General features: G+C 42.1%; 3 protein-coding genes across 5 annotated transcripts; 1 reads left to right on the top strand and 2 right to left on the bottom strand.

The window, feature by feature from the left end:
* Positions 1 to 12,760: 12,760 nt before the first annotated feature.
* On the bottom strand, positions 12,761 to 13,471 carry LOC116820753 (interferon beta-like). Its single transcript, XM_032773443.2, has one exon. The coding sequence runs from the start codon at positions 13,469 to 13,471 to the stop codon at positions 12,761 to 12,763; it is 711 nt and encodes a 236-aa protein (XP_032629334.2).
* A 17,927-nt stretch (positions 13,472 to 31,398) lies between these two features.
* On the top strand, positions 31,399 to 112,205 carry SYK (spleen associated tyrosine kinase). 3 transcript variants are annotated; one of them, XM_032786532.2, is made up of 14 exons: positions 31,399 to 31,720; positions 66,934 to 67,386; positions 68,342 to 68,502; positions 80,890 to 81,028; positions 82,362 to 82,443; positions 83,153 to 83,205; positions 85,712 to 85,780; positions 99,937 to 100,024; positions 101,436 to 101,613; positions 103,658 to 103,867; positions 104,293 to 104,482; positions 106,502 to 106,642; positions 107,119 to 107,231; positions 109,287 to 112,205. In XM_032786532.2, exons 2-14 carry the CDS (start codon positions 66,973 to 66,975, stop codon positions 109,357 to 109,359), a joined length of 1,911 nt encoding a protein of 636 aa, XP_032642423.1. In that variant the 5' UTR covers positions 31,399 to 31,720; positions 66,934 to 66,972; the 3' UTR covers positions 109,360 to 112,205. The 3 variants fall into 3 exon arrangements, with proteins under 3 accessions (XP_032642423.1, XP_074923295.1, XP_074923294.1); XM_075067193.1 differs by lacking the exon at positions 31,399 to 31,720 and adding an exon at positions 66,566 to 66,638 and having other exon boundaries at positions 109,287 to 109,461; XM_075067194.1 differs by lacking the exon at positions 85,712 to 85,780.
* A 9,838-nt stretch (positions 112,206 to 122,043) lies between these two features.
* Positions 122,044 to 123,608, bottom strand: LOC116828366 (tubulin polymerization-promoting protein family member 2). Its single transcript, XM_032786534.2, has 3 exons — positions 123,028 to 123,608; positions 122,702 to 122,855; positions 122,044 to 122,313 (listed from the first exon to the last, which is right to left on the bottom strand). The coding sequence occupies exons 1-3, from the start codon at positions 123,195 to 123,197 to the stop codon at positions 122,131 to 122,133; spliced, it is 507 nt and encodes a 168-aa protein (XP_032642425.1). The 5' UTR covers positions 123,198 to 123,608; the 3' UTR covers positions 122,044 to 122,130.
* Between the last annotated feature and the right edge of the window lie 20,571 nt (positions 123,609 to 144,179).

Genomic DNA, 144,179 nt, shown 5'->3' with positions numbered 1-144,179 from the left:
CCCTTGCCCCGGCCCCATCCGTGTCGCTCAGGAGAGGGGGCTTGGGGGGAAGGGATCCCTCCTTGCACTTACCAGCAGCGGCAGAAGCAGAGCCGCTCGGCCCCAGCCCGCTCCACTCTGCCAGCTCCCAGACGCAGTGCTCCGCTTCTCATCACAGGTGAGTATGGGGAGGCATCCTTTCCCCAACCTCCCTGCACTGACCTGCGGCGGGAAGCAGAGCGATGCGGCCCCATCCCACTCTGCTTTCCTTCCCCGGCCCCAATTGTGTTGTTGGGGGGCAGCTGGGGAAAAGTCCTGCTCTCACCTGCCTGGTGGGAAGTGGAGCACCACAGCTGGTAGCTGGCAGAGTAGAGCTTGCTGGGGCTGGACTGCAGGGCTGCCCAGAGGATTCAGAGGGGCGGAACAAAGCAATTTTGGGGGCCCTTTCCATAAAAAAGTTGCAATACTATAGAATACTATATTCTTGTGGAGGGCCTTGTAGGGCCCAGGGCCTGGGGCAAATTGCCCCACTTGCTCCCCCCTCTGGGCAGCCCTGCTGGGCTGCTCAGCTTCCCACCACTGGTGAGCGCGGGGAGGTTGGGGAAAGGACGCCCTCCGCACTCACTAGCAGCAGGAAGCAAAGCAGCCCAGCCCCAGCCAGCTCCACTCTGCCAGCTCCCAGCTGTGATTCTCCTCTTCCCGCCACAGGTGAGTGCAGAACCAATCCCCAGCCACCTCCCAGCAACACAGCTGGGACCAGGGCAAGGAAAGCGAAGTGGGCTGGGCAGCGCTGCCTGCCTGAGATACCCATCTCCTTAACACTCCTCCCCTCCCACAGTGGATAGCTGGGTTACTCAGCTCACTTGCCTGCCTGGGATGCTGTTGGGAAGCCAGGGCTCCCAGGTTACTTGGGTCCCTGACATCTCATCAGGTGGGCTCCCCAGGCTCTCCCTAGGCTGGCTGGCTTCCCAAGCACTCTCCTTGCAGTTATTCCTTATACATTCTTCTAGTTTTAAAAGACAGTGAATAAATTGGGTAAAAATAAAGTAATTTTGCTGCAAATTGTGTAGCGTACATTAGCATGGGTTCTTAATATAAAACAAATTAAAAAAAAACATATTTGCAGTTGGGTCTGCAGTGGACATGAAACTGCTTTGTAGCTGAATAAATGTACAGTGTGCATTGCTGTTAATCCTGAGAATGTAACAGTCTGTTCACACTAGCATACTATGTTCTAGGGGTGACTGGTGCATCTTGCTTGCAGTTCATCCTAAAATCCTGCGGATGCAAATTATTTTATCCTTCAGCATCTGTTTATTAACCTTTTCTTTTTTGGTCTCTGAATTTCATATTCTTTTAATTACTTTGAAAGCTACAGAACGGACGAGTAAGAGAATATAATCTAGGACAATGGGGTCAGTTTGCCATATTATAAATATAACCTTTTGAAATTCAGAGCAGTCTATTCTCCTTTAGATATGATGGAGGACATCAGAGTTAGTGAGTCTTGTAGCTATGTAGTCTAGTTGTTAGAACACTGAACAGTGTGTTAAAAATGGGCTCTAGGCTTATCAAAACCTGGCTGTGAGACCCTGGACAAGTGACTTACGCTAGCAGTTTTAAAGGACCCTAACGGAGTTAGGCACCCAACTCATTTTTAAATCATGAGATTTGGGCACCTAGACCCAAATTAAGAGGTATTCAAGTGCCTAGAGATGCATATAAGTGCCTCGTGGGATTTTCAAACGCACCTAGGCACTTAAGTCTGAGTTAGGCACTCTTGAAAATTCTATTATGTACCTAAATACTTCTAAAAATATAGCCTCTAGTTCCCTTAAACGCTTTTGAAAAGCCCTGCCTCTCTGCTTCTGTATCCCTATTTCTAAAATGGGAATAATAAAAATAACACTTACACACCTTTGTAGAGCCCTTTTGGATAAAAAGCACTATCTGAATGAAAAGTGTCATTACTAAGCATGGAATGTAACAACACTTCCCCATTTTAGAGACCAAACTAAAAAATGCAAATCTAGATTTTTAAATAACCCCAAAGTCCAGGGCTGTTCACGTTCATCTTTAATTTGTGTGCAGGTGTCACCCTTTTATTAACAAAAAGAAGTGTTGAAGCATTTCTGTCTAAACCCCTTTGGAGGTTCTCTCTCTCTCTTGCAGGTTTGCAGCAGTGCTGTGGTGAGGACCCAAGCACACAGGAAAGGATATCTTCACAAGTGGTTAAGCTAGCTGGACATACCATAGACTGTGTTACTTCCTTTCTCATCAGGGCCTTCTGCAGCCATGTGACTTTTTTAAACCTAGATTGATATTTTCTCTTGGACTCGCATAATCCCTTTTATTGCTTATCTGTGCCAACAAAACACAAACCGCATCTTTTGATGCATGTCCCTTTATCATACACAGCAAAGAAAGCAGTTCTGTGTGTCTGAGGTACTTGTATGATCCTCATGACTAAGCACCTCATAATCTTCAATCTATTTACCTCACAACTCCCTGTGAAGTAGGAAGGTAGTAGTATCCTCATTTTATAGAGGAGGAACTGAAACACAGAAACTAAATGAATTGCTCAAGATCACACAGGAAATCTGTGGTGGACCAGAGAATTTAATGTGGGTCACTCAAGTCCCAATCTAGCATCCTAACCACCATCATTCCTCCTTGTTTGAAAATGCTAGGGCTTCATCACTGAGTGAAGCAATAGCAGCAGAAGAAGAATGCCATTGCTGAGGATGAAAGAGGAATGAAGGAGGGAAGGGATTCAATGTTTGTTCCTTTCCCTTCCAGCACAGTGCTACATGTTATATTTCAGCAGGTCAGATTGCCAGTGGATGGCAGATGTCATTTGCCCATTCATATTGCAATCAACTACTGTCCCAAACTGAAAGTTCAAAACCTGATATTCTTTATGGTACCATTAATGTTGGTTATCATTTGACTAACAGAGAGAGTTAGAGAGAGACCTTCCTTCTAAGGTCTAGTGCTGTATTTCATATCTGAACAACTTGTTCTTACTGAAAGCAGCACAGTTAATTTTTTTAATATTTCTTATAGAAACAAGAGTTAGCATTATTGTCCTGTTACAGGTAGTAGAGATGGCTGTTCTAATCTCCTATATTACAGTCAAAGGCTCCATGGAAATCAGGAGAAACTCCACTGAAGTCACAGTAGCTACACTTGTATAAAGCCAATGTAAGTGAGATCAGAATCAGGCCTATTTTTGTTTCCAATTCAACGGGCACATTAGTGGAGCTATGAGACTTGCTGCAGTTTTGGTTCTTAGGGAGTTAAGGAGATGTTTTATGCATGGGTTTGCACCTCCTTTGAGTGAAACTCTTCTGCAGTTTCAGATTTTAGTCAATTTCCCCAGCACTCATGCAGTGAATAAAGAAAAAATTCACCCAGTACCTGATTCCAGTTCAAGGTTCACTCAATATTTTTTAACTTTGTTGTATTTGGGTCATGTTCTGAGCTTGTAATGACTCTTTCCTAGCTCCATTCTGGAGCCCTGTAGAGATAGAGCAAGAGTTAAAGACATGCAAAGTTTTCTCCATTGCTATTTATAACCACACAAGCAAGCCAAGACTAATCTCTAGTGCTAAAGAAAAAGGAAAAGCACCATCTTTCTAACTCCAGCTCTCTCTGTCTTTCATATGCACCAAACAGTTGAGCTGGCTGGCTGTATAGGGGAAATAATTCCTCCCAAAGCTCCCCTACCTACTGCCAACAGCAACCTATGCCTTAAAGGCACACTGAGCCCTAAATGATTTAGTCTGATAAAAGCTTAAAGTGGCTGTGCATGGAAACACAGAGAAAAGGATGTTATAATTTACCATTTCTCTGTCCTCCTGTCTTTCTCTCTCACTTGCTTTTATGGCACAGAAGAAAAAGCAAGCAGTGAAAAGAACTAAAATTTCAGAGGATAGTAACATTTGACTGGAATTAAAGTTTGGCCTGCTTTAAAACATCCCTTTTTTTAAAGACACACTGTGCACATTGTCCCTTTGGGAAGAATCTCAGTGACTCATCAAATATGACTAAATGAATCACTCTGTATAATCAGCATACTCACCAGAACAGGCTTCTGACAGATTAACAAAGTACATTTTTCTGCCCCTCCCACAAATTGTAGGCATGTGTGGATTCATACAATATTTAATGGCAGGGGAAACCCAACAAACCAGTTCCAATGACACATTATTATTGATACCACTCTCATCTCCTCTCATTCATCTTCTTTAAAACTTAGACAGTTCTAATCTTTTCACTGCTTCCAAGTCTCTAATCATTTTTGTTACCAATCTCTGAACTTCTGCTGTTTCTACAACTTTTTTCTTTTAGAGGGAGTCACCAGATCTGAAAACAGTATTTGCAGTGAAGATATATTTTTGAATTATATAATGGGGCTAGTACTATTTTCAGTGTTATTTTTTTCTCATTCTTCATGCATCCTAACAGTTTGCTTGCTTGACTTCTGATGCTTATTGAGTAAAAGTTTTCATTGGGCAGTCCACAATCACACCTAGGTTTCTTTCCTCAGTGGTAACGCTAAATTTAGACCCCGGCAATATACATGAGTAGTTGAAATGATTCCTTACAAAGTGTACTATCCGGCAATTGTCAACAGAACATTTCTAATGTCATTAATAGAGGAGAGTGTCCAGTACACTGGACTGGGACCCAGGGGCCTGAGTTCTATTTCTGGCTCTGCCACTGGCCCGCTGGGTGACATTGGGCAAGTCACTTCACCTCTCCATGTCTCAATTTCCCCGTCTGTAAAGTGAGGATAATGATACTGACCTCCTTTGTAAAACACTTTGATTTCTATTAATGAAAAACTAAGAATTATTTTTATCATGATACAAATTCAGCTCTGTTAGGTCCTTCTCATTCTCCTTCCAGTCTTCTGCAATTCTGATAATTCAAAATAACTTCGTTTCATCTGCAGATTTGTCACTTGATTGTTCATGCTTGTTTTTCAATCACTGAAATGTACCTTATACAACACCAGTTCTAGGAGGTAGAAAACTGGCTTAACCAGCCCATTGAGGATTGTCCTAGCATAGGGGAATTCCCAAATGGAATAGGGCCAAGAAAATTAGCTCTACGCCGCCTCCTTGCCATGCCCTAACATAAGAGGAATGGCTGAGAAAAAAGGGGCATGGCTGGAATGCTCTGTACTCAGGTAATCCTCAGCTAGTGGAATGGTTTCTTGGTCCCCAAGGCTGCTCTACATTGTTCCGTGAGACCAGACCAGCCACCAGGAGTCTGAGGATCAGGAAGCCTTCACAGCTCCTATTCTACCCCCTAAACAGGGCTAGGTGCAGCATAGGGACCTGAGAATCTCACCCCCAGTAAGTATGTTGGAAAAACCCACTGTTTACCTTGTGACATGTTGAAAACTGATTATTCTTTATTTTCTGTTTTTTAACCAACTTCTAATCAATGACTCCATAACTGCTTAGTTTTCTTAATAGATTCTTGTTAGGGGCTTTCTCACAGACTTTTAAAGTCCAAGTATCTACTAGTTCCCCTTTATGTACATTTTTTAAAAATTCTAATAGATTAGAGGCAGATAAACTCTGCTTGTTTGACTTTATCATATCTTGTTTCTTCTTATTATTTCACTCATTAATCTCAATATGCACCATAATTTGATCTTGTTTCAAATAGTCTTATAATTGCTACAACCACAGGAGTCAAACTGACAACTAGAAATAGGGATAGTGGACAAGCAGAGAAATAAAATAGGGACTGGCCTGAACTTTTTCCCCAACTTTGAACGAACCTACTCCTGACGCTTTCTAAGATCAGTAAAGTTTGGATAAATATACTTGAGGTTAGTCAAGAATGTTGTATGTTTTAAATTATCATAATTTTATGCAGTCAAAATAATGTAAACATACACAGCATTAGTTCTGAACCCTTTCTATTCCATCTTGGTAAGTAAAAAATATGAGATTTTCAACCACGTTATACAACAAGCGAGATTGCCCCTGATGTGTTTTCCTCCACACTATCAATTCACATCAGCAAATCTACATATACCCAAAGCAAGCATAATGCTAAAAAAGTTTGTGGATGACACAAAGCTGGGAAGTATTGCCAGTACAGAGAAGGACCGGGATATCACACAGGAAGATCTGGATGACCTTGTAAACTGGAGTAATAGGAATAGGAATAGGATGAAATGTAATAGTGAAAAGTGCAAGGTCATGCATTTAGGGATTAATAACAAGAATTTTTGTTATAAGCTGGAGACGCATCAGTTGGAAGTAACAGAGGAAAAGGACCTCGGAGTATTGCTTGATCACAGGATGACTATGAGCCGCCAATGTGATATGGCCGTGAAAAAAGCTAATGTGGTCTTGGATTCATCAGGGGAGGATTCCAGTAGAGATGAGGAGGTGTTATACAAGGCACTGGTGAGACCTCATCTGGAATACTTGTGTGCGGTTCTGGTCTCCCATGTTAAGAGAGCATGATTCAACTGGAACAGTACAGAGAAGAGCTACTAGATGATCCGAGGAATGGAAAACCTGTGCTTATGAAAGGAGACTCAAAGAGGCTTAGCTTGTTTAGCCTAACCAAGAGAAGGCTGAGGGGAGATATGATTGCCCCCTATAAATATATCAGAGGAATAAAACCAGGGAGGGAGGGGAATTATTTAAGCTCAGTACCAATGGGGACACAAAACAAATGGATATAAACTGACACTAGGAAGTTTAGAATTGAAATTAGATGAAGGATTCTAACCATCAGAGGAGTGAAGTCTGGAACAGCTTCCAAGGGAGAAGTGGGCAAAAGACATATCTGGCTTCAAGACTAAGCTTGATAAGTTTATGGAAGGGATGTTATGATGGGATAGCCTAATTTTGGCAATTATTGGTTTGACTATGCAGTAAAATATACCCAATGGCCTGTGATGGGATGTTAGACGGAGTGGGATTTGAGTTATTACAGAGAATTCTTTTCCTGGTGTCTGGCTGGTGAGTCTTGCATGCTCAGGGTTTAGCTGATCGCCATATTTGAGGTCGTGAAGGAATTTTCCTCCAGGGCACATTGGCAGAGACCCTGGAGGTTTACTTACCTCTGCAGCATGGGGCACAGGTCACTTGCTGGAGGATTCTCTGTCACCTTGAAGTCTTCGAATGATTTGAGGACTTCAAAAGCTCAGACATAGATTAGGGTTTTGATACAAGAGTGGGTGAGTGAGATTCTGTGCCTGCATTGTGCAGGAGGTCAAACTAGGTGATCATAATGTTCCATCTGATCTTAAAGTCTATGATTCTTAATCAACAGGCTTCACACTGACACAGTTAAATTGCCTATCTTAGCAGGCTGGGGAATCATTTTTGTTTTTCCTCACTTTAATTCTTGTTTAACAGCATTTCATTTTCCTTTTAGACTGCACCATTGTAGCCCTTCACAACCAGCTATATGTAGATGAAATCCAATAGCAACATAAAAAGTTAGTACTTGTACTGTATGAAATCTCTTAGGCCGGATACTTATTTACAGTAGACCCTTTTATACTGCTCAGGCAGCATAAAGAAACTTAGTGTAAATGAGAATCCATTCATTACTCTTTGCTGCTTGTGATCTAAGTCCAAAACTCAGTTCATTCTGACTCTAATACAGCACACTGTTTTTGTGGCAACAATGTCCTTTCAGGCTATCAGCTTTTATTTTCTCCAATGTTGTTTACTGTTGTTGTACTAACAGTGATTACTGTTTCTTTGGTAGTTAATAACTCTCAACTGCCATATATATAGAAAGGATGGTGATGGAATTCAATAATTTGGTTAAATTTTCTTTCCTTATCAAAATGAGTCACTTTCTCTCTTACCTGTACACTCAATGGAGCCCAATCCGCTGACATTTACTGTGGCATACAGCTCCTCCCATGAGTTGTTTCTTGACTTAAATGGAGTCACCAAACAATAGTCTACACCAGATATCTTCACATTCAAAATGAAATATTTCAAGGTTTCGTTTCAAAAAATTGCCTAATCTCTTCTTTAAAATCTCATTAAAAAAAAAGACACCCTAAACCAAATTGTCTTGTTTAGGTTGAACAACAATAGCTTTGTCTCACCCAAAACAAATTTTTGGTTTGCCAGAGAGCCAAAAAATAAATTATTTGCACAGCTCTAATGAAAGGCAGGAAAGTGTTAAGGGTGGAGGAAGCCCCTGTATTGAGCAACAGAAAGGAGCTGAGGAGATAAATGAGGAGCAGCCCTTTAATGGGAGGAGCGGGAGATGTCAAAGGAAGCCTGCTTGTGTGCAGTAGCAGCTCCCAGGAAGCAGAGAAACTCAGTTTGGAGTAGGAGAAGCCATGGGGACCAGCAGCAGGGCGCCCCGGGGGGTCTGCAGAGAATTGGTTGTTGTCATGGTGCTGGCTTCTCCTCATTTCCATCTGCTAAATCACATGAAAAGAAAGCTAAAATATATGAAATACCTGAATAATATTAATTTCCCATATAAGCAATTGCTATGGTTCCAACAGGAATAGCCTTCCAAGGGGAGTAGTGAGGGCAAAAGACATATCTGGCTTTAAGACTAAGCTTGGTAAGTTTATGGAAGGGATGTTATGATGGGATAGCCTAATTTTGGCAATTAATTGGTCTTTGACTATTAGCAGTAAATATACCCAATGGCCTGTGATGGGATGTTAGACGGAGTGGGATTTGAGTTATTACAGAGAATTCTTTCCTGGGTGTCTGGCTGGTGAGTCTTGCATGCTCAGGGTTTAGCTGATCGCCATATTTGAGGTCGTGAAGGAATTTTCCTCCAGGGCACATTGGCAGAGACCCTGGAGGGTTTTTACCTTCCTCTGCAGCATGGGGCACAGGTCACTTGCTGGAGGATTCTCTGCACCTTGAAGTCTTCGAATGATTTGAGGACTTCAAAAGCTCAGACATAGATTAGGGTTTTGATACAAGAGTGGGTGAGTGAGATTCTGTGGCCTGCATTGTGCAGGAGGTCAAACTAGGTGATCATAATGGTTCCATCTGATCTTAAAGTCTATGATTCTATAATCAACAGGCTTTCACACTGACACAGTTAAATTGCCTATCTTAGCAGGCTGGGGAATCATTTTTTGTTTTTCCTCACTTTAATTCTTGTTTAACAGCATTTCATTTTCCTTTTAGACTGCCACCATTGTAGCCCCTTCACAACCAGCTATATGTAGATGAAATTCCAATAGCAACATAAAAAGTTAGTACTTGTACTGTATGAAATCTCTTAGGGCCGGATACTTATTTACAGTTAGACCCTTTTATACTGCTCAGGCAGCATAAAGAAACCTTAGTGTAAATGAGAATCCATTCATTACTCTTTGCTGCTTGTGATCTAAGTCCAAAACTCAGTTCATTCTGACTCTAATACAGCACACTTGTTTTTGTGCAACAATGTCCCTTTCAGGCTATCAGCTTTTAATTTTCTCCAATGTTGTTTACTGTTGTTGTACTAACAGTGAATTACTGTTTCTTTTGGTAGTTAATAACTCTCAACTGCCATATATATAGAACAGGATGTGATGGAATTCAATAAATTTTGGTTAAATTTTCTTTTCCTTATCAAAATGAGTCACTTCTCTCTTACTCTGTACACTCAATGGAGCCCAATCCTGCTGACATTTACTGCTGGCATACAGCTTCCTCCCATGAGTTGTTTCTTTGACTTAAATGGGGCTAGTCACCACAATAAGTGCTACACCAGATATCTTCACATTCAAAATGAAATATTTCAAGGTTTCGTTTCAAAAATTGCCTAATCTCTTCTTTAAAATTCTTCATTAAAAAAAAAAGACACCCTAAACCAAATTGTCTTGTTTCAGGTTGAACAACAATAGCTTTGTCTCACCCAAAACAAACTTTTTGGTTTTGCCAGAGAGCCAAAAAATAAATTATTTGCACAGCTCTAATGAAAGGGCAGGAAAGTGTTAAGGGTGGAGGAAGCCCCTGTACTTGAGCAACAGAAAGGAGCTGAGGAGATAAATGAGGAGCAGCCCTTTAATGGGAGGAGCGGGAGATGTCCAAAGGAAGCCCTGCTTGTGTGCAGTAGCAGCTCCCAGGGAAGCAGAGGAAACTCAGTTTGGAGTAGGAGAAGCCATGGGGAGCAGCAGCAGGGCCGCCCGGGGGGGAGGGGGGCAAGTGGGACAATTTACCCCAAGCTCCATAGGGGCCCCCATGAGAGTTTTTGGGGGCCCCAGAGCGGGGTCCTTCACTTACTCCAGGAGCCCCAGAAAACTCTCACAGGGCCCGGGCCCCTGGAGCTTCTTCCACTCTGAGTCTGCGGCGGTGGGGGGATCCGGGGCGGAAGTACCCCCCCACCGGCGAATTACCGCCAAAGCGGGGGGCCCCCACCTCCAAAGACCCCAGGTCCCCCGTATCCTCTGGACGGTGCTGGGGGAGGATGCACTTGACCCAGCTATCGGGAGCTATACTGTCTGGCACACAAGAATGAATTTAGTCTAGGCTGGGCACATACAAAGAAGTCAGCTGCGGGGAAGGAGAGGACATGCAAATCTGCTGGGAATGCTTATGCGCACACGCTTAAAGTGGGGACGATTGCTTGTAAATATATTGTGGACACGTGCTGGATACATGGAATTGTAATTGATTTTAGGCTGGAGGGTGTGAATGCAGGGTGATCTGATTTTGCAGGGGCATAGATAGGCTGGTTACAAATGAGTTTAATTGGTGTGTTTTTGGCAGGGCATGCAAACTTGAATGGTAGGGAAAGAACACCAAACTAGCTTCACCTTACATAACCATCTTCTACACCAACCATCCACAACTACCGGTGTTGGGAAAAAATAATCTAGTAAAGGGTAGAAGAGGAAAAAGGGGTAGAGATGTGTGTGGTCTGTTACAGTGGAAAGGCTAATTATTACACAGTTCATATTTTTTTCATATGGAAGACCAGTGAACTTGAGATTCATCAGTGTATTTAAGTGTGTTCCGAACTTCAGTGAGATGGGTCTCATGCTTAAGTACTTTCTGGAATTGGTGTTTTAAGGATGAACAACTACAGAGTTGGAGTAGGTTTGGTTTGGGGTTTGTTTTTGTTTATATAGATATTTAATGCAAATCACTACTGTTGGAGGCTCTCATTTTGCATGATATAATATTTTATTTATAAGCAATCTATACCTATGATGTCATAAATAAGAATAAACAAATAGTAGACTGACATAAATATAGTGTAACAATACAGTAAAATGATCTGAATATATTTCCACAATGCACAAATAGAATAAATAATAGAAACAGCTTTTAAAATTCCATTGCATCTCATTTTAAATTGTGTATAAAATGTTAATTGATTTTGGTTAGTACTTCTAAAAATTTTATTTTAATTTCTAAACTTCTTTGTGAGTTTGTCCTATAGTTGAAAACTTTCTAATTCCACTTGGATTCTCTTGCCAGCACTGTGGCTGAACTGCTTCTCTGCTAGGAAATAATTGATATCTCTTCACTTTCATCCTGGTGAGCTGAAAGTCCTTTCTTCCTTCCTGGTTAGAGAGTCCCACCTTCCATCAACACAACGAAATGTCTCCAGATGCCCAGCTGGCTGATGAGTCTATGTTGGACTCTCTGAATGGAACTCCCATCTCAGGTAGTTTTGGAGAGATTTTTGCAAAAGCAGCAGGAAATATGTTGGAAGATTTCTTGGATTGTCAGGGACACTCAGAACTTGAGAACCTGTTGGTGCCACCTGAAATCTTTCTTTGTTCTGACATTATAGGAAAATTATCCACACTTCTTTGTTTGGAAGCTGTTCCAGTTCACATGTATTATGTTCTTTAACTGTGGTTATACTGCATGTTACAGTTCAGAGGTGAGATTTGATCAGAGAAGAATCAGAGGGGTAGCCGTGTTAGTCTGGATCTGTAAAAGCAGCATAGAATCCTGTGGCACCTTATAAACTAACAGACATTTTGGAGCATGAGCTTTTGTGGGTGAACACCACGATCAGAGAAGAGTTGAACCATTGAAATATATAGCAAACACATAATGTCAACAATGTTTAAGGTCCAACCCTTTCTTTTAAAATTCTTAATTGTCTTGTAACTATTTTGCATCAATATCCTTCATTTTTCATTTTAAACACTAAGTAAATGAACAGAGTACTATCACATAAAATGTACTTTGTGCAGTTGGAATTCCATAACAGAGTGAATGTATTGCATAATATGTCAAGCATTATGGAGTGTTAGAAATGACTGTGGGAAGAATCAGCAGAGAGGAGGGATTCCACTGCATCCTCCTGTTTTAACTTCAGTAGTTGCAGCATCCAGAGCTGAAATGAAATAAGAAATAGTTGAAACGCAAAGGGATAAAAATATAATTTTCATTGAATTGATCTCAATAAATTAAATGAAAATATCTTTTCCACACATAAGCTTGCAAGTCATTTAGTATGTAAATATTTTTTAAAAGTCTCTAGGAAGCTTCTCAAACCTCGGAATACTAGAAATAGTTCTCATGGGGACAGATTAATTAATAACATTGATGATAATCATTGAAACACACTACATATGTCGAAGTTAGAGTACTTTGTGGTGTGGGAGGGCGGAAAGTATCATTATCTGTTGACCAAAATGCTGGTGAGGTGCCTGTGGATTCCACATATGTGTACTTTATTACTTTTTACAGATCCAGACTAACATGGCTACCTCTCTGATATAAAATATCCAGCTGTAAAAATTATACTAATGTTAGGTCATTAACTCCAGGGAAAAGCTTGGTACTGTACTTTAGTTACTAAGGTTTCTAGTGAGTTTGTCAATCAGTACAAAACATCTGGGTATTTCCATGCAAATAGTCTCCCAGGCACACAAGCTGTATTGCATTTCTTTCAGGAAAGCATCTGTCCCCTGAAAGTATTGTTTCACTCTCCGACTGGTGTGCTGGAGGTCCTCACTTTGTGGGTTGGTTAAGTCCTTCTCCATCTGTGCTCTCAAACATGCCTCCAGCCGCTGAATTTGCTGGTAAAGTCCATTTTGGAACCTGACTATAGAAGTCCCATCCCAGGTACTTTGAGTGAGGTTTTTGCTAAAGATGTTGAAGATCTCTTGGAGGATCTCTTGGATTGCCACCTTGGCATTCTCCTTCTGGAACAGTGAGAGTTGGGAAACTTCCTGGGTGGGCTTGAAAGCTGCCCTTTCATGTATGCATTGTGAAGGGAAATTTCCACTCATTTTCTTCAGAAGCTCCAAGCTCTCTTTGTTCACTTTGTTCTGCTGGAAGTGAAGCATGGTACAGAGCCGAGACGAGATTTCAGTGGAGAAGAGCAGTATGAGGCAAACATGCAGCAAACACCTGGAGGCATGATGATGTCTATGCAGTCCTTTTCTTTGTGTGGAACCTTGTGCCTGGAGTTTGTTGAGGGTCCTATGTAGATTGTTGTGTCTTTCCTTCATGTCTCTGAATTTAAGTATTTGGTTGGAGAATGTTTCTTTGATCATTTTCTGTTTACAATATTTTCCTTCTTGGAGGTTTCAGAGTTTTTCTTTCTGTTTTTCTTGCTGTTTTCTAGTTTTTACTATGTTTTCTCCTTCTTTTTTGTGAAATTGACCACCTGTGACAGTACACAACCCTGTTAACTCATTTTGGATCCACACAAATACAGCCTTTCTATCATACATTAATTTTTATAATTTAAGATCATCCACAATTCCAAAATGGTACGGAAAAGACCTCCAGTTCATCAGCCAGTGCACGTCCTATTCATAAACTCCTTCATTTAAGAGACAGAAATCATTTAGGAATGTTTAAAGGTTGCTAGACATGGAAGAAGTAAATATGGGAGGAAAGGGTTAGTCCTACCAAAAATATTGGCAAATCTCAACTTTAATCATTTCTTCCAATTTAGAAGGCACATTTAAAATGTAGACAGCACAAACCATTGGTATTTTCCTTCTGTGAAACCACAGGAGCTAGAATGCTCTGAGAAAATGAAACCTTAACTCATTGTTTATTTCCAGGTCTTTATAAACATACTGTAGCTGATGAATAGTTGCAGTTGGAAGGTGTGAATATCAGGTCCTATTGATCACTCCAATAGTGACAGTATGAAAAATTGAGACTAATTTGTAAAACAGGATGAGCAATTAGTATAGTAACATGCTAGAGAGGTACCCACGTGGATGACTATGATTTATAATGTGGTCAGAAGGAGGTTATGCAGAGAAGTCTCATTATGTATTTTTTACCAATTGTGTCCCTGGGATGAAAGAATTCAAATAATTAAAAAAAAATCAAATTCAGTGTTCACCATTTTTGCTGGTTCCTTCTTTTTTAACATTTGCCTTCTCCTCAGCTTGGGCAGGGAAATTCTTCTAGTTTATTTAATTCTCTTCACTTCCTGTGGTCACATTTCATTTTCTGGTTCTCAAGCCCTAGCACAGACTTTTGTGCTGGAGTTTCCATCATAGCAGGGAAATGTGGTTTAGTTGAAGAAGAAAACACTGAAATTAAAAAAGAAAAATCACATGAAGAAACCATGAAAACATTTTTGTGCATACTAATTTGGTTAAAGTCTCCCAAGTCTTCCTGCACTTTTATAAGAAATTTGAGATTTTAGCTTCAAATTTTTGAAAGACACTCTGCAAAGCAGAGAAAATAGACTTACCAGAGCCCCCAGATTGTCCTGGGTTATGCTCCCCATTCTCCCGTGACTTTCCAGGGGTGTTGGGCATCTGTATTCCACACCAGGGTGAAATCCCAGGGGAAGATGTTGCGGGGTACTGAAAGCAAATGCAGTATATGAATGAGATCATTCTTTTTGTCACTCTTATTACTTGAAGCTTTCCACCCCCGGCACCTATTGTTCAAGCCTAGGCAGCCCTGGCAGGGTGGCTGTAATGGAACCACACTGATAGGGACCGGAAGGTATGTCTGACTAGGCCCTAGAAGTGATGCAGCCACTCAGGTGCTCTGTGTGAAATGATTTTGTGTTCTGTGCAGAAACCATCGCATCATCTATTTCTATGATGAAAGCACTGCAAACTATTTCCTCCTGCCTACTAGTGAGATGATAAGGGTGAGCTTAAGTGGGGATGTATTAGTTGTGTTTTCCTCCCTTTTTATCTACCTGTGGTTGGCTTTCCCACAAGAAGACCTAAAGTCACAGATGATGGATAACATTACTTAGCTCTTAAGGACATTAAAAGATTCTTCTACGTAGCACAGCTTAAAAACAATGTGATGGAATGATTGTCAGGAGGTTCTCCTATGCACTCTAGGGGTAATGAAGAAGTTAGACTTTGAAGAAGAGTTTGTATGGCTCCCAGGTGCAATATGACTAGGTCAAGGCCCCACTCCAGCCACTCCCCATAATTGAGGTTCCGTTTCGGATATTCTGGTCCTTTCCATAAGAAGACACCCAGAGGAAAGCTCTACATACTGACTTGCTTGACTGCAAGGCCAGGGCCACTGCTGCCTCTGACCAACAGTTTCATAAAGATGTATTCAGCTATTGAGGGTCTAATCCTCCCAGAAGAAATGGAACATTTTCATGGTGTGACGTTCTATACCTCCACCACTCAGGCAGTGCAGCTCCCCTCCCACTCTTAGAGCCATAACTGAGTCTCATATGTATATATTTGTTATAACATTGCATTGGCAATGAAGCATGCATTGAAGCATCACTTTATATTGCACATGCTACATTATACATGTACATTATACTTAAGATCATATTTCCTTTTGTAAAGATGTAACCACCTTATGTAAAATTGAGCAAAATGATTAAAACAGTTCAGGCACATTATGTGAGGAAAATATACACACTGAAAATGTGTTGCGGTTACAGAAGTCTTTCCCAGGCCTATCTCCTTCAGTCCTGCATCTCAGGATATAAGATACTCTAGATCTGCTATAAGCTGTAACAAAGGGAGACCGTCTCTACAATATAAATAGATGAAGTGGTCTTGCTTTTCTTGGGCAAGACCTCATAAGATCAGATGACATGTTCTTCAATTTTGCTCAGTTTTGCTATGTAAAAGAATGAAAGCTAGCACATCCTAGAGTAGAAAACCTCCTAAACATTTTAGAAACTAATTAACCACTATATTAAGTCATATGTGCTGCCCTACCCTCTTTTTATAAACAAAAGCAGAATATAAGCAGAATAGCTGTACTGTGGTGAGAGCAGGGTGTGTGCTGGGAAGTCTCTATGCCCCTTGGACTCTGTCGTGCCTTTCTCTGCAACAGAATGGAGGGCTGCGGGTGTAGCCACTATACAGGTCTGTGCTGCAGTAGGTGACAACAAATGTATGAGGTGTATAGGAACCCCATTTGTCTGTACCACGAGAGCACCGGTGCAGCTATTCCATGCCAACCCAGCAGACTAAGGGGTAAAAGTTTTTTTAGCTTTGTTGAGTGGTGGCACCGTTTGGCCCCATGTGTTCTGTATTTCTTGCCTCATTTTCTTGCTAAGGATATTTGCATACCATAATCTTCCCCTTTCTCTGACCTCATAACTTCCATAGCAAGTTGTTTCTAATGTCATAAGCAGTGATGATATGTGGTAGATAAGCAGCAGTAGATGAACTTAAGATGTACAGTGTATAGCAGGTTTTCAAGCTTAACAAAAAAAAGCTCAAGTGTTGATTTGTTTTTAATCCTTATTTACAACCTTTTACCAAATTTTTCAAATGTCTTTGAACACATTGGATTAGAATGAACAATCCTGGATCCTTGGATAATTAGGGTAGTTTAATGACTAGTAGCAATGGAAACCAAGTGCTCCACCTAACAAAAGCAATAACTTGGAAGTTCGCAGGACTAGGCAGATACAGGGCCAGAATAAGGTGTAGTGATCCTTTCCCCAATACAGGGTATATATGTAGTGCTCAAGGTAATGTTAAAAGATGCAGTCCAGGTGCCCCAGACTACTACATTGCCCAAGGAAATGTGGTTCACAAACAAGGGGGCAAAGCTATGCACCAGCTAATGCATTCCAAGTTGCTAATACATAGTCGTCATCTTCTGCACAGAAGCACAATGTACGTGCGTGGCCATGAACCAAATGCTGCTTGTTTGACTAATGGCAAAACTGTCAATTCCATATCCATGCCATCTTATTTTATCCTTTTGTCTGACCACTTTTCCTTGCCTAACTCTAAAGCAAAGATGAAGCAGAATGTATGCTAGCTGTTCTGAAGCACCAAGGCAAATCAGTTTGATGTCAAAACTGCAAAACCGATATGGAGTGAGGCTAACCCAGATAGGATCCCATACTTTATTGCATTCGATAATGTGCTACACAGGATTGAAAATGGTGGTATAATACCCTATAATACAAACAAGTAGCATCGTGGTTTTTCTATATTTCCCAAACTTGGATGACCTGCTGAGGACAGAAATTGCTCTAATGAAAACACTAGAGATTAGCATATAAAATGTGGACACTTTACTCTGACAGAATGGGCAAGAAAAATTTTGGCCCAGCCAAAGCATAGAAGCAACCTGATGTAACCTCTCTTCAAGCAGGCCATCTTAACTCTTCACTTTTACATACTATCTTCAGAGACTTTATGTAAACTCCCCATCAGTAATGACTAAACTGGGAAAAAGCATAGGATAGAAAAAACAGAAGTAGATCATCCAAATAGACTGTTGTTGCCATATTCTGTTGGCATCTACAGGAAACTAAGAACGTCAACAGGGCCAGGGGTGGCACCAACTCTTTTCATGAAAAGAAAATCCCATTTTTAGACCTGCTCATGAGATTTTGGCTACTTTATAACTGGACCTGGAAGAAGCACCCCTACTGATTTTTGGATTTGTTTTCGATTCTTAACCGTGGAGGAAATTCATATCCCACCTGTCAAAAAACACAGAAAGTGAAATACCTATTTTTCCTGTGGTGGTTTCTTTTCACAATTTTTAGTGTCTTGTTTCTTCATGTTCATCCCTGTATATTTATACAAGGCACTCAATTTACTGTTCCACTGTTTTTGTATTGGGGAGGATGTTTTCTCTATTCCACTTGACACTATAATGTTTATTGTCCTGCTGTATGGGGAGATTTCAGATTTCAGAATCAGTAAAGTGCTGTAAACCACTATTGCTTATTGCTAAGAGCAGCCAAGTCAGTAGGCCATAAAGTAGCCATGCAACAGCCTTAACTTGACCAAGGCAGGAGGGGAGGGGGATTTGGGTGCCACAGAAAGGGCGGCTTGACCCTGTGTCCTTCCTGGTAAGAATTGTGTTGAAGTTGCTGATACATGCATTTTAGAAGAGTAGGATGTGCCCTAAGGAATGTCTATTAGGACCTCAAGGCTGCAAACTCTGGGATAAACCCACACGTGGTTAATCAGTAATCAGAAGAAAACCTCTTGCTTGACCACTGAAACTGCTTGCTTAACAAATTTTCTTTAAGGAACATGTCATTGGGTTACTAATGTATAAAATAAGGGGAAAAGTTTGAGGTAGTGGGACTCTTCAGGATGGCACTCTCCCTCTGAATGCATCTTATGTTCCCCACCGGCAGACGGGCTGCTGCTTAGCTTTAAGTGAAAGCACTCTTGTGTTGTCCTGGTTCTGCCAGCTATGTATCGGTCAGATGGCTGTGTCTCCCCAGATTTATTTCCTGACACCATTTCACACAGAGTAAAAGTTACCAAGAGTTTGGGGTTGAAAGAACCCCGGGTAACACTGCCCCCATCATAAAAACTGTTTCACAAAGCTAGAGATTTTCTAAAATACCAAACACTGTTGGGCTGTCCAGTCCATAAATACCTTTTAGAAAATAACAGATCTTCAAACTAAGTCTAAATAATTATCTTCTATATTTCCCTTACGCCTACTGTTCATCTAACAATTATGGCACCACAACAAAATTCATGGCATATTTCCGACATCATTTCTTCTCTTTTTCCTCTCTCTTGGTCTGTGTCAAGCTTGCCTATACTTTTCCTTTATGGACAGCTTCATCTCCCTGTTAGACCAAAACTGTGCTAGATAACCTGTAAGGGCCATCAAATAAACCCCTTTAATTCTAATTTCCCTGGAGGGATTTTCCAACCTTGGGGAACTTTTTGGCTAAAAGACAAGCTCATCTTGGCCTATATTCATCTGAACATCTGACAACGTGGCAACCCTTCAACACAACTCCTTACACAAAAGAACAATTTCATACTTAGCGAGGTGAGTGTTTTCAATTACTTGACTATGTATTCATGCTGGTGATGGTCAAATGCACAGATATTTACAGCGTTTATGCAACTGACATTTGCAAAATAATAAAATGTTAAACTATCTTCTATGTTGAAATGTTATGACTTTCAAAAAGCTATGCTAAATATGCGAATTAGAATGCATCAATTCTCCCTATGTACAAATCTGTATGGTGTAAATCTGCTCCTTGAACATCTGTCAGATACTTCTTTGTATAATGTATGAGAAAATGTAAGTGCACTGATATGACACACACGCTCACAACACAGACTGACGTACAAGCAGAAGGACATAAATAGACAAGGCAGAGGTGCTATGGTTGTTACCTAAACACAAAAACTTACATAAGGTAAAGAACCACCACAGGGTATGGCAAAGGTGATTCCAAGTCACAGGAGCGAAGTTTTTCATGTTCCTACTCACAGAGTAAAACATACTCTTCAGTCTAGATTTGTTTTCATTCAGGTCAAGGAAAAACATCAAAGAAAGGGCTTAACCCTGAGAGACACTAACTGCTTCCTGCAAGGTCCTGAGCACCCTGATCTCCCACTGAACTAGTGGGTGCTCAGCACGTCTCAGAATTGGGCCCAAAGACTGAACAAATAGAAATTTTCCACGACAGAGAAAACACAGTGACTGTAACATGCTGCATCTTAAGGACAAGACGGCAGCTGCATTAGACAGGGAGAAAATCTACTTTTAAAAGTGTAGTATTTAGAAAACAGCCTTTAATTTACATTGCTATGTGTAGAAAGAATAGTTAGACATAATAGGCAAGATTCTGCCCCTCCTACTCACATTGAGTAATACCTCACTCTCCTAACACTGATTTCAATGGGGGTTGCTTGTGGGGTATTGTACTAGTCAACATAAGGGTGGCAGAGTCTGGCCCAACATGAGAACAATGGGCCAGATCCTCAGTTCATGGAATGCAGCATGGCACCATTGGCTGGCCCAATATCATTAGAAGAATCCAGATAAGCCCAGAGTAGAAGTCAGTTACAGAGATTGGTGTAAGAGGGTCAGAGCCACCAATATAATATATATATACTATAGACAATAAAATTCAGATATATATCTAGAGGAGAGAGAGAGAGAGAGATCAACATCAGATATCATCCAGATCTCTGAGATAATAATAGAGAGCCCCTGACTAAGCCAGCCCTGATTACAGAATGGCTCCCACCTGAGAGAAATTAGGTGATTTCAGGTTTAACTACTGAGTGGGCCCAGGTAAGGAAGGGCTGGAGGAAAGAAAATGCTGGGAGTCAGAAGCTGCCTGCAGGGTTTTGAGTGAGCAAGGAGGCACCTGGGATAACCAGGGAACAGATTTGGAGACCTAGAAGGGAAGGACAGAGGTGACGAAGGAAGGAAATAGCACAGGGAAAACTGCAATATGGGTAGAGGATTTGATGTAGCTGTGCAGTACAGGGCCCTGGGCTGTAACCCAGAACTGAGGTTAGGACTGGATTCCCCTACCAGCCCCAAGGAAGTGGTGTACAAGGGTAGCTGAGCCCAGCAAGGGTGCTACAGGTTGAATGTGACCTTGCTGAAGAAGAGCTGTGGGGAGGGTGGAAGCTTTTTATTTCTGTTAGATAGTTTTGGTCTTTAGTTTGGATAGCTGACCCTGGAAGGAGTGGGCTAAAGACTGTGCCCTGGCTGGAGGGATGAGTTATGTGAAAGAAACCACCACAGCCCCAGAGTGACTGTTGACAAGGGCTGCTACCCCAGAAGGAGACTGTGATGCCATGCCTGGCCATGAGGAAGTGCATCGTGGTGAGTAAACCCTGTTACCATGCTTTTTCTTACATTAGTTGTTTCAGACATGCTGCAGTTAAAATATATTTTTGTAGTTTTCCTTGTTCACTGTCTCTTTTTCTGCATCTCATGGCAAGTGCTGTATCTCAGCCCTAGTCTACATCCGGCCCCTACTTCCTTCCAAGGCCAGTCTCACTGGTGATAGCACCTCTGGCAAAGAGTAAATGACTGACTGTCCTTGGCCACTTGGATATTGTGTGAGTACATGTGCTGCCAGACCCCCACCTGCATAAGGGGTTCTTTCAGCAGCAAATTAATATGAAGTGATTTACTTTGTCCATATTGGATCCAAGGTTAAGGGAGTGGGGGCAATAACTGCAGGTTCCACTTGCATTTGACATTTTTATTTCCATATTCCATAAGTCCTTTGGAAGAAATTTCATACAAAATGAAATCAAAGATTGCCTACTTGAAATTTCTTTTTTGGATGAGATAAGTATTGCTGGTAAGATTTGAATTTACTTAGCTCCTGGCCTAGCCCAAATGTGGTGTCTTTTTATTTTTTTATTCTACGTAGATTGTGCTGCTTTGGAACAATAAATAAACTCCAAACTAGAAAAGGCACATTCTGTGCATTAAGGGCTGGCTTCCTCTCCCCTTTACTTTCACTGAGCAGTACTTTTATTCCACAAGTCATCGCCCTGACTTCAGTGGGAAACTTTACAAGTAAGATGCTAAAAGTGTGTGCTGTAGCAGCTTTGATCCCTTGTTGCCACTTTTTCATGAGCTCAGTTCCCATTTGGGTGCTTTAGTGAAGTGGCCAGACTTTCAAAAGTGCTCCATACCTGCCTGCTCCCACCATTGTAGCCTTTTGAAAATCTGATGCTAAATGTTTGTCAGTGCCCTAATTATGTTCTTCAAAGGCAGACAGAATGTGAGATCTTTTATGGTAGAACAGTTCTGAGACATAGCTTAGGGTAATAGAACAGACTTGATGCTGCAATTCAGCTAATTAAAATGATTTTAGTCATTTCCTGAACTACATTTCCCAGGATTATTTCAGCCTAAGAGCAGAACTCTTCCTCTTCCCAGGTATAAATGCCAAGCCCTGGAAAGTCTTGATAGAGGGTCTTAAACAGCGTAGTGTAGAGACCATCCAACCAGGTATGCATATATGTCTAAATGACTCCGTTCCATTAGCCCCAATTTAGCTACTCCCTCCAAAAACTGTGTACTTTAATTTTTCCTGTAATTATATGCTTTCTTAAATACTCCTTTTTTACCAGTTCACTAGCTGGTTCACTAACTGAGGTCATGACCTGCATGGTTCAGGATTGCTTGTGTGTTTGTCACTCTCAACGTGCTGGACAGCAAAAAGAAGTAAGGGGATGGGGTGAAGCAGAACATATCCATGCAGACATCAGTTCATTTCTATACATGCATGTGCCTATTCCATACACACAGAGGAACCTGAGATCACCTGACTCGTTTGCTCACTGGCATAGCAAGCTGTGATCCTTAGCTTCTAAGGAAGGAGAACAAGAAGCAATGGGCTTAAACTGCAGCGAGGGAGTTTTAGGTTGGACATTAGGAAAAAAGTTCCTAACTGTCAGGGTTGGTTAAACAATGAATAAATTGCCTGGGAGGTTGTGGAATCCTCCATCTCTGGAGATATTTAGAGAAGGTTATTAAATGTCTATCAGGGATGGTCTAACAAAAATATTTGGTCCTGCCATGAGGGAAGGGGACTGGACTCAAATGACCCTCTCGAGGTTCCTTCCAAGTCTAGAATTTATGAAAGAAGTAGGAGGGTGAAGCAGAACATATCCATGCAGATATCAGTTCATTTCTATACATGCATGTGCCTATTCCATACACGCACTGGAACCTGAGATCACCTAACTCATTTGCTCACTGGCATGGCAAGCTGTGATTCCCCAAACAAGAAAATAAACCCAAATAAAAGATCACATCCCCCCCAATCTAATTCACAAAATAAAAGCACTAGGTAATTGTGCAGCTGGTGCCATGTCCAGCTGCTGCAGAGTATGTATCTACCTAGCATGAGTAAAACCACCATCCCCATAAAGTACTTTACATAGGTGGCCAACACCACTATTAAAAAACAAAAAAAACAAAAAAAGAATTGTTCATTGCTGTATAGAAAATGAGCCCTATGGGGTATGTTGTGTATTTTATGGAATGGGACACATTTCAAGTTTGCCCACTGTCCTCTATTGGGGGCAGGCCTTCGAAGGATATTCCAGCATTTTATTTTGTAAAATATATGGCTTTTCCTGATCTTCCAGCAGAGGGATGCCCTCCACAGGCAAGGGATCTCGGCTCCAGAGGGAAAGTGGAACTTGACCAGTGAGTTGTTTTTTTTCCCTTCCAAGCTCTGTCAGTCATATTTTTTTGTGTGGATTGGTATGTTCTTGAAGGTTGCACAGAGCCCTGATCTAGCTCCCATTATTGGAGCTTTATAGAATTAGGGGGTAGGACCTCAAAGCAAATCCTTGCACTGGAGACACTGCAGTGCATTTGAACATGGCCTAATAAAGCTGTTGCCAAGGTGATGCTGTCAGGAGTAGAGTTCCAGCATGCTGGACCAGTTGAAGCTTCATCTAGACTGGGCTGATTGAGGAAGTAGAGTGGACGGTAAAGGCAATATATTGCTGCAGCCAGGGCTTCATCTGGGATGGGCAGGGGGATTGTTTCCTGCTTCTGTTGTGCATACCTGGAAGTATAAAACAAAAATCAGTTTCTTTACTGATTGTTTTCCCCTCAATTTAACATACACATGATAACTTGTTGTAGGGAGTTAGGACAACTCACCTTGATGGTGTCCCTTCTTGGCATGCAAATATTTTATTTATAAAAGTAGATATTTTTGTTACTGACTTTCTGGGAAGGACTAATAGACAGGCAGTAGATACTGAAGAGGTGGAGCCAGTATTTCAAAGCCGGTAAATAAATTACCTATCTGCTTTAGAAGTACATTTTAGTTTCCTCTTTGAGTGCTAGCTAACAGATCCTTTATGGCCAAACCTCAGCATTTGCACAGTCTTATGCAAATCCAGAAACTACATGTAACTGACCAATTTGCCATGCACATAAATCTGCCTACAAATGTTGAGGAAGCCTTTAAGAAGGTCTGTTAAACATTTGGCCCTGAGAGTCATACAAGACAGGTAGAAATGTAAAAGTTGTTCCACTTATTTGTAGCAGATTGCTTCTCTAATGTCCATGTCCAGCATATGTACATGTGTCTTTATGACGACAGTTAAGGGACTGGGTGAATCTGCTTTAAATTGCAAAATCTGTTGGATAGAGGGATGGTGTCCATAGCCTCTGTTTGCCTGAAGCTGGGAATGGGTGATGGGGTAGATTACGTGATGATTACCTGTTCTCTTCATTTCCTCTGTGGCATCTGGCATTGGCCACTGTTGGAGGACAGAGTACAGGGCTAGATGGACCTTTGGTCTGACCCAGTATGGCCATTCTTATGTTGAATAAGTTTCATAAAGATGTGTTCAACTACTGAGGCTCTTATCATCCCAGAAGAAATGTAACATTTTCATGGACTCTCTGTCCGCAAGGGTTTCACTACATAGTTTGCCTTATTCAGCTGCTTGATGACCTTAAAGGGCCCATCCCAGGCAGCCTGTAGTTTGCTCTTTCTCACGGGAATGAGAACCGTCACGCTTCCCTTGGGCCTAGGGTAAATTCTCCTTGGCCAAGTCCATGAGCTCAGCGAGCTTTTCCAGGAAAGTGAGTCCATATTCCACCTCTGATTTTTCCATCGGGGAGGCCTTCCCCTCTGTCAAGGTATTTTTCCTCCAGTTTGAACTTTAGCATCCAAAAGTGGGGACCTGCATGGACACTTCTAAGCTTAATTTCTAGCTTAGATCCGATAGCACCGCCACCAGCCAAAATATAATGTTTGGCACACTTTCTGTTCCCCCAAAACTTTCCCTGGGGAACCCAAGACCCAAACCTCTTGGGTCTTAAAACCAGGAGAAATAAACCATCCCCCCTCCTTTCCCCGTCCCAGACTTTCCCTTCCCTGGGCTACCCCGAGAGGCTCCACTGATTCAAACTCCTTGTATTTTAAAACAGAGAAGAATTAACCTTCCCTCCACCCTCCTTTCCCCCCAACCAATCCCTGGTGAGTTCAGACCCAATCCCCTTGGGTCTTAAACAAGGGGAAAAAATCAATCAGGTTCTTAAAAAAGAAAGCTTTTAATTAAAGAAAGAAAAAGTAAAAATTATCTCTGTAAAATTAGGATGGAAAATGTTTACAGGGTAGTCAGATTTATATAGCCTAGAGGGACTCCCTCCCACCTAGCCAGATATTCCAAGTTACAGCAAACAGAAGTAAAACTCCTTCCAGCCAAATACACATTTGCAAGTTAAGAAAAAAAACATGACTAATCCGCCTTTTCTAGCCAATACTTACTATTTTGAACATGATAGACTGTTTCAGGAAGATTGGAGAAACCTGGGTTGCACGTCTGGTCCCTCTTAGCCCCAAGAGCGAACAACGAACAACACAAACAGCACAAACAAAGACTTCCCTCAACAGAGATTTGAAAGTATCTTGTCCCCCCATTGGTCCTCTGGTCAGGTGTCAGCCAGGTTCACTGAACTTCTTAACCCTTTACAGGTAAAAGAGACATTAACCCTTAACCATCTGTTTATGACACCCTCTCATTCGTCCCTCAGCAAGTGCAGGGGTGCCTTCAGTCTCCTCCCATACAGCAACTCAAGAGGAGAGAACACGGTTGATTCCTGGGGCACTTCCCGGTACACAAACAGCAGGTGGGGTAAATACTTGTTCCAGCCCTGTGGGTGCTGGTTCATAAAGGTTTTCAGCATCATCATTAGGGTCCCACTGAATCTCTTCACCAGCCCGTTGGACTGAGGGTGATATGCTTGAAGTCCAGGTGTGTCAGACCCCACGCTTCTCTCTCAAGCACTGGAGCAGAGTTGACATGAAATTGGAGTCCTGGTCTGTAAGGACCTCCTTGGGGAACCTCACTCTGTTAAATAGAGGACAAGGCCACAGCCTTAGGATAGTGAGTAGTGAAATCTACCACCACCAGAATGTATTCTTTCCCTGTCCAACTTGCTTTGCTGAGGGGGCCACCTTCTGGAAAGGCTCTTCTATGATGGGCTGGGGCCCCAAAGCTGCTTTCCCCTTGTCCCAGGCCTTCCCCACCCTCTGGCAGGGGTCGCAGGACGTGCAGTACTGCTGGACGGCATCAAATATCCTGGGCCGGTAAAAGTTCTGTAGCAGTCTCTGCCTGGTGCGCTGGATTTCCTGGTGTCCCAGGAGAGGGAGATTGTGGGCCAGGTACAGTAGCCTGTGGCAGTACTTCTGGGGGACCACTAGCTGTCTCCTGATCCCCCTACGGTTCCACTTCCCCTTGGGGAGCCCATTCCCGGTACAGGAATCCCTTCTCCCTGTGACATTATTGACATGAACTGGGACCGTATAGATAATTGTTGCAACCAAAGTCCTGTAGTGGCACCAAATCTTATATAAAGGGGATCAAACAGGGTATCTAAGACAAGATTATGGTTTGCTGGTTATGCTGTCTGTATATGTGTATCATTTTTGTACTTGAAGTTATGAATATTGGCTCTATACTGTCTGTATTTCAAACTTCTGTTACGCTTCTGGGTGACACCCCAGACAAGTTGGTGTCAGCTCTGCCTAGCCTGCTTGATGGCCCATTAAGGACCACATGACCCACTGAGAGAAGGCAGATATGCCTTGTGATTCAGGAAAGTATGCATGGACTTCTCCATGTGACTCCAAACTCCATTTTAGTGTAATTTTCCACAGTAAGAACACCGCTTTGTTCATACACCTGGAAAAGACTATAAAAGGCGGCTGTCTCATCCTCATCTTGTCTTCAGTCCTGCTTCTTATCTTTGGAGGGACTTGGCTACAAACAGAAGCTCTAAACAAAGGACTGATGACCCATCCCAGCTGTGGATGTACTCCAGAGACTGGATTTGAACCTGAAGTTTGTTCTATCACTGCTACAAGCCTGAACCAAGAACTTTGCCATTACTGTATGTAATTGATTCCATTTAACCAATTCTATCTCTCATCTATATCTTTTCCCTTTTATGAATAACCCTTTAGATTTTAGATTCTAAAGGACTGGCAACAGCATGATTTGTGGGTAAGATCTGATTAGTATATTGACATGGCTCTGGGATCAAGAGAACTTTTTTTTTCTTTTCTTTTTCTGGGGTGTTTGTTTTCAGAACCATTTGTCCCCATAATGAGTGGCACTGGTGGTGATACTGGGAGACTGGAGTGTCTAAGGGAATTGCTTGTGTGACTTGTGGTTAGCCAGTGGGGTAAAACCAAAGTCCTCTCTGTCAGGCTGGTTTGGTTTGCCTTAGAGGTAGAAAACCCCCAGCCTTGGGCTGTAACTGCCCTATTTTAAGCAATTTGTCCTGAAATGGCACTCTCAGTTGGGTCCTGCTAGAACCAGCATCGTTACACTCACACAGGAATCTTTCCCAGCAGCCTTCACTCAGGGTTTTCACCATGCTGTAGCCAGCAAGTTCCCTTAGCTTCTCTAAGAAGGGATCCTTCTGCAGCTCAGCCTGGAATTCAGTGGCTGGGAAAGGGATGGGGACCGAGGCCGCAGACCCACCAAATCCTGTCCTGGTGACTTCTTTTCCCCCCCAGGATAGGGACCTGCATCCCCAGCAGGTCATTTCCCTGGGTGTCAGGGCAGAGTGCCCTTCACTGGATCTGGCTACAGGTGATGACTAGGGCGCTCTGCGGGCTGCCAGGTCACCCCCCATCAGCACCTCAATTGGGAACTGATGTTGCATCCTCACATCCTTTGGGCCTCTCCTTGGCCCCTCATTTCAGATGTACCCTTGCCATGGTACCTTAACTGGGGGTCCGCATATGCCTGTCAGGGTTAAGTAGGTGTTGGACACCACTCAGTTTGGGGCCACCACCTCAAAGGCCGGCCAGCATCACTTCAGGGCCCGTGTCCCATTGCCCAGTGACCTGCTTTCCATCCACCATCAGGGAAATGAGGCACTTGCTCCTCACGGGCTGCCCCACACCCACACTGTACACTGAGAACTTTTGAATCCAGAGCATTGAGCCTCCCTGAGGAGCTGGCCTGGGAGACTCCTCTCTCAGGCTATTGCTAAACTGCCGGTCCCTCCTGCCTGGGGAGCCAACCCCTCCTCCGGCCGGAATCCCACCCAATTAACCCTGTGAGGGCTCGGTTTGCTCATCCTGTCCCTGAGCTACTGGCACCGCACCAATCTGTGGCCCCTCTGCTCACAGTAATTACATCTCAGGTCCTGTTGGTCCCCTGAGGCAGGTCGGTCAGCTCTGGTATTGGCTGTGCCTCTCGGAAGGGGTTTATCTGACAATCCCTTCAGGGAAGCCCCTGGGTGATCCCCCTTCTGCATCCATGCAGGCCTATCCCCCTGGGATTCCATTCCAAATCCCTTCCTGCTGTCTACAAACTCATCAGCCAGCAGCCCTGTGTGGCGCAGGTCCTTCAGTCTCTTGTCTACAAACCACATCCTCAGATCAGCAGGACAGAATTCATATAGTCACTCCAGGCCCGTTAGTTCAATCATGTCCTCCTGGTCTGGGCCCCGGCCCTTCACCCGCTTGCGGATGTATTTCTCCCATCCGCATGACAAGTTCCCCTAGGTCTTCTGCACACTCCGGAACCTTTTCCTCTGCGCCTCGGGGGTCAGCTCAAACTTGCGCAACAGGGCTTGTTTGAACAGCTCATAGTCCCCTGCTTACACCTCATCCATCTGGCTGAACATCTCTGTGGCCTTGGGACCCAGTAAAGGGGTGAGATGCCAAAGCCTGTCTGCAGGGTCAACCTGGTGCACATTGCAAGGCATTCTCTGCCTATCCAGTTGAGAGAAAAGACAGACAGAAAACAGGGAGCTTCCTTCCTTCCCCCCTTCATTTCCCACAACAATCTTGCGGTCAGCTACAGTCATGCCACCACCACCACGCAGCTCAGAGCACTGGATCAGGCCGTGGCTCTGCAGCTGCGCTGCCCCAGGAGCTCACACCCCTGTCACCTAGAGCATTGTGCCTGCAGCGGGGTGAGTTGAGGCTATAGGGGAGGAAGAACAGCAGGGGAGGGGCTGAGGGCTAGCCTCCCAGGCCAGGAGCTCAGGGGCCATGAAGGATGGTCCCGTGGGCTGGATGTGGCCCACCCCTGAGTTAGGAGATGCCAGAATTTAGAACTTTCAGGCTTGAAGGTTTGTAAGGTTTTTCTTCCATATTGTGATAAGAAAAGAGTAAGTAGATTCCTATATAGAAAATAAGAACCTGTTCCCTCCACTAGCAAGTGTGAAAGGTTGAAGAAACCTCTGAGCTTCCCAAGGAGCTTTCACTAGCAGGAAGGTTACTGTTAGAGAGTGATCTGAATAGCCTACTTAAATGATCACTAAATGCAAGGTAATACATCTGGGAACAAGGAATGCAGGCTACACTTTCAGGCGGGGAGGTTGTCTTGGAAAGCAGTGACTCGAAGAAGGACTTTGGGAGTCATTATATACAATGCCTGAGCATGAACTCAGTATAATACTAATGCAATCTTTAGATGTATAAAAAGGGGGATGAAGTAGGGAAATGATCTTGCTCTGTATACCGCATTGGTAAATCACTACTGAAAAACTGTGTCCAGTTCTGGTACTCCCATTTCAGGAAGGATATGGAAATGGTGTAAAGAGTTCAAAGGAAGGCCACAAAAGAGATCTAAAGGTTGGAAATCAAGCCTCACATTACAAAGCTTGAAGAGTTCAACCTATTCAGCTTATCACAGAGAAGGTTGAGAGGTGACTTAATCAATGTGTCTAGGCACTTACACATAAAACATCTGATAGTGGGTGTGCTTCATTCTTGTTGACAAAGACGTAACAAATTCAAGGCCTAGAAGCTGAAGTTAGACAAATTCAGTGTTGAAATAAGGTACAGTTTCTTAGCTCTGAGGATAATTAAACATTGGAATAGCTCACCCAAAGAAGTGATGGACTCACCTTTGCTTGGAGTTCTCAAGACAAGAGTAGACAGTTTTAAAAGATATGATTTAATCCAGTTCCGCAATACCATTGCCTAGTCGGTTACTCCCCATGTGGTATTTGGGCTTTTTTTCTTAGTGCAGTACTTTGAACTTGTCTTTATTAAATTTCATTGATTCCAGACCAATTCTCCAATGTATCAAGGTCACTCTGAACTCTAATCTTGCAAAATATTTACAGTTCCTCCTACCTTTGTCATTTTCAAATTTTTATAAGTGTACTCTGCTTCATTATTATTGCAAATATTGAATAGTAACAAACAGCCCCCACTGTACCCCATAATTATTCTTTGGGGACACTTTTCCAAATAGTTGTTCACCCATGTTATAACAATTTCATGTAGACCACATACAACACACACTGAATATGAATCAACAACATGATGCAGTTGCATAAAAGGCTAATATCATTCTGGGATGTCAGAATAGGAGTGTCATTTGTAAGACCCAGGAGGTAATTGTTCCAATCTACTTGGCACTAGTGAAGCCTCAGCTGGAGTATCATATCCAGTTTTTGGCACCACACCACACCTTCAGAAAGCTGTGAACACTCTGGAGAGAGTCCAGAGGAAAGTAACAAAAATAAGAGGTTTGGAAAACGGGAAAGACTGAAGGAATAGGGCATGTTTCTTCTAGAGTAGAAGAGGCTGGGGATGGACACCTGCTGAGAATCTTCAGATACATTAAGGGCAGTTATGAAGAGGCTGGTTATCAACTGCTCTCCATGTCCACTGAAGGTAAGATGAGGGAATGGGTTGGATGTCCAGTAAAAGAGAGTTAGATTGGATATTAGGAAACACTTTCTAAGGATAAGGCTAGGTAAGCACAGGAAAAGGTTATCTCGGGATATGGTGGAATCCCTCTCACTGCAGGTTTTTAAGAACAAGTTAGACAGCTGTCAGGGATGGTCTAGGTTTATTTGGCCTTGCCTCAGCCAAGGGGGCTGGACTTTATAACCTCTCCAAGTCACTTCCTGTCACTTTTTTTTTATTATTATTTTTTATTCTATGAAACCCAGCCTGGACCAGAAAGGAAAGTGGGAAGCATTATTTTGCAGATCCCTAATGAAAGTGGCCTGGGGGAAAGGCAAGAGAGGGAGGTATGGAATTGTGAGAAGCGTTTCACAGGGACGGATTAGAGGCTGCAGACAGGAAAGGGAGAAGAAGACAGCTGCTGCAAAGCCACCCAACGCGGAGCTGGTGCATCCTGGCTGGGGAAGGCAGTAGCCTCCCTGAACTTGTCAAGGCTGTTAAGCAAATGAAGGGGGGAGCAGCTGCGGTCCTGCCCAATGAGGAAGTGTGTGAGCTGAAACCAGGCTAGGAGGAAGTAGCCGAGGCTGCCGCAGAAAATGAGGAAGCGAAGGTTTCGCTGAACGCAGGTTCGGGAGGCAGCGCGCTGGAACCGAGCCGGGACCCCCACAACAGGGCACAGCGGCTGCCGCCTCCGCGCTGCTCCTGGGCTGGGGGTGTCCCCCCGGGGGACCCGCCCTGCTGAGGTGTGGACGCTCCGGCAGCCTCGCCGTTGGGGGCTCAGCCGCAGCTTGCCCGCGGCCACCAGCCGCCTCGCTCAGCCGGGGAAGGGCGCCGCACCAGGTAGGTTTCCCTCCCCCAGGCCAGGATCCCTGCGGATTGACAGCCCGCGGCGCTCCCCGTTCGCAGTGCCTAGGTAAGCGCCGCTGCCTGCTCGCTGCGGCAGGTGAGGAAGCCCTGGGCGGGACGCGCTGACGGGCACGCTCGGGAGTCCGGTTGGCTCCGACAGCAAAGACACGGGTTGTCCCTTTTGTGGCCCTGCAGCTAGACCGTCACTAGCTGATCTGAGAGCGGGGAAGCTTCGCGGCTAGGCTGGGCTGCAATTGCCAGTAACCCCTTAGCAAAGGGACACGTACGGGGTGAGCAAACCCGGCGCATGGATCGGTTTCTTCCGCCTTCGCTTTCAAGGTGCTTTTTAGCTAACTGCCCGTCGCATCTCCTTACACCCTTTCGATACAGCTTGGGAGGTTATTTTGCCCCGTTCCAAGCACGTTGAGTTGCATCAAGTAACATCATTTAGTAGAGAGGGGCCCCAAGTTGCAAAATTCACAGTCATGCCCCCCCAGCCCCTCGCGCGCCAAGGTCTGAATTTTCAAATCTGCAGTTTTGTTTGGGCTCATCCCTAAAATAACATTTAAATTTCCTTCACACCTAAAAGCCAAGTTTGCCCAACTAGGTTTCTTTGTTACAGCTCATGCTTATTTTTTATGTATAATTTGGAAAACAGTGGAGTAAATGATACAGGGAAAAATACACACCATACCAGGCAAATCAAAAATACAAATTAGGCAGTCAAATAAAATTATTACTGACACTTCAAAAAATACTTAATAAATTCATAAGGAAACAAATTAACACCAAAAAGCAATATAAGGAGGCATATGTCACTAAACTGCTTACTATGAAAACAAATGAAATGTACCAGTTTGAAAGCAAACAAAAAAAGTCTGTAAATTACAACTGTCTTTAAAATCAACACAAACCAGTATTTAAGTAAATGAGCATAGTTAGATACATGAATGTAATACTGATTTGTTCATTAAACATAAGAAACAATGCTCATGGTTTGCATGGGATGAAGTTACAGGGATGCTAAATACAATGTATTAATTCAGGGTTTTAAAACCTAACAATTTTTTTTTGTCAAATGTCTGTGATGATTTTTTCCAAGAAAAAAAACTGAAGAATATTATTAGACACACTGAAATGAGTTGGATGCAGTCACCACTTTTTATTTCAGTTTTACACAAGTGAAACTCCGTTGACTTTAATAGAGTCACAGTAACATAAAACTGGAGGAGTATAGCAAGTGGTATGTCAGGCCAATTTTGGGGCCAATCCAGCATTTCTTTCTTAGGCACAAATACTACTGACTTCAGTGGACCAGGATCAAGCCCAAAATCACATTTGCTAATTTGGTTTAATTATAAGGTAATTTTGGAAAGCATCTCCCTCTTACGACAATTTTTTTTCCCCATAATTCAACAAGCCATTTACATTTTCACTCATAATTTTTGTTAATATCCTTTATTTTGGGCTTTGTCTTGCAAGCCATCCACGTACAAAGTATTTTAATGTCCTGGGCCTTTGGACCCAAATGTGAAGTCTGATCCACATGCATTGACCCTTTACAGATCCGAGAAGAAGATTAGGGTCATAAACTGTTACAGCCTGAAGCACTTGGAGTGGGTACTTTTACAGGAACTATGACGCTTTCCTTTTTCAACCATTCGTTAAGCTTAAGCTTCCTTATTTCTGCATTTATCAGTCTTGAGACAGAGTGTTTTTATTTTCTGACAGTTTTTTTGTGGAGAGGAAGGTTAGGAGGAAGGCCTCATCTTGAATAGATAAAACAACTTGGAATAAATGTCTTTAAACCATTTTAGGAAGATCAGAATGACTAAACTAATTAATATTTGCTCTTATTTTCATGTTCAGTTGAAGAAATCATTAAAATCCATAATTAATATTTTTAGTAAAAACAAAACCTGAAAGCTTTATAAAATACAAAGCCCAGCAAAATCAAAGATGTAAATTTTACTCAGTTACATTTCTATTTTCAAGTCATCACGGTTGTACTAATGTAACTGAGAGCAGAATTTGATCTAAAGTTGGGCGGGGGGGAGTTATTTTTGGAAGCAGTTAATAAGTGTCTTTTTAAAAGTACTAAGAGCCAAAAAAAATGTTGAGTGGTACTAATGTTATAACGTTTTTAATTTTAGTGACTACACTATAATGGCACTGATACATTTGATTCCTTTTTCTCTTTGCATTTGCTATGTAAGTGCCTACTCTGGCTCCCACTATAGTCAATGGTAAAACTGCTGTTGAAGTCAGAGGATGCAAGTTTTAGATTTTTTTTTTTTTTAAAGGCAAATAAAATTTTTCTTTTCCCTTCTAAATGCTGATATGATATACTGCATTGAGATGAAACTTGGCAATGATATTCATGTTGTATGAGTCTGAGGCTGTTTGAGAATGTTATTTGTTAATTTTGATTTTTGTAAGTGTGCCTAATTAGTTAATCTACAGACTGATTCAAAACCTGATAAAGTTATTAGACTCCCACTGATGTCACTGGGCTTTGGATCAGGCCCTAGAGGCAGAGGAACACAGAGTGACTAAGCCAAATACTTCCTCCATTTGCACTCATTTAAATTCAGAGTAACCCCAGTGAAGTAAAGAAAATGAATCTAGCTACTATCGTACCTGAGAGAGCAAAATTTGGCCCTTAGAAAATATGTGACTGTTAATGGTATACTGTAGATCAATTTCCCTCATTTGACTGAAGTAACTTCACTAATAGCAATGGAATATTCCATATTTACACACTGGTGTAACTGAGCAAAGAACTGAGCCCTGCATAATTAATTAGCCAGGGGTTTCAATGAGGCTATTCAAGTACCTTGTGAATTGGGGCCAAAGTGCTTAAAAGCTCTCAGGATCAGGCCCTAGAAACTTATCTCATCAGGTCTAGCTCAAATGATCATTTATTCAGTTTTGGCCTGATCCTGTAATATCTTATCAGTGTGAGTTGTTGATCTCATGTAAGTCAATGGATCTAGTTGTGTGAGTAAAGACTTCTCTCACATGGACAAGGGTTTGCAGAGTCAGGTCTTTCAACTGTAAACTGAAAAATATTGTTATAAGAAAAGATATTTCACATTACAACTCCTATTTTCATTTGACATAGCAAGAACATCTTTTAAAAAGTCTCACCTTTCAGTTATTGAAAATCCTCTCTTCTCTTTTGGAATATGATTAGTCCCACTGATTACTCCCATAAGTAAAGACAAATCATGTGATTAAGCTTTGCAGGATCAGACCCTGCACACTATCTACATAGTGGAACACTTGAGGAATACGCTGAGCAATTATTACTGGTTTTGTTAGTATTATAATTTTGGAAATGCAAATAGATATTTTGTTGCAAAGGTATAGTTAAAATTACAGAAATAAAGTGCGGAAGTTAAGCTTCCAACAACATTAACTTGCTCATATTATATATGGTTTTTATTATTTATACCTTACAACACAAAGAAGATAAGCATTTAATGAGGGGAAAAAAGCAAAGACAAAATACTGTGTGTACTTTATAGCTGAATTAATGTTACACTTGGATCCCTCATTTTTTGCATTCCCAGACTTTTTGTAATTTTAAGTGAGCAATTGCAACAATTCATTATCGTGATGTTTTAATCTTAGTGGAAACTAAAGTTCGCCTCCTTGGGGGTGAATCCACTAGGAGTATATGAGGCATTGTTGCAGGGAGTGCAAGTTGTGCTTCTCTAGGGCAGAGAGATCAATCCAGATCTCACTATAATATTATGGAGAAATATACATACATTTGATACAAAATATCACCTACTGCAGTGGAATGAAGTTACATTATAAAGTTTTTAGCCTCTCTTTTGATTATTGTTCACATTCCAAAGTTAAAAATAGACTATAACTTCCTGTCCATATAGTCAAATTGACTAGATGAGCGCTGCAAAAAAGCATAGACAAGAAAAAGCGTTTTAACTTTATGGTTTGCATTTTTGTATAACTGCACGTGATTTCATTTGGCTTGCACTCTTGCCGCTGTATGTTTGTATCCTTTTGCAAAGCGGTGAGATTTGTACCATTGCAATATGAAAATTCAGCCTGTTGTAGTGAAGCAGCTCTTAGATTGTTAATGCAGCTTTACCCTGTCACGAACCCCCAGTGTGGGTGGAGATAGGTTGGGGAAGCAGGTGCAATAATGGCAGGAAGTGTAAGAATAAAAAGTGTACCAGGGAAATAAGTATTATAGAATTGTACAAATACTTAAGGATTATAAAGCACAGAAGCATTTCCTAAACCTTTTTAAAAACTGCATTAAAACCTTTGCCTCACAGTACAGATTCATCACAATTAGCAGTGCTTTATTTCCCCCACACATACACATTCTTTTTTTAATCCCCTTGGTTACGTGTTGTTTTAAATTGCTGGGGTAAGTGAGATAAGACTACGATCAAGATCCATATTCTGACCTCATCTACACAGTCGTTTGGAAGTCAGTGGAGTTCCTCTCCACTTAAAATTATGTAACTGAAAGCAGATTTAGACTTTAAGGTAGTTAATTTAAAATTACACTGCTGAGTAAAGAAATCAGATTCTGCTCTCATTTACACAAATTTAAATCAAGAGGGACTCCATTGACTTTGATGGAATTACTGTCAATGTAAAATGATGTCACAGAGGAAAACTGCAGGGCTGGCCAGAGGATTCTGGGGGCCTGGGGCAAAGCAATTTCAGGAGCCCCTTCCATAAAAAAAAAAGTTGCAATACTATATTCTTGAGGAGGCGCCTGTGGCACGCAAGGCAAATTGCCCCACTCCCTCCCCCCTCCGCAACCCTGGGAAAAATACACAAAACCTTCCGCATCTCAGCACAAACCCAGTTTTGAGAGAACTTCTTTTCAAGTCACCTTTACAAGGTATCACTGGTTCTCAGCATCAGCTAGTGCTAAAAGGCACTAAAGCTCCTTAAAAGGGTTGGACAAATATTTTCCGTCAAAACTTTCTTTGGATTGAAAACTAGGGGTTTTAAAAAGCAGAAAAAAACCATGGACAATATCTGCTTTCCTTTAAAATTTGTTTGTTTTTTTAAATTGAAAAACTGAAATTAGTCTGCCAAAACATAGACATGGTTTGTGGTTTCAGAAGTGTGTGGCCAAATATTTGCTGCTTGCTGTGTTTGTTTAAGGAGATTATAAAAAAATCTGCTTAAAAAATTTCAAAACTTTTGAACCACCTCAGCTTGTGACCAAACGCCTGAGCCCATCCAGTCAGAGATTTTTCCGGTTTCTTGATACTCTGCTGACTTCCTTGACTCATATCTGTCTCCATACTTTTTAAGCTCAAATGCTTCATTTAGCTTAGAACATAGACGGCCATTACTGGGTCAGACAAGTCCATCCAGCCCAGTATCCGTCTACCGACAGTGCCCTGCCAAAGTGCCCCAGAGGGAGTGAACCTAACAAGTAATGATCAAAATGATCTCTCTCCTGCATTTATCTCCACCCTCTGAGAAAAACAGAGGCTAGGGACACCATTCTTCCCCTCCTGGCTAATAGCCATTAATGGACTTAACTCCATGAACGTATCTGTTTCCTAGAGACTGGCTCCATTGGGGTCCCTCACAAACTGGAACGGTTACTGTGGGTTTGTCTTTAGTATAGCTTATGTACATACTCCACTAACTGAGCTTTGAGCTTGTTCCAGAATCTAGGATGAGTTATGTTGTGAAAACTGAAATACTCAAAATAGCACATGCATGTGAATGGACACCAGAATGCTAAATTAAATTAACCAGGGCTTCTCAACTGGGGGTCAGGACCCTCTGGGGGTCACAAGATGTCAGCCTCCACCTCAACCCTGCTTTGCCTCCAGCATTTATAATAGTGTTAAATATATTAAAAAGTATTTTAATTTATAAGGAGGTAACACTCAGAGGTTGTGTTATGTGAAAGGGGTCACCAGTACAAAAGTTTGGAAACACTGAATTAACCCCTCTGGAACCTTGGGATCAGGGGGTGGGGGGCGGGTTTCCTTGGTAGAGCTGGAAGGAGGTAGGTGGGTAGGATATTGCTATTCTCATTTGATCCCTCCCATGGAAAAGATACAGCTTGGCTCTTTGTGTTAATAGCTGTCTGCAAGCCTCAAACTGCTGAATGAACTTTAGCGTAGGGAAGGTTGTGCCTCCCCAAACAGGGCCTGGCCCTGCCCCTATCTGACCCCCATCCACTTACTGTCCCCTCAGAAATCCCACCCATCGTGCTCCTTGTCCCCTCACCCCACCCCTAGATTCCCTACCACCACCTCAGGACCCCACCCCTCCCCTGTCCCTGACTGCCCCAACCCTTATCCACCCCCACCCCCCGCCGAGTCCTGACAACCCCCCAGAATGCCGACGATCCCACCCTCCATCCCCTGACCGCCCTCCCAGAACCTCTGCCCACTCCCTGTGCCCTGACTATCCCCGGGACTCCCTGCCCCTTATCCAACCCCTCTGGCCCTGGCCCCCTGCCATGCTGCTTACCCCTGCCTCCCCCTGCTCCTGGATCCTCAGCTCACTGCATCCAGGAGCAGTCCCGCCCCCTTACCACACAGCTCCAAGCAGGGAGGAGCTCAGGCCCCGCCTGAGCCATGCTGCTTTAGCTCTGTCCAAGGCTTTTCCTGAACGCGGCGCACTGAGGCGCCGGGGGATGGGGGAAGGCAGAGGCGGGCTGGGGCCGGAGCATTCATGTGGCGGCCCCTGTAAGGTCTAGGGCAAATTGCCCCACTTCCCCCCTACCCCCTCGGCAGCCCTGGGAAACTGACTCTTTAGAGTTACTTTTAATTTAATTAGTTAATTGAGAGTAGAATTTGGCACAAAGTACAGATGGTTTTTCAAAGTTGTACTATATTCTGATATAGCAACATTTAAATTAAAAATCCATTGTGGGAGTTTTATCTGTAAAGATGAGGAAAATGTGCAGTAGTTTGATTTGCACTCACCAGTGTAGGTACATGATCTTCGAGCTCTTGTGCATTTCAGTACTCCCACTTTTGAAAATGTGGCCCTTGATCATTGATGTGTGAACTGAGACCGTTTATTTCACTCAGTTAAAAGGATTATTTTGATATGGTGGGAAGAACTTTTGAATAGAAAATCTCCTCCAACATCTAAGCCTTGTTACATATGATACATTTCAAAGAAGATAATGGGCAATTAATGCAGTATGTGCTTGAGTTAAAAGGGAAAATTTTACTGCACATCAAAGCAGATATGTGAATTCAATAGGATGCCTTTTGCTAGGAGGTCTGTAAAACAGATAGTAGCATGTGGCAATTATTTTTGTAAATCAGATAACTGGGTTAGCTTTCTTTTAGATCAAGGGAATGTTTAATACATTGACAGGAAATATGTCATTTTTATCCAAACTATGACCAATTTTTGTTTAAAGTAGAGTCCTGGTCTGAAATTGTCAGGGTGCCAGGAAGCCATGTATGGATAAAGTGATTGGTAAAGAGGGAACTTTTGGAGTGGCAGATAAATCTTTTATTCTCAGTTCTGATGGGGGCTTTGTGCGTCATGCAATGCCTGGGTAAACTGGACTTGATGAGTGGACAAAAAGAATAGTAAGGGTCTGATGGACATAAAACCCCCCACAGAAGTGATACAGAAAAATGTGCCAAAAGAGGAGGGCACAGTTTTCACTATAGTATCCACTGGATATTTTTGTGTGTAGCAGCAACAGTAGGCATGAATACTGTTTAGTAGAGGCATCCCATGCCCAACAAAAAGCAAACGGCCATAACATCAGTACTCTAGAAGCAAATTCCTATATTGGCTTTTTTCTGGCAAGTGTCAAGCTGCACTGACAGTGAAGTCAGCAAGTAACCAGACCCGATGTTCAAGCAACTCTCATTGATCTCAGGGGCAGGCAAACAAAAGAATCATTATAAGCCCAGGAAAAAGAAAAAGCAAGAGACTAGCCAATCAGTGGTGAAGATGTTCTGAGTGGCATGGATTAGAGGATGAGGGAACAAGAGCAGCTTGGAAAACAAGAGCAGCTGATATCATAGATATTAGCTAATATTTTAGAATCTATAGGGATATGTAGATCTAATGGGTGTCAGGTACTCATAATACTCTGATCCAGATCCAACAGCTAGGATATAATGAACCTCAGTGGTACCAGTATTAGTCATTCTTCCATACCTGATGTAGTGGGCACTGTACAGTCACTTACATTCAGATCACTTTGCAATACAATAGCTAATATTGCTGAGAAGACAGCACAAGAGAACACTTTTGGCTACCAAATATTTTCCCAAACTGGCGGCAGCTTTTAGCAACAGCAATACAAAAACTAGAGACAAATTGCCCATTGGCCCAGAACACTTTGGGGCCAGGTGCATCCTCTTTCTGCCGAAAATGTGAGAGGGGCCTTTATCAAGAAAAATTTTCCTCCCATTGTGAGACTATTTTTGATTTGCCTCATAAAGTAAAGTGAATAAATTTCAGCAGTTTTAGCTGAGCTTTTTGTTCTGTGGACACAGAATAGTGTCTGGAGGACACAAAGCTAGATCTTCTCTAGAATAGTTTAGACTATTGGCACACTGAAGTATTAAGAGTGGTTAGAAGCCTTTTATTCCACAACATGTCCTTCAGATCTGTGTCCTGGTTGGTTGAAGGCCAGCCAGGAAGAACTGGCTCCACTGTTGGAGGAAAGTGTAAATGCCTCTTTTAGGGAGGTAGGTTGATAGCTTCTCTTACAGAAGCCATTATGTGGGCTTCGCTTAAGGAACCAATCCTTAATGTTCACAATCTGTCAGCCAGTATAACATCCTCTATTAGCAACATTTTTATTATTGTTTTTTCTTTGGCTCTTTCTTGGTGGAACCTTTTCCTTTGGGTCTAAACTTGTCTGCCAGCATGACTGTCTGCATGTACATAGGGGAAATGTAAATCACATCCTTTCTACACCACTGAGGGTTAATCTCACCTGTTTCCTGTTGATACATTAATCTCATAAAAATTAGACTAACTCAGTATACTTCAGCAAAGTTTACCAGGAACATTGATAGAGAAGCTTTTCAGTGTACTGTAATCCTTTCTGTCCTAGGATATGAGAAGGCAAATTAATTTGTTTGTGAAAGTCCTATCTTAGTTTTGCACTTACTTTTAAATAAAATACTGCAAATTGTGTTTATCAGTGTAGATCTTGTGTCCAGTGACATCTGTCTGAATGAAGAAAGGGTCTGATTCTGCCACTTGTATTTGCATTGAGTTGCATCTTAGTCAAATATGACTATTCACAGAGCAAGGTAATTCTCAGTGTAAGAACAGTAAAATGGGCCCAAAATGAGAGGAGTGCCCATTTAGATGCCTGTCTAGTTTAGTGTTAATCTTGCTTGATGTGGTCTGAGAGACTACCCAAAGAAGAAAAATACACTTTAGAAAATAGTTTAACAGCAAGTGTCAGTGCAATGAATGAAATAGTGTGTGATTTTAAGCCTTCTTATTTTAAGAATACATAGTTGTGGTGGTTGATAATAGCTCTTTATTTAAGGCAAACACTATTATTTATGTTTAGGGTTTTTAGAACTGAATTTAAGTCTGAGATGTTCAAAGCTGAGTAGAGGAATGGGAGTCAAAATTCTTTAGGCAACTTTGAACATCTCAGCGTGAAACTACTAGTTTAAATGATGCTGTGAAACCCTTCTTGCAACCAGGAGGATTACCGTAGGCACATGGAACGTGAGGACCATGTACGAGTCAGGAAAGACGGCGCAGGTTGCAGCAGAGATGTGGAGCAACAACCTGACCCTATTAGGCATTAGCGAGACAAGAGGGACGCAAGCTGGACAGAGACGATTGTTGACAGGAGAGCTGTTGCTGTATTCAGGACATGAAGAGAGCGACGCACCCCACACACGAGGAGTAGGCTTCATGTTGTCCAAGCAGGCACAGAGAGCACTGATTGGTTGGAAGGCACATGGTCCCAGGATCATCACAGCAAAATCCTTCAGAACTAAAATGAAGGGACTATGATGAATGTTGTCAGTGTCTACGCTCCAACTAATGACAGCGAAGAGAGGACCAAGATTATTTTTACAACAAACTCCAGAAAATTATAGAGATTCTCCAAGACAAAGACATCATTCATCCTTATGGGAGACTCTAATCGCAAATTGGACCTGACAACCACAGGATGCAAACAAGTCATGGGACGCAAAGCTCTGGGAAAGATGAGTGAAGGGAAGAGAGTTTGTGGATTGTGTCACTTAACAAACCTGGTCATCAGGGGTAGCACTTCTCTCACAAAGCAGATCCCACAGAGTGCCGGTATCACCAGGGGGGCCAGGCCAAACAACAGAGAAAATCAAATTGACCTGTCTCATAGCAAGAAGTTCGAAGATCCTTAGCACATTAGAGTTAGAGAGGAGCAGGCTGCGGCGTTCGAACCATCACTTAGTTAGTGGCCAGATTGAAGCTGAAGCTGAAGAAAATGGATAGGACGGTCAGACAGAAGAATGAAGTACAAACTCAGCCTCTTCTGAAGGACCATAAGACCAAGAGATTTTTGGACTGACGCTGAAGAATAAAGTTTCAGTATTACAGGATCGTCTGAGGAAGAGGACGACAGTGTACAAACAGAGTGGCAGAAAGTGAGAGAGACACTTAGGTAGTATGCCAGGAGTGCTTGAATTAAGAAAACACGCAGCAGAAAAGTTGATCACAGCAGAACCTTGACCAAGATAAGAGACACGACCAGAAGAAGAAGGCAGCAGTCAACAACATGCGGACTACCGCAGCAAAGTCCAAAGCTCAAAAAGAGTATGTCTGAAGCCCAGCAAAGCGTGAAGAGGAAATATTAGGAAGGACAAAGGAGAGTATGTGGATGAACTGGCAGCAGAAGCGAGCCAGGCAAGCATAACAGAAGAGGTACATGAAAACAGCTGTAATGATACCTAACCAGGCGACTGTCTGGAAAGTTTAGCAAGCCAGAAGGTCCATTAAAGACAAGCAGGGAAAAGTCTAAACAGGAAGAACAACAGATGGGCGAGCACTTTGAGGAACTCCTGAACAAGACCAGCCCCCAAAATCCCCAGAATATCAACCCAGTCCAACGAGGACTCCCTAATTAATTGCGAATACAACCCAACCAGAGATGAGATCAGAAAAGTCCACCATCATCAATGATGAAAGAATAGGAAGAGCGGCTGGACCTGATGACATCCCAGCAGAGGCCCTGAAAGCAGACCTGGAAATGCTTCAGGGGAAATGCTGTACCGACCCTCTTGAGAAGAATGGGAAGAAGAATGATTCCCGGCAGACTGGAAAAGAGGGGTATCTCATCAAAAATCCCCAAAAAGGAGACTTAGCAAGTGCCCAATTATAGGGAATCACACTCTGTCGGTGCCAGGGAAGGTCCTCCAACCGAGTCTTCTTAGAGAGAATGAAGAATCGTCGATCCACAGCTATGAAGATGAACAGGCAGGTTTCCGGCAGAACAGATCATGCAACGGACGCAGATAGCAACGCTCGCATCATAGCGAAGCAGTTCTTTGGAAGTGGAACTCCTCGTTGTATCATCACTTTGAACTATGAGAAAGCGTTCGATAGCGTGGGATTTGAGAGACCCTCTGGAAGCTCCTTCGGCACTACGGCATCCCAGCAAAAGTGGGTCAACCTGATCAAGAACTCATATAAACGGTATACACGTAGAGTGATCCATAGAGGGCAGCTCCAACTAAAGCTTCCAGGTGCGAACTGGAGTCAACAAGGATTCTGTTGTCACCACTTCCTCTTTCTCCTCTTCATCGATTGGGATTATGAAGACATCCCATTACGAGCGTAGGAACGTAATCCAGTGGCATTGTGGACCCAGCTTGATGACCTGGACTTTGCTGATGAACCTTGCACGATCCTTTCACAGCAGTAAACAGCAGATGCAAGAGAGAACCAACATAGTGGAGCCACGTCATCACAGGTTGCCTCAAACATTCACAAGGACTAGACCAAGATCCTTAGGTTATTAACTCCATCAGCAACGGACCCAGTACACTGAATAGACAGCCCCTGGAAGAAGTGCAGTCCTTCAGCTACCTAGGTAGCAATCATCGACCACAGGTGGCACAGAACGCAGACATCAAAGTAAGGATTGGTAAGCAAGAAGCAGCTTCTTAACAGCTCAAAAACATCTGGAGCTCCGAAGGAGCTGGTCTTTGGCAATAAAAATTCGACTGTTCAACTCCAATGTGAAAATCAGTCCTACTGTAAATGGAGCTGAAACCTGGAAGGACAAACCACAACATCGGAAAGATCCAGACCTTCATTAATAGCTGCCTCAGAAAGAATTCTCCAGATCCGCTGGCCAGACACCCATTCGGTAACATCACTTCTTGGAAGAGGACCCGTCAAACTCCCAGCAGAGGAAGAAAAATCAGAAGAGAAGGTGGGGTTGGATAGGAACATAAATTTAAGCAAGCAGCCAACTAACATCACCAGACAGGCTTTGCGGTGCACCAAAGGCAAGCGGAAAGAGGCCATCAAAAGAAAATACTGGTGACGTGACCTTCAGCTGATAGCAAAAAAATGGGCTATACCTTGAACCAGCTAGAGCGAATGGCCCAGGATAGAGGACTCTGGAGATCTGTGGTTGGCGGCCCATACCCCGATTGGGGTGAAGGGCATGAGTGAGTGAGTGAGTGAAACCCTCTGCTGGGCCAGATAGGACAGTGTATTATTATAAGGAACGCAATTGTTGTTCCAACCAAATTTTTCTAAATGACCCTTGTAGCACTGAATAATTTTAAATGATTCACCACTAATTTTGCCCTTGGCCTACATTTAAATAAGGTGGTGCATGCATGTCACCCGCTGTGATACCCTTGCACAATTCTTTTTCAAGTAAGCAGATGTTCAGCTTTTGCTGGAGCACCTCTCATTTTGAGGGAGGGCTTGTATTTTCTCCCATCTCCTGTTTTGTTTCTGGTGAGATCCCCCTTTCTAGGAAGCATCAGCTTCCAGAGTCGATACATTTGAGTTCAGAGGGGTAGCTAGTCTCCTGGAGCCCATGCTAGAATGTCATAAATGGGGATGAGTCAAATCCAGTGTTTGAAGGGATGGTGTGCATACATATCCAAATTTAGGGCCTGTGCCTGCAAGATGCTGAGTCAATCCTGAATGAGGCCAAGCAGCCACAACACTAGTTGCAATGTGTGGGAGTTAAGGATGCAGATCACTGTGAGGAGGTGCTCAGCATTATGGCTATTTCTTTTGTTTGGGAATCAGGCTGAAAATCTCTGGGCAAGGTTAGCCTTTCTGGAAATCGAGTGTTCCACTCCCACAGCATTCCAGTACTTCTTCTCCTGCATTAACCCAGGAAGCACATTAGTTCAATAATTCTTTAAGCATTAAGGTTGGTTGTTGGCGCCATGAACTGATTATATAACTGTGCTCCCCAGTACAGGCTTTGTCAGTATTGTTAGCTTGATAATAGAATAAGAGTTAATAAACATTATTACTATTCTGTAATTGTGAACACACAACATCAGTTGGAGTCAACAGGAGTTCTGTGAGTGCAAGTAGAGGCAAATCCTGTTCCTTTTTCACACCATTTACTCAAGCTGTGCACTGGGTCTAGTATCAAACCCATTACACATCTCTGTGGTGCTGGCATATTTGGTATACTAGTTTAGTTGTCAATACACAGGAAAATCTCTTTCATGGGCAAGTATTGAGGAGTAGCCAGTCTACAGGACAGTCCACCAGAAATAACTCAAATGCTTTGAATTCAGCATTAGCAAATCCCCATCAGGTCCTAATTTTTGAAGCTGACAGAGAGTGGGTACCATGCATTGAAAATCAGTTTGCTTATAAGAGATCATCCTTCTATCCAAATGATGCAATTTGTGTCATAGATGAAATGTTTGATTTCATAGAGGGCATCTTTCTGCCAGAGGCACTGGCTGCTTCATGGCAGCATAAGTATTCTCTAGGCAGGTGGCAAAAGGATGATATAATAACCACTAAATATGTGATTTGTTTTTAAAAAAGCAGAAGTAATATTTTAAACTAAATGTAAAAGGAAATGTAGGTCCCTACTCCCACCCCACTGAAAAAAGATATAATCAAGGGGACACTCACTATATGAGGCAGGCAATTTTTCAATAACTTATTTTATTTAAAGAACCTGATTAGGATGACATGATTTTCAAACCACCCGTCAAAGGATTGTGGGAGATGGGGAGAGTCCAACAGTCATGGTCTTGTTGGGGAGGTGAAGTTTCAAGTGGAAGAATTTTGGGATCAAAGGAGGGGGGGAGGTTCTGCTCCTCTCTCTCCTCTCCCCAGCCTCAGCACAGAAGCACTAGGAGTGGCACTGAAGCAGCATTATAAATGTCAAAACCAGCTCCATTTTTTTATAACCCAAACTGGGACGCCAGGAGAGCTCTTAAAAAGGCGGGAAATTCTTGTTTTTTTCAAGGTATCTACTCACCCTATTGGTGAGAAGGTCAGTGTTGACAACTCTTTTGATAGTTGCTATTTCTTTTTAAATTCCGATCTCCTGGAGTCATCTGATTGCATGAGAATCGCAACTTTCACTTAAAATAAAAAGGAAGTTTCTAGCCCACGTGTTTGCAGAGAAAAGCTTAACAATGTGAACCCAAAAGGCTCAAAGACCAGAAGGCAAAAACAAAAGAAACAATTTTCTTTAACATATCATTATTTTTAAGCCAATTTCAAGGTTACCTTAAACCCGTTCCTGCCTGCTCTTAATGATGTCCATGGCAAAGCTCCATTGTTATCAGTAAAGAGGAACTTTGGGTCCAAGATATAACTAGTGGTTCTAAGATAGGGTGACCAGATGTCCTGATTTATTTATTTATTTATTTTTATAAGGACAGTCCCGATATTTGAGGCTTTTTCTTATATAGGCTCCTTTAACCCCTCACCCCTGTCTTGATTATTCACACTTGCTGTCTGGTCACCCTGTTCAAAGGTCTCCTTCTGTATAAGAGTCAGCATATAGTATGTCCTGTTCTCAGATCAAAACTTAATTAAATTGGAGTTATGTTTAAGAATCCACATCAGTATCTTAACTGATTTTTTTTAAAGGCTTATAGGAACATTTACAGCTTAGAAACAACCACAAGAAAACCAGGCAATTCAAAGTTAAGGGCAAATGTAATGAAACTCAGCTACTTTAAAATGTGAAAATGCACAGGAAGGGTACCTCACAAACAAGATGGAGGCAGAGTAAGTGAGGCGAAATGGAAATGGTGAAAATGGAACTTGCTGTAAGGGTTATCAATAGACTTTCAGAATGTAACAATCAGAGGTGCAAAGGACAGCATGCTGTGCAATAAGGAAAGTTTTTGGTACCCAGGAAAGGAGTATCTTAGAGTTTGAAGTACAATCAAAGGCAGAGACAAATAAAGAGTAATTAGACATTTGCAATAGAAGGTAAGTGATACTGGAGTCAGAAACAACAGCATAGTACTTAAAGCGATCAAAGAGGATGGAAGTGGTCGGGAGCTATGTTGGGACAAGAGTAAGATCTCTATCTACCACCTAATAAAGATAGCTTTACTGCCAGTTAGAGCAGGGAAACCAGACTTTGGGCGGGTGGGGGAGGGTGTGTGTGACAGTGACTGCAGGCTGTGAGGTGAGTGGAGAAGCGTTGGGTGAAGTCTGCAAACATACTGCCATAGGCTTTCATACATAATGCTGTCAGCCCTCCAAGGAAAGCCCAGTATACTAAATGTATTGTGGATACTATGGAGGTCACTCTTTCCCCTGAATCAGTACTGAACTATGTTCTAGCATGATGTTAAGGGGCATTGTGAGGAAGTGCCATCTGTTGGATGAGATATAAAATCAAACTCTTGACCACTTGTGATCATTAAGGATCCCAGGGATTTCGTGTAATAAATAGAAAAATTAGTCATTTCAGTTTGCATGGCTGAGTTTCAAGTACTCTCCTAAACTGCATATGATTAAACAGCTACTATGTTCTTCAACTTCTGGATAATTCCCCCTTTTTCGTTTCCTTGGGCTTATTGTGAATAAAACCTCACTTTTACAGTAGGCAATGAAAACAATGGGAATCCTGAACGAAATTAACAATATAATCTAAATGCCTAGGCACAGGAAAGTTACTAGCAATCATGTCATGTGTCAAAAATATGAAGATGAGAAATGAGAATTGACTTACTGATATTTGAAATCCATCATACTTGTTAAAAATACTGTAAAAATGTAAGTTTTTGCTTTCAAAGTGAAAAAAATAAGTATGGATTTATAGCACCTCTGTAACTACCTCAATTTACAACAAATTTACAGCAGCATCAAAGGTCATATTAAAGAATTCTATGGACTAGATATTAACCTCAATCCACACACAACTCACAGATATAGATATCTAATGGCTAGAAGTATTTGGACATTGTTATCCTTGTGTGTTATAAATGTTATATTGCGGGTGCTCCCTTGCATGCTAATCTTATTACACTTTTTCTGTCTATGGATCAAGGGCAGTTTATGGACTTTAATGCATTAACCAGGTTGCTCTGATGTGAGGCCAGAGTGGTGTGTAATACACTGTATATTTCATCTTGGTCCAGATCCTCAGCTGGTGTCCGCTGACATAGTTTTATTGATTTCAACAGAGCTATTAATTTACACTAGATGAGGATCTGGCTCCTTTTACTTACAAATAGCAAAGTGCTATCACTTCTTGTTTTTAATCTGTCACACCAGTTCGCTACAGAATAGAGGCTGATGCAGAGCAGGTGTGAAACTTGCCCAGCTGGATCGGCTAGTCTTGAAACTGCCACCAAGTATATAGTCTCCTTTAGCAGCGCGCTTAACTCCTTTTAGGATTAATGGATATTATATAAGGAGAAAATATACATCTAGTTGTTAGACCAAAAATTGGAGTACTGTTTGCAGATTAGCTAATTTTGCTTGAAAGAACATTAACTGGGCCAAAATCCTACGTATACTGACTTATCATTTAGAGTACAAAGGAATTCCTCAAAATCAATATCTAATTCATTTGGAAGAGCAATATTGGAGGCAGTCATTGTCCATAAAATGTTTCAGGAAAAAGTTGTACACTAATGCTGTTCAAATTTCTCTTCAATATATAATCAGATAATTGTGAAAGTTAAAGGTGTAAAAGATCTATTGAATGATGTTTTTGCTAAGTAGGCTTGTCCCTGTCAGCATATATTCATTTTGTCCATTCTAGTTTTAAATGTTCCTAATTATAAGGGTTCCCACTACTTCCTTGGAAGACCATTGCAGCATGCTACATCTTGTTAGTAGAAAGTTGTGTTTTTTATTTTTTTATTTTTTATTTAATGATATTCAGCCTACATCTTCCTTTTTCTTAATTTCATCCTGTTATTCCCAGCTGTATCCTTGTGCATTACACTAAATTCCTCTACACCCTTGTTTTTCACACTATTGCAATATTTACAGACTTTATCAAGCAAACCCCCACTTTATTGCCAGTTAACCATGTTTTTAATATTCCCTCACAATTCAGTTCCTTTACTCTGAGATTATGGTTGCAAGAGCAGACTAGCTTGCTATCCCTAGGTTTCTTTCAGCATTATTGTTTCTTCTCCTTACTGATTTTCATATTATTTGTATTCTGGTAGCATCTATAGGTACCAGACCTGTTGTGCTGGATACTATATAAACATATCACAAAAAGATGGTCCTAAGTCGAAGAGGCAATAGGTGGACATAATGGGGCGGGAGCACAGACAGAGCTCCCCTATAACTTCTTCCAAATTACTCTTATCTGTGACTGTAATTAATGTGCCACTAAACTCTAGTATAATTTATGTTTTGCATTTCTGCTTTTTGGATGTGTATATGATCTCAGTCTGTGTGGAAAAACCTACTTCCCTCATGTTATGCTGTTTACCATATGGCAGGGGTACGCAACACTGACTGCCTTACTGGCAACTCTGCCAGCTGCATGTGGTGGTACCTAATTTGCTTATATATTTACATATTTTTAAAAAAAAAGAAAATTGAACCAATCGTAATATTTGTGTATACATCTATCTTCTTTGTTAGATTATTGTCACAGTTACAGGGCAAGGTGTATCTTAGACTCCTTTGCTGTCTCTTAAGCTCAGACCTGTGGTAACAGGCTTCATTTCCTTCACCTCTCATCCTGTGATTCAATCTCTTAGACTGGATCTTAGGGCTGCAGTCCCCTATTTCCCAACTGTGTTAACCTGACAGATCTAACTGTATTTGGCAGCTGCAAGAAATTTTCTTGCAGAGCCTATGACCAGCAGCTGATTAAAGTGACTCACAATAGCTTTTTCAATATCAGTGTATTGTTTGTTCACTCAAACAATATAACAAGCGAGCAAAGACTTAAAACAACAAATAGCCTATAAGCCTGGATCTTCTCCTTTCCTTGCACATTTTGGTAAGTCCCACTCATCCCAGGTACCCCCACTTCTGGGCTGAAGGTGCGGGGGCAGACTACGCTGCTGCAGTTTCTCTATCCTAGGCCTGGTCTACACTCTGCGTTTAAACCGAATTTAGCGGTGTTAAACTGATTTAACCCTGCACCCGTCCACTCAACGAGGCCCTTAATATCGATATAAAGGGCTCTTTAAACCAGTTTCTGTACTCCTCCCCGACAAGAGGAGTAGCTCTGAAATCGGTATTGCCATGTCGGATTAAGGTTAGTGTGGCTGCAAATCAACAGTATTGGCCTCCGGGAGGTATCCCACAGTGCACCATTGTGACCACTCTGAAAAGCAATCTTTCCAGATGCACTGGCCAGGTAGACAGGAAAAGCCCCATGAACTTTTGAATTTCATTTCCTGTTTGCCCAGCGTGGAGCTCTGATCAGCCCGGGTGGCAATGCAGTCCCAAATCCAAAAAGAGCTCCAGCACGGACCGTACAGGAGATACTGAATCTGATCGCTGTATGGGGAGACAAATCTGGTCTATCAGAGCTCCATTACAGAAGATGAAATGACAAAGCATTTGAAAATATCTCCAGGCTATGATAGACAGAGGCCACAGCAGGGACTCGGCACAGTGCTGCGTGACAAGCGTAACGGAAAGCCCAAAGAATCAAATGGACGCTCATGGAGGGAGGGAGGGAGGGGACTGAGGACTCCAGCTATCCCACAGTCCCTGCAGTCTCCAAAAGCATTTGCATTCTTGGCTGAGCTCCCAATGCCTGTAGGGTCAAAAACATTGTCCGGGTGGTTCAGGGTATATCTTGTCACCCCCCTCCCCCCATGAAAGAAAAGGGAAAAAAAATCATTTTTTGCCCATTTTTCAATGTCACCGTATGTCTACTGCATGCTGCTGGTAGACGCGGTGCTGCAGGCGCTGACCAGCAGCATCCCCTCCCTTCCTTTCCTGATGGCAGATGGTACAACAATGACTGGAAAACCGTCATCATCATCCCGTGAGTGCTCCTGGCTGGCCTCGGTGAGGTCGGCCGGGGGTGCCTGGGTAAAAATGGGAATGACTCCCGGTCATTCCTGGCAGACGGTACAAATGCTTGGTAACCGTCCTCATCATAGCAAGCTGGAGGCTGAGCTCCATCACCCCCTTTCATCCTTTCACTGCCTGGTATCTAGCAGAAAAGCTGGCTCCTCTCCCCCACACCCCTGGATGTCCTGCCTATCATAGCAGCTGGAGGCTGCCTCCCCCTCATTTTATCTCACTAAAAAGTCAGTGTTTCTTATTCCTGCATTCTTTATTACTTCATCACACAAATGGGGGGACACTGCATGGTAGCCCAGGAGGGGGTGGGGAGGAGGGAAGCAACGGGTGGGTTGTTGCAGGGGCACCCCCTAGAAATGGCATGCAGCTCATCATTTCTGCAGGATCTCTGGGGCTCTGACACGGAGCGGCTGTGCTCTCTGGCTGGTTCTCTAGTAGACTTGCCCCATATTCTAGGCAGGACTGACTCTATTTTTAGACAAAACATAAAGAAGGGAATGACCCGGGGAGTCATTCCCATTTTTGTCCATGCGCCCCCGGCCGACTCAGTGAGGCCAGCCAGGAGCACCCATGACAGCAGCAGATGGTACAAATGACTGATAACCGTCATCGCCAATTTACAATGATAACCATCATCTCATGCAGACGGTGCAATAGGGATGTAACCGTCTCTGCTCCTTGCAAAGGCAAATGAATGCTGCTGTGTAGCACTGCAGTACCGCCTCTGTCAGCAGCATCCAGTACACATACAATGACAGTGACAAAAAGCAAAACAGGCTCCATGGTTGCCATGCTATGGCGTCTGCCAGGGCAATCCAGGGAAAAAGGGTGCGAAATGATTGTCTGCCTTTTTCACGGAGGAAGGAATGAGTGACGACATTTACCCAGAACCACCTGTGACACTGTTTTTGCCCCATCATGCATTGGGATCTCAACCCAGAATTCCAATGGGCGGGGGAGACTGCGGGAACTATGGGATAGCTACGGGATAGCTACCCACAGTGCAATTCTCCAGAAATCGACGCTAGCCTCGGTACATGGACACACACCGCCGAAATAATGTACTTAGTGTGGCCACGTGCACTCGACTTTATACAGTCTGTTTTACAAAACTGGTTTATGTAAAATTGGAATAATCCCGTAGTGTAGATATACCCCTAGTGTCTCTCCTGCAATGTCTGCCCTGAGTAGCTGCTGCTTACTTACAAGGCCCTCCCCCTCCCAGGCAGGGGTTTTTACAGTTCTGTTTCTCTTGGATCTTAGGCCCCAGCCTGGAAATATAAGCCTGCTAATCTTAAGGGAGCAAGGCCCCGGGTGGGTAGGCACTTTCCAATTAATAGCCCACTCATTTTGTTCTTAAGGACCTTTGAATTATTTTTCCTGCTTCATCCCCTTCACCCCAATATCTTTTTTTTTTTATATAATCATTGTTTTGTTTCCCAACAGGCCAGTACTGGCCAGTCTAGTCACACATTCCAATAGCCAATGCAGAGCCAGATGGGGTTATCTTAACAGCTAGGTCACACATTTATAAAATTGTTAAAGATTAACTCTGTTGTCCGCTATAATCGATACTGCTTGTTGTCTGACTGACCACGAGTAAAAAACCTCACTTGATAGCTTGGTTCTCACTATGCTGTTTCATAGGTAGGGCAGTTTAGGGGTCAAGCACTTCAGCTAGCTCTAGAGTCACACATTATTTGTTCCTGCCCTCTGTTATGGTACTTTTTTTTCCCTCCTTCTCACTTTGGCCCAAATACTTTCCCCTGTGAAAAGACTAAGGATAGGATTATGAGATGCTTACTCTTGGTGAGTAGTGCCTATTGCCATGAGTAGACCATTGAAATAAATGGGACTACTTGTGGATAAAAGGTACTATTCCATGTGAGTAAGAGTGCCAGAATCCATCCCTAAGTAAATGGGCTTTGCACAGTATAGTTCCCTGGGGACTGGGGAAGACAGATCTTCCCTGGCTCTCCTCCACATTTGCCTGTGCACAGAGTTCCGGTCTGGTGTATCTACATTGTTATGCATCCCCTGGCCGTTCCCTCACGCCTCTCCTAGCCTGTCCTGGCATTGCCCATTATCCCCACTCTACATTAGTCTGGATGGAATCTTGGTGGGGTGCCAAGCAATGATTTCAAGGGAAAAACACTGTGCTCCTACAGTGGTTTAGGAGGAAGGGTGAGATTTGTGCCATAATCAACCTCTCTTAGTTGCTAATGGATTGTTGATCCTACCACTGTGTTTGAATCCCAGAAAGAAAGGCAAGTCAGTTATGTAGGAAACCACTATACAAAGAACAAATCCAGAGAGAGAAATTGTCTACACTGAGCTTTGCATGTGTGTTTTTTTACTGGTGCATATCTGTGCACCATTATATCAAACGTTTAAAAATTGTCACTTGACCTGAATATTCCTAACAATTCTTGAAGAAGAATTCAGGCAGCCTGAAGAAACTCTTACTGAACTCTATCAAAGTTACTATATGACCTTGCAAACTCATGTCTAATTTGTGATTTTCTGCTATAGTTATGAATAAATGGATTATAAATATTTGAGGCCTATAAGGATTCTTGCTGTTACTTCTGTTATGACTGAGAAATCTTCAGCTTTTGTTTAATGGAGCTTCTTATTTTTGTGTGCTCTAATAATCTTTATTTCATCTTCTAAAAAATTAAGAACTAATGCTATGTCTCTGAGGTCAGTTCTAGTATTCCGTCTTCAGCCATTCACAGTGCAGCTGTGCAGAGTATGTAGCTGTCTCTTGGTTAAACTATGTGGCTTTTGAGTGTCCACCAGCTGCAGTGAGAAATGGAAAGGTCTGTGAGATTGTTACATCAATGGACAGATAAACATCTAAATACAGAAAAGCAATGCACTGGTGACAGTATGGGAGTAACCAATCAAATCTCAATAGGGTATTTCACAGAAACTGTATAAGAAACTTCCTGTTTCAGATATTATGTACATTAAACTTATGCATTTACTTATATAGAAAGCCTACCCAGAATGTAATTTTCATGATTTTCAGTGCTATCCAGGTTGTAGAAGGTTAAGGATACTGGATTCACACTGGACCAACTTATTCAGGGGAAGTATTAGCTAGCTGGAGAGAAGTGGCTGTAGAGCTGCCTGAGAGAACAAGAGCTCATGTGAATGAGCTCCTTGTATTTTTCACCTCCTGACCTGTGAGTGGCCTGTCTTCCTCATTCTGTGACCATGAAATCCTTGGGAGTTTCCACAGATCTGAGTCATAATTGAATGGGGAGACAGATCATCACATCTTGGCCTAAAGAATGTGACATAATTTTTACCTGGGAAAAGGGTTCTCCCTGCCCCAGTCTCCTTTGTATAGTATTAATATTCCTCATTCTTTCCTGGCTATACTTCTGGATGGAGCTGTCACTGAGGAGACCTAGAGCCAGACCCTCATCGGATATAAATTGGCATAGCTCTATTAAAGTCAGTGGAGCTATATGAATATTCAGTAGCTGAGAATCTGGCCTGTAATCCTGCAACCAATTCATAATTCTTCCCTGCCTCACTGGTGCTCCCTCACACTACTGGGGGAGATACACTGGGCTAAACTTTAACTCAGAGCCACATTCCTCCATGGATGGCATGTGAGGGACTCCTCAAGAGGAATCCTGGTAGACATTCCCATATTTCACCCTTGCCCCCACTCTGACACCCAAGGAGGGTTTAGCATGTGCTCGTTTCCATGCTCAGCATCTGTGGTAATTTAGTACTGAGGGAGGTGGCAGGGGCACTGCCCCTTGGGGAGTCCTGTGCCACAAATGAGGATAGTTCTGCACAGTGCCTAGTTTCTCTGGCCATTCAATGACTGGCTCTTGCACAGCTACACAAAGCTGGGGGGAAGGCTTCTTGTACCCTCTCTTCTCCTTGTACACCTGCACTGGGCCAGTCACAGTCTGATCCTAAGTATTCACTGGGAGGTTGCAAGAGGAAAGACAAACCAAAGAAGATTCAGTGCATCCTTGAACACCATTCCCCTGAGCTCAGTTATCTCTGTTGCCATATGATATTTGAGCCAACTGGAATTCATGACTCTGTGCTGGGAATGGGGCTGCCACAGGCCCTTTTATAATACTTAATGTGCGTGATAAAAATGCTATATAAGGGCTAGGTAATATTATTCCCAGGTCAGTGGCCAGGCAGAAGTACCCCCTTTAGAAGTAGCATATAGCTGCATAGCCCGAGAGCTTCTGCTCTCCAGTAGATGTGAAGTCTGTTTGGTGGCTCTTGTGAGTTGCTCTCCTTCCCAACCAAGGCGAAGAATGTTTCCTTTCTCACCTCCTTTGAAAGATGCTTCTTGATGGAATGAGAGAGATTTAAAAATAACTTTAAATATTCCCTCCACCCCTGCAAAAAGCCCAACAAGCTAGCAAAGTCTTGTTTCGTTTGTAGATATAGCAGAAGGGACGAGTCCTGGTTCTGAACTTACCATATATACTTGTTCATAAGCTGAATTTTTTTTAGTAAAAAAGGGAAGCACTAGAGAAAGGGGTGGGCTTATGAACAGGATACAGAGAGAGAGAGGTGGGACCAGGACCGCCCAGAGGATTCAGGGGGCCTGGGGCAAAGCAGGGGATCTGTGGCACTTGTATTCACCCGGCGGCAGTCCGGGTCTTTGGTGGCAGGGGCCCTTCAGTCGCTCTGCGTCTTTGGCAGCACTGAAGGGCCCCCCGCCGCCGAAATGCTGCCCAAGACCTGGACTGGGCCAGGGCTTGCGGGGCCCCTGTGAGGCCTGGGGCAAATTGCCTCACTTGCCCCCCCTGGGTGGCCTTAAGTGGGACACAGCCCCTCCCGCCAACAGAGGGGGCAAGGAGAGGCAGTACAGCCAGCAGAGCCAGAAGGGAAGAGACAGGGCCAGAGTCTCTCCGCTTCTGGCCGTGCTGCTCTCCCCCCAGCCTCCAAAGCAGCTGCAGCTCTGGGGCTGGCATTCTGCAGCCGTGCCACTCGTCCCTGCCCCCCAGAGCAGGCTGTGGCCATGCCGCCCAGCTCACCCACTGGAACATGCTGCGGCTGTGCTGTCCAGCCTGCCGGAGCACCTCCAGCCAGGCCAGGGACATCCTCCCCTGCCCCTCCCCAGATAAGGTGGGAAGGGATAGGATGGGGAGAGTGTGGGGGTCCTGGACTAGGGATGGGGTCATGTGGGGGGTGGTTACAGGGGTTACTCCCCTGACTCCCAGCTGCCCCCCCACCCCCCAAAAAAATTTCCCCACCAGTTGCTGTCCCGGTCCGTCAGGGTAAGCAGCTGGTGCACCGGGACACTTGTTTACTTAGGTTTACCTCCGTGCCTGCAGGCGCTTGAGGTAAACAAACCATCTTGGCCCACCAGCGGCTTATCCTGATGGCCCAGGAGCCAAAGTTTGCTGACCCCTGAATTATAGGGTCGGCTTATGAATGGGTTATAAAAATTTTCCATTTTTACTTATCCATCTTGGGAGGGTCAGCTTATAAATGAACTGGCTTTTGATCGAGTATATACGGTAGTTTCCTTTCGGTTCATACTTTTTCCCCTTCATTTGAATTCCAACTAAGTCTTTTGTTTTATCTCGGGCTTTAACCATACTGGTGAAAGTGACCTGGGGAATCTCCCATTCTTCAATTTTTATGTTTAAAATGCACCTTGTATTGAACACACGTACTTCATTTTCTAAAAAGAAACCAATTCAGTGACTAATTTAGAGTAGAAACTATACTGTGATTGTACAGCCAATCACTTCTTTTGCCCACAACAGTTCTCATCCTCCCAGCATATATAGCATCTTCACTGAAAGGAGATCTCTCTCTTATCAGATACTAAAATCAGACAGGTAAGATCTGACTAAATCCTTGGAAAAATTACCAGAGATGAATTTTCATAGAGATGGGGTTTCATAAATTCAGAATACCGACTCCTATTTATAGCTAAAAGTCTTAGGAGCTAAGAAATGTCAGTAACTGAAGTACTGCAGCACTAATAGATTTGTTTATTAATCCTGTGTGTTATCTGAAATTTCTGATGGATACCAAGAAAATACTGCCTTTATTTTTATTTAATTTTAGAACACCTTTATTGATTTTAAAACAGTAACATGGTAATGGCAAATGCAAAATAAATAAAACAAGCTGCAGTTACTTTCATTAAATAATTCTGTCACTATTCTGTATCTATGGCAATTATATGAGAGAATAAATAACAGATATTTGCTGCGTTCTGGATGTGTTTTAGTAGCCAGGTGACATCTGGACATGTTTAGCTTTTCCTGAGCCACTGTGAAAATTATCACTTAAATGTGCCTATGTGAAATCCACTGCTTTGGGATTACATGTTTTTAGATTTTACTGAACCTAATCTGACAGAATTGGTTTAACTGGGTTCATATTTCTTGAAGTTTACTTGGAGTTTTCAGGTCCATCTGAACACAGGAATTCCAAATGAATCTTTCAGTGAAACATGTCAGTTTAGTAAGAGAGTATATGTGGGGGGCTCGGCCCCAGAATAAAGTAAAGAGCGTTTCACGACTAGCAGCAGAACAAAAGGACCATTTCCGAGTGCTTGTGGAAATAAGCACGCTGCCTGCTCTATACTGAGGGCAGGTCTACACTACGGGGGAAAATCGATCTAAGATATGCAACTTCAGCTACGTGAATAACGTAGCTGAAGTTGAAGTATCTTAGATCGAATTACCTACCTCCTCATGGCACGGGATTGACGTCCACTGCTTCCCATGTCGACTCCGCTACCACCGTTCGGGTTGGTGGAGTTCCGGGATCAAAAGGAGCTCGTTTGGGGATCGATATATCGCGTCTAGATGAGACGCAATATATCGATCCCCTAGAAATCGATTGCTACCTGCCAATACGGCGGGTAGTAAAGACGTAGCCTTAGAGATATTTCTTATGCCAGTAGATCGCACAAGGCAGATGGCTGATAGTGTCTGCTGGATCAAAGAGTCCAGGCAGATTGAGAGAAGGTTCTTGATCTGCCGATGTCTTTAATAATGTTTCCCAAACCTTAGTGAATTTCAGGGTCATGTGAAATCCCAAACCATGTATGTTTCAGCTGGCTTGTTGTTTCAAAGAGAGAGTTCTTGCCTTCCTTTTTGACCCTTGGCTTTGGTTCCTAATGCCCACCCTACCACTAGACTAGACTGCTCACATCCCAGTCAGCTGACACTCTAGCGCAGGGGTCGGCAACCTTTCAGAAGTAATGTGCTAAGTCTTCTTTTATTCTAAGTTAAGGTTTCATGTGCCAGTAATACATTTTAATGTTTTTAGAAGGTATCTTTCTATAAGTGTATAATATAACTAAACTGTTATTATATGTAAAGTGAATAAGGTTTTTAAAATGTTTAAGAAGCTTCATTTAAAATTTAAATTAAAATGCAGATCCCCTGGACCGGTGACCAGGACCCGGGCAGTGTAAGTGCCACTGAAAATCATTTTGCATACCTCCTTCAGCATGCATGCCATAGGTTGCCTACCCCTGCTGTAGCCACTCAGTTGAAACTCCTTTTGTCTTAGATGGGGCTGTGTGATTTATCTAGCCTTAATTAGTTAATTGAAGGGTGAGTTCAGAGCAACCAAGAGGTCCCCCATTCATCCAGTCATTAGTACCTCTCAGTTTAACAGTACAAGGCAGCAAAAGGAAACTAGGGCTTTCGGGGTGGGCTGTAACTTGAAAACTCCTTGGTGAAATTACCCAAAATTTGGAAGTCTAGCACTCCCCCATGAGGCACATCAAATTTCCTAGCAGTCCGGTTAACCATTTGTATTTTAGAGCCCTTGCAAGAGTTGGCTTTAAAGCATATAAAGTGGTGGGAATGGAAACCTTCTAGCTGTTTTTCTGTGTTGGTACAGGTGCAATATAAAAAAAAATGTATATTTTCTTAAATACTGTTTTCAGCTGTAATAATTTGTCAACCTTTATACAAAAGTGGAATTCCACAAAATTAATGAAAGTTACAACACATATTACCTACTTGTATTTGGAAGCTATGTTGAGGAAGGTTTTACGCTCATGGTCTGGTATGTTTTTTTGTGTCATACAGAAGGCTGTGTTCTGAAATGAAAGAATGCAGAAATAAAGCTGTGCACAGGAAGATGCAGCCTTAAATGCTGTGGTATCCTTTCCCTCTCAATTGTTTTACCTTCTACAAAGTTATATATTCATTAATCTTTTAATGACTTGCTTTCCAAATCTTCTAAGAATGATATATTTAAACAGCTAGTACAATGATATGTAATTTAATTGCCCACAGTAGTAGATGAAATTCTTTGCAGCTTGTTTCACATATCATTTTGCTTGGTTTTGATTATGTTGACATAATCCCCTATGTTGCCTGAGAGATTTCTTTAAAAGTCTTGAACTTTTGTTTGAATTATAGAGCTGATGAATGTGGGCCTTCATTTCCTTCTGATGAGCAGACATGATACCAGTCCTTACAGTCAATTAAATTACTTTTCCCCTTCTTTGCAAAAGAAAAGGAGGCATCTATCTCCTTCTTAATTAATGATTTTTTTTATATTCACTTGTATACAGTGGTGATAAATGTTCGCTGCAAAATATTAAGCAGCATTTCCTCTGGTTCTTGTTTCTTAGACTCAAAGTACTCAATAGAAATGCAGCGTGTATAATGATTTTTCTTTGCAGTAGAGAGAAGTTAAATTGGATGAATAAGAGTTTATTTTGTTGAAAACCCAGGACTGAGCATGAGTAGTTCCAGAACCCAGCCAGGGACGCTGGAACAATTTGTATAGTGGGGGTGCCGAGAGCCATTGAACCAAACTGTAAACCCTGTATATGATGGAAACCATTTCAAGCCACGGGGTGCAGAAGCATCCCCTGCACCCCTAGTTCCAGCAACTATGGGCCCAATATACCATCTGGCCTGATCTACAGACGCACATGTGCTCCTGGGCATGTTTGCGGGACTGACTCCATTGGGAGTTGCTCTTGTTCCCCTGATCCAGCAAAGCACTTATACAAAAATTTAGCTTTAAGCATGAGATTAATCCCATTTACAGTACTTTGGTATTCCTCTTTTGCTTAAAGTTGAGTATGTGCATATATGCTTTGTGGGATCATGGTCATGCAGTGACTGGAGAGTGGAGCCATAGTTTGTATGAGTATATAGTGATATTTCATTTAACTTGTACTGCGATGAAACTGAAAGTGTGACATTTTGTATCTGAAACTAATACTGTGGTTCAAAAAGTGATATAAAGACTAGTTTGAATGTTTAATTGGAAAACTTCATTACATTTCAATAAGGTACATTATGACATATACAACATAAATGGTTGAGTGTATTCAAGTTACAACATAAGATACATTTTATAAGTTTATCAGCAGCTAATTTTAGATTTTTGGAGGGCAGGTGTTAATAAATCGTTCATTCCTATTCTAAGATGTATGGCCCCAGTTTGGCAAAGTATACAAACAAGTGCTTAAGTTCATCCCTCTTCATCAAAGCACTTCAGCACATGCTCTAGTCTTCTTAACGGGACTTAAGCACATGCCTGAAGTTAATGACCTACGTACGTGCTTTGCTGAATAGAGATGGCCTTCTGAAGAAGGGCCTTGAGAAATAAGTGAGCTGCTGTATTCTGCAACTGTTGTAGACCTTTTTATCAAGTTCAAGCAAAACCCAGTTAGGAACACATGACAATAGCCTACCCTGGATAAAATAGAGAGATAAATGACTGATGAGATGTGTATCATAAAGAAACAGGTCGGCCTTCTGGTTAAGAAATATAAGTCAATAAGCATTCTTGACCGTTATTGCATCACTGGCCTCCATTCTGAGAAAGGTAGTCAAGGGTGACCCACAAATTCAGGCAGTCTCAAAAGTAACAGCTGTACTTCTTGAATAATAAGCATGTACAAGCCACCAGCTAGATTCTCAAAATATTTTCTTCTACCGACAAGCAGCACCTCTATCTTGTTTGAGATGAGTCTTAACTAGTTGTTTCTCATTCAGCTAATAAAATGTGTAGATAGATGGTCCATAATAGATTTATTTAAAAGGAAGCTAATGGTGTTGTGTGTCATCAGCACTGAAGGGAGAACAGACAGCAGCAAATTTATATTTTTAGTGATAATTAAAGTAACAGTTGCTTAAGCGTTTGTTGAACAAAGTTCCAAGATATTTTTCTTCTTTTTCCTTTAGTAGAACATTGCTTTTACAAATTGTACAGTATGTTCTTTGGTTGCATAATGAATTTAAATAAGATTATATATATATATATATAGGTATAAAAACATACTTGCTAGACAGAATATTGAGTGGTCCCTATAATTTTTTAATGTACAAAAAATTCTTTGGACTTTGATACCATAAATCTATTCAGGCAGCTAAAATAAAAAGCCATAATTTATATCCATTGTTTTTATTGGATTTTTTTTGGTTTTAATCATTGTAGAATCTTGTTCTTTATGAAGATCACGCTACATTGCCGTATTGAGATACGGCGTATTGTATTTACAACCAGCATATTGTATTTACATTTAGTACTGATTTTCACTGAGACTTAGGCTTCTAAATCACTTAGGCGGTCTTGGAAAATTTTGGCTCTGTGACTGCTGCACAATTAATGTGACTGACTTCAGAATTCTTTACTACTTTTTAAGAGTAAAATGAGTTCTGAAACATTCTTTTCATTAAGTTTCTGAATTAACAGCAACATAGAAACTTGACATCATAGTGTCAGGCAGCCTTGATTTCTGTAGCCATTGGATTGTGCCGTTAATTAACCAGGAGGCTCAGCATTGTCCATTCCCAAGCTAGGGTATTTTTTTGTTCTTTTCAAACATGATGCTACTGGAAATGGTGCTGTAATGCATGCATGTAAGATGAGGCAAAGACACTGGAAACAAGGTTTATGTATATTTGAGCTTGGAAATAAATCCTTATAAAATATACTAGAGTATTCTACTTTGTTTGTCCCCAAACTCTACAGCTGGCAATAATGTTACTGCAGTGTTTTGAGCTATCACTGCAGAACACCACACCATTCTTAACAAGGGAATCACATGGGCTTATTTTGGTTAGTCTTCTGATTTGTGAATGCTTGGCGTTAGCAGTACCACTATTTGGCAGTGGGGCAGTGCCATGTCAGATTCTGCTACATCACCACTCTGTCCGTTTCTCAGCTAACCACTGAGTAGCAGTGCTTTGTGAAGGGATTGAGGGTTTTGGAGAACAGGATGGGGATCAGGGCTGGGGCAAGGGGTTGGGGCATGGGAAGAAGCTCAAGGTTGCAGGCTCTGAGCGATGCTTATTTCAAGCGGCTCCCAGAAGCAGTGGCATGTCCCTTCTCCAGCTCCTACTCGTGGAGTGGCCCTGAGCCTGCTAGAGCGCCGGAGTCGGGCCATGCTGCTGCTTCCACATGGTGCGGCCCCCTGACCCGGCGCCCCCAGCTGGAGCTCACAGACCGGCTTAAAACGACTCATGGGCTGGATCTGACCTGTGGGCCGTAGTTTGCCGACCCCTGCCCTAGGTCCCTGAATGATGGCCTCTTGTCCTATCTAACAGCCTGCTAATTATGGTCTGCTTATTTTGATGCCTGTAGGCAGAGACAAGGTCACTCAAGGGTCTTTGGCTGAACCAGCTCTTGGAAGAGTCCATTGCTGGCTGCCTTACCTCTGTTAGTTCTATTTAGTTAAGTAGGCTTATAGCTGACACACCTTCTGGGGGCACTTCCCTTTTGTTTTTCTCATTCCTCTGACAAGTCTGTAACTCACTGTTTTGGTAGTGTGGTGTGTTTTAGATGCTATTAGTCATCTTTGTATTTAGTTTAATCGTATAAACAGTTGAAATAAATATTATAAGCAGAGGTTATTCCTGGAAACTCTTGTTAGTGCTAATGGAAATTACAACCCCTAGGTGCGAATGGGTGTTCATCCAATTTTTCAGTTTAGAGCATTTTTAGTATAAAATAGTTATAGCTTTTTTTTAGATAATTGTTTTTAAGAAATGAAAATTTGCCCTTCAACCCTTCAAAATAGTTATAAATCCTAGTGTGTTTGTTCTAACACAGAATTCTTTAGAACAAGCAAATAATGGATTGTATAGGTGTTTGGCTTATATTTGTCTGCTGTAGCCTGTTATAACTAAAACAACTATGTCTGTGGATCAGAAACCACTTGAGACAGTCTGGTGCCCCAGCAGTTCGGAGCCATCCCCAGTCCACAGAGCATATATTGTGCGATAGGGTGCGATGACAGCTACAGCAGTCACCAGCAGTGTGGGAGGTTGGGGGTGGAGGGTGTCTGGGAGAAGCAGGGGGTACCTGATGGGTGCTTGCAGGAGATTGGGGTGATTGTGTGGGAGGTGGGGGTATTTGGAGAAAGCACGTGGTGCATGGGAGGGCGGTTGTGTGGGAGGTGGAGAAGCAGAGTTATCCCTGATTCATTCTCCCCTCCTCCCCCTGTCAGGAGCGCACATCCCTGTCAGGAGCAGGTACCAGGTGCCCAGCTGCCCTTGCCTCATAGCTGCTGAGCCCAGAAAAATTGGAGGCACTTCCCCATTGCTGCTTCCCTCCCTGAAATCTAGCACTTTGCAGTGTAGGTGTGCAGGGGCCTTTCCAGTTTGTCTGACATGAACAGACTACACCATTGCAGTTCCAAGAGGATCTACACGGGGCCTTTAAAGCTCTATGTGTGAAGGTGTTCTGCAATTCATATCTCCATAGACCGGTTTGTGGCACCCCGTAAAATCACTTCTCCCAGAAATCTGCTACCTGAGGCGGCTGCCTAGTTTGCCTATAGCTAGAGTGGTCTCTGCTGTAGATAGCAAGAAAGAAACTCTTCATATACTTTAAAGCACAAGATAAAATTCAAATTTACTTTTGCTCTATTTTATTTACCCTACATTTCCTTTCATTTTTTCATCCTAATTTGTTTTATTTTTCCATGTTGTGTATATCATGTTTCCCAGAACATAACTGTATTTTAATAACTGCACAGTGAATTCAGAAAGCAGGCTCTGCCACTGGTTTAATGAACGTGAAGTATAACAAATACAGCAAGAGTGGGAAGCAAATATATTGTTGAAATGACAAATCACATAAGAAGATCAACTTCAGCATCTATTAACCTAAATGTCTGTTTACTGAATGCATTATATGAGAGTGACTTCACATATTGACTGTTAGGAGCTTTGGGTCTATCATTAGATGTCCAATGGATTCAATTCATTTGAAGAAAAGCTTTCATAGTTTTCATCTTGTGCAGACAGTCTTAGCCTTGTGAATAGTTATTTTGTATGAAATCAATGTTCGATATCCCTTATACATCACCATTTATTTTGGTCTTAACTGAATTCTCAATTTTCATTGGTGATTTTCTGCCATTTTAATTTCTTTTAATTTATTCTTTCATATTTAATGCATAAAAACTGTATTAATAGATTAAGATTGAGAACATAAATGTCCAGACACCAGGCTATTCAGAAGTTTAGGGAACCTGCCAGCACTATGAGTGGCCAAAAATCCCAGGCAAGGTTTAAGTAGAGGTGTGTAGCAAGTGATTCTCTTAAACCACAGATTTTTGTTTCAGACCAGCCAAGGTAGTAAATACTGCACTGCAAGTCACTATGCTGTGTGGGGCTGCAGTAGCTCTGTAGCTCCAGCGTGCCCCTTTCCTGGCACAAAGTGAAGACGAGAAGATTCACATAGCAACAGATCTCCTGGCCCTAGCCCCAGGCCCAGTCCCATATGTGTCCTGAACCCTGTTACGCAAGGGCTGCAGACCCCCTGTATAGACGCCCTAGAATCCTATCCCTTCCCTTTGACGCTGAAACTGCACTAGTTCTGCTGCTGGGGATCCTGCATAGCAACAGAGTCAGGAATCACTCTTCTCTGAGGTCTGGTCTACATGTAAAAATTAGATTGACCTAGCTACATCACTCAGGACTGTGAAAAATTTTGACACACAGGTCAGCCTAATCCCCCAGTATACATGTGGCTAGGTCAACAGGAGAGTTCATCCATCAACCTAGCTACTGTCTCTTGGAGAGTTGGATCAACTAAATTGACAGAAAAACACTTTCTGTAGTGTAGATGTAGGAAGCACCTATAACAGCTTCATGTGGCACTATAACAGCACAGCTTCAGGGATGTGGTTGTGATGCTGTAGTGGTTGTATTATAGACACGACCTAAAGAAAAGGATGTACTGCATTCATGCAGCATGCTATCACCAGTAAATTATAACCATTTCATTTCACAACTGTTTGTTTTAAGACTTAACAAAACATCCCTTCTTCACTGAGGTTGTAGTCTCTAAACAAAATAATTTTCTTATTAATGAATGTGGGAAACTATATGGGAAACATTTTCTTAATAAGTTCCTCTCTTCATGCCTGGCTATCTCAGAAGCAGCCACACTACATTTCTATATCTTACATTTGGGCTGAAAATAAGTATATAAAAATTAGCTGAAAGGATATATATTATCTGAAAATTGTAAGCACCTGAAAATAGGAACTTGGATGAAAGAGTCTCATGAAATCATAACCACAGCTGCAGTGCTATAAAAAGACATGTTTGGTCATGTCATATATAGTCTACTGCTAGTTTAAAAAGTGCAACACCTAGTTTGTGGTCCCTTATAGTGGAACAAAGTGGAAGTGAAAAGTGGGAGGTGTCTTTCTGCATCTGTAATCTTGAATATTCTTCTGTAGATGTCACAGTCCAGTGGGATCCACAGATGGAATCTTTGAACTGGCCAGAAATAACCTGGCACAGCAGGGTCCAAAATAATGCAATAGGCTGGTCTACTTTAGTCTATAAAATCCAGTGCTTATTTGTAGACAGACTCGTAAAGCTGTAAAACAGCATCCTAGTGTAAATACAAGAGTTAAACATGGAGTCAAATTCTCAGTTGGTGTACGTTTGTCAGCATTACTCCATCAACTTCAGCATTGCCCATTGTTTCTACTTCTAACAAAACACTAGCTTTTTAAAACTGAAACTTTGTATCAAGTGAATACTATTAATGAATTGTTTAAACAGCAAGAACCAAAATCTGCCCTCAGTTACATGCATAAACACCAGTTTAAAACTATGGGGGCGTCTCACAAATATGTCTGAAGGCAGAATTTGGTCCTTTGTTGTTATTAGTGTCCTTTGGCTTATTTTAAGAAAAAATTATTACTGCTTTAATTTAAAAAAAAATCATGATTCTGTCAATACAGATTTGAAGTATTTGCATTTGATGTGCAAAAGGAAAACAATTATTCAAATATAACATCTGTATGTTGCTATATATAAACATAAGTTATCCCCCATATTCAGTAATCTTATACTCTAAAACTCAGTGCTCAGCTTTCTTTCAGATGATGAGTTCATGATGCATGTGCAAAACTTAGCAGTTTCAATGCAGTAATTTTACTAAAATATATACACAAAATGGCATCCTTCATGCAGGTTCAGAGGCCAGACAAAATTGTTCAGAGGGCCTAGCCACTCCCAGGACACACATTGCATACGTGGACTTCATGCCATTGGTCTAGGGTATGTTCTGCCATCATCCCATATACAGATTGCCCTTTGAGTTCGATGGGAGGTTTGCATGAAATATTGCAGGAAATGGCCTTGTGCCTTTTTGGTCCAAAAAAGGGTAATCTCATGTCTGTGTAGTACAGTGACAAAACAGTTAGGACCCTATCCTGCTCCTATTGAAGCCAATGGCAAAACTCCCTTTGACTTAAATGGGGAAGGATTATTAGCAAATTCCTCAAAGTGTTGTCTTTTGTTTTTTTTCCAGTGGATGCTTATTTTTCCTTCCTTTCTTTATTTTTTATAATAGGTACAAAACATTAGTCCTTGCTGATCAAAAGGAAAAGCCATGGCCACCAACATGGCTAACAATGCTAACCATCTGGCCTACTTTTTTGGCAATATTACACGTGAAGAAGCAGAAGATTACCTGCTGCAAGGAGGGCTGAGTGATGGACTATATCTGTTGCGCCAGAGTCGAAACTACCTTGGTGGCTTTGCTTTGTCCCTGGCACATGGAAGGAAGGTTCATCACTACACAATTGAAAGAGAGCTGAGTGGCTCTTATGCCATTGCAGGAGGGAAATCACATATGAGTCCTGCTGAACTCATTAACTATCACTCAGAAGAAGCTGATGGTCTTGTTTGTCTACTGAGGAGACCTTACAACCGGCCACCAGGTGTTGAGCCAAAAACAGGACCATTTGAGGATTTAAAAGAGAACCTTATCAGGGAATATGTCAAACAAACTTGGAACCTACAGGTAAATGCAATCCCATTTCTGCAATACAGATGCTTCACTCTGAATTTTTAAAAAGTCAGTATTATGTGGGTTCCAACCCAGCCTTTTTTTTTCAGTACATTGTATTAACTTGGCCATAAATGTATTTTTTCCTGAAATATGGCAGTTTATCATTTGTTTTTTAAGTGTTATAAGACCAAGTCTCTGATTGCATCTCTCTACACCAATCAGGATTGAAAACAAACCAAAAAATAGGTAATAGTTAACTGTTAAACGCACACACTTTTTTTTTTTAAAAGAAAGTTGTTGTATACAGAGTGTATGTTTATGCTTGGCGCGCAAGTTATTTTGTGTTGTATCCTACCCTCCTGGCCTGCTTTGTTTGTATGTCTATTTAGATTATATGCAATTTAGAACAGGAACTTGTCTTCCTACATGGCTGTGAGTTTAAGCACAGCATTTTTATACCAAAAGCCTTAGTCTGTTGGTCTGTGAAAAACCATTTGAACCAGTATAGGCAAGCCACCCTAAGGGGCAGTACACCACTAGAGTTGTTTACAGGTTCAGTGACTAGCCTTAATCATGTGGCATGCCCTACAGTTTTAGTTTCTAGAGGAGCTGTGATAACTCTCCACCTACTGGAGTTCCAAAGAACTGCTAGCCCAAAATGATATGTAAACCATTCATAAACATATACAATACAGTCTCCCAAAGATACCTTATCACAAACATAAACCCAGATATCTGAATTTCAGAGTGTCTGTCTGAATTTAGTTTCTGCCCTATGAGTCCAAAACTTTTATAGTAATCTAATTAATTTTATCTAAAACTTTGATTATCCACAGTGTTTGGATGTGTCTCTCACAGTCCAATAATGGCATTTACCATAATGTTGTGTGTGTTGGGTTTTGTTTTGTTTTTTGCACTGTAACAGAAAACAGTATAACTGACCTTCTGTGCTTTGCCCACTCTGCAGGGTAATGCCCTCGAACAAGCTATTATTAGTCAAAAACCACAGCTAGAGAAGCTGATTGCCACTACTGCCCATGAGAAGATGCCTTGGTTCCACGGGAAGATCTCTAGGGAAGAATCAGAGCACCGTGTTCTTTTAGGGACAAGGACCAACGGAAAATTTTTGTGAGTACTTTCATCTTTGGCACTGGTAGTTGCCACCATGATTGCTGCACCTTTTCCATAACTCAATCATGAATGAGACTGAGAAAGGAGTTGGATCATTCACTGTGGGAAAGCCCAATGCAATGTGACATTCATTGCTGCTAACCATTCCAAAGCTAAGCAGATGTCTTCGAGATTAGTTTTTCCCCTTTACTCAAATTAAAATATAAAGTGAAAGCAAGGATCATGTTTTGTTCAAGCAGACATTGAGGTTAAATCTGTATGAAGCAGCAGAGGAATTCAGAGTGCCAAGAAAATTCCATTCAGCTTTATATTATGAGTGAAGATATAGTACTGAATGTGATATCAAAGAAATACAAAATACTAGTAAACAACATTAACATTTAGTATCCATAATTATTTGTTTTTCAAAGAGGCAATAACAATACTTTGTTCTGCAACTAAGTAGCAGCAAGAATGTAATTAAATAATGCTACTTTTACTTTATCGTTCCATTCTGTGTCTATTTCTCTCTCCACTCATATGACCCCTCTAATGTTTACCTGATCACAAACAAGACATTTTGGATAATGATTAATCAGATCCAGTTTATCAAGAGAAGACATTAGCTGAAAATTTTCCAGTGGGACAGTTTTCTCTTGGAAAATGCTCATTTGACTCAATCAAAACATTTTGTGGGTTGAATTCAATCCGGAATTACAAATAGTTCTGGTGCCTCAGAAAATGCATTTTCGGATTAATTTACTATTCATCAAACAAACTTTGTCTAGCTGTAGTCACAGTTCCCTCCTTGCTCTGCTCCTGGACCAATGCAGCTACACACTGTAAACTGGACAAAGGGCAAAGTGACAATCTAGCCCTGACTCATTTTCCTGGTTCCTGTAATAATTTCCCCAATATGTGTTTTCCATGGTAGAAGTTGAGAAATAAACCACTGCTTTATTAAACAGGAACTCCAGAACTTCTGAGAATGATAGAAAGGAAACAAAGCTTCAGGTTACAGGTCGCACACGTCGCATATATACTCCTTACCAAACAACAGTGTATAGCAATGTGCATGATAAGATTCTACCATGTAGTTATAGACCAAGTACTGTAAGCACTTCTTTCTGTGACAGTGGCTGCTCTGAAACAGATTACATGGTTTTTTCTCTTGCTGGTACAGACAAGGCAAACTTGGCAGCTACATGAAATGTAGAATTTCTGTGCCTTCTCAATAGGCGTTCTCATCTTTTTCCTGCTATTTCTTGGAATTTACTTCATATGTGGTCTGAGTTAAGACATGCAACTGAGCATCTCCAACAGCCTGCTTGTGGCAGCTGTCTTTGTTTTCTGTAATCTGTACACACATCGTGGAAGCAGCTTCCAAAGCCGAAGAAGCCTAACAACAAACAGAAGAAGGTGCAAGAGCTGTCCTTCCTGAAACACATCTTTGCCTTCTGTGGAGATAAGTGCTTTCTGGTCACTGTGATCATCTGCTATTTCCAGTAGGAGTTGGGCAGTTATGGCTTCAGCTTGTCTGAGATGTTTCTCAGCAGCTTTATGGAAGAACCTGGACTCAGTAGGCAGCTTAGTGTAACGGGGTTCACTGACCACTCTGGCGCCTGCTGCCGTCTATCACGTGAATTAGCTCTGCATGTCAGTTCACCCTCTTCATGTGGTGCCTCGTCCCTGTCACTCCTGCTCTAGGACCCACATCTCTCCAAAGACCGCAGCCAGGCCAAACACTGTGCTTCCCCCCATTCTGGGGGACCCGCAGTCCGCTGTTCAGCCACTTCCCTTAGTGGCTACTGCAGTGAATTGTCTGGCCACTTCCTCATGGCCCCAGCGTCCTTTTTACCTTTGCCTCAAGGCCTCAGCCTGCAAACCCCAGCAGCCAGCCGGGAGCTGTCTCTCGCTCCCTGGGTCCTTGTTTGCAGCACTGCACTGTCCAGGGTACTGGCAGTTCTCTCAGCCCTCCAGAGACAGTCCTTCCTCCTTGGGCTCCCAGCAGAGAACTGTCTTCCTCTGCCCTGCAGCTCCCTTTTTATATAGGCCTGCTTGCCCCTGATTGGCTGCCTCCTGCACAGCCTCCCTAGGGCTCTATTAATCCCTTAGAGCCCAGAGTGGGGCAGGCACCCCTTTACATTTAGCAAGGAGGAAGTTGACTTGGTATGGCAGAGACCTGAAGTCAACATGAAATTAGAAGAGAAGGAGGTTGAAAAAAGCTAGAGTTTGGTAGAAGTAAAGTATGTCAAGGGTTTCCAGCACACTATCCCATTCAGTAGTAAGCTTGAGTCACTTGCTGTCATCTGATTTCTCAAACCATTCTGGCCTTTCCCTTTAAAAAATAGAGTAGCTAAGACTGGAGGATTCCTAGTGCTGCTACATGCTCTTTTGCATTTGTCTCTAGAGCTTATTCACTCAAGAAATCTGCCCGAGTCCTGACCAACTTTGTACTTTCTACTTCTCTTGATTCAGTGTCCAATAACAGAGTCTGAGTCTGAATAAACACCTAAAATCCCTTCAGGAGTATCTCATGGGAGGACTGGTGTTATCAAACCTGGAAAGTTTTCATTGCTATGAAATATGAAGATAATCAAGAAAGAGAACTTTTAAAGGGCTCCCCTCAGTATTGAGGAATGACAGGTGAGAGAAGGCTCTCCTATCCCGTTTAAATTCAGAAGATTATAGATACCACCAGAACTCAAGTACTCTGCCCCCAGAACAAGCAGATAGCTGTGGGTAGTTTGGGTTAGGAATTCTCAAAGGTCATTTTATGTTCCTATCTGTTCAGAAAATGTAATCACAGTTACCGCAGGCTTTGTCTTCAGAAGCTGAGTGGAAGAAGATTCTTATGCTCTAGAAAGGAAAGAGTCTGTCCAGTGATTTTTGTTGCTGGAGTAGTTTAGTGCTACTCTGGTTCTTTGTGTTTATTTTGCAGTCAAGGTTCCTGCTTCCCTGATGGACAGAACAGAATTAACCATGGCGAGAAAATTCCCTAGCAGAGGAGACCTCTTCTCAAAGGGCTGCTCTTCTTCTTTACCTTGGTACACTGTGATCTGATGGCAGAACACTGAGTAGTGCTGGTTCAGAGATGATGATTTTTTGAAAGAGTTTGCTGTCTGTCATACAGAGGATTGCACTTGACTTCCCTTGCCTATTCCTGGATTAGCAATACCTTTTCCAGTGAGACATTCTGAACATGGCTGGATGTGTATTCCTGCTTCTCCTAGAATGTTCATTTTTTTTACCTGTCTGGTTTCTAAAAAGGTCTCTGAATCAAGTTGGTGCGAGTCCACCTCAGCCATTTCATCTATACATGATCCCATCAAGACAGAGAAATGATTCTCCTCCCTATATTCAAAAGCTTCTTTGGCCTCTTCTTTTGAGGAGACCTAGGCATTGACCACTGGTTCTTCAGTAGACCCTACCATTGGTTTTCCAGGTGTTTGTAGAACCCATTCAAAGCTTTAGGAGCCATATCTTTAGAAACTGTAGGTACCTAAAGCCTGGTCTACACTGTGGGGGAGGGGGCAGGGATTGATCTAAGTTACGCAACTTCAGCGACGTGAATAACGGTGGTCCATTTATCGCATCTTCACTAGATGCAATAAATCAACCCCAGCTAGATCAATTGCTCCGGAGGTAAGTGTAGACATGCCTTGAGAGTGATACATAAGAACTTCTTTCTCTTTAGGGAGAATTTTTTAGTTACTGTCAATGTAGCTTGCAGAATGGGGGAAGATGTGTCCTGCTAATTTCTTATCTTCAATTCTGAGGTTTGGTGGGGCAAGGGAGGGTTCCCCTGCATCCTCTACCCCAAGGCAATCCATTTAGTGTCAATTTACCTCTTGTTTTAAATGTTATGTTGCAATGTCTCTTTGCAGCAGAGATGAATGAGATCAGAAATTTTACGTAAATCATGCTCGTAATTTATTTAAAAAAAAAAGTTAACAGTTTTTTTGAGACTATAACAAGGGAGAGAAGGCTACTAGTGGATTAAGGATTATTTCCCATTACCTTAAGGCCAGGCCACACAGCTACATCCAAAATTGTGAAGTCCCACATAAGTATAGTGATTTCATGGGCTCAGTGAATAGCAGGTTCTGCCTCTGGAATTTGTAAAGTGACTACCCAGCATCTCTGGGGTGTTTTCACATGCACTTTTAGGTTATGTCTACACTAGAGACTTTACAGTAGCACCTCTCTCATGAGCTTTTGTAAGGTATCCCATGTAGTCGCTCTGTGCCAATGGGAGAGAGCTCTCTCACTTCGATATAATTAAACAACCCACAATGAGCAGCGGTAGCTATGTCAGTGGGAGATGCTCTCCCGCTGACATAGTGCTGTCAACACCAGTGCTTTTGTCAGTGTAATTTATGTTGCTCGAGCAGGGAGGATGTTTTTCACATCCCTGACTGACAAAAGTGCTAGTATAGACATAGCCTTAGCTGGCTTTATCATTCCCTTCTGAAACTTATTGGCCATTAGGTTCTCCAAATGCCATAAGACGTGCTTACCTTCTTTGGCTCATTGCTTGTAACAGCCACTGTCTATAACTACTGGATAGGATGGTGGAAGAGAACTATAAGAAACAGAATTACTAGTGAATAATTTTCTGATGCTTAAGTGATATTTATGTGCGGTAAAATAGTTTCACTAAAAGTGGTAATTTCTGGCAACTTGCTGTGAATTTTTTCTGTGAGATTCTTCATGATTTGAAACCCTCCCTGACTGACTGATCTGCCTGTTCTAAAAAAGAAACTGAGTTAGGTATGTAATGTAATGTATGTCACTAGAAAACTGTTTCATTACCCCCTCAGCTTCATGCAGATCATTTTTCAGTTCCTAACAGCGTGGCTGGTTGTGTCAGCACTTTGCCCCAGAAGCAGAGAGATGAAGTTTCTACTCCTAGATGATGTATCAGCAGGGGGTAGAAGATCAAATCAGTTTTTTTTTTTCATTTATCGCAGAAATAGCCTTACCAGCTAGCGTTTTTAAGAATTAGAGAAAACATGTTCTCCATTTCAGAACATGGAAACATATGTTTTCTTTGCAACAAAAGAGGTCTGGGAGATGTTACATCCCCATCACCACCCCAACAGGTGGCATTCATTAACTGAGCAGAAGAATAGACTGAGAGATTGTTGTAAAATACTTGTCAACTTTCTTATTATTTCATTCTTCTCTCTGCATGGCTCTAAAATTTTATTGAAAGTCTATGAATTTTCCAATAAACTTTCTTTTTGGGTGCATAATATTAGAATGTGATTACGAGCAATGATTATTACAAATATAGGTTTGTGCACGGGCTCAGTAAATTCCCATTAAGAAATAAAATAAACATTTGCCAACAATTACAAACCAGCCATATCTAAAATGCCAGTTTTCTCCTGCACTTCAAATGGGATATAACTGTGGTATCTGTTTGTCTGTTGCTGCTGTTGTTAGTATTGGCCAGAAGTGCTTAATTCGTTGTTTGGCAGTTCATAGCTCTGGTATCTCTGGGCTTTCCGCGTCAGTTATGAATGTGCAAAAATTGCTTGTGCTCCAGCACCTAATTAAGCAATGGTAGCCAGCATACACCTGACTTTGAATTTGTAAATTTAGTTTTATAAGCATATGTTTAGAAGATGAATTCCTGCAAGACATAAAGGCTAGATTTAGAAATTTCAAATCTTGCAGTTTGAAATGAGATTATAAATGTGTTAGAAATTATATAACTTTACATTCAGCATTAGATACAAATACATACAGCTTCTCTAATTACTTGTAATTACATATGATCATGTACATGTTATCAGAAGGTTCACAGCCACATATAGTTTGTATGTAACTTGAACACGCATGCAGAAGTACCAGGAAGGAACCAAAACATAATTTTAATATCACAGGGAGGCCTACAGTACCTGTTGAGCTTGCCAAGGCCGAGCAAAGCTAGTCTAATCCATTAAAGGGACTAATGGCCTCCTGTCCAGCATTATTTGATGTGATATCACTCCTGATGACTCTAAATGCTTTTCTAATGTACTGGAACAATTGATGCAGTGGGAATCTAGTCTCAGAAGTCTGCTTTTCTTTTTAAATATTGCCTGACCAAACTACATGGTGCTGAATTGCGTAATGCACATCTGCATTATTTTTATTAGCTCTGTATCTATAAATAGGACTGGGAATTGCTGACATAGGCTATCATGAAAATAAAAATATCTGTGATATTTTAATTAAGGAACTGGAAAATTCTATCCAACTATTCCACTGATAAAGGTATTACAGGATCATGTTAGTTGTTGATTGTGGGCCAGATAGCCCTCTCTGTTCTGTGGCCTAGGGGTAGGACACACATACATATGAGCATGAAAAGGGGATGAGTAACTACACTATGTTTCCTCCCCTCTTCTCACTTTCCACCAGAGTCACTGGCAGCCCTTTTTTGGCTACACTTCCATGGGTGTTAGACCCAATGGAAAGTAGGGAGGGCTTGTCCCCACCAATATTTAATTGGGGAGGAGGGACTTTCCTCCCCCCAAAAATTACCAGCCCCTTTTAGTGCTAAATATAGCCTTCAAAAATGTAAATGGATAGCTAGGGTTGGAAGTTGGTGTTAGTGATTTTTTTTTTCCTATAAATTATAGCTTCACATGATTGTTCTTTAGGGGTCTGCAAAGACCCAGCAAGTACCCCAGTATTTTGAGAAGGCCTCTGTTCAATTCACAGTTGGGGAGGGCTCTGATTCTTCAAGCATCCCTGAGTTCCACAGCATTCCAAAACCAAGCCTTTTGCCACTAACTTCTTCCAAACTTCCCCAATGGTAGAATGTCATGAATTTTCCACATTATATTTACAACATTTTTTTCCTCAAAAGGATTGTTTGTTTTTACAGAGGGGATAATTTGGCTTTGTTTGGAAGCAAAAGGTACTGAGATAAAATCGAGATTTTTGTCCAAGAAAATGTTTAAATGAGCCTACAGAATTTACATTTATCCTTGAAACAGCTATTAATTGTCACTCAACATGACAGTGTTAAGGACCTAAGAAACCCAAGGGACAGACTGAGTGGCAGAATTTCAACCAATGGAATGAATACATTCTGTTTTCACTGCACCACTCAATACTTAATTTTCGATTGTGAATTCATTGTAACCTGGGTGTTTAAAATACAATTAATATAAGAACCAAAACATTTGGACACCAGTGTGGTTCCACTTATTATTGCTATCTATGGGAGTTGACTTCAGTAGAAATAGGAGCAGTGTGTTGTTTCTAGGCATTAACTGTTATATTTTACTTCTGTGGGTGTATGCAAGTGTTGGGATGGAAGAGCAGGTAGTATTCTACTACTAGTTTCTTTAATAGATCTATTGTATATTTTAAAACTTTTTTTAAAATCAATGTCCACAGAAAACCATTTGGACAAGGGATTTATTATTATTTTCTTTGAACTTCTACATGGAAATCTATTGAAGAGTCATAAATGGTGTGGTGCATTGTACAGCAGTTACAACACACAGTCTAATCAGTTAGTTTGTTTTTGCAGTTCTCAGAATTACTAAACAAAAACTTCTGTGTATGCAAAATAATGTAGGTGAACCCCAAATCCAACATGGCAACACTGAAACTGTATCATCCTGCCACCCTGCCACAATGAGAGCTGTGAAAAACTTGTGGATTTCACTTATGGCGCCTTTCAGAAAATGTTTTCATTTTCAATTTAGGTAGTTTTCTCTTCATTAGTTTCACTTTAATTTTTAAGTTTATTCAAATTCCATGGGCAAAGGAGACACATTATGTGGTGAATTTTATTAAGTGCTAAGCAGTATATACTTATCAAGAGTTCCTTAGGATTAGCTTAACCTAGAAAACCATGATCAGTTTCACAAGTTACCATTTCAAAACCAAAATGAAATTGTGAAACCCAGCTTCTAAGAGCACTTCCCACTGTCTTGCAAATGCAGCAAGTATTTAGTTTTGAGATGTGACAACAGGTTTGAAGGCCATCTGAAAGTGTGCAGGCTCTTAATTGCATCATAGTGCTAGCATCGCAGATCACAATGCTATGTGATGTAGTAACAATAGGTGTGATCTTATGTTTTGTTTTGATTCGTTAAATTCAAATAGGACGTGTTTAAGCTTGTTCATGGGTTGTTCTGAAATGCTCATTCAGCCATATTGCATGCAAAGTTATATTTGTTGGTTAAAATTTAAATGTACAGAACATAAATATGATTGGAACACTGACTTGCAGAAATGGGAAATAGAATAAGATATTTTTTTCTGAAACCAAAATAGCTTGCCTATCACTTTAAAAGAAACCTGAACCAAATTGTTTGTGGTTTTTCTTAACATACAGGTACTTAGCACGCTGACTTCCTGTGCTGACTGACCAGTCAAGAGCAGCAAGGTTTCTGCTAAAATGGAGAATGACTTGCAGTTTGTTGTCCTCTGTATTGCTCTTAATAATTAAAGAACTAGAAATACGTGTTCAGAATGGAGGGCATTGTCTCCAAAATAGATATGCAATTTTGCATTACATTCCATAGCATTCAGAAAGTAACTTGCACCATATTAGGAAATATAATCTGTTATCTCTCAATAACATGGAAAGCAATTGTGTATCCAGTATATTGATCTGCTCTACAGAGGCTGACATTTTACATCTGCAGAGATTATTACTGTTAATGAGTTACCTTCACACATCCTTTTAGGACCAGACATCAACGAGAGAGTAGACTCCAATTATAGTAAATTTTGTAAGGATCACAGATGTAAAGAAAAATTTTCTGAAGTAGGATACAGCTCTTCAGGGCCCGACATGTGCCTCTTACTTAGTCTCCTGACCTGGCTCACACTTCGCTGCTTCTACATGAAATGCAGACAGAGATTAAAAAGACAGAATCACAAAACCGTGGCTCAGGCATTTCAGTGTGCTGAACAAACTCATCCATATAGATGCCACTGGAAACTTGGTATTTTCTGTCCAGGCATGAGGAGGAGAGAAAGGTACTGGGACTCCTACCTGCCAAGAGATGGTGGGTGAGAGGAAAGGAGTTTCTCCTTTCCTCTCACCCGTCTTACATGTAGGAGAAGAGGGGAAACAAACACACACATCAGGAACCAGGAAGGGGAAAGAGAATTAAACCCCTCTCCTTCACAGCAGCCAGGAAATGAGGAAAGCATTACAAAGCCCAATGGAGTTACAGGAACATGACTTAATTGCGTATTAATTAATACAACACCAACAAAAGCATCTCAGTACCATGTCTGGATTTTGTGCCATATATTTACCTCTAAGTTACTTGGGAAACTATTTACCAATGATTAAGGATAAGATTATGTCACGGAAGTCACAGAACTCACGGCTTCTGTGACTTTCAGAGACCTCTGTGACATTTTCTGCTTCAGCCCCAGGATGGAGGGACTGGGACTGTCAGCTGGTGGGGACCTGACGCTCTTAGCTGCCATTGGCTTTGGTGAGACCTGTAGTTCCCACTGGTCATGGTGGGGCCTCGGAGCTGTTAGCTGCAGCGGCCTTGAAAGCTGCTGGATCCATCCTACCTCCACTGAGGCTTGGGCTTCAGTCAACATCTCCCCTCCCTCTCCCCAATCAGCCCATTATTTTTAGTAAAAGACACAGACAGGTCACAGGCTTCTGTGAATTTTTGTTTATTACCCACAACCTGTCCATGACTTTTTTTAAAAATAACCGTGACAAAATCTTAATCTTAACAATGATTCAGCTTTTCAGTTCTTTAATACTGTGAACCACCATTGTGTATATACTGATAACTCCTTTCAATATAATTTAAACTCTGAAAGCTGTTTGACATATAGACCTGGCTGAGAAACAATTTTTTCTGCCCATGAAAAATTTTGAATTTTGAGGGGGGGAGGTGGACAACCAAAAAACCCCGTGTCTCTAATTCAGAGGAAAAAGGTCAAAACACTGAAATTTTTCACAGGTGAGAGAACCAAAAATGGAATTTTTTGGCATATTTTCTTTGCTGTCTGACTCACCATACAGGCAATTGCACTGGGAGTTGGGCCACTTGCCTGAGTCGGGCAGCCTGGCCAACCAAGGATCCTAGGGAGCCTGGCAGTCTGACAAAGAGCTCAGGAAGGCATGTGGATGCTAAGGAGCTCAGGAAGGCATATGGATGACCTGACAGGAAACCAGGCAGGTTTCAGTCTAAAGTTTAGTCAACATTGACACATCCCTTCAGAATGTTTCAATGTAGTTGAAGCTGCATTTTCCAGTGGGAAGACATTACATCAGAAAACATATAGACCAATTCAGTTGACAGCCTCCTACCAGCTGTGTTTGAACCTGGGGCCTCTGGATCTAAAATCAAAAGTCTACTTTTTCTGCTAAAGGACCAATGTGACAGCATAAAGGCAGTAGCATGCTCAAACCATTTCCTGGGCTAATGTGAAACAAACCCATACTGGGCTAATGTGACTACAACACATAATATAGTTTTAAAAGCAGTACTACTGAATGCAGGCACTTAATATATTGTTTTCAGACCTCCTGTTTGGCCAGTATCCTGAATGAATGTGAATAGTACACATTTTTCTTGCATTACATTCCATGGTCTCCTAGATAACTTTTGATTTTCCTTATCTTACCAATAAAGATAATGGGGAGAGAACATGGATCATCTTCATAATCTAATATTATGTAAAATAAATAAGAATTGCATGTGAATTCCAAACACTTAAGGACATAGAACCAAGATTTGACTTTTTGCCACAGGTCCATTAAGATGATTACTCTGTCTGGGGCAGTAGCCAGAGAGAGAGACACCTCTACCCCGATATAACATGACCCGATATAACATGAATTCGGATATAATGCGGTAAAGCAGTGCTCTAGGGGGTGCAGGGCTGTGCACTCCGGCAGATCAAAGCAAGTTCAGTATAACGCGGTTTCACCTGTAAGATTTTTTGGCTCCTGAGGACAGCATTATATTGGGGTAGAGGTGTACTTCAGAGAGAGAAAATAATTGCTTGTGTGCATAGCCAATAGTGCAATACTTTATGTATCCACTGCAGACTTTGCACCTTGAAGCATAAGATCTAATTTGCTTAACAAATATTAACGTAATTAATACAATTAGACTGCCTTGTAAAATCCTGCTACGTTGCTTGAACATGACTTAGAGTTAAGGTTAAGATTTTGTCACGGTTACTTTTAATAGTCACAGACAGGTCACAGGCAGTAAACAAAAATTCACAGAACCTCCTGACCCGTCTGTGACTTTTACTAAAAATTAAGGGGAGGTATGATGGGCAGGTGACAACTGAAGCCCGAGCCCTGCTGTGTAGGAGGGGGTCCAGCGGCCACGGCTGAGAGCTCTGGGGTTCCCTCGTCACCTGCAGCAGCAGACAGCTCTGGGACACTCCTGCCAGCCACGGTGGCTCATAGCTCTGGGGTTCCCATCTTGAGGCTGAAGTGGAAAATGTCACAGATGTCTCTGAAAGTCATGGAATCCATGACATAATTTTATCCTTACATATAGTAATAAACACCACAAGCTAATTCAATGTTTCTCTTTTTATTTATGCTTATCTTAACCTGCTATTAATTTCAGATATCTCCCCCCCCCCCCCGATCTTTGTATTAGGATATAGGATAAAAGAGTGAATAATCCAGTTTTCACTGTATCTGCCTATCTGTTAATGTCCACTTTATTTGAGGTACCAGAGAGATGTAAATACAACTGTTATGTACAAGAGCCCTGTCTCTGACTTCAGCCCTGCAATGCACAAAAGTGCATCATTCAGAGCCCTTGACTCACTGAGGGCAGGTATACACTACTGCTTAATTTGATCTAACTTCTTATGCTCAGGGGTGTGAAAAAGACGCTCCTTCTGAGCAAGGCAAGTTACAATGACCCAAGTGCTGTCCACACCAGTGTTAAGTCGGTGAGAGACACCCACCCACTGACAGAGGTTCCACCTCTTGCTGTGGTGGAGTAATTATGCTGACAGGAAAGCACTCTCCTGTTGCCATAGAGCATCTTCACCAGAAGAGCTACAGCAGCCAGCTGCATCGGTGCAGCTGTGCTGATGTAGTGCTTCTAGTGTAGACCTACCCATAGTATGCATGTTGTGCAGAACACAGGATTCTGCTGCTCCCTAGCAAATAGCTCCACGTGTTGAAACTTCCTTGCCCTTCCCCCCCCCCACCCCAGGAAAATGATAAAACAAACCTCAGAAAATTGCATTTTATAAAATTTACACTAAAAGTACATGAGGGTTTTCAAGGGAAGCCTCAAAAGCTGGGATGCAGATTTAGCCCTATTTCCTTTTGGAAAGCTTGTAGAAAATACCATTTTTTTTTTCAAAATACAGATGCTTGCTACTAGTTGAGAATAATCTTTGATATTTCTCCTGTCATTTCAGAATCAGGGAAAGGGACCACAATGGATCCTATGCTCTCTGTCTGCTCAGTGAAGGAAAAGTACTGCATTATCGTATTGACAGAGACAAGACAGGAAAGCTCTCTATACCAGATGGAAAAAAGTTTGACACCCTCTGGCAGGTCTGTTAAATTAATCAGTTGGACAACTCTCATTATGTTTTTATAGCACCAAATAAGGCAGTTTCTGTTTTACTTTACAACGCATCAGCAATCTCTAGCTAATTGGTCACATAATTCTAACTTAATTTTTAGTGATTTTCATCCTTTAGGGGAAAAGGGGGAAGTATCTTTTATTATAGAAGCTATGTAAGTGGTACAGTTTTTGATAGTGTTTTTTAAATATGTTGGCTTAATTTAAAATTTCTCTAGTTATTATTTAAAGAATTGTACATTTCCTTGAATGAAAAGGCATTTTCATTTGTAAAAGCAAGATTAAATGATAGCTCTATGGCATTCCGATAACATCCCTTGTGACAAGCAAAAGACAGAACTCTGGTGTGATAACCACAGAGGGAATAGTTTAGGATGCTAAGCACACACAGTCCTCTTTAGCTCTGTGACTCTCTAGCTGGCAAACTGAGAAATATAGCCTGCTCAGCATTACCAGACCGTCTAAATCCTGGCCCAGATTATGTAATCATGGAATGGATTGCTGATTATACTGTAGTCTGTAATAAAGATGAGGCACTGCAAGGAATAAATGTGGGTAAACTGAAAACACTAAAGGAATGAAACAGTAACAGATTTCTGCTGCTGCTGCCTATTGTTTAAAATTATATTAACATAAATTGTTATAACTGTATGTATATAAAGTAAGTCTATAGTTGTGTATAATAATTATTAGCCTTTCCCTTAACTATGCATGTCCTTCCTGCTTAATGCAAAGCTGACAAAAATGCTGATTTATTAGTGTTCTCTACTGTTGATGAGGAGAGCTGTATGGGCAAAGGAAATTCTTCCACCACAGGCAGATACTGGTGGGAGACAGGATTTGCCTGTGATCCTACAGTTGTGTAAAATAAATAAATGCGTGCGCACACACTCTTCCCCTCCCCCCCATGAATATGTACTATAGATGCTGTACAAGGACTCAATGTGTTCTCTGAACAGAGCTGCAAATCCTGCCTGCATACCCTACCCGCATTAGACAGTAAAATGACTGTGATTCCACAGTCTGTGTACAGGTAAAGCCATCCAAAAATGCAAAGGCCAGTTCTAATAACAATACATGTCTTATTATTAACATCACAGTAGTGTCTACAGACCCAGCCAAAGCACTGTACAGGCATACAGTGAGAGGTAGTGCCTGCCCTGAAGCGTGTGGGCATGACAGACACAGAGTAGGACAGGAAGCAGAGGCACAGAAAGATGAAATGACTTGTCAAGAATACACAGCCAGTATTATTGCCCAATATCACCTTCTGACATTCTCTCTTCTTTTTTGTCCTGTTAGTTAGTTGAGCATTATTCATACAAACCAGATGGGCTGCAAAGGGTCCTCACAATTCCATGTGCACGACTTGGCTCAGAAAATGGTAAGTGATTCAGATGACTGTAAAACTCTAATGTTCCTACTAAAGATAAGAAGAGGTGTGTGCATTTTCTTCATCAGAGGAATAGAAACATGCAGACTATTCTAAAGAATTGCTCTGGGTAGTGTGAGAAGGTGTAGGGGGATTCTATATTAGATAGAGCCATATTTTTGCCTCCAGTGATTGCTAATCTTGATGGCAATTAGTCCCTTGCTATCCTCAAATATTTTAATTCTTCTTGGGATGGTTTCTCTTTCTCAGGCAGTGAAGTATTGTCTGCAAGCTTTTCAAGGCCAGTAGGCCTGGCAAGTATTCTATCTAGTCCAGAAAGAAGTTCTGGGCCAGGTTCTAAGGCTGGTTTATATAACAACAAGGGATGAAAGTCTCAACAGGTCATAAAAATGGCTTTTTCTTCGTTTGAAAATTAGTTCTCATAAGAATACAATATTGTAGCAGTGTGATAATTAACATGGTGTTGAACATGACTTATCAATCAGTGTAGCCGGTGATTGTTGTGTTTAATATCTTGTCAATTGGTCATGAATAAAACCTACTGGAACCATAGTATGTAAAATCTGTAGTTTGATAAGAGGCCATCCACCTGTTTTTGTTTTGTTTTTTGTTTTTTTCACTACTATATTCCCCACTCCTGGTAAGAATGGCAGCAATCTATATACTTAGAAAGTAATTCTTATGTTTGATTCCCTTATAGCTAACATTATTTTTGACACCCGTCCACCTCCACTTCCCGGAACCCATCCTAAGGTAAGAGTAAGCAGTAGGAGCAATGCTTATGTTTAAGAAAAGCAAGTGAGATCCTTAGTATTTCTTAGCATTTTAGGAACTTTAATGAATGCATGCCACTACAGTAGTGAGTTAATTTTCTTATGATTGCTGTATATAGACAGTACATGGAAAAGTACATTACCCCGGTTTGAAATATTCTAGCTTATTCCTTTAATCAGTTTTTGCTCAGTTATATGCAGCACGTAATTCTTTGGGCTTATTCTATAGGCACAAGATTAAAAAATTATGATCTATCATATGCAAAAAGCTACACTATGGCAATGTTATGGGCCATATCCTGCACTAACTATAACAACAGGGGAGAGCTGAGATACTGCACAGTGCATCTTCTGTTTCAGGAATCTGCTGGCTAAAACAGAATCACTTTGCTGAATAAATACAAACTATTTCCACAGTTAACATTTGTTGCTGACCTCAGGTTTTTAAAGGCCTGATCCAACATGCGCTGAAATCAGTGATGGGCTATAGCTGACTGGGAGGCTAGAAGCACCCTCATTTGACCACAGACCATGCACCCTTTAGGATGTGGTTTGCAGACAGAGAAGACAGCCAGGCCCATGCGCTGGGCTGTCTGGAAATATTCTGCCCTGCTGCTTCTGCAAAAGATGAAGAGGCAGTAAAAGATTATCTAGACTTTTTTCCTTTTTGCGCATCACTGCTTCAGGCGGCACGATTTGGCCCCAAACTTGAAATTTTAATTATACAAAGCACAAGAAATTCAGAATTGAGATTCACACCAAATAGAACTGCCCTGCTTACCCATATGGACTGCAAAAGAGTCTTTAATTACATGATCACCAAACATATGCAATCATGTCACTTGTTAAATATTAGGAAAATACAGGGATACTTTCAGAGGCACAAATGGCACCTATCTGCCACTAGTTTTTAAAAATATCTACAGTGTGAATCTTGTATCTGTAACACTTTTATAAGTGTTTTAGACTCAGATTTAGGATTCCAGTTAGGGAAACATCAGATACAGAAAAACAATACAGGGAGAGTCTGAAATTGTTGCACTCTAGGGAAACTTTTTTTTCTGGGATAGAATGAGAGAGCCGATGTACCCGAACTAAGACAGTTTTAGGCCTACAGGGGCCCATACCAGCCAGAGCCTGATAAATGGGTAGTAGTTAGGTAGACTGTTCTGGCTCTCCATGAGTGACAATCAGTTAAAAACTAAATGTCACATAGACACAATACATGAGCCTGTGGTGAAGTGCGGGCTGGTGATATCATTTAGGTAAACAATAGTCAACCTCAAAAGTAAGTTCTGAGACTGTTTTACGTGACTGGAAAGGGGAGAAAAAGTGCCATATCAACTGTAAGTGCGTAATTGTTAGGACAGCACAGTACTACTTCAAACATTTAAATGTGTGCTCTTTGTCCCTGTTTAGCCCTAAATGACTTTCTTTAAGAAATAATCAGTCACATAAGGCTAATCAGCTCTCATAACATACTTTCCAAACAACATACACCTCTACCCCAATATAACATGAGCCAATATAACATGAATTTGGATATAATGTGGTAAAGCAGCATTCCAGGGGGCAGTGCTGTGCACTCCGGTGGATCAAAGCAAGTTCGATATAACGCGGTTTCACCTATAATGTGGTAAGGTTTTTTGGCTCCCGAGGACAGCGTTATATCGAGGTAGCGGTGTCGTTGCTTTTGTTTTCAATGAATTTATGTGGACAAGACTGCATTTGTGGAAATCAAAATCTATTGGTTTGTTGTTTTTTCCCCCCAAAAAATACTGTTTTGAGTTCAATTCAGCTTATGTAGCTTCTTTTTTGTTTAAATAACCATCTTATGTTAATTCTAAAACCAAGGTGTGCTTCAAATTGATAGCCATATTAACCTTAATACATTATAAGTGGAGTATATCTGTTTCACATTGGTAAATCCTGCTTATTTAGGGAATAAGAATTTCATAGTAGTAGTGGAAGAGGTTTACTGTGTGAATGACTGGGAGAAAAGCCTAGTTGTTTTTGATTTATAACTGTAGTCAATTTTGCCTTATGTATTTCTGCAAACTTTAGTGTATTTTCCAACTTTGGAAATTCTATACAATACTAAGGACTAAATTTTGCTATACATGCATGGAACTTCATTAAAATTAGTGGGATTGCAAGAGTGTAACTGGAAGCAGAATTTAGCCCAATGATGCTAGTCAACGTGTAACAGTTGTGTTTTTCTCCCTTATGTTGGGATATAATGATTTCTAAAGGAGAGATTTGGAAGGGGAGGGAGTGATATGGAAGATCTGTTGGAGATTTTACATGTTACTTTTGCATACCTTTTGATTCAGCATAATAATTTAAAAGTATACTTAGACACAGAGTAGAGAAAATACCAGGAATGTTTTGGAAGGTGGTTCGTGTAAAAGTACATCTGTTTATAAATTACCATTAGATATTTTCCTGACACATTTACTGTTCCTCTTTGACATTATGGTTTCTAGACTTGGTCAACAGGTGGAATTATCTCAAGACTCAAATCGTACACCTTTCCAAAGCCTGGCAGCAAAAAGGTGCATAATACAGTCTTTGTAGGTTTTTGAATGAGTGAAAAGACTTACCCGCACTTGGCTAACCTCACTTCTTTTCCGGCTTGCTGATACTAAGCATGTGTCTGGCTACTAACAATTTAGTCATGTAGATTTGATGATCTTTTTGCTTCTAATCCTTGTTTTATTTAATCACAAATCATATGCACAAATGTGGTCTTGGTTAATTGAATCAAACCAATGCCTGATACTTAGCAACGGTAAAAGATTGTTTTTTTGTTTTTAGATAACTTAATTCCTCACATCCAGAAATGTTAGCACTGTTTTCAGTATGCCTGAGATACAGTACAAGGGAGATACTTTAGAAAATAATGAATTATACTAGTACAAAATTATATTTCTAATGTAAATAATTACTAGCTATCAGAAAATTGGCTTCCTTTATGTATTAGTGAATACATTTAGGGTCAAATATTCAAACAACCACTAAAATGCTTCTGCAGAACTTATGTGCACAGATCATGTCATTATGTCTTGGGGTTGATCATGCATTGTGCAAGTGCAGTGTTGCAAGAATAAGCACAATAAGTAGGTAGGGGGGTCTGGAGTACTCAATCTTGCATTAAAGAGAATACTCCTACATGGCCAATAAATTATCACTGCACAGTGATAGGTATAGAAGCAAATTCTCAAGCACATTCATAATGGCTTCATTGCATATTGAGAATAACACTTATGTCCTTTCTTTCACCTACACCTCGCCCTTTTTTTTACGCTATGTTCTTGAGAGTAAAGAAGCACACACTAAAGATGCTTGAGATTTACTCCTGGTCAGTGTGGAGAACTATGCTTAGTGCTTACCTTATTTGTCATGCTGGAGCACGAACAACCTTTGCTCTCTGCTGGGCACCATGTGAGGACTTGCAGAAAAAGGCCTTGTTGTAGATGCCCCATTTGCATGCACATGTGCTTGTTTGTGTGCACGATACTTATGGACACAGATTTTAAAGCCCATTTGAAAATTTGCCCATGATGTTGCATATGAGGAGTGTAAGGGTGTATGTTGGGGGTTTTTTTTTATTACACTGTTGTTGATTAATAAGTTCCTTGGGGTCTGAATTCTTGCCAGGCATAGAAAATTGGGGGGGAGGGGAAGCCATCTTGGTCACTGCTGCTATCTAATCTAGTATTAGATAGGGATCAAAATAGACCCCAGATTGTGCTCCCACATCACAAAAAACAGCCTCTGTAAGAGCAGTTATAATGTTTCACAAATCTTCCAGTTGCTTCCCCAGATTTAATAACATCCCACAAATCTTCTCCAGATGGAGCCTCAGCAAGCTTACCTTCCCCTAGACTTCAATCTCTGGTAGACACAGACAAGTGTTTGCCTACATGCGCTGGATCAGAGGGACCTAGAGGTGGATTGTCAGCATGCTGGCAATGCCATTTATCCTCAGTACTTGCCACCCACCTCTCATCCACCTCCCCACTAGGCTCAGAATATGTCTACACTATGGGATTATTCCGATTTTACATAAACCGGTTTTGTAAAACAGATTGTATAAAGTCGAGTGCATGCGGCCACACTAAGCACATTAATTCGACGGTGTGCGTCCATGTACCGAGGCTAGCGTCGATTTCCGGAGCGTTGCACTGTGGGTAGCTATTCTGTAGCTATCCCATAGTTCCCGCAGTCTTCTCCATCCCTTGGAATTCTGGATTGAGATCCCAGTGCCTGATGGGGCAAAAAACATTGTCGTGGGTGGTTCTGGGTACAGCCTCACCCCTCCCTCCGTGAAAGCAGCAGACAACCGTTTCGTGCCTTTTTTTGGGTGAACTGTGCAAACACCATAGCGCAGCAAGCATGGACCCTGCTCAGATCAAGACCACAATAGTGGACGTTGTAAACACCTCGCACATTATCGTGCAGTCTATGCTGAACCAGGATCTGCAAAGCCAGGTGAGGTGGAGGCAGCTACAGCAGAGCGGCGACGAGAGTGATGAGGACATGGACACAGAATTCTCTCAAACCGTGGGCCTCTGTGCTTTGGAGATCCTGCTGGTAATGGGGCAGGTTCTAGCCATTGAACTTACAGTCAATCCAACGAAAACGCTCACACCACCGCCCTGCATCAGCCTAAATGAAAGCTAAAACCAAAAACCGTACGCGATGATAAAAACACACAAGATGAGAACACTGCACGCAGAAAACAATCTCTCCATGGGCTAGGAGATTAACTAGATGACTTGGTGGGGTTTTGACATCCAGAATTTTGAATGAGACAGTATACTAAATGTGTTAATGCCGACTAAATTTTCGCTTAATGAATAGCTAACGTCTTCACTTGCCCCAGTCGATACCGAGCTCTCCACACAAGATACGCTCTATCACCCCACACGGTCATGGGCTACATCAGCATACTGAACAGTACACATTCTTATGAGTCCGCTCAACCTTGGCTCCATCGTTTCTATTGTTCTTGTACCTTTAACTTCATTCGTTCTCACGTGTAAATGCACTTGCTAAATCTGCCCTCCTCTATATTATCCCGCCCATCGTAGATATACCGCACCCGTTTCTCTGGTCTGGCTATCCCGTCCGCTTAAAATGCTGTCGTGCATCATAAGACTAGTAGTTGACATACCGTCTAACAAAGTTATGTTTCACCACTTTTCTTCTAGAAGGAAGACATCACCCTCCACTCCTCCCCCCTCCCCCCCCCCCCCAATCCTCCCTATGGGTCTCCCCCCCCACTCCACCCACCCCCCCACCTGCACGCTCCACCCCCGGCCCCCTCCCCCCTCTTTCAGCATACCAAATCTGTCTCTTTAGACATCTATGTGATGTCTAAGGAAATTTCCACCCCCCTGATATTACATGGCGCCCCCGAGTGAAGCAGCAGACAACCGTTTCGTGCGTTTGGGGTAACGTTGCAAACACCACGAATAAAGTAGCAGCAGTGCAAGCAGTATCGTAGCCGGCTCAGAGTATCAGTACCCACAATACGTGGACCCGTTGTGACCTAACACCTCGCACATTATTCGTCTCGGAGTCAATACTGTGCGCGGACCAGGAATCTTGCAAAGCCAGACTGAGGTAGGAGGTAGCTACACCGCGAGAGCGGGCACGACGAGAGTATGGAAACTTAGGATGACTGAGGGACACACAGAGAATAGGCTCGGGAAGATGCCTCATAAGGACCGTTAGGACCTCTGTGCTATGGAAGATCATGCATGTCTAGAAATTGCAGCGGCAGTTCTAGCCATTGAAAAATACTCGAACAGAATGTTGGGGCCCAGAAACTACACAGAGATAGAACTGGCTGGGAACAAAATAGGTGTTATGTAATGCGCAGCCGTTGGGACAGATTCGTCAGTGGACTCTTAATTTGCGAAAACTTTGCAGGCAGAGGGCACGCTCATGGAACTTGGGACTGGCTTCCTCTTCTAGCCTGCAAGAAAGAGAAGCAGCAGCAGAAAATTACCAAGATGAGAGCTGATACCCTGCACAGTTGAGAAGCGAGTGGCAATAACCCTCTGGCAGCTTGCACCGCCAACAGCCTACGGTCAGTTCGGCGACAATTAAATATTGGAATTGGAAAATCTAAAATGTGGGGCACGGCTTATGCAAAATAGCCAAATCAAAGCATCATTAAAGCTGCTGCTAGAAAGGTTGACCGGGCAACGTTGCAAGGTCAAGTGAGAGGGCTGCAAACGCTAAATGGGATAAGCCATACTGTGGGCAGGGGGGCGAGAAGAAATGTGAAATCCCACCATGTCTGCGTTAATCTTGCACCGGAGCACACAGGATGAAGCAAGCAATTCAGAACGTAAACCGGAGGGAAACTTATCATGGTAGCTTGTAGGGCGAAGCAACGGTGGTGACACAAGGGACGTTCTCCGAGACATCTCACCTGATGGCAGACTAGTGATCAGGAAGGAGATCATAGACCTTCGCCATGAACAGGAACAAGCACTCTGTGTAGCCTACGGCTTGCAGCAAGGGAAGGACGCCCAGACCAAAAATAACGTTGAGGATGAGGAATTCGTATTTACGGAGTATAGTCCCTGGGGACCCCAGGCCTAGCCCAGGATGCCATGGCTTCGAGTATCGACGCCACTACTAAGGCCAAGCCGGCCCATTAGTGCAGGCGTATGCTGTTCAAACTACAGGCTGAGCAATGCAAATGTGGTACCGAAATGTCATTTGGCCGTGTAAAGGCGCGCGGTGCGCACCATGACTGACGTTCGCTCAGTCACTCAAGCCAAACCAATCGACACCCCATCTGTATGTTTTGGACTGACTGTGCTTGTGTTGCCCAGCACACATAAGCTCTGTGAGCAGAACGACGGGCAACCGCGATGTAGTGGAGGGCCGGGAGGACGACTCTGAGGCAAACCACCTGGCACTGATACGTGCAGCCAGACACCCAGGAGCGATTAGAAAAGGCATGCTCCCACGTAAGTGGTGCAGCTCACAAGATAGCTCCTAGAAGAACGAGTGGCACACGGCCAGCGTATGGGGTGTACTCGTCATCGCATTTCCCCTGAGTGAGAAGGAGCTCGCCCCCAAGAACCTGAGTGACCGCATAAAGATCCACTGTAACAACCCACCTTCCCCTCTCCGATGCCTCACAGCTTAAGACTTAAGGAAATAAAGTCGCACCTGAGGCGTTATAACCCACATGTTATTCTGTAATTAAAAAGTCATTATTATAAAAGAGGAGACGCGACAGATTATCCAAGTGTGTTTGGAGGAGATAGATCAAGAGGAAGGAAAAGCCATGAAAAATATTCAAAGTGATGCACAAGCCTTGTTGGTGCGTCCATGGGTGGAGTGGGCAGGTGCACGAAGCCGTCCCCCCGCACTTCTGAACACATCTGGGTGAGGAAGATATGGAACCGGGTGAGGGTATCACAGGGCCGGCAGCAGCCCTGTGACCCTGCTGACTGTTCCGAAGCTCCACAGACGCGGAGAGTCAGCTTTGACACACAGCACCAGCGGCATCCCGCCAACCTCGTGCTATCTTCACTGCGCACCGAGTCTCGATCTGAAATCGTCGCCCTCTCCGCACGACTGGTCGCATCCTGCCTCAATTCACGAAGCTAAAGTCTGTAAGCCGATGGAACAGACGTCCTTCTCATTACCCCTGAACGCTCTGTGGGCAAAGAAAACTCCCGCCAGCACCAGGAAAAGAAATCGCTGCCGTAAACTCAGATCCAAATCTCTCGACAATCGCCATCCAGGACCACTGGGCCATAACGTTAACTGCTTGATAAATCTCAAGATCATGCCAAATTAATTGGCCAGAATAGGCTATGCCAGCATAACCATCTCTTCCATAAAATATCCAGCTTAGTCTTAAAACAGATATGTCTTTGCACTACTCCTTGAAAGGCTGTTTCGAGAACTTCACTCAGTCTAATAGTTGTAGAAACCTTCATTAAATTTCAAGTCTCGCTCCTAGTGCTCAGTTTATACTGTCACATTGGTATAAGCGTAAATAATTCCTCTCCCTAATATAATCCTCTGAGATATATAAAAAGCTCAATTATCACTCTCAACCTCAAGAAGCTTATAATAATACTTGATGTATGTATAAGATCCCCATTTTAGAGTGGGAAATAGTTGCATAGAAGAAAGTGACAGCGTGTACACAGCCCTCTGTGCACAGTTGGAATTGGAACCATTTCTCTCAAGTCCCAGTGAGTGCCCTTGTCAAGCTTACCTGCTGCTGTCTCTCTCACTGACACTCTAATACCTCCTCGCACTGCAGATCTGCGTGATTTCGCATATGAGCATTCTGAGCATTTTGAAGCTCTATTTTTTCCACTTGTACGGTGTTTTTGCTGAAGGAATAACTAGCCGAAGAACAAGGATATTTCTGTTTGTGTCCAGCTCACTCTTGGTTTTATGGTATAAACACGAGCATGGCAGCTGATTCAGAAAAATGGAACTGACCAGACGGTTTTGGCGCTGTGACAAGAAATAAAGGGTAGAGTATGGGCACAATGCTAGGATGCTTAGTCAAAAATACCAATCTTGGTTGGGGGGAAAGAGAGAATCAAGTAATAAATCTATAGATAGTCTCTTCGGTGTTCAGTTTCTCAAGTAACTTTCTCCATTTGCATACATTTAGAGAGCAGATTTAACCTAGTCAATGCACTCAGGTTCAAACTTTCTAGATTCATTCAGTCCACTTTTTTGGACTGTCACATCTATATGGAGTAAATAATGCAATTATTTATCTTCTCATAATAAATTGTAATCTTGCCATATTCAGATAATTACTGAGGCTGATCTGAGTCATGATGAGTATTGTTTAGCCGAACCATGAAGTATGTGCCCAGTTAGAGAGATTCCACCTACAGTGTGTAATATATCATAAGATTCCACAAACATAGCTCAGGCAATTCTACAGTAGGTTTCGTCTCCGGTCTTTAGGCGATATATGACCTTACAAGGGAATATGAAGAAGGTAAAACGAGGAAAGCTCAGTATAAAACATTAATCGAAGTCACCTGAGAGCGAATGCAAAAAGAACACGGAGAAGAGAGCAGATGAGAGTAGATATATAGGATTACCATTTCTATATTGTATCAAACTTGGTGATACACTCACTACGTCGTACATGAGCTATTACAATCTAATCTTATCCAGAGCACAAAGTACATCACAACATGTACTGGAATCTATCATCTTAGAATATGAAAGAGCTAGAAAATAAGACGTCAGTCCGGATATGTAGATGAGATCTACAAAGCAATACAGGTTCATGAGAGACCATGCAGAATCCTTGCAATGCGCCGAAAGGGCATATAAAATGAGGGGCGACCATTGCCGCCCGACTCTCCACCTCATTAGACACCAGTTGCGCTCCTTTCCCAAATACCAAGCAAATCCCGTTCGTCTGCTGCTTCCTGTAGAGCACGGCAGTCAGCATAAAACCACAACCCCAATCCCCTCGCAAAGGCCCCTGCGGAATGGAGTTCTGCTAGATTGTATGCCCTTAAACTCCACGTAAAAGCAGTAACACACAAAGAATTGAGGCGAGGGGGCGCGACTTTCGAGGATGAGCATCTCTAGCTAAGAAAGCTAAGAAAGACTACAGAGAACCACCTGAACTACAGACATAATGACTGCCGCTCGAGCGCCTTCTTCCCAGCACCGCGGGCTGGTACAGAGAGATCCTGCTACGCAAGAAGTAGAGAGGGAATAGGCAGCATAAAAGTAGATGAAAGATCAATACGTGCTCATGGATCAAAAACAACTGCAAACCTCAGCACGCACTCGTTCAAAAGGAGAGTTTGGCTACCCAACATATGTACCCCCTGGCTAGCGCAGAGAACGGATCTCTTTTACAACGGCCCTCCCTCCCAACAGGCAGACTAGCACGAACTTCAATTCCAGGATTCATAAGAGGCTTACAAGTGTACCCTTTTTAACCGAGAATTGTGACTGAAATTCACATTAGCATGTTCTGCATTTATGCTTAACGATATCACTCCGGCCGGAGTGAAAACACGCAAGACTAACAATAAAAGAGGAGGTGGGGAGCAATCGATGCTCAAGATACGCAATAGCATCAATGCTCCGTCACTATTAAGGAAGAGCTGGAAATATAAGAAGATGGAAATTAACCTACGCTTTCGTCATGCAAATATAACCCCCCAACGCGGGATGGATGCGCGGAGACTTCACTCTAACTATAAAAATCGACTTCCACAAACTCCGTTCGCGCGAGCGGGTGTCAAAGTGCCGATTCCGTGGATGATTGGGAATCGATAAAAAAAAAGCAGGGCCTGCTGCCCAGAAACGCTTCGTGCAAAGGCTGTGAGTACCTCCAGGAGAGCTGCAATAGAGGAGCCGCTGCAATGAGTCTAGCTCCACCCCAGACATGTATCAACTCTAAAGAGGGTAACGTCACTAATATCATGTGAATACCGGCGACAGCAAATGCCGAATCAGCCCTCAGTGCGTACAAATCTATCATGTAAAAAACGCTTGCTAATTAGCAACGCATGTTTATATTACAAAGTCACTCACCAGAAAAAAGGGTGGTTCCCCACCCGAACTTTCCCCATGGCTTCACTGTCTGGGCTACTGGCTGGGAATTCCGTCTGGGTGAGAAAAAGCCCTGCTGTGGGTGAGACAGTGCGTGGGCCGCTGCAAGCTGTCCTCCTCTTCTCCTCCTCATCCCCTCTGCGAATCCCAGCCATGGCTGAGAACACCTCGGAAGTACCGGGCTGAGCCATGGCTGAGATTAACCACATGGACAAGCGGGGGTAGTGGTGGTGACCCCCCTAAATTAGCACGCCAGCTGCAAAGTAGAAGTGGCAGTTCGGTCCTGCCCCGACCTATACCATTTGGCTTCTTGGTTTCTGGTAGGCTTGTCTGAGCTCCTTAACGTAGTCTCACGCACGAGTCCCCGGTGTGCTTTTTCTCCATCATACGCCTTGAAAGTTTTCAAATGTTTTCATCGTTTGGAACGATTCTGTTAGCACAGAATCCCTCCCAACATAGCATCAGATCCAATACCTCCATGCGGTCCAGCGGCACGCCCTTTCGATCTCAGGAGACGCATTACCTTGTGCTGATGGCTCTCCATGCGGCCAAACAGGAAATGAAATTCAAAAGTTGCGGGGGCTTTTCCTGCTACCTGGCCAGTGCACTCCGAGTTCAGATTGCTGTCCAGACAGGGCAACAGTGGCACTGTGGGACATACCGCCCCGGACCCAATATGAATATGCGGCCTACCTAATCCCGATATTGGTAATACCAATTCAGCGCTACTACCCTCGTAAGGGAGTAGTACAGAAAACGGTTAAAGAGGCCGTGAGACGATATAAGAAGGCCTCGGGTGGACGGTCAATGCGTAAGATTCGTAACATGACCTAAAACGGTAAAAGCCGCTAGCGAACCAGCCTGCAATGCAACTAGCAGGACAATAGGAGGTAGAATGGAACTCTGCAAAGAGCACCATCAGGATATAACAGTAGTTGCTGAACATCACCAGGTCTATAAGCACTCAGCAACAAAAGACTTTAGCCAACCAAAAGCATCCTTATCTGTTCCTTCTTCAGCAAGTCAATACACCTTCTAATCAGTGGTATTGCAGGCCGATTACACTACCGTCATTGACTCCTGACTTTCATTTTAGGTGAATATCAACCATCCTAACCAATGCATTAATTGTGTTTCACAGTATTATTGTATTATCTTATATTTCATAGAAAAGTCTGTGTCCAAGAATTTAAGAAAGAGATATTCAAAGGCAGAAATGGGAGTTAGATGCACCAAACTCCTGTTGGCTTTAAGTGGAGGTTGGGCATATAACTCTCATTTCTGCCTTTGAAAATTTCTCCTTGAAAAATTTCCTTCAACATGCAGTCCTTTAAGAGGCTAAAGACATTCTTGTTTTGCCACATCTATTCTTTCAGAACTAAACTTCTAACACCAATGGCTGGCTGATACACAACAGTTCAGGATTTCTTCTCACTCTTTCAGAAACAAATGTGTGTGTGGTTATCAGGCAGGATCTTGCCAGTTTACAGATTGACAGCCCAGAATCAAACTACCTTGTGAGATTTGGGCTGAAAATGTGGACTGTTCCAGGGAAACTACAGCTGTGTTCAGTGGCATATAATACATGTTAAATTACAGACAGAGAAAACCTCTATTCTGAAATACTTGCCTTTCAATGCTATTATATATTTACTAGTGTTTTCTCTAGTCTATTGTTAAAAGTTCTAAGTGATAGTGCTTCCACTACTTCCCTTGGAAGACTGTTCCCCAAGTGGGATACATCTGTTGTGAGAAAGCTTTTCCTTCTTGCTAAATTTTCCTTTCTCAGTTTCATGCCACCACAACTGGTGATCCCAGTAAGAACCAGCATTTGATGGAAGATTATGGAATCCTAGTGGTATGATCATACATTGATCTCCAGAAGCTGCCACATGGCAGCTTCAACCATATTAATTACTGTACTCCAGTCTCTCTCATGCACTTTGTGACAGCGGAAGGTAAATATTGTCGGGGAAAATGGGGTAGAATTAAATAAGACTTCTGTTGTCTTCAAAGGGTGCAGAACATGGGCCCAAATGTGCAAAGTGAGTGGATCTCAAGTTAATGCTAGTAAAGACAGCCTTGTCTTGTGACACATATATGGATTGCAGAATCACATTTTGAGAGGTTGTTGTGCAGCAAAATAATGTCTGATGGCTGCAGTATAACATCAAAGCAAATAGTTTGTACTTTTTGTGTGGTTGTTGTGAAGACAACTGCAGTCCTGGAGAGCAGTTTTTGTTGTTTTATGCACATATTTGTAAGGAAAGTCTGATATTTTTAGGAAATGAGAGGTAGCTTCTGAAACCTGATTTGATAGCCATTTAACATTACGTGTCTGAGTACTCAACAAAAATGCAGGTTTTAAGTTGATGCAAAATTACAACTTATGCTCAAAAATTAACATACTGAGCTGGAGGTCAAAGTTTATTTCAACTTCATTATTTAGGAAGATTATTATTTCTCCTTAATTACATCCAGAAGTTTCTAGATTGTGCATTTTAAAAAGTTAAAAAATAGATCGTTTGATTTTATATCTTAATGTCAAACCAAAATGTTTCCTGATAGCTTCTTCGGTAACTCAAAATAGACAGTTCAAACATTCATTTAGAGTCAAATTTAGACAAAGAAAGTCCAAGTCACCTGGCAAAAAAGAAAATTTAAATCAACTAGTGCCATCTAGTGGGGGCTAACATGTCTTAGACATGTCTGGTGTTTGCTTAGCTAGTAAGGTCTGAGTGCTAACCTGTTGGAGTTTGGGTTATGAATATTACTAAGTGAAGGAGGCAGAATACTTCCATATGTAAATTTAGATCAGGTACAAATCGAATATCTTACTAATTATTAAAATGCAAAAATAATTACTTTCATAATAATTTCTTTCATAACTTTACCTCTTTATGATTCAGGCTTCAGGTTTGTATTACTATCAAGCAATTATTTGGCTCATAGTTTCAATCAGCAAGTTCCAGTCCACTAGAAATTCTGAGCTTGTCATTTTTAAGCCCTTTCCCCATTTATATCAGATTTCTCCTGAGCTTCTGTTCGAGGAAAAAAAATTGTGCATAAAATCTTTGCTCATCTAAAAAGCAAAGAGGTCTGCTGAATTTAGCAGCAGCAATAACTCGCTGTTATGCAAACACAATAATTGTACAAGCTCTAGAGAACATTCAGCCGATCATGAAAAGAAATAAAATGAGACTGCCATACTGCATTGGTTATCTGGGAGCTACAGCTATGGCAAAAGGGCTTTACTTAATCATGGCTATAGAAAAGATTTCCTGCAAGGGCTTTTAAAGTAAGCATCAGGGAACGTTTCAAGGCATTGAGTTCACAACTTCCCATACTTAGCACAATCGTACAAATCCAAGTACTTTTGGTGTAGTGCTGGGCACCCTCAACTCCCACTGAACAACTTCCAACTGTAAGTTGCAGTCATGTGACAATGGCAGCCTCGCCCAAGGTAGTCTGCAGCCTATAGTCCCCAGACAATTTGGCCAGACCCACACATCTTTGGGTAAATGTTTTATTTGCTGTGCTAAGTAACAATTCCTAGTGTAAGCAGGATAAAAAGGAGCTATTTTTATAACGTCTCTGTTTCTCTGAAATTGAAGAGCCCACCTCTGCTATGCATTTCAGAACTCCTCGCTTCCAACTTTTGCTGCAAATGCTGCACTGCCAAAAGAAGAAACATCCTTCCCAAGCAGCCTCTCCACAACTTTTCTGGGCAATGGCCCCCTTTTTTCCATCCTTCTCTTCCATGCCTCTTTTGGCTAGATCATTTATAGCCTGTTGTAACTGACAGTAAAAGGAATACTAGAAGAAATTAGGACTGACCTTCTGTGCTCTGACACTCTATCCCTAAATCAACCAAACAGCCTCTCTCCAATCTCTTTCACTTCACCATTCCCCCACATCTCCCATTGTTCATCTATCGTCTGATCTTTTTTTTTTTTTAAACCTTCCTTTCAACCTCTTTTCTTCCCCCTTCATCACATCATTTCATTTCTTCCTCCTGGCTTCCCCATCTTCTTCTTCCTAGCCTCCCAGCTCCCATCTCCCTTCCTCTTCTCCCTTAAAAATGGGGCATACTGCTTTCCCTCATGGCCAGTCTCCTCCCCTAGCTCCTGCTCCCATGGATGAGCTCCTACAGCACAATCTTTTAGGTGAACAGTTGAAATGAGAACCCAGTAAATCATATTCTATTTACTTTTTAATTTTGTTCCTCTTTTCTCTTTGTGGAATGTCTAATATTAACTCTTTCCTTTTGCTTTGCTGAATTTGTGGTCAGGATACTTTTAGTAAAACTCCATGACCTAGATAAAAACGTGATCCCATAAAATGAAGTGACATATGCCAAGGAAACATAGGCCTTAATTCCTGGGTCTGGAAGGACTCACTCGCCCTAGGACCCAAAGTTAAGGTTGGAGAAGAGAGACAAATGTGGTTTTGTACTATCTTTGTGGCTTCACAATTCTGGAGCTGGCCAAGGGAATGCTCTAATTTGTGCTTGTTTGCATATGGTCCTAAGGGGACGCTCCAGCCGCCTGGACAGACCAGACTGTGAAATGTTCTGGGCATTTCTGATGTAGCCTACCATGCCCCAACACCACGGGTTTGGGGGGAGGGGGGGGAAGAATATAGACCTACTATGCCAGTACAGTGGCGCAAATGGACCATGATAGACCTGAGGAGATCGAGCTAACCCATTATTTGGAGCTTCCTCTACAAGTTTATATAGTAAAACCTTTTCTGTATACCCGATTGGGCAAAATTATTTCTTTAGGTTTTGGTTGGCAATACCTCCTGAACCATGGCTGCTTTTCTTATGAAATGCTATGACTGAGAGGTATAAAAGATAGTACACCAGTTATGGATCTGAACTCCATAGTATTTCTGAAGTTCTGTTTATCCTAACTTGAAAACTATGGCTGTTTTGTTTGTGCCATCAAAAATAAAAGTTGCAGGTATAAAGAGAGCTTTTAAAAACAGTAATATATTCCAATATGTACAAAACATGCCATCTACTGTCTTTCAAGTACAATATATTTGTTATATATTGGATCCTTGCAAACATTTCTTGGTGTCTGAGTATCTATAGCTGTATAACTCACTTCTGAGAATGTGAATTCCATTGGTTGGCATATACCATTCAAAGCCATCTTTCATATAATTGCTACAACATCAGCTATGATCTTTTCAGAGAATAGAAGAAATCTAGGGCTCAGCTGCAAGGTAACTGGTTGTGGCTCCTGGATCCTGAAGCTGGTTCTATAACAGTCCCAGAATAGATTTAGAGTAGCTTGGGGATTTATCTAATCTAGGTTGACGGCCAATAGCCCCAAAGGGGCCGTCTACCAGCCAAGGATCACTGGAACACACTTCACACCAGCCATATTCCCTCCTAGCCCTAGCACCCCCCTACAGCAAAGTTTGCAGTGGGGGTGGCGTAACTGGCTCTACATCTGCTGGAGATTTCCCTCATCCTGGAGAGGTAGGGTGATTTTCTGACCCCTTTATGCAATGAGACAAGCACAAAGGGGACTGAATAGGGCATAGAATCTGGCCGATAACTTTTGATTGCCTAAGAGTATTAAAGTCATCTCTATCTACCTTTGTTTTCCTCAGAATAGTGGAATTGAAGCCATTTCTACAATATGTGCATTGACAATAGATAGATATATTTTTTGTGCTCAGAATTTCTGTATGGCCTGGGTTTGGAGAGACTTAATTAGGGGGTAAAAAATTAAAAGAAAAATATTGAGGACTTCCAGTGTTACACTGAAATAGGATTTGAAAACTGCATGTAAATTAAATGACCACAGGTTAAGATTTGTGCATGAACCATTAAAGTTAATTCTCTCAGAATCAATGCTCTGAAATATTTGCAGTACCTTGTTCTGCTTTAGCAGCATATGTTTTATTTGGCCTGCATATTTACTCAAGCAATAACCTGAAGAATGAGAGAAGCTTGGCTTGACCCCTTTCTTACTCTCTAATTCTCCGCCTACATCTTTCTAGCATTCATTATACCATAATCTCCTGAAAAAAAAAATGCTTTCAAAGGCACCATTTCTTAAGCAAACTGAAAAATTCTATTTGTGTGCTGCAGTTTCATCCATCCATTCCTCATGATGATTCAGCATCTTTTAATCCTTATGTGCTGCAGAGGACGAGAGCTCTAATGGGAGCTGAACAAGGTAGGCAGAGATGTTATGTCAATACCAAAATCTTTACCTCTCCCTGCCAATAGTAATCGCTACCAAGCCCAGACATACAGCAGATCCTTCCTTCTTCTTTCCCTTTCCTATGGCTCCTTGACACATAGTCTGAGGTTGCATGGAACCCCACTAAATTCTCCACTCTCTTCCCATGAGCAGCAACACATTTACACAGCATCCTGGTCAGAGGAGTTGGTACAATATGAATAACAGCTTGTGGGTGCTTTAGTGATAGCCTGTTTTCCCTCTTTGGGCATTAACAGCCCATGGCTCAGTGCTGACATAATGCCCTTTACATATGGATAAGAGCTCTGACAGATAATTCAGCGTTTGTTCAGTAACAGCGTTGCTGTCAGCTTTTAAAATTTGTGAACATTTCAACAAATGTCGACATTTCAAACCATTTAAAAATGATTACTGCTGATGGGCTAGATTCTACCACACACATCTTCAGGCATGTTAGATGGATGAAGAGGGGCTCTGCAGCGTCTGGAACCTGAGGAAAGTTTCCCCAGCAGTGCTCCTGCACATGCCTTCTGTACCACCCTTGAAAAAGAGTGCAGAATATTATACATGCACACACACACCCCTAAAGTTTGAGACCTTAGGTTGTAGAGGTGCAAGTGGTCGCCTAATTTGGTTTCCAGAATCTTCATCACCAGTCATGATGTAAAAGAAGGAAAAAACCCAACTTGGACTTTCGGATGCCAGGTTGATCAGGGCTGGCAGTTAGTAAAATATCATGTTTCTTTTAAACAGAGAATATTAGATCTGGAAATCATTCTAACAAACACAGAAGTGCATGATGCCAGTTTACCAGAAAAGCACTGTTTTTTTTAAGTTGATGACTGTGTATATTTATGTGGAATGGCATACAAATAAGATGTCACTGTATAAATGAACTTTTTCCCAAGATTACGCAATCTATCAGAATATGAGCCCAGGCTAACATTTACGATGACACATACAGCAGAGTACTTCCACAAGGAAATTCTTCACTTATTTGTAACATTCTATTTATTTTTCGAGTATACAAAGCTATAAAAAAAATTGCACATCAGTGTGCCAACAAGGACAGTGCAGGCAGTGATGACAAATGCTACACTTTCTTCTGCAGGTGGTAGTAGAAAGGAAAATAAGTTGATAAAAAGATGAGGTAGATTACTATTCTTACCCCCAATGCCCCCCCAATGTGAGAAGTGCCATGTGTGTATGAAGCTATCAGGAGCTGGGCTTTTTTTAAGCAAATACTCATACATCTAAACCAAAGGTATGAGTGACAATTCTGATCACCTACACTGTGAATACAGTAGGTGTGAAAGCACGAACTACCATAAGTAACAGACATACTAACTGTAATTTGGTGACTTGTTCATTGGTTGAGATGCAGGAGATCAGAGGGATGCTTTGCCCATGGACACAGAAGTCTATGAAAGTCCATATGCAGATCCAGAGGAGATAAAACCAAAAAATGTCTCACTAGACAGAAAAATGCTGTCTCTGGAAGAAGGAGAACTTGGCTCTGGTAACTTTGGTACTGTAAAGAAAGGGCTCTATATGATGAAAAAGTAAGTTTTTTTACTACCATTTCATTTAGTACGACAAAATGTTTTACATACAGTAACTGAGGGTGCAATTCACACACATTTCTCCCTCTGTGTCCAAATATCTAAGCTTCATGTACTCCCCCGGGGGGTGCAGTCATGGTATTGCCACCTCACTTCTGTGCTGCTTTCAGAGCGGGGCAGCTGGAGAGTGGCAGCTGTTGGCTGGGCACCCAACTCTGAAGGCAGCACCACTGTCAGCAGCAGCACAGAAATGAGGTGGCATGGTATGGCGGGGAGGGTTCATTGCCCACCCAGCCCTGGCCCCCCACAAAAAGCAATGTGAGTGACCAACCATGGTGCCATGGTCAGGTGAGTGACATGGTCACTGCACGCACACACATACAGCCAGTGCAAGGTCCCTTTAACCCCCATGTGCTGGGTTCAGAGCCACGGAGGGGCAGGGCTGGGGGATCTCCCACTTTGTGCCAGGCTCCAGCTGCTAGTCCTAGCTGGGCTGGGCAGGGACAGTACTTCCTTTTCCCCTGCACAGGCTGCTCCTAGGGCCAGGTCAGACCCAACTCCAGGAAGCTCTGCGGGTGCTAGCTGGGAGCCCAGCTCTGAAGGTAGCGCTGCCACCAGCAGCAGTGCAGAAACAAGGGTGGCAGTACCACCTCCCCCCACAGTAGCCTTGCAACTGCCCCTCATGACCCTCTTTTGGATCAGGACCAGTGTTCCCTCTAATTTTTCCCAACCATGTGCGGGATGAATTTTGTTATGCACACCAATATGGAGGGGATGTGTGACTGAGGGGTTTGGAGTTTGGGAAGGGGCTCAGGGCTGGGGCAGAGGGTTGGGTGCAGGGGTCTGAGGGCTCCAGCTGGGGATGTGGGCTCTGAGGTGGGGCTAGGGATGAAGGGTTTGGGATGCAGGAGGGTGTTCTGGAGCTATGGAGGGGAGAGAGGACTCCCCTCAGTTCTCTTTCCCTGCAGCAGCACCTGGGCTGCTGGGGAGAGGCACTTCTCCCTTCTGCAGCAGCTCTGGGGCTGGAGCCACAGGATAGGCACCTCTCCCCTGAAGGCCAGGTCGGGGCTGGGATGCCTCAGCAATCCAAGCTGGGGCTGGGTTCAGGCTGGCAGAGGGGTGCCATGGCAGATTGGGGGCTGGGCTAGGTTTGGGGCAGAGGAGGGGTGCCCATCCTCCGGCCACAGCAGATCCCCGGGCAGGTTCTCTGCACACCTGTGCAGCACTAAGAAGGCTGCTGCGCAGATTACAGGGAACTTAGGGCAGGACTCTAATGATTACAACACTGTGAAATTTCAGATTTAAATATCTGGAACTGTGAAATTTACGATTTTAAAAATCCTATGATCGTGAAATTTACCAAAATGGACCGTGAATTTGTTGGGCCCAAATTATGACCATTCACCGCTGTTCTCCAGACGATGACTTTCCCATTCAGTTGCACATGCTGTAAGTTACAGCAGTCTTCCCTGACTGCCCTGTCTGGCACTATGCTGACTAGATTCTCTGGAACACTACATACTCCTGCCTTGCCCTCGACACACCAGTCCCACCCACCCACAACACCATATTAACATGCCCCTTTACCAGGGCTTCTGAAGCGGTCTTTGGAAGGCAGCCTTATAGCTATTTTCCATGTGCCTGCACCAGGGAAGTCCCCCCCCAGCCAGACACAGGGCTTTCAGGGCCCCTTCATGCTGCTTCAGGCCTTTTATCCAATGTAAAGGGGTCAGAGTGGGAATGAGGATCTTGCAGTTGTTTATAAGACCCTTCTCTTGGATGTATGTGCATTTTTCCTATGATTCCTTCAATTCTATCTTTCATTCAGCTGTCTTCACCCATTGTAAGAGATACTCTTGTTACACTTTTTTGCCTTTCAGTGCCAAAAATAATTCAAAAGTCCCAATTGTATCACCACTTCTAATCTCCGCTATAAACCTAGAAGTGTCAAAGTCGGTGTACAGTAACACTTGAGAAATTTGTGTGTATGTGCAAGTTAGAATTTTTGTTACAAGTAATCCCACAACTAGACTTTCTTTTATAGGGGTGCCAAGCCAGTAGCTGTAAAAATTCTTAAGAATGAGAGTAATGATCCAGCCATAAAGGATGAATTACTGAGAGAAGCCAACGTAATGCAGCAACTGGATAACCCATACATTGTCAGAATGATAGGCATATGTGAAGCTGAGTCCTGGATGTTAGTGATGGAGATGGCGGAACTTGGACCATTAAATAAATTTTTGCAGAAAAATCGGTATGTTGGCTTTGAGTACATTTTATACGGTTTTGTCAAAAAAGGAATGAGATTGGTATGTTCTTTTTTAAAAAAAAAAAATTGAATACTAATGAAAAGGGCTCCTTTCTTAAATCTACAGTGTGGAAAGCTACTGTAAGACTCCTATGTATCAAACATTTTCTGATGAAACTGCCACATTTTTGAATAAATGAAACATTTCCATATGCCCCACTATCAATGACCTGGTGATCTGAGCATACAACTCTTATTTTTGTTCAGGAGCCACTTCTGTCATCAGTACTAATTAAAGCTTATCAAAACATAAATGAACATGACGACCCATATGATGCGAGGAAGGTCATTTAATGAATTTGTACAGTAGCTCCATTAGAAGTCATGAAAATGAACTACTGACTTCTTACAGACCCAATTATGACTTTCAGACATGTCAAGGACAAGAATATAACAGAGCTGGTGCATCAGGTTTCCATGGGGATGAAATACTTGGAAGAAAACAATTTTGTACACAGGGATTTGGCTGCGAGAAATGTGTTGCTAGTTACCCAACATTATGCCAAAATTAGTGACTTTGGACTTTCCAAAGCTCTTGCTTCTGATGAGAATTATTACAAGGTAAGATTAGTACAAGGTATATGACTTTGATAGTGATGTGATTTTTTTTTTTAATGGAATGATTTTCAGCTAAAGTTGAAATACAGAACATATTTTATTATTTTGTTACCTGTTAGTAGGTAATTAAAAGAAAAGAATGGCCTTACTGAAATGGATAGAGCTGGTGGGGGGGGAATCCATAGAAATTTTTTTGGTTTTGGCCTAAAGGCAAAAACTTTTCAGATTTTATTTTTTGATTACAAGTCAAAGTTTTCCATGGAAAGGAGACACTTTCCTTGTTTCTTTTGCTTAGTCAAAAGCCCAATTTACTGTTGAAAAACAGTTTCAACTAAAAATGTTTGACCAGCCCTAGAAATGGACTCTGCTACAGAGTAGTGTCAATCCGTTTTCATATATTTTGCACCCAAACTCTTTCAACATCATCAACCAAAACTAAACCTAACACTGTTCATATTATTAACATATGATGATTCATTTTGGGCGGGGGTTGAAAGAAAACAGTTTGGTCAAATTATGGCTAAATAAATCCTCTAGAGAGACTGTTCAGTTCAGTTTTAAGTGAATTATACAGCCTGCAGCCAAAGGAAAGGAAATGACTACCAAGTTTCATAAAAATATAACAGTCCATGGGAGTCAAGGGAGACCTTTGAGTCCATCATGTCTTCTTTTAATTCCCTTATCTTTTATTCTGATTTTTGCTCCCCCTGTTCCCAACACTAGAAGGTTTTATCGTTTTTAAGCTGGTCTGTTGTATTTCCTGAAGAGCAGAATATCTAGGGCTAAAATGAGTTCCAACACCCCTGTGGAAGCATTTTCGGATGAACTTATGATACCAGCTTCTCCATATGCTTTTCACTGCTCTGTCTTCCTGGTCAAAATGTCTCCAGGGCTAGGTGACTAGCCAGATATGCATGTAAGGCCTTGCAATTCAAATCATTCCTTGTCCCTGCCCTCTCTCCTCTTCCTCCTACTCAGTTGATTTATCATCATAGGTAAGTTAGAGGCCAACGTGCAGGAAGTTAGGTGTTTCTCTCACATGAGCAGTAGCGTTTAGAAAAGTGTGAGGATGCTCATTACGATTGGTGTTGGGGAGCCACAAACAGTAGAAATATGTTTTTAATTACAGTTAAAATGTTTGGGATCAGGATCAGCTCTTTAAAAGCACAGTGTTTGTCTCCAGTGAAGAGGGGACCTTAACTGCGGGCATGTCTACACTACCCCACTACATCGACATAATTACTCCACCTCTGCGAGAGGCCACCATAGCAAGGTGTGGACAGCACTTTAAGCCTATGTAACTTATGTCACTCAAGTATGTCATTTTCACACCCCTGAGTGACTTAAGTTACATGGACTTATGCAGTAGTGTAGACCAGCCCTGCGAGTCGATGACAAAGGTGCATTCCTCTTTCCCACTGAAAAGCAGAGTGGAGTTTCACAGTGACATTGTCTTGTGATAACTTGGTATTGCCACAGAATAGTGTTAAGAAACAATCAGATTGCATCTCAGTATCAGATTGCAATACTATCAGTCCCTATGCTGTTTTGAGGCAAAAGGGAATCTCTGCTTGAGACCAGGTTCTGCCTTGAAGCAAGTATGAGCCTCAGGTTAATTGAGTATGTCTCAGGTTGTGCGAATGAGACTTGATATGAAAACCTTTATTTTTAAGAGTGACAGAAGGATTGAATGTTTAAATAAAAGAACAGCATGCAGTAGATGTCATTAAAAACACAACCAAAAATCATTTGCAGGTAAATTTACCTTTACTGTGGTATTCATGGTATTCCTATGCTAGAACATAGAGTGTGGAATACTGTGAATAGCACAGTAACAACTCCATGGATGCTACTACAAAATGTCTGTCTTATAGCAAATATGCCATCTACTTTGTATGTGTGTGTGTCAAATCAATTTGATGGCATTGATTTACATTTCTTCAGTTAACATGGAGTATTTGAATTTTGATGAGAACTATATTGTTTCCACTGCCTGCTTTTTCTTTTGTGACTCATTTTTAGGCACAAAGTCATGGGAAATGGCCGGTCAAGTGGTATGCTCCAGAATGTATGAACTTCTACAAATTTTCTAGCAAGAGTGATGTTTGGAGCTTTGGGGTTCTAATGTGGGAAGCATTTTCCTATGGGCAAAAGCCATATAAGGTCAGTATTTTTTTTTCAATTATATTTTTGTTAAAGTTAGTGAAAAGTAATGACCTCACACATGTATATGTGCACGTGCATGCACACACATGTATCTGATAGATCCATTCTTCTGCAATAAATGAATCTCCCATGCTAGGGCAATTCCCAGCTACCCGTTTGTGGAAGCTCGATGAAGCACATGGACTATAGTGTGCAGGGTCGCCCAGAGGACTCAGTGGGTCTGAGGCAAAGCAATTTCGGGGGTCCCTTCCATAAAAAAAAAAGTTGCAACACTATAGAATACACTATATTCTTGTGGGGGCCCCTGCAGGACCCAGGGCCTGGCACAAATTGCCCCAATCTTCACCCTCCCCACCCCAGGCGGTCCTGATAGTGTGTCTCAGAAGTTTGCTGCGTCTACACCTCTCATATTCTAAGTGACAGCACGGGTGATGTACTCTATCTGCAACTGAGGCTTTATCGTTCTGTTTTAGGGAATGAAAGGAAGTGAAGTTGCCCAGATGATTGAAAGAGGAGAGCGAATGGAATCTCCTGAGGCTTGTCCAACTGAGATCTATGACTTGATGAAACTGTGTTGGACATACAAGTAAGTATAATGTGACATTTTATCTCCTGTTGATATTTCTTAGGCAGGCTAGCTAATATGTAGAAGGAAAACAAGAGACATTTGAAAACACATACTTTCAGCTGATGTTTTAATTAGAAACAATAAGCTGTAATCTTCAGGCAGTCCATCATGCTTTCAGATAACCACAAGTTGCTGTGGAACTATATGCATTTACCCTCTATCTATCAAACAAAAAATGTATCCAATTTCAAATGTGATATTTTCCACACTACTTAAACAAGAATAAGGCCTAAAAATGTTCTGGCCAAAAAATAGTGTTTCATCAAAATCAAAATTGTTCACAGGCAAATGTCACTTTTGGTCATATTTTTAACAATTTTTTTTGTTCCATTTCAATTTTTGAAAACAAGAAAATTTCTAACTATCAGATATTTTCCCAGCTCCCCCCCGACCACCTGAATGCAATAGAATAACAGATGTCTAGATTTTTTTCTGTCTTTTATTTCCCCTCCTCTATCTTTTCAAAACACCCTCAACTTTGGAAAAGTTATTAAGAGGCAAAAAGAAAAAAAACTAACTTTTTTAAGACTGAAGTTTTGAAAAGTTACAGAATGGCTGAGTTAGTTTCATTTTTCCACTCTATAGTTTTTCCAAAGTTGAAGAAATTTAGAAAATTTAAAGCACAAAAACTCACCCTAACCTGGACATTCCTTTTATTACACTGTGTGATAAATATTCAAAAATTTGACATTTGAAATATTTTTACTTTGGAAATTTTTTTTTTAAAAGTTCTTCATTTAGAACTCTGTGAAATGGAAACAACTTGCAAAATATTTCAAAATTTTGATTTTTTTTTCCTCCCCATATTTTGTCTACCTCCTATAAAAGAAATATCAGACTCTGTGTGGACTACAATGACTATGCAGTCTTTTGGAGTCTTCGAATTTAAACTCAAATTATTTAAATTTATGCCTTTAATGCTTCAAAATCAGCCAAGGTGAGAAGGCAGGTTCCTAAACAACTTTTATAAATTCAGTGTTCCCGCAAGACAATACAAAAATCATATTGTATGCATCACAGGTACATTTCAAAAAGATAGTCTTCTACAAATGAAAGCAATGGGCCAAACTCTGCTTTCAGTTACATTGGCATAAACTGGAAGAAGTTCCTTTCAGTTTACATCAGTAAATAATTGAAAGCAGAATTTGATGGATGGTATGTCATGGTGGGAACACAGTCTTTGTGAGCTCAGTGCTTCTAGAAATAACAACAAACATAATGAGCTTCACAGAAATATAGATTCTTTCTTATAATAAGCCTGACTTTCTTCCCTGATTAATTCAGTGAATGCCATAAACAATTGTTGATCACATCAGAATCACTTCTGTCAGGATTAATTCCAAAGTCTTAAACACTTAATTATGACATAATTGAATAAATATATTATGAGTGAGCTGATTATTATATCCGTGAAATAAATGTACTGGAGAAAATGCTAAGGACAATGCACCTGTGCTTGAAAAGGAATTCTATAGCCGTATGAAGTAAATTGATCCATGTATAATGTAAATTTCACAAGGACATGTTCTCAATCTAATCAGTTGCCTGAATTAATAGTGGGTAAAAGGAACACATTCTAGCCACATATCCAGGACCATTCTCAGAGATGATCAGAAGCAGCTCCAGGGCTGTGGTCATAGCTCTCATTATGAGTCAGATGGTGCACTGTATGGACTATCTTCCACACCTTACATCTGAAATAGATGAGGTAGAAGGTAAAGGGGAGAAAGTTTTATCATTTCATGCACAGGTGTATCAATGACTCTGGCTACATATAGTAATAGGTAATATATTGCATTGTCTACATGATGGATTAGTTGATCTGGATGTACTTTAGTGTGACAGTCATCATTTGGTGTTCTCTCTGGTGGTAATTCTAATAAAATAATCTTGGCCCTTTACATAATCCTTCAGCAAAGTCTAGAGCTATAAGGAGATGGAACAGTGGTCCAAAGGCCATTCCTTTCACAGTTTTCCAATTACTGTACAGTCATCTCTTTCTTCCTCTTACAGGGTTGATGAGCGACCAGGATTTTCTGCTGTTGAGCTCAGACTACGTAACTACTATTATGACATTTCACATTAACAATGTGGATACTATGGACCTTATGCACACTTTGGTCTGCTGCAAGCCCCCTTCTGAAAATGAAAGCCAAAAGTTTTAGCTTTAGAAAACATCATGACTTCAGTTTGGTACTGCTGAAGCTCTTTATGTTGTCTAAGTTCAAAGCAAAGCCCTTTATAATAGATGCCTTTACTTGCTTTCAGTGCAATTACGGCCCTTACATATCTTTTAAAAAATAGACATTGCTACACTTTGTGCAGCAAAGACAGCACAATAGATCTTTAGAATTCTACTAAATTAAGTTTGTTTTATTTTACATACAGCCTTCTTGTCTTTGGAGGGAGGGGTGTGTATTGCAAATTCTATTTTCTCTCTTTCATCTCTCCTCCTCTCATGCCTATATTTGAATGTAGAGCCAGCATAAAAGCCTTGCTACTAATTTTCTCACTACTGGTATTTACCCTAAAAATTGCTCAGAAGTTCCTAAGCTGAAATCCTCTCAAAGTTAAAAAGCCTACACTCCCCTGCAGTAATGCAAGTAGAAAGGAAACAGAATTTGTAAATCCCTGCCATGTGGCAAGGAAGCATCCATTCCCCTCTGAATTGTCCTCCTTCCCCCACCTCCACTCTTTCTATTCAGGACTCCCCAGCTTGTCTAGGGGCATAGTTATATATGCAGGAGGAGTTCTTGGGGCATACTCCATTCTAGAAGAGGGGGTAACAATGCCTCAGTTAATGTTGCTCAGTATTAAACTTATTGTCTGTGCCTGCATTAGCTGAGAGAGCATTGGTTGGCCAATGAAAGCATTTTCTTTTCTGTCTTACCTTTGTCCTCTTCCTCCAATGTCTTTTAACAGATTTCCTATGTTGTATGCCAAACAGTCACCACCCTCTCTTTCAAATACCTCCTTTTCCACAACGCCCATCCATCCAACTTCCACAGATTCCAAGGCCAGAAGGGACCGTAGTGATCATCTAGTCAGAGCTCCAACACAGGCCATACAACTTCCCCAAAATTCCTAGAGCATACCTTTTACAGAGATCCAGTCTTGATTTAAAAATTGTCAGTGATTAGAGGATCCACCATGACCATTGGTAAAGTGTTCCAATGGCTAATTACTCCTGCTGTCAAAAAATGACATCGTATTTCCATTCTGAATTTGTCTATCTTTAACTCCCCGCCATTAGATTGTTTTACACCTTCCTCTGCTGGATTGAGAAGCCCATTATTAAATATTTGTTCCCCATCTAGATACTTAATCGAGTCACCTCTTAACCTTCTCTTTGTTAAACTAAATAGATTGAGCTAGAAGGCATATTTTCTATCCTTAAATCATTCTCATGGCTCTTCTCTGACCCCTCTTCAATTTATCAATATACTTCTTGAATTGTAGGTACCAGCACTCTTAATATTTTATAACAATATTGCATAAAAAGGGAACTCAAAAGACATTGGAAGTGCAACCAGATTTTCACTTCTCACTCTGCAGGAATCAGAGCATCCCCACCCCCAATCCCTTTATCCCAAGGGATGCATCTGGCTCAATTTCATTACCTTTGCCCTTCCCATAATGTTAATGTGTGTGTTACCATTATAGCTTTCATCTTGCATTAGATTGTAAACCCTTCAGGAAGAAGTCTTTGTCTTTCTGTTCGTTTGCAATGCCCCAAACTATCTCTGGCACTGTATAAAGATGATAAATCATACAGTTCCCCTCATTGTTCCCTATTATATACTTTTCTCCAGTCTCATTTTAAATATTCCAAATTTATCCTGATATGTAGCCTAAGTTTTCATAACATTTCTTAATTACAGCACCATACTCCAATATTAATTTTGAGCCCTGTATTCAATCCTAAATAATTCTTAGTATTTACACCTTCCAAATATATGTAGACTATTCTTATAAGATAACTAGTTCCCAAAATTAATTTATTGGCATGCACATAAATTGATACACATTTTATTTTTACAGGAAATACGGGTATGTAAAGGTACTGAAGAAAAATGTTTAAGGCTTGATATATTTATTTCTATGTCTTTTCAGAACATATGTATTTTACCATAAAATTAACTGGGTATTTTAAAAGTTAGTTTAGATGATATTTTTGTCCTTTGAAAAAGAAATTGGTTAAACGGTGCCAATGTTTCAAACATAGAAGAGGGTTGTAGAAGTTTGGTTTCCATTGTGACATATTTGTAGGTCCTGTAGATCTAATGTAAGAAAATTTTCTTTTTACTAAATTAAGGATAAATGGCCTACATTTTCAAAAGTGACTACTTATTTTTCAATGCCTTAGTTTTGAGGTGTCCAGTGGAAGACACTGTAAAGGTTCCTGATATTTAAAGACACTCAAAACCATGAATTGCTTTTGAAAATGAAGGCCATTTATCTTTATCCAAGTGGGACCAATATGTAAATTGGTTGGTTTGAAAAGCTAGATATCTCAGCATCTGTTTGTCTGCATGGCCACATTGTCCAGAAGTTGCCGCTGTTTGATTTTTGAGCGCTCACTTTTGCACAGAAAATTTAGAATCTCTATGTGCGGTAATCCACCTGTTCATGTAAATTGGATGTAAATCAAAAACAAGTGAGATTTAAGTATAAATCCCATCACCAAACAAGTGCTATAATTCCACATGCTCTTGGTCTTTCTGAGAGCGTGGCCTAATGTGACAAAGTTGGGGAGGACCAACCTCCTCCAATTTCTTTTTGAAAACATTTTTAAAAGTGAAGAAAGATCCTGATTAGTACCATTTTATTGTTTTTTAGCTTTGCTATAAAAGCCTACAGTGTATGAATACAAAGTTTTGTGACCTAAATGAATATATTAAACTGAAATTAAAGGTATTATTTTGTAAACGGCTTGGTTGTAATAAGAATCCTTTTTAAAAATATATTTGACTATGATAGAAAACAGGTAATAAAAATAATTATAACCATTACTGATACAAGGTAGAGAATATGTGTTTGTCAAATTACTATGATTGTTTATTTTGAGCCAGATTGTGATTCCCTTAGTCAGGCCTGGTCTACACCTGCACTCTGAGATACATAATTAGGTCAACCTAACCCCCGCTGTACATGCTGATAGGTTACTGGGGGAATTCTTCCTTGCACTTAGTCACCGCCTCTCAGAGAGGTGTATTTAGTACATTGATAGAAAAGTATAATCTCTAAGATTATGATTTATGTAAAGCATTCGATATCATGTCAGTGACCATCTGTTTTAATCACTTGCATCTTTGTACTTAGTTGTATTCTGCTCCCATTCACTCATCCCTCTTCATTGCTTACTTAAAGAGACTGAAAAGAACCAGTGTGTAGATAAACTCTAAATATACCGAGAAATATACCAAGTGAAGATTTTTTTTTTAAACTAGGAACCAAAAATAATACCCATAAATTTCATCAACTTAAATAATTACAGCTAGAACTGGTAACAAGTGCAGACTAAACATCTGAAATTGTCTCTCTTTTTATTTTTAAATGTTCAATAATAATAATCCTCAATCCATTAGTCACTTAGAATTGTGCTGATCCAGCTGTAAGAAACACATCTTGCCAGCAGATGGCAGTGATTGAATAGCTTTAATCCTCTTAATACTTTCTTATTCTCTAAATACTTTACCTTTTATTTTCTGTAACTACCTTTAATTTAATTTGCATTTTCACTTTGATTATATATTTAGAAAAAAGTAAGTAATTAAATAAATCCATCACTTCCCCTACCATTCAAGTGCAGCCAACTCTGGGATAAAACATGACAGTTGTTGAAGAGCACACAGTAACACACTGCACATGTTAGGGCAAGAAGAAAAGAATATTGTAACTAAGTGAATGAGAGTGGAAATCTTAGGCTTGCTGTATGTAATTTCCTGCAATAAATTTTGTCCAGGAAAATGCACTTCTAATTCTTGCAAAAAGTATCCTGGGCTATTTTAATGACCATAGCGAAGGAAAGCATCTCAGGGAGTACAGCTAGCCTTCAGAGCTTGAGTACTGACTCAGAGGGATGCATGCCGCCTATCAAATCAATACCTCCCTGCCTGGAGCATCCAGTCATTCCATGGAAGTCTCCCATCCCATTGAAGCACTACTGAATATTGCTTCGCTCATGAATTTTAACAAAACTGGCATGTCAGTCTCAAATAGCGTAGCTTGCCTCCTAGAAACATAAATGAAAGTAACGGGATTAAATAACATTCTATCAATTTTAGCATAGCTATCTCAGGTTAGTAATAGTTATAGCAATCACCCACATTTCCCCTGAGCCTTAGCCCTACCTATTAGTTGAGGTGAATAGCAGCTAGATACCTTAACATACACAGAAATATTCACTGAGCCTAGTCATTGCTTTTTTGAATGGCTGAGAGATTCACCATTTCCTTCAGTCACCTCAGCTTTTCCACAGAGTGCCACACCTTGATGGACCATCACACTCATAGCTCTCATTTCTGTGAACTCCTTTACAGCCGCAGGTATAAATATACAGATACCAAAGACTGTCCATCATATTAAATGCTTTACATTGCCATATGAGTAACCGGCTTCAGTGACAGCTTGTCCCTGCAAGAGTGAGAATGGGTGCAGGACTCCATCTGCCTGGCACCTCTGCACAAAGGTTAGCCACATTCACTCTTCTTGAACATCCCTCTGGGCCAGAGGAATGCCCTGAGGGAGAGGATGCCGCACTTAGCCTCCCAGTGCTTCTGCCCAGCGCCAGATGCTGGGGAAGGGGGATGGAAGAGGTGTTGCAATGGCTACCTTCCCCTTTTCAAAACAAAGATTCAAAAGCACAGCAAGTCATTTGGCACACAGACAAAAACTACAATATTAGGAGTGCAGTTGCTTCTTTGAATTCATATTTACATGTCTATTTTGAAGATATGACTGCACTACTGTGAGTGAACATAAATGGTGTTCTTTTCCACATTTGGAATAAAATATTGCTGGTTTGTGCAATAGTCCTCCTCTACAACAGCAATATCACTAAAACTATTATGCTCATGCTAAGCAGAAAACCTGGTAAAAGGAAACTTTTTTCAATTTTGCCCACCATGTATTTGAAAAGTTGGCCAAAAGAAACCAAAAACCCCAAACCTTGCCCTTCTATTTTGCCCTTTTGTATTTAGCAACCACTTTTTAAAAAAATGAAGTTCAAGTGGATATGTCTCTGGTTCTTCTTTTGTTTGTGTGCCAGTTTTAGCAATGCCACCAGGATGCAGGGCAATTCTAGCAAACCTATTTGTTGTGCTCCTCCTGCAGGCTCTGCAGAGACAAGCCAGAAACACTATGCAGCCTACAAAACAATGGCTATTGTGTTTTTATTTTTTATTTCTTGAAGAAGCAAGAAAGTGAGGGGTAGGAATGGGTTTATGAGCGAGAGCGATGTATTACAGAAACAGAGCATCATTTAAGCTTTCCCTTATTCCCTTGCAGATTATAACAATTGTAAAACAGGGCACGTGGAGCATGCCCGGTGTGGGTCAGAGCTGAGAATGCCAAACTCAGGGTGGACTGATAAAACAGGCCAGTCACACCCCCAAAGCAGATGGCTTATTCTATAATTAGCTTTACCAAACCAGTAACAACATGAGCTTCTATAGCACAACACTGATTAACATGAAACCAAAACACAGTCCCCTTAGGCAATCCAGTCCTTATCACCACCAAGGCACCTGGTCTTTATGATGAAAGGTTACTGAAAAACAGATTCCTCATCTATAAAGTTCTTCCAATCCCAGAGAATCAGACACTTCCCCAGGTCAAGCTATAACTCAGATCTTACCCCCAAACTACGCTTGTATCCAACCCTTTAGCACCTAAAAACTAAAGGTTTAATAATATAAAAAGAAAAGAAGAGAGTTATTAAATGGTTAAGGAGTCACATACGTTACCATTTGATTTTCAGAGTTTGCAGGTCAGGATAATATCACTGATGTAAAATCTTCTAACTTTTTATAGTGCTTCCTGTCTTACTCAAATACTTAATTGGGTTTTCAGATCCCAGTTCTACTTTATTACTCCACTCCTTGATATCTGAGTAGGTAGGCACATGCCTTGTTTGCTGGATATCAGGTAGGGGTTCTGCACACTGCGATACACAACTACTGTATGACACTTGGCCAAGTAATTGTAAAAACCCAGGCCAAACAAGATATTGTATATTGCATGGCTGCTCCTGTCTTTTTAGAATGCTAGTCCAGCCACTTTTTCTTTAGACATTCAGTTGTAGGCTCTACTCTTGCTGTGCTATTGCAGAACCCTGTGTGGCTCAGGTACTATTTATAAATTCTTCAATAGACCGTAACTCTGTCCATCCACTCACAGAAAGTGAAAGGGCTTAGACACTATGGAGTGTAAGTCTGGCATTCTTGACGCATTCATAGATTTTGCGTATATTGAGCGAGTAGATACAGATATCTTAGTGATACAGTGCTGCATAATTTAGGTTAAAGGATGAAGTATTGAGTAAGTCATGCCTCATAAAGTCACCCTCAATTGTCTGATTGTATCCATTTTAATGCAAAACAGAACTTGCATTACACACAAACATAAATACAAAGCTCACAATTTGTTCCCAAAGCTCCCACAGCTGCTTCTGTGCCACCTTTTTTTTTTTTTTTGCAAAAAAACTCCCCCTTGCAGTTGTTTACATAACTTTATACCAGGAAATTGTGCAATTCTTTTTAGTTACATTCAAACTGTTCCTTTTAAAAAAATCTGATTATTTTATACCTGTCTATTAAATTCCTAGCTGTTCAGTTTGTTCAGCAGATACTTTGTTACAGTATCTACTGTATACAATGCATACAGGCTCTAAAGTAATCCTGAAATCAAGCCTCTGATTTGTATTTCTGGAAATCTAATAGCTGATCTGAACTGTTACATACTTGCTGTGTTCAACAGAACTGGGGGGAAAGTTAAATGTTTTCTATGGGAGTCAAAATGTGTAGCTTTCTTCTGCTTTGAGACAAAAGAAGATGCCGTTTCTAATGATCAGCTTTTTTATTCACAAGTTTATTTTAGGGCCTTAAGGGCCATTGCCACTGTAAACCGAGACAAAAAGAGACATTTTCTGTGACGTGTGGAAGAAAGAATGAAATCTTAGTTACCAACAATACTAGAATACGAAGATTACCATTACCACCCAGAATGGGGCAATAGTGGGAATATACTATTACCCTTATTAGTCCAGCAGCCTCTGAGTCACATTGACTCCCGAACACTATCAGAGTTGTTTCAGGAAGCAAATAAGAGTGCCAACAAGGCGGAAAAAGTAGCTATGAAATATAGTGGTTGCAGTTGCCTGCTACCTGTATAAACAAAACATGGCTTTGCCCTGGAAAACAGAGTGACAAGAGAATGTTCTACGATTGGTTCCTCTGGTGCCAATAGCTGTTTTGGATAATGTCCTCTTCTCTCTTAATGTACATGTACTTTGCTTGCAGTATTGTACAGGACATAACGTACTAAAACAAGCAGCAGTGAGGACAGATGCTGTGTGTTGACTATTCAGAGTTCTGCCATAAAATGCGAGGATGAAGCTTGTATTTGCCTCCATAGTTTATTTCCCCTACTATTTTGAAATATTGTTTGTGTTTCTTGCTTCTCCAAGAAAAATAGGTGGGGGTCTGCTCCTCTTTGCACTCAGGGATCTCAAAGCACTTTACAACAAAGTAACTTAACTACATCGCTTGGGATTATATTAAATAGTTAATGCTTCTACAGTGGCTGAAAATGTAACTGATAAGTATTTAATATATTTAAACATATACAATATTTAAAATTCATATTCTATTTGCAGACAAATACTATGTAAAGATGGAGTTAAGGGTGAGAGTCTATAAATTTGGGTAGGGGCTGATTTTTGTTCTGTTTGTGAGGGGTCCAGCACAATGAGGTCCTGTGACTAGGCATGCTACGGTAATACAAATGAACAATAAATGGTATCAGTCACGGAGGCTGAAATCTATTACAGAAATGTGGCAATTAATTATTCTCAAACCAAACATCATAAACCTGTGAAGTTCTGAGTTAAGCTTTGACATTAAAAGATATAGCCAAATGTGTTAAGGTATGGAAACAGTGGAATAGAGGACAGAAAGCAATGACAATCCCCAGGGGAAATCCTCCCCTCAAATCCTTCAGGCCCCCACTGCCTCCCTAATTGAAGTTTTTAGCCCCTCCAGGGCACTTTCCCCCAGTTTAGGAGGGGAAGTCATATGGGGATAGAGTCAACTGTCATGCCAATGTGAGTAATGAAGGATATTCAAGGGAGGTTGGTACATGCTGGATCCCATGCCCTAGCTGAAGTATTTGAAGCCTCCAGAGCTGCCTGCATTGAGGGACAGGAAAAAATGGCAATAAGCCTCCTTTGTACGCTGGTCATGCCTTGTCTCACCAGCTGGGTTGCGAAGGGGTACTATGTAGCTGGGTATGCCACCATACCCTGGCTGTGCCCTGTTACCACAAGGGAGCACTGTGAAGCTGCAGCTGCCACCCTCATTACCTTGGCAGTGCTCACTGTCAAACTTCACACCAGGGAGCACTGTGCTGCATGGGTTACTCGCCTCCCTACCCACTCACTCATGTTGCTTCTCCCCAGACAGACACTAGGGAGTTCTGTGATTCCTTGGCTGCATCACTTCATACCCTGGTCATCCCTGCCTTTCTGGATTACTACTAGGAGATTCTGTGTTGCTGGGGCAGCTGCTCTTCATAGCCCAGCTATGATTTGGCTCTCCCTCATTGGCAGTGGGTACCATAGGCAGGGGAAGGCTCTGCCTCCCCAAACAACCTGGTGTGGCTCCACTCACACTCTGCCCCGCCCCCCCACCCCGATGCTCCCTCCTGCCTGCTTCAGTTCCCTGCCCGCTCTGCTGTGGCTGAGAGACTGGGACCCGTGCACACAAGGCCCAGGGCTGGGCGGGTGCTGCCCATCCAGCACTCTGGAGTTGAGGGTGCTCCCACCACGCCACCTGGCCATGTGTTCTGGACTCCAGCAAGGGAGGGGGCCTTGTGTGGAGGCGGAGGGGCCTGGGGCTAGCCTCCCCCCAATGGCGCATTCACCAACCGCCCATCCGCTCCCTTCTTGTTCTACGGCACTGGTTCTCAAACTGTGGGTCAAGACCCAAAGCGGGGCACAACCATGTTTGAATGGAGTCACCAAGGGTGGGTGGGGCTCAGGTTATAGGCCCCTGTGTGAGACGGAAGTCCTTGGTCATTGGCTCTCCCCCACCCCCTTCTGTCTCCCCTTACTGGGGCCTTGTATTAATTTTTGTTGTCAGAAGGCGGTTGTGAAGTTTGAGAACCCTTGTTCTACAGAATGCGTAAGTATGTGTAGCGGAGGAATGAATTCATAGTCTAGCATGTCTATTAAGGGCCAGTTTTTCTGCACAATTATTGATGTGTAAACTTGGAGTAACTCCATTAACGTGAGTTGCGTTACTCCACATTTACACTGGCATTACTGAGCTTGGCTTTGGTCTATTGGGTGGGAGAAAATAAAATTAGTCCAATTTTATACATGGGGAAACTGAGGCAAAAAGCTGAAGTGATTTGCTTGAGGTCATACAGGAAGTGTGTGGCAGAACAGCTAAAGGAGTCTTGACTTATCCTCTTGGTTACCATGTAAGAGCCCACTCTCCATAAACAGCTGAGTCCTAACTCCTGGTTTTCTGCCTGTTCTAACTACTAAATCACACCAAAGGGTGGAGTCAGGACTACCCCTCCATGTTTCATAAGCCCTGTATTGCTAATCAGCCATAGCAACCCCTCCCCTCTCTTTCCTCTTAGAACAGAACCCAGCTGTACTGACAACCCAGCTCAGCAGCTCCTCCCATTGGCTTTCTGCCACTCGCTGCAGCATTCTAGAGCTGGCTGCATTCCTGTTCCATCCATACCTAGTGGGAGCTTTGATAAACATAAGCCTGAAAATAGAGCTGAGGAGTCCACCAGACAGCAACCAAAAACAGCATAGTGTCAGGATCCGGCGTTGAGCTGGCCTGGACCTGTTCATGTTTGGGTGGGACACCTCCAGTTCCACATCCACGTATTTACCAGCTGTCCTGCCCATGGCAATCCTAGATTTGGGAGTAGGGTTGCCAACTTTCTAACTGCAGAAACCCGAACACCCATGCTTTGTCCCAAGATCCCACCCATTCTCCAAGGCTCTGCCCCAGATCACCCAACTCCCCCTCCCTCCATTGCTTGCTCTCTCACACCCCCCCCCACCCCGCTCACTTTCACCAGGCTGGGGCAGGTGAGGGCTCTGACTTAGGGTGTGGAGTCTTGGGATGAGGGGTTTGCGGCCTTGGAGGGGGTGGGGGTCTGGGCTGGGGCTAAGGGGTTTGGAGTGTGGGAGGAGAGAAGGGTGCCAGCTGGAGGTGCAGGTTCTGGGGTGGGGGCAAGGGAGAGGGGCTTGGGGTGCAGGATGGGGCCAAGGGTGGGAGGGGGTTTTGGACTGCGGCTGGGGTATAGGTTGTGAGCAGCTCTGGCTGGGGTGGCTTAGGGGGAGCCCTTAAATAGCAGCCACACCAGCACTGCCCTGGCATTTCTCAGAGGCTGCACTCTCTGCCATGAATCCTGGACATGCGGCTTGGCCAGTGCACCAAGGACAAAAGTTTATCCTGTTCTCTGGAATGTGGGGGGGGGGGGGAAAGAGGGAGCAAAGTCCCCACAAGTGCCACACACACACAGCCCACTGCTGCCCCTGGCTTGCTGCATCCCCCCAAGTAGCCCAAATCACAGCAGCTCTCGGAAGAACACTGCTGCAGGTCTCCTCCTCATCCCCCCCTACCATTTGCAGTGGTCCCCAGCCCCTTTCCTTTGTCCCCCCAGTCTGGTCACTCACTGGGATCACCACACCCAGCTGCTGCCCGACTCTGCTTGGATCCATTCGCAGGGAGAGCAGCCCAACTTTACCCCCATGCTTCTGCACAGCCCATTGGGGAGGAGACTGACAAGCCCACAGTCCCTTAGCTGCTGGTTGCATGGTCCCGAGACAAGCCCAGAGTAGCAGCCCCCAGGAGCAGACTACGCGACAGCCACTGGCAGCTCACCCTGGGCCCCTACCCTCGCTCCAGCTTCATGTAATCTGTGGGGAGCCGGGCTGGCTCCTCTTTCTGCTCCTGCTGGCCGAGGAGCATTCATCGCGGCAGGGTGGGGGCCACCATGGCAGCTACTGTCTTTCCCAGCCCCTCCGCTGGCATCCATCCCCTGCCCACCAGGGCTCACACCGCTCCTGAGCTCCACAGAGAGAGCTGCTGCAGGCCCCCACCTTACTAATCAGACTTTTAACAGCCTGGGCAGCAGTGCTGACTGGAGCTGCCAGGGTCCATTTTTGATCGGACACTAGGCACCCCTATTTGGAAGTCAAACACACACACTATTCCTGAGGGAATTCTGTGCCAAAAAAAATTAAAAATTCTGCACGAAATATTTTTAAATTCTGCATATTTTATTTGTCTATAAGTAAATGTGCAGGCTCCAGCATTGCAGTGGGTGTGAGAGATCACCTTGTAGCTGCCCCCAATACCGAGTTGGCAGTGAGGCTGCACCCAACGCTGATAAATTGCAAGGGCCAGGCCTGTCTTAGAAACACCCCAGGGCCCTGCCGCTCCATGCCAGGTGCACCAAGATAGCAAGTAAAAGGAACAGAGTCTCATATGCACACCCAGCCCTGGCCCTTGATTCAGGTGCAGGCAGGCAGGCTCAGCCTTGATCCAAATGTAATGAGGCTTGGGAAGCCAGATGAGACGGTTCTGTGTGGGGAAATCTGGATATGGGTTGCCTGGAGAGGGTCTGTGTGTGTGTGTGTGTGTGTGTGTGTGTATGGGGGGGGGGTCCAGATGCACATGGGCTGTTGGGCAGTTCCAGGTGCAGGGGGATAGGACTCTGTAGCAGGGTCCAGGTGAAGATGGTTGGCGCTCAGTGGGGGTGGGGAGTCTGGATTTAGGGAAGATAGGGCTCAGCAGGGGTGAGGCTGGGTGTGGGGGGCGGGTCTTAGTGGGGGAACCAGGTGCAAGGGAGGCTTATTGGGGTGAGGGTGGGGGCAGGGGGCTCAGTGTGGGGGGGATGGTTTGGGTGCAGGGGTGGGCTCCGGATGCAGGGAATGAGGCTCAGCGGGATGAGGGGTTTGAGTGTAGAGGGGCTTAGTGGGAAGGATATGGGTATGGGCTGGATGCATGGGGGTTAGACAGATGGGGTAGCAGCTCCCTGTAGAGTGCCCTCTCCCCCATGGCTGAGAAACAATGTGGGGAAGACAGTAGAGGGGAGGGTGCAAAGTTTTCTGAGCCGGAGGAGGTTTCTGGGGGTAGATCTGACCCAGTCCCAGCCCCAGCCCAGCTGCCCTGTGAAGGGAAGAGGAAGTTCCATCCTCCCCCAACCCAGCCGGAACTAACAGCTGAGCTCAGCACAGGGTAGGAGCCTTCAGCCAGGTCATCACCAGCTTCTCCCACCCCCACAGTAATTTATCTCTCTGCCCATTGTTCCGGGTGCCGAAATGGACACACCTGTGGGGCTGGAGAGGGGCACATGACTATTCAAGGCTTCCCTTTGCTTCCTTGTGAGAAGTCATTTTTTCTGCAGAGAAGCAAAGACATCTGTAGGGGACATGAATTCTGTATGCATGGAGTGGCACAGTATTCCCCCAGAAATAACACACACACACACACACACACACACAAAAAAGCCAGGGTGCAATAAGCATGAGATGTTTAATGGCCTCCTTCCTAGGTTACAGGAGAGGACAGGGTGTCGGGCTCCCTAAGGTGCAGTGCCAGCTCTAGTGTTTCTTGTCATAGGTGCCAGCTCCCTTGTAGGCCCCAACATAGCCACTGCCATCAGTCACGTCTTCACGGCCAGCTATCCCTTTCCCCTTGCCGCTCTCATCAAACCGTTCCTTGTGGGAGCCTGTGTATTTGCTGGTGTCTGTCAGTCTATCAACCCCACCAGCTGTGGTGGTTTTCTGTAAGAGATGGGGCCCAGCAAGTGTCAGCAGAATTGAGGGTGGAGTTCACAATAGTTTCAGGTCTATCCCAAAGGGTGGGGCCTGTGTGGGGGTTGTACTGGGCTCATTCCTGCCTCAGGGGGATATAATATCGCCGTGAAGCTCATATTAAGTTAGTTCCTGCCCTGAGTGGGTGTTATCTCGCTATGGTGGGATGACTCACATTATGCTCATTCTTTCCCTGAGTGAAGTGGGATCTTGGGCAGGTGGAAGGGAAGACAAATCCTCATAACGAGTTCATTTCTGCCCCAAGTGGGGTCTGTACAGATGGCAGGGAGCTCTGGTGCTGGGGTAGGGAAGTGAGGGGTGCCAGATTTGGGACACCTTAGGGAGAGCTGGTACTCACCGTTACACCCACATTGGCTGGTTCCTTGCCCTCCATCAGTGCATATACAGCCTGCAGGGCTTCCTCAGGAGACTTGCCCTTGAACCGCTTGCCACACAGCTCCTTCATGGCCTGCTGGAACTCAGCAAAGTTGATGGTGCGTGCGCCTTTGGTCCTGCAGTGAGAGGGGAACAGACATGGGAAGTTACTGCAGCTCCCTGACCCAATGGTGGCAGCAAAAAGTCCAGACATCCCCACTGCATTCATCACACTGGGGAACCAGCTCTTCTCCCCTTTTTGTTTTCCCCTCATCTGTTGCTCCCATCTCTTCCCCATTGCCCACGCACTTGACTTTGTTGAACACAATATCGACATCAGTGCTAGTCACGGCCTTCCCGTCCATCACACCACAATCTTTCAACATCTTGGAGAAGTTCTTGCCCGTCATATCCTTGCCAGTGGCAGCCGTGTCACCATACGTGGCAAATTTACAGAAGACTTTCTCCAACTCCGACATCCTTGGGCTAGGGAAAGAGGGAAACTGTTAGGATGGGCCTCCCCACCAAGCCATCACCACTACAACCCCTTCACCCTGAGACTATGTTGTTGGGATCATAATTATATTAGCACAAATACAACTGGAATTTAAGAGTGAGGTGTCTGAGGAGAGAAGAGAAATGAGTGGGGGTTATTTCTAGAGAGTTGGGATTTCGGGAGAGGATATATGTTAGTCGTATTCTATTAAAATGTATAGAAACTGGGCACCTAAATCCTCTGTACAGCTTTGGAAACCAAATCCATAGTCAGAGCTCCAGCATCACACAAACTTTGGGATTCCACCCAAAGATTCCTGCATGGTCTGCTTTCTCCACCCCTCACCCCCTGATCCCCTCCAGTGAATGACATTGGGAGGTCAGACTATAGCTACCTATTTAGGCCCCTATTACCATAGTATCTGAGGCCACGTCTATACGACGCGCCGTATCGGCGCGTTAAAATCGATTGCTCGGGGATCGATATATCGCGTCTCAACTAGACACGATATATCGATCCCAGAGCACGCTTAAATCGATTCCGGAACTCCAGCAAGATGAACGGAGTTTTGGATTCGACATGGCGAGCCGCGGACATCGATCCCGCACGGTGAAGACGGGTGAGTAAATCGATTTTAGATATTCGATTTCAGCTACGCTATTCTCGTAGCTGAAATTGCGTATCTAAAATCGATTTTATCTCATCGTGTAGACCTGGCCAGAGCCTCACACATCCCTGAATTTAGCCTTCGAGGGAGGGAATTATTCCCATTTTATAGATGGGGAACTAAGGGAGGGAGAAATGAAGTCTGAGATTTTTGAAAGCTGTCTAAGCAATTAGGACATCCAATTCCCATTAAAATTAAATGGAGACTGGTTTTCAAATCCCCTTAGGCAGATCTGAACATCCTAGTTTAAGTTTTTGGCTGAACTTAGAATGAAACCCAATCAATCAAACTCTCCCTCTCACTAATGCCCCAGATATAGCTCTTTAGCCTCTTCTGACCCTTTGTCAATATCCCATTAATTGTCAATTGATTCAGACTCAGGACTACCGTATTTAGGCTTGAGAGAGAAAATGGATGAACCATGCCAGGACTTTCAAAGCAGTACAAGGGAATTGGGCAACCATTCTGTTGATTTTTAAAGATATTTGAATGTCTAATCCCCTTAGGCTTCTTGGAAATTTCCATCATGTCCTATTGACACCCACGTCCCTTCATCCACTAGTTCTGTCCTTCAAGTTTCTTCAGAGCTGATAGGGTTTTTAAAGTACTCCCAATGCTTCTGGAAGGAAGAACCAGATTGCTCACCTTGGTAAATCCGGAGGCACTCATCTGAAATCCCAATGAAGTGTCTCTGGATTTAGTCCAGGGGATTACTAAAATCAGAATCGATCCCTTTTCCCTCTAATATTGACTCCTTACCCAGGGGCTGGGCTAACCTGTGTGGGCAGATATTCCTGGCCCTTTGTCTGCTTGTTGCGTGTTTTTCCTGGGAGGACGTGAAATACTTTAAGCCCTCAGCACCAAAGACTGGGGATTCAGGCTGAGCCACCTATTGTAACCTCATCAGTTGCTTGTGATGTCATCACTTGCCCCACCCACCTAAGCGCTGACATCAGTGTCACAGGGAGAAAGCTAAAAGCAGTGATGGTATCTGGGGAATTGGGTTGAAGGATGAGAAATTTTTATACCCTACTACACATTATTTTGCAACATTATTTGGGGTAAAATAAGGAAACAGATTCCCCACCCAGGAGCATCCCCTAATGCCAAAACACTTGGAATGAAAGCTTGGCTTCACTGAAGTCAACCCAAAAACTCCCATTGTCTTCAGTGGAGCCAGGATGTCCCCCTCACATACTTTGTCTTCTAATCTCAAAACCACCATAACTCATTCCTAAACACACAGAGGAGCTTATCACTGCTCTTGACAGCCCAAACAGTTGGTAGAAATCAATCAAAAGGTGATTTTCCTTGCGTTTCTGGCTCCAGCACTTACTATAGATGTATAGAGGTATATAAAATCATGAGTGATGTGGAGAAAATGGATAAGGAAAAGTTATTTACTTATTCCCATAATACAAGAACTAGGGGTCACCAAATGAAATTAATCGGTAGCAGGTTTAAAACAAATAAAAGGAAGTTCTTCTTCACACAGCGCACAGTCAACTTGTGGAACTCTTTACCTGAGGAGGTTGTGAAGGCTGGGGCAATGTTTAAAAGGGAACTGGATAAATTCATGGTGGCTAAGTCCACAAATGGCTATTAGCCAGGAAAGGTAAAGAATGGTGTCCCTAGCCTCTGTTCATCAGAGGATGGAGATGGATGGCAGGAGAGAGATCACTTGATCATTGCCTGTTAGGTTCACTCCCTCTGGGGCACCTGGCATTGGCCACTGTCGGTAGACAGATACTGGGCTAGATGGACCTTTGGTCTGACCCGGTACAGCCGTTCTTATGTTCTTATATTCTTACTGTCCTAGAAAGAGTTGGATGAATTTCCAGAACTGCAACTTTGTAAAATAAAGCAACTCTCTGAGCTGAAAGACTAAAAACAAGAGACAGATTTTTGCCCTTCTGAAGTCACATGGACATGTGACTCATTTCGCCCAGCTATAAATGTGTTTTATTCTTACTAATGTTAATGGAAATCATTGGTGTGTAACAAAAGGAGAATCAATCCATTAAAGTTTATTCTACTCTGAAAAAGGAATTTATACTAAAACTGTGAAAATAATTTTTTTGGTTCATTGGCAATTTTGAAAAGTAAACAAAAAAAGGGTTCTGTTCACCTCAGCATGCATGTGCAGAACTGGAAGTTTCTAGATAAGGAGTTTCTAGATAAGTATTTCCGACAAATTTAGTCTATGTTTATGTAGCATAACATGGGGACTTTGTTATTAAAACACATATAAGTTTAACTTTCTGGCTGGTGAGGAATACTAAGAGGCATAAACAATGCTCCTCTAAAATGGAAAATGCCAGACAGCTCACCCAACAACATAAATGTTTCCTATCTCAACCATGACCACTACTAGCACAATGTACACTGTGCCAAGCAATAAAATACTCCTCACTGTCACTTATGTGGAAACAGTTTTTTTTAAAGTATTCCATTAGTGGGAGCCTCACACTCACATATGAGAGTAGAATGTGTCTGGAGTTGTTTTAGCTCCTGCAACTGAAAGCTGCATCTATTTTTTCCTCGGCTCAGAGGTCTGAAAACTCACAGATAAGACCCACTTCTTAGTAAGAATAAACTGTGAGATGTTTTTGAGATTAAAGTTGCGGCTTTAGGGAGTTTCACAAATCCACCTGACTTTGGTATTATATTTATTAGGATTACAATAGTGCTCAGAGGCCATAATCAGGACTGGAGTTCCACCATGTTGATCATTGTATTCCCTGGGTGTTTGATTTTATCTTTCCAGCAATTTTAACTGAACTGTTTGAAACCTTGTACAACCAGAAAGCTTCCTATTGGCTAAACAACAGAGGAGGCACAATGGGTAAGAAAATGCCTGATCTTGTTCCCAGTGAAGCCAATGGTAAAACCCATACTGATTCCAGTGGTGCAGGATCAGGTCTTAAATTGAAATAAGTCTGACCTCCTATGCAGCACTGAGCAGAGATTTTCACCCACTTTACCCTGTATTGAGCCCAATTACTTGTCACTGATTAACACACATTTTCCAGAAAGAGATCCAGCCTTGCTTTGAAGATATCAAGAGGTAGAGAACCCATCATTCCCCTTGGTAGTTTGTCCAATAGTTAATCACCCTTCCTGTTAAAAGTGTTGCCTTATTTTTTTATTTGAATTTGTCTGACTTTAGCTTCTAGCCATTGCTTTTTTATTTTGTTTTCTTTGATAGACCTTTCTCTGCTAGATTAGATTAATGAGCCCTTTAGTTCCTTGTATTTTCTCCCTACTAGGTTACTTACACATAGCAATCAAGCAAGCTCTCATTTCTTCTTTTTGATAAACTATGTAGATTGAGCTCCTCAAATCTCTCAATGTAAGGCATTTTTTTCAACCCTCAAACCATTTTTGTGCCTCTTTTCTGCGTTCGCTCCAATTTTTCAATATCATTTTTAAAACGTGAATGCCAGAACAGGTCACAGTATTCCGGTATTGGTCTCACCTCTCAGCTCCTATTCACTCTTTCCGTGTTTATACGCCCAAGGATCACATTAGCTCTTTTTGTCACAACGTCACACTGGGAACTCATGTTCTGGTGTTTGTATGCTATAAACCTAAAATCCTTTTTGGAATCACTGCTTTCCAAGATATAGTTGCCCACTCTGTAGGTATGGCCTGCATTCTTTGTTCCTAAATGTATAACTTTGCATTTGGCTGTATTAAAACTCATTTTGTTTGACTAGGCCCAGCTTACCAAGCAATCCAAATTGCTCTGTATAACTGCCCTCCTCTCCTCATTATTTACCACTCCCCCAATCTTTGTGTCATCTGTAAATTTTTGTCAGCATTGATTTTATATTTACTTCCACCTCATTGATCAAAATGTTGACTAGTACCAATCCCTACAGAATTCCACCAGCAACACACCCAACTTAATGATGACTCTGCATTGACAACTATTTTTCATGCCTGTCAGTCAGTCTGTTCTTAATCCATTTAACACGGAGGACCTAGCTGTAAAGAGCATCTTTTCTTGTCTAAAGTAGACAGATCACATGGCAGAATGGTTTTCAAACTATTCCAGGCACATTGCTTCAATGAAGTTACAGCACATCCAGGCCTTTCAACAAAGTTTATACAGGAGATTGCCAAATTTGGTACCATGTAAGTAGTTAAGTATTGAGCTGCTACCAGTCTCTTACAAACTCAATTTAGTGAGGTTTGAGATGAGACTCTCATGTGGACAGACACTGAAGACACCAGGGTGAGAACAAGTTAATGCTCTATTTCTGCCACTGAGAAGGGTCACAAAAAAGCCCTCCTTTGTGGGATCTTTAAAGAAGTCCCGCAAGGTCCACATCTCCGCTTTCCAAAGCAAAAGGACAATTTTTTCAAAACTTCACAAATTATGAATTATGAAGGATGCAGAAGCTGCCCAAACCTTCAGCCCTACGTAAGAGGCTGAATCTGCACTAGTAAAACACTTAGCTACTAAATAAACAGAATAATTCAGGATTCTGTTCAAACATTTACATAGTTATTCAGGAAAGTTGGAGGACAGCTTTGTTATCGTTGTGGGGATTCTTAATAATCTATTTAAAGGAGACCCACACATTTTGCAGAGCCTAAAAAAGAAAAAAGTTAGGGCACTTACAATGCTAAAATAATGCATACCGGTTATACAGAACACCAGAAATTCAGGAAAAGAGAAATAGTAAAGTATCTAAATCTTTACTAGGCAAGAAGAATGTTTTTCTGCTGTAATGAATAAATTAACTCCAAATTATTATGTAGCTTCGATATTTTATCAATTATAATCATAATCCTCTGTTTTCACTTGCAACTGTTTATAGCATACATTCTTTTTTAGTGCCACGATCACAGAAATTGTTTGAATGAAGGCATTAACACACTGACAATCCCAAGAACTGTATTAAACATTTGAAATCAATCAAAATGAGCTGTTCAAATTACAGATGGATAAAAAAATCAAAAGTTCAGATCCAAACACCTGTGAACTAGACACACAACTTACATTCACATCTGCATCATGATTTCAGACTTCTGAGAGAAGTCTGAAATCATGATGCAGATGTGAATGTAAGTTGTGTGTCTTGAGCCTGTCTCTTGTTGAGGTCAACAGTATTGTATTTTGAGGTTGAACCTAGACCTTTTGAACTCTAATCAGAAACTCCAGTTACGTAGTGTTTTATTTTTATCGAAGTGCAGTACAGTAGAGTAATATGCTGTCCTCTTTTGAAAGTCAATGATCATATCCGCCTAGCTAAAAAAATATACCACGTTTGATGCAAATGTATAGGAGTAAAAGCAAGATCCTGAGTAGGGCATAATTACCCATTTTTATAGGAAAGCATTTACAGAGTTTTAGGAAGAGAAAATCCTAGTCTTAGAAACATGACACACAGCTTGTCAGAAATTAAGATAAGGCAAAATAGATTAAACACTTAGCTGCTCCTAATATTATTTTATTTTATGGTTTTACAATTTAATTCTCATAATGAATTTTCCATTTATGTTACAGAAAATGAATCCTTTCTCACACTCAGAGGTTAGATTTTAATTCAGTGGGGAAATTTATCATCACAGGGTTTGTAGTCCCTAAACATATGGGATTATATTTATAGTGTTTTAGTGGAAATCTTAAATCTGGGTATAGCCATACTTCATGAGCCAATCCCCAGGCAAAACTCTTACATACAATCTTTCCTGGTGCTCTTTCTGGAGCAGCTGGCTCTGGGGTCAGCTGCTCAGGTGGCCCCAGGACAGACACACCCACCACTGCTGGAGCAGCCCTGGGGACAGCCATATCTAGGGCCATCCATGGGAGGGGAGGGAATTGGAGCAATTTGCCCCAGATCCCGGGCCCCATAGTGGCCCCGCGAACCCTGGCCCAGCGGAGGGTCGAGTCTTCAGCGGCATTTCAGTGGCGGGGGGCTCTTCAGTGCTGCAAAAGCGCTGAGCTACTGAAGGGCCCCCCGCTGCCAAAGACCCAGACTGCTGCCAGGTGAGTACAAGCGCCGCAGCTTCCCCGTTTTGCCCCAGGCCCCCTGAATCCTCTGGACAGCCCTGGCCATACCACCCTCTGCTCCCATGGCCCCAGCAATGGTCCCCATGCAGCCAGCCAGAGCAGCCGCAATCCGTGACCCCAGGCAGCAGTCCCCAGGTGGCCAACCACAGCAGCTGCAGTCCATGGCCTCAGGCAGCAGTCCCTGGCCTGCTGGAGCAGCCGCTGACTGTGGCCCCAAGCAGCGATCCCTTGCCAGCCAGAAGCTGATGCCACTGGCCCTGGACACCCCCCCTTGTGGGGTCCTCCCATGTTCCCCCAGCCTTATTTATAAACTGTAAAAGATATTTGATGATCCCAGTAGAAAGAAGAGTACAAATATTAATTATTCAAGCTTCAACCTGGTGAACCAGTGTGCCTAAAAACAATCAATATTCATTAAATATGAATCAGGATCCAAGGAAAAATAATTCAGAAAAGATTCCAGCGGCCAGGGTCTGTAAAGTGTGCTCTTAGTACCAATAAATGAAAAACATTAGACATGTTTAACAGTATCAGAAAGTTAGACTTCTCTGCTCAAAAAGGAACCAGATGATCTGTGAGTGCTGGAATGAAGGCTAAAGTTAACTACATGCTGTGTGAAGATATATTTGCATTTTTTAAATTTGTTTCATAGACATCAATGTCAACAAGGGACTGCCTTGTACTCTTATTATGGAACATGACCAAAAACAAAACAATAAAACACAGTTCTTAATTCTGAACACTTAAATGAAGTTCCCTTTTATTCTTCCCATTATTTTTGGCAGTGGTAGTTTTACTATGATACGTCCTAGAGGCCCTAATGAAGATCAGGGTCTCATTGTGCTGGACAGAAACAGAAACGTAGTAAGTGAAATTGTTCTTAAGAACCTTGGTTTTACAATTTCTCAAACTGTGTAGATTCTATAATACTTCTCAAAGTGTCTTCTCTGCTCTTGACTAAATGCAGCCCGGAGGCCTCGGGCCTAACAAACTGAGCCTAGGGTTAGCAGCCCTCATGTACTTATCGACACTCCTTATACTGCTTCCTTCTCTTCCTACTCACTTGAATAGAATACTGATTTTGATTTGCATTGGTTATATTGGGGAGCAGGAAGAATTCTTTTTCCCAGGAACCTGTCCACAAGGGAAAAAAGGTAAAAGTTTCTTTCCAGCTAAGAGGCCCATAGTAAATATTTTGTAGTTGGATGATAGATCCTCAAGACACAGGATGAGGAGGCGGAACAATATCTGCACCCTGCATCTCTGTTGTTTTGAATGGGATAGCGTGGGCATAAGTCAGAGTCGAACTTGGTCTACGGTGTCTAATCAACTTGCTGGCCATTAACTACTCAAGTGCTAAGTGGACATGCCTTTTGTTGAAAATCTACTGAGGTACAAAGAAACTATTAAATAATTCCAGACTGGCCTTCACAAGGCTGTAGCTAACCTCTTAAGAAAGATGGCATACAATAATGCATCACAGTAATAAAAACACATGCTATGATGTTAGCAATATTCATCCCTAGTATAATCCTGCTTCCCTGGAGCTGCATCAGGAATGAATTTAGCTCTTGAAGTCTATTTTCTTGTTTTGATATAGTGACCTTATATTAGCTCCCTCAATAATCAAAACTGCACTTGCCTCAGACTTGATTTGATGAAATCATCCGGTAATGAGTGATTTGGTTTGGACTTGTTTCAGCAAGTCCAGCCATGTGCGTGTTGTTCCAACAGCATTCTTCTGTATGCACAAGACCCTTGGCAGTTTTTCAAGACTAATCTAAAAGAAGCATATCTTAAACTCTTCATGCCATTTGTACTGTACTTACCGTACTAGTACAAACACTGATGTTTTATCAGCAACCATTGAAGCTTGGTTTTCATGTACAAGAAATATTATGTTAATACTGGTTTAATGCTTACATTCTTATTTACCAAAACAAGCACTGTAACAAAAATGATATGAGGTAAAAATTATTGAAAAGTGCTTAAGGAGCCCAGGTCCAATTGACTTTCAGTGGGATTTTGAAGTTTACCCACAGTCAAACAGTTTAGACCCAACACTTAAGCCTATGGAAAATGTAGATGCTTTCAAGCTTTCGGAGACCTATCTGTAGTGTGAACAGGTTGCCACCCAATGTCCTTACAGACAAATGTGCAGGACCCCAACAGAGATACATCCATATGACATGAAACTGGTCCTTAATGTCCCTTTTATAGCTAGAGTTTTTTCTCCTTTACCCATTGACTGGACTGACATGTTTGAACCCATATTTTGACATATTTCGAGCTTCATAAGATGTATTTCAAATCTGTTAACTTTTCCTCTCTATTCTATGGAACAACAACAACATTCTCTAATGTTAATGCATAAAGATCAAGGCTCAATTAATATATGAAAACAGAGCTTTGACCTTGCTTAGGTAGCTATTAAGCAATGTTATTGTAAAAGTTTATATCTGCAGTCTGTATTATATTATCCTTGTGCTATATCATCTCATCTCGCACTCCATGAAAAGTAAAAATAACTACTTACAACATCCCAATTAATAAGCCTTGAGTGTAGCATGGCTTAGACAACACAAGGCGATTTAGCTCGCATTTTAGAACTCCCTGTCTGCAGCATGTAGACTCCTTGTACTGTGTGTAGGAAATAATATTACTTTGTTCACAATTTGTTGTGAGTTCTAAAAGCAGAAGTAATGCTCGTTGAGTTATTAGGGGGATTTTAAAACACAAATATCTTTCCATCAAGAGATATCAATTAAACAACAAAACAGAGATGTTGTTGTTTCCATCAGTGGTAGGAAAAATCATGACCCATTTGAAAATAAACTGTGTTTTGCAAATGAAAAGGTTGCAGCTGCCATCAAATAGAGACTGTGACTGTAAGCTTTTCAGAAAGAGAGAGAGACATGAATGAGCACAGAGTCTGAAATTCTCCCACCTGTAGGGGGACCCAATGCTGAAGCAAACTGGTGGGCAAATGGAGAGTACTTTGCATTGCTACTACCATTCTGCATGGGAACAGTGTATTAGCAGAGGGCTTCAGTCTTCACAGCTATCAATCCAGCACCTTCTACGAATATCACATGCACAGAAAATTCTTTATAAAAATCACTGAAGGCGAAGACAAGAAGGAAATCATTGTCTCACTGCTGCCTCTGGGCACCTGTCTGTTTGTTGAATCCACTTGTCGTCTCTCATTGTATTCTTAAATTGTAAGCTCCCTGGGGCAGAGTCTTTTCATTACGTGTACACAGCACCTAGCAAAATGTGGGCCACATCTTGGCTGGGGCCTCAGAGCAATAAAATTAATAATTTCCAAAAACTTGATTACTGATATAGATACAGCTGGATTATGCAACTAGACCCCACCCCATCTACCCCTGTGCATAGGATTGAGGCCAATATTAAATGTATTGCAGTATCACAATCAGCTCTATTTTACCCAACCTCACAGCCGACAGTCTAGCAGGAGCAGGTGGTGGGACCTTTGCAACAGAGTGAAAAGTTAGAGCACAACAATGAGATTCTAATTTACATTAATAGCCAAATTCGTCCCCAGATTTCCCAAGAATATGGGGAGATGCCAAGATATGATAAAATCCCCTCTATGCCCCTGCCCCCCTCCACTCCTGAACCAAGTACAACTCAGGCAAAATTGAAACTCACCCCTGGTTTGAGATGTCCTGAGAGAAAAGAGCTTGTGATCTGTGTAATACTCTCTGTTTAAGGTTGGCTGGAGGAAAGCAGTTAAAAAAAAAATTACGCACTTCCACAGACAGGGAGCCAAATCAGCTCCAACTGGAATTTGGCCCAGGGAAAGAGATGAGTTTAACCACATGGAGAAAGATTAGCAGAGTTCTGAGAACATAAGAGGAAGATGGGAGGAAATAAGCCTTGTATCCCGTGGAGTCATTTATACTTTGTGCAGTCTAATTTGCACCTATGTAAATGACACCATATGGTGCAAGGCAGTGGTGACTGAGACCCTAGGCAACAGAGATGAGTTCTGAAATTCAGCTAAAAGGAGATGAAATGTAGTAAGCAGAATGGAAAGCGTTGTCCACATTAACAGCAGAACATTTGTTGAACAGCCAGGGTCTAATACATTTCCACTGACCAATGTGAATAAGGATTTTTCTGTGCATTTGAGGATAATTGGTAGCATGATTTGGACAGAAAGGTGCTCAGAGTTCCTAGGAAATCCATGTTAGTCTAACACAGTCCTGCTCCCAGCAAAGACAAGACAAAGAGGCATAAGATTAGAAATAGGGCAGTGAAGGGAAAAAAGCAAAGTTAAAGAGAATCAGCAGTGTTCTAGCTCCAAGAAATCTGTCCAGCTCAGGGGGCTGAATCTTTGCTATCCCTTCTTATCTCCTCATTATTGCATGACATACAATGCAAACTACTCTGCTTGATTTTACAAATTCTTCCTGGGCCAGATCCTCAGAGGATGAAAATCAGCACAGCTACACAAAATTAGGAACACGAACCCAAATTTTTAAAAGTTTAACATTAAAAGGGGCCAGGGAACCACACATCCTCTTCCTTTCTCATTCTTACAAATAGGCATTTTGCTGCACCATGAAGAGAGGTTTACTGGACACAAGCCACAGCTCATTCTGGATATTCCCACAAGCCCAGCTAAGCGGAACAGTCCCATCACTGTCAGGTCAGAGAGAACTCACAATATTTTACGCAACTATTTTTGTGGTGGAATTGAATGGCCTGGTATCTGGGACATCTGCCGGAAGCAAGACACCCTTTGTGGGAGTCTACCCAACTCAGCTGGCCTCACTCTGCCGGTTGCTGAAGCCACAGCCTGGGACTGCTTTACAGGTCTGGTTAAGGGGGGTGGAAAGAAAACAAAACCCAGCTTGTTTAAAGCTGATATCAATCAAGCCCTGTGTTTCCATCTTAGGTGAATCGTGTGCAAAAACAGAGAACCTGAGGTGAACTATATATATATATATATATATATATATATACACACACACACACACACACACACACACACATATATATATATTCCTATTTTTGTGAAAGGAAGAGGTGTGAACCTGTGCTTGTGGTACAAAATGCTCAGGACCTCACCACCTGCTACTCCTAATTATAGGGGAATGCTGGTTTTATTAGCAGAAATACACACACATGCTCTGTATGAGCACAACGGTTCAACTGTCAATTTCAGCCACTGGATCCTTCATGGAAACAGGATATAAATATAAACTTCTCTGCCCCTGAATTATCTTTTGCTTCTTTGACACTTGGATTTTTAGTATCAATTTTCAAGATAATTAATTCAGTATTTAGAGCCACCTGTTACCTTTGATGTAGGCCTTCAGTCCTCTTTAGCATCAATGGGAGTGTCAGGGTATGGCTGGAGGGTAGCAGATTTTAGGGGTAGGGTTATATCAAGTCCTCCATCCTGAATTAAATTAAAAACCTCATTGTGGTGCTAACATCATCTCCTAACTGGTAAGAGAAAACACCTGGCATTTGGGGAAAACAGGACTTCTTTTCCACACACAGCATTTTATACTTGTAACTTGCACATGGTTTGAAAGCATAAAAATATATATAAGCTGGGGTCAAGATTTATAAATGGGTCCAGATCCTTCTTGCTTTATTCATGGTACACATTCAAACTTCATGTCATTGGGACTATTTGTATGAATAAAGGGCAGCAGAGGTTAGCCCCAAGCTATATGGGTACTTATGCATGCATAATCACTATCAATATTAACGGGAGATATGTACACACGTGGAAGACAGAATAGCTTTGAAAATTTTAATGCTCTAGAATATTTTTTCCCCGAAGAATTTCAGTACAATACAAAAGAATTGCACTTGATGAATACCTCTGGGTTGCATAATGCACGGCAGACTAGATGATCATAATGGTCCCTTCCAGACTTAAAAATCTATGGAACAACCTCTTTAAACTGTATTAATGAAGGGAAGGCTCATTGCAAGTGATCAGATGTTGTGGTTTACTAACTATACAAACAAATAATCACTAAGCCTTCCTTCCCCTCACCCAGTAAGGATTTGTACATTCTGCAGCTTAGTGAGCACTGGAAATGGGAAGGAGTTCCAGTACTTATGGCCTATTATTAATACCCTGGTCATGTTCCAAGACATTATTGAGTCCCACAGGTGGTGACTTGGTGCTCTCCTATTGGCATAAGATTAAGCACACTGCCTCTTTCCCTGGCACAGCAGCAGAATATCATCAGTTTGGTCATTGCCAATCTCTAAATCCAAAAACGGATTCTAAATTCTGATTTAGATACTAAATAGTTTTCTTGGATCCAAATTCTCTCTCTTGTGTGTGAAGCTGGCAGAGCCCTCTGCTTCATCACATGTGCAAAAAGTGCCCAGTAAACCCCTGACACGATGGACAGTAACATCTAGAATTCCCCTTCAGCTTCCGCTACAAGGACTAATATCTGTTGATGCTGGAAGCTCTGAGTCGGCAGGCGATATACTCAGCCCCTCCAATCCTCACAGCTGGCACAGCAGGGGCAGGGATGAGCTGCTCAGATGGCATCAGTAAAAGAGCTCTCCAAGCATCACCCAACTCTGCCAGCATGCCAGCTAGAGCAAACACACAGGTAGCCTGGGAATGATTGATGCCTGGCTTGTGAGCATTCAGGGTGGGATTTTCAAAAGTGACAGCCTAACTGAATTCAATGGTAGAATTCCATTGATGGCAGACTTAGGCCAACACTGAGCACTTTTGAAAATCCCATCCTGAAAGATAAAATGATGAAGGTACTAGAATACAGTGCTACCCACCTAACTACTTGGAAAACATTTGGTATGTCTAATCACTCCACATGACAGTCCAATGCCACAATCCCTGTGAAGTGCATCATTCTCAGAAGTAACATTTTTGGGAGGCGTCTGTATGGTATTTCCATGGAATGACAGGAATCAGCATGGTCCACCGAATGACGGGGCAGGCAGGAGTGGAAACAAAAACAATCACTCCAGCCATCAGGCCTTCAGACAATCAGAGGCAAGCTCATTTTTCTGAGTACATTCAGTTTGTCCCTCATTCCACTTAAATACATGTATAAAGGCCAAGGGGCAGATTCTCCACTGGTGTAGACTGTTAAAGCTCCACTTTTTCAGTTGAGACAATTTTGGCCCCAAGTACCTCCATGCCTGGTTTCTTTTTTCTTTTATACAAATATGTTTAAACAAAAGTAAGACTAAATCATTGGAAAAAACCCTCTAATGCCACATTGGTCTCCTCTGGAGAGAGATTTCAGTGGATGATTTCACAAGGATTTTATGGCTATGTCAATAGGCCTCAGCAAGTCCCTATAATGTGTCTTCAGCTAAGCATGATATCAGTCAGTACCATACTTCCTATAAGGATACAGAATGATTATATTTTTAGATACTATGAGTGAAAAACACTGCTCTAAAAATAGGTGAGTCCAGGTATTCAAATAAAAAATTATTTTGATTTGATACAATTGGAACAAAAATATTCTGATGCAGATAGATTTAGCCACAAGAAAGGGAATTAGCAAAAAAATCCCCAGCAACTCACACAGGTGCTGTTGAACTCTTACCTACAAAACAATGGAACAGTAATATAATATATACAGCACGTCTCTTGCCAGCGTTCTAGTCACCTTACTTAAAAACACAGCCTTAAAAGACTTCAGATCATTACAGTCACGGAAAAATCATATCCAAATATAAAACTAAATCACAACAGCTGAAAACTAAGTCACTTATTACTTAAAAAATAACCTGAAAAATGATTCTCTTTGAAAAGCTAAAGGGACATCTCCTCAGGTATATGCACTGACATCATGGTGCACAAAAATGTGCCTGCAGGCAGGGGCAGTAATGCATGTAATCTCTGCATCTGTGGATTTGGAATGGCAGGGCAGCAGAAATATCTAAGAGCCATACAGACCTGTACGCACCTATATAGTGCTGATATAACCTGAGGCTTCTGAAGCAGGGAGGTCTGAATCAGACTGACCTCTCTATCATGAGCATTTATACTGTTGCTTCAATGCAGGGGAATCCTGCCATCCGCTGCTGATTCCATCACAGATCTCCCACTGAAGGAATTCTTCCCATACCGTCTATCTCCACTGGCAGAGTGAAAAAGGGAGGCCTGAGAAAAGGGACCCTGCCACTTTTACTATAGGCCCTACATTGTTAATACTTGTGCATCTGTATAACTCTGCTATTTTGAGCGGGCTCATTGAAGTTAACATGTCTGCTCACGTGAGCAAACTTCTGCCTGTGCTTAAGTGTTTGCAAGATCAGTTATATTTTTCTTGCTTGTAAACTGAATAAGTCAATCTCCTGCAGTGCACAATATTCCCCATGAACTGAAGGGTAGAAGTGTAAAACTACAGAAATGTTGAACTGCAGCAACCAATCCAGCCATGTCACACAGACAGATTTCCTGGTGCTTCCTTCAAACTCTTCCTCCTCATGCAACCTGTACTCCTTCCTCCAAATTCCAGGCAAGTTGCTACACTCTGAAAATACAAATACTTCATCCAGAGGAACAAGGCTGCACTGTAGTGAATAAGCCCTTCACCACCATGCCATGCCATGCCACTCCCAAATCCCAGGTAACAGTTTCAGATGTCAGCATAATGCACTGCTGCCATGTTACTTTGCAAACTACAGTGACCTTGTGTTAAATTATCTTTAATTTGCTATTGGGGATATCAGACATTTTCCAAATGTAATCAGTGCTCTCTTCAAAAGAGTGAAATTAATTAGGCTCACCATTAATGTAAGAAGTTTTCTAATTAACCTACTGTGTTGCATGATAAAACACCTTTCACATTCAGTTCCTGCCACACTTGCTCAATAGGACACAGACAGCATTTTAAACTGTTAGAGTAAGGTAAAGACATCAAATGGCTCATTATAATAATGACAGTTGAATTGGAGATCTCTGCCTAATAGCATTAGCCACACCACTCAAAACAACAAATACATGAGGGAACAGCATAAAATCTGGCCCAGGAAAATATTTCTTTTTAAATAACGTTGCCTATTTACTGAGCAGAGGCAGAATTTGAGGGCCTCAAGATCAGTTTCCTGTTTGGAAGAGAAATCAATGATGTGAAGTCACGTAGTTTCTTAATGTCATTTATTAATTTACAAATGTGCACAAATCCTGTTCCCTGGAACGGGGTGATAGATTGTGCCTGGGAAATTTCCTCCTTGGAGAAGCTTAGGCCAGGTCTACACTACAGACTTATATTGGTATAAATATGTTGCTCAGGGATGTGAAAAATACACCCCCCTAAGCAACATAGTTATACACCAGGGATCGTCAACCTTTGACACGCAACCCGCCAGGGTAAGCATCTGCCCCGTCCACAGGTTTGGCCGATTGCAGCTCCCACTGGCCACGGCTCACCATAGACATGGCTACTGCCTCTTGGGGAAGTGGATTAACTACACCCACTGTGCCTTTGGCAAGCCCTTTGGCAAGCCACCTCTGCCCTGTCCCCTGAAGCAGTTATCTTGCACCTCTGTCTCTGCCTTCCACAAGCCCCACTACTTAACACACAGTGTCCTCTTTCTTATTCAGTCCCCTGAGTTTTACACAAGGGAAACCCTTAGGGGTGATCTACATAGACAAGTTATATCAGCATAGTTGTGTCTCTGAGGAGTGTGAAAAACCCACACCCTTGGGGAGCATAGTTAAACTGACCTAAATTTCTATGTAGACAATGCTAGGTCAATGGAAGAATTCTTCTGTTGAGCTAGCTACAGCCTGTTGGCATAGGAACCCCTCCTATTGGCATAAGTAGTGTCTACACTGAAGCACTATAGCACTGCAGCAGTGCCACAGTAGCATTTTAAATGTAGACGTACATGTAGTCTTAGTCCAAGGCTACTCATGGAGATCATAACCTGGAAAGGTCAGCCTGGATATATATCCTCCCTTAATGAAACTGCTCTACAACCAAAGGAACGTCAGAGCTTCAGCTGCCATACAAAGAGTGATTTAATCTACATAATATCCTTAATAACTCTGGATGTGGCTACTCATAGGGTCTTTAATTATGTCTATGGGGAGTTCAGCATTTAATGCTTATACATCAATGATCCCAATGGTTTAAACCATAAGCACTTTTCCATAACAGTAATTCAGAAGTATAGTTGGTTTCAAAACAATTGAGAAAATAAGTTTCTTCCTTATTGTTATGTAGAGAATTAGAGAAACAAGGCTAATTTGGGCACATTTTTAAAGATCTTTTTGATACTTTACCACAGATGTTTGTAACATTAAAAAAAGATCAGATAATTTTGCTCTCAGTTACACTAATGCAAATCCAAAGCAATTTAGCTGAAGTCAGTGGAATTACTCTGGATTTATATCAGTGTTAATGAGGGTTGAAATTTTCCCTTTACTTCTGATTCTTTTAAATTTTGTTTTGCAAAAAATCTATGGCTGGAAACTATACCAGAAATGATATTACCTGCCTATTAAGTAATCTTAAAAAAAAATCAGTAACTATGTGATTGAAGTTTAATGGTATTATGCACTGAAGCAGCTGTTACATCAAACCACCAGAAATTTATTGGAAGTCTTTGTCCCCTTCCATGGGCCTGTGTGGTTTGGCTGCAGCCAGCCTTAGTAACTTAGTAGACTTGAATAGTTGCAGAGGTGCTTCAGGGCTGCTTGTAGGAGAAGATTAGCCCTTGTGATAGGAGGATTCCAGCCATATACTGCAATGTATAGTCTTTCAGCTCTGTTGAGGAAGAGATTACTGGTGCACTTAGTTCAGACTGTTTGGGTCAGCAAATCCTTTAAAAAATTTTATCTGGAAGGGTAGGAGAAGGAGGAATAATGCTAAAGGACTGATAATTTTTACAGTGCCTTGCTAGATTCCTCTGTGCACATACATACCAGTTACATTTTTCCACCCATCTATTTGCAGCAGTAGACAAAACAGAGCTCACCTCATGTGAACCACACATCACCTCAACAATGCATTTCAGGCTAATACTGCGGTCAGCATGTGGTTATTTCAATTTAGAATTCCTCCTCTCTATTATTTACAAATTCTTTTTCTCATTAAATCTTCCGTTTGTGGCTCTGCTCTCCCTTCATTACAAACAAAAGAAACAGCTAGTTCTCCTTCCTGCTGTGGTATTTGCAACTGACGACAATTAACGCCTTTTTGGAACACGCTTTGTTCATATCCAAAACTGTAAATACCACGCGGAATGAAGAAAAAACAGGTTTTGCTTTTCATGCTGCTTTAGGGCCTATTTGAGTTCACATTTTGTGGTCAGAATGAAATCAGAAAGTAAGAAGATTACCCAGCTAATATTGATATGGACAGCCTAAGCCTTCCCAGTGGCCAAAGTGAACTGTTCATTCTTAAATTGGAGGATTTAATAGAAAGTAATATTTGAAAGAGAAATGAATATTTTCACCCCCTTTCTAAAACAATGTTATTTTGAAAGTAAGATTAACCAATGAATAAGTTCTGTACTACAAACAACTTCTTACATACCTAGGGAAGCAATGTGATATAACATAAGGGACACCTCGTGAGGAGTCAGAAGACCTGGCTGTGCTACTGGCTTGGTATGTAACCTTGGGCAAACTACCTCACCTCTGTTGCTCAGTTTCACCATTGGGACCATAATGGTCACCCACTTTTGTCACGTGCTTTGAGATCTCTGGATGAAAAGGGCTGGATGAGGGTTAAGCATTATTTTAGATATATCACTTTAGTGTTCGAGTGTTAGCTAAACAGCCCAATCCTACACATAGCTTTGTCAATGTAGTTCAGCTTTGACCTCTGTAATACTCCTTTAACTTCTTTCCTGAGTAGACTGACAGTCCTAAACCTAGTTTCTGTGCATTAATGTCGGAACTCAGGTTTTACACAGATTTAATATTTACCTGAAAACCAAACATGGTCACAACTGGAGTCTCTAGCACAACTGTAGGTGAAATGCTTTTCACTGGACTGCATTTGTCACTATTTGTAAAGCTAGAATGTTGGAAGGAACAGTAAAGGTAGAGTAGCCGTGTTAGTCTGGATCTGTAAAAGCAGCAGAGAATCCTGTGGCACCTTATAAACTAACAGAGGTTTTGGAGCATGAGCTTTCGTGGGTGAATACCCATTTCGTCAGATGCATGTAGTGGAAATTTCCAGGGGCAGGTATATATATGCTAGCAAGCAAGCTAGAGATAACGAGGTTAGTTCAATCAGGGAGGATGAGGCCCTGTTCTAGCAGCTGAGGTGTGAAAACCAAGAGAGGAGAAACTGGTTCTGTAGTTGGCAAAGGTAGAGTTTGCACAGGTTTACATGTTGCTGCATGAACTCCATCTTTACATCACGTTACCTGTATAAATGAAGTGATGTGTGTGTGTGCACACATGTTATCCTATATGATATGACTAAAGTCATTAGTATGTCCTCAAGAAAATTATACATTCTGTTGTGTATTGACTCAGACAAGTTATGCTGCAGAGCAAAAAGATCCTGGGACTGAAATTAATCCTTTTCATTAGTTAGGGTACATATTGTGAGTGTCTCAACTACACATTCCTGGTTTCTGAGCTAAGAATTGGATGAGAATTGTATTTAATCCTTGACGTAGGAAACCACTTTAATTAACATTACAGTAAATAAATTGTTCTAAAAGCTGATTATATAGGGTGTGGCACTGATCTTTCTGACAGAGAACAGCTACAATAAGCATGTGACTTTGCAATTTCTAACAGATACTGGGTTTTCTGCTTTTCAGGGATTTTATGATGGTCACTCAGCTTCCTTTGAGGACCATTGAAATGCAGCATGCACTCATTCCTGGCTAAAGCGCTGCATGTAGGTTACACACAGTAATGTGAATCACTTGAGGAGCTAGGATGGAATGCAAACTGGATGGAGGAGGAAAATGAAGAATCAGAGATGGAGGGATTCTAGGGCAGTGGTTCCCAAACTTTTTTCTAAGGCAACTCACCAACTGCAGTGTGTCTTTTTTGTGAGCCACCATTACATATATGCACCCTCCACACCAACACCACAACCCTCATCTCTGCCCAATGCAGAGGACAGGTTCTGAGGGGGGAGGAGCTCTGGAGAGCAAGTCCACCCTGCACTCACTCGACAATAGCATCTCTTGTCCTGCAGCACTGGGCCCTTCTCCCCACTCCAGGCATTCCAACCTGATGCAAGGGATCACAGCATCACTCAGGGCAGGCCCAGCCACCCCTCTGTCATGATGGAGGGGGGGCCAGGCTGAATTTAACTGAGTTGCCTGGTGACCTGGCGCATGGGGTTGCAATGCCACTTATTCAGATTTGGTGGAAAGGCAGCCATGCCAACCCTGAGTGACACTGTGATCCTGCACACCAGGTCACAACACTCGGAGCAAGAATGATAGGACGTGCCACTGCAGGATAATTGCATGGAAGGCTTGCTCTCTACCCCCACCCCACCCTGCCATGGGGCATCCCCTCTGCACTGGGCCAGGAGAATTGTATCTATGTGCGACCAGGGTTCAGATTCATCAGGCCCTGGATGTGGTAACCTATCTAGAAACTTTCCATGACCCACCGGTGAGTTGGGATCCACCATATGGAAACAGCTCTTCTAGGGTCTTCAAATAAAAAAACAGCACTTGAAGGAAAAGAGAAGGTCCTTAATATACCACCTCAGTCTGTCTGCATCATGAGGTCGGTAGATTGGTGGAATGAACAACCCTGAAGGGCTGGTTCAGAACAGGATGGCCTTACTTTTATCTGGGTGCATACTTCTAGTAATTACCCACAATATGAGACTGAGGGCAAACAGGAGACTTATATGTGAAGCATTTCCCTTTACTATCATACCTGCATATAAAAGATAGGAAAAAATTAGTCCTGATCCTCCTCCAGTTAGAACACATTTGATTTCTTCACAATCACAATAACGCCCTAGAATTGTAATGGTCTTTGTGGCAGAAAGCCCGGAGAAGGAACACAGAGAGCTAATCTTCAACATCCCACACAAAAAGAGTGTCGGTAGTAAGGTACATACCCGACAGCGAGCAACACTGTGAGTTAGAGAAAAAGACGAAGAGCTACAGTATTTGTAGAGAGGCACCACTCAAATTACTGGTGTAAACTAAGGGAGGAATTGCAACATATACAAATAAATATGCATACAAATTAGCACTGTACAACTTAATTTATATCAGTGATGCTTTCAATAACTAAATATTTAGTGCTAGATTCTGCCACCCTTACACAC

The sequence above is a fragment of the Chelonoidis abingdonii genome, chromosome 6 (genome assembly GCF_003597395.2).
Source record: "Chelonoidis abingdonii isolate Lonesome George chromosome 6, CheloAbing_2.0, whole genome shotgun sequence".
In the NCBI taxonomy this organism is placed as follows: Eukaryota; Metazoa; Chordata; order Testudines; family Testudinidae; genus Chelonoidis; species Chelonoidis abingdonii.
This window is presented reverse-complemented; position numbering and strand designations above follow the sequence as displayed.

What these genes read in the sequence shown, in the direction of transcription:
- LOC116820753 (XM_032773443.2), bottom strand. Translation starts at nt 13,471, where the DNA reads ATGATCAAAGAAACATTCTCCAACCAAATACTTAAATTCAGAGACATG.
- SYK (XM_032786532.2), top strand. Translation starts at nt 66,973, where the DNA reads ATGGCCACCAACATGGCTAACAATGCTAACCATCTGGCCTACTTTTTT. An exon ending in AACAAACTTGGAACCTACAG is followed by an intron (nt 67,387 to 68,341) that starts GTAAATGCAATC and finishes CCCACTCTGCAG; the next exon opens with GGTAATGCCCTCGAACAAGC. An exon ending in AAATTTTTGCAGAAAAATCG is followed by an intron (nt 103,868 to 104,292) that starts GTATGTTGGCTT and finishes TATGACTTTCAG; the next exon opens with ACATGTCAAGGACAAGAATA.
- LOC116828366 (XM_032786534.2), bottom strand. Translation starts at nt 123,197, where the DNA reads ATGTCGGAGTTGGAGAAAGTCTTCTGTAAATTTGCCACGTATGGTGAC. An exon ending in ATTGTGTTCAACAAAGTCAA is followed by an intron (nt 122,856 to 123,027) that starts GTGCGTGGGCAA and finishes CTCTCACTGCAG; the next exon opens with GACCAAAGGCGCACGCACCA. An exon ending in CAGCCAATGTGGGTGTAACG is followed by an intron (nt 122,314 to 122,701) that starts GTGAGTACCAGC and finishes CATCTCTTACAG; the next exon opens with AAAACCACCACAGCTGGTGG.